The 144,179-nt window shown below is 43.1% G+C and overlaps 4 protein-coding genes and 1 pseudogene across 8 annotated transcripts in view; 2 read left to right on the forward strand and 3 right to left on the reverse strand.

The window, feature by feature from the left end:
- Nucleotides 1-238: 238 nt before the first annotated feature.
- Nucleotides 239-63,622, reverse strand: GLP2R (glucagon like peptide 2 receptor). Its single transcript, XM_019755222.3, has 13 exons — nt 63,205-63,622; nt 55,178-55,265; nt 53,092-53,196; nt 48,554-48,675; nt 37,561-37,667; nt 35,359-35,512; nt 33,505-33,664; nt 32,385-32,445; nt 31,120-31,189; nt 19,117-19,205; nt 11,005-11,143; nt 3,789-3,830; nt 239-3,024 (listed from the first exon to the last, which is right to left on the reverse strand). Exons 1-13 carry the CDS (start codon nt 63,391-63,393, stop codon nt 2,689-2,691), a joined length of 1,662 nt encoding a protein of 553 aa, XP_019610781.3. The 5' UTR covers nt 63,394-63,622; the 3' UTR covers nt 239-2,688.
- Nucleotides 63,623-66,576: 2,954 nt separating this feature from the next.
- GSG1L2 (GSG1 like 2) lies at nt 66,577-79,865 on the forward strand. Its single transcript, XM_019755237.3, has 5 exons — nt 66,577-66,884; nt 75,191-75,238; nt 76,289-76,441; nt 77,705-77,816; nt 79,165-79,865. Exons 1-5 carry the CDS (start codon nt 66,587-66,589, stop codon nt 79,421-79,423), a joined length of 870 nt encoding a protein of 289 aa, XP_019610796.3. The 5' UTR covers nt 66,577-66,586; the 3' UTR covers nt 79,424-79,865.
- Nucleotides 79,866-94,997: 15,132 nt separating this feature from the next.
- On the forward strand, nt 94,998-111,113 carry DHRS7C (dehydrogenase/reductase 7C). Of its 2 annotated transcripts, none has more exons than XM_019755235.3 (7): nt 94,998-95,137; nt 95,353-95,512; nt 102,763-102,875; nt 104,271-104,484; nt 106,152-106,244; nt 109,701-109,856; nt 110,850-111,113. In XM_019755235.3, the coding sequence occupies exons 2-7, from the start codon at nt 95,359-95,361 to the stop codon at nt 111,056-111,058; spliced, it is 939 nt and encodes a 312-aa protein (XP_019610794.3). In that variant the 5' UTR covers nt 94,998-95,137; nt 95,353-95,358; the 3' UTR covers nt 111,059-111,113. The 2 variants fall into 2 exon arrangements, with proteins under 2 accessions (XP_019610794.3, XP_019610795.3); XM_019755236.3 differs by having other exon boundaries at nt 104,274-104,484.
- A 3,022-nt stretch (nt 111,114-114,135) lies between these two features.
- On the reverse strand, nt 114,136-117,496 carry LOC109460136 (germ cell-less protein-like 2; annotated as a pseudogene).
- Nucleotides 117,497-123,650: 6,154 nt separating this feature from the next.
- The window catches only part of LOC141569018 (uncharacterized), a 21,415-nt gene continuing 886 nt past the window's right edge, over nt 123,651-144,179 (reverse strand). Inside the window, exons 1-9 of one of the 4 annotated variants that reach the window (XM_088801918.1) lie at nt 142,358-142,760; nt 140,440-140,491; nt 138,498-138,696; nt 137,015-137,045; nt 136,123-136,262; nt 135,539-135,572; nt 133,998-134,102; nt 126,795-126,828; nt 123,651-124,151 (exon numbers count right to left, since the gene is read on the reverse strand). In XM_088801918.1, the coding sequence (XP_088658044.1) occupies nt 134,001-134,102; nt 135,539-135,572; nt 136,123-136,262; nt 137,015-137,045; nt 138,498-138,696; nt 140,440-140,491; nt 142,358-142,375 (576 nt within the window). In that variant the 5' untranslated portion in view covers nt 142,376-142,760 and the 3' untranslated portion in view covers nt 123,651-124,151; nt 126,795-126,828; nt 133,998-134,000. Of the gene's footprint in view, nt 124,152-126,794; nt 126,829-132,284; nt 132,533-133,997; nt 134,103-135,538; nt 135,573-136,122; nt 136,263-137,014; nt 137,046-138,497; nt 138,697-140,439; nt 140,492-142,357; nt 142,761-144,179 lie in introns of those variants that run through there. The other 3 variants (XM_088801917.1, XM_088801920.1, XM_088801919.1) reach the window with 3 other exon arrangements.

Here is a 144,179-nt window from a genome sequence, read left to right on the forward strand (position 1 = left end):
CAAGAGCAGAAATAGATCAAGAACAATAAGCCAAACTGCCCTAGCCCTACTGCCAACTGCTCTCACGGGACCCCAGAATCTTGTGAAGTGTCCCTTAGATATTTCCTAGCATCCCCAGGAGGTGGCCCCTACAGATTCACCAATAGGTCCCTTAGTGCCAGAAACAACACACCAAATTCTGGGCATGAGAAACCTTCAGCTCCAGTGAGAAACAAATGTGAAATCAACAACATACACATCAAATTAAATAAACTTGTTATTTTAATCATTGGCAGGACAAGAGCCAGCAGTGTGTGTGTGCCACTCTTTTTGTGGAGTGAGGGCAGAAGTACATATTTACAAACGCTGTGAAAATAAAAAAGCTTCCTTCTCTTATTAATGACGGGGTCCTGGATAACCGTCCCATGACAGCATCTAATGCTGCTGAGACATTTCTGCCTCGTCTCATTCAATGCCTGTGTACTGAGCACCTACTCTGAACCAGCTGTGCTGGGTACAAGCTCGGAATATGATGTAGCCTCAGCTTTCTAGGAGCTGATAGGCTGATGAGAAAAATCAGGGACATTTGCAGAAAGGCAACATTAGAAGGACGTATGATTTAATGATTGAATTATGGAGAATCTGAACACCAACAAATAAGCCTTTGCTTCATTCTTCACTTGCCCAATTCCTTTGCTTCAGTCTCTCCTTTTGCAAAGCAGAGGCAGGCCTAGCGTGAGAGCGAGAAGGGCACTTGCCTCAGAGGCGAAATTTAAGGGGTAGGGGCATGGGAAAACCTCTGTAATCAAAATAAATAATATTTTGTGCAATAGTTTAAAAATAAAAATTAATATTAAAAAGTTCATAATGAGCAAAGTATGAAAATGTTAAATAAAGCCATGATCAGACCACGCGCTCGCGTGAGCAGGCCTCACTTGCCTCCCCCTCATCCCAGCCCCAGTTCCAAATAAAACATTATTTGTATAAATGGCCCATGGGCTGTAGTTTACAGATTTCATTTTTTAAAATATTGCATTAAAATATCACTGATCTTGACTACTGACGGTTTTTTTAGTACTCTCTTAAATTGTGCACCCGTACTTGCTTCTAATCCCAGTCCTACTGCAAAGTATCCTTGAACATAAGGTTGCCAGGTAAAATCCAGGATGCACAGTTAAAACTGATTTATACATAAAGTATTGTTCCAGGGGATAGACTTATACAACAAGGTTATTTGTTTATCTGGAATTCAAATTGAATTGAGCATCAGGTATTTTTATTTGCTAAATCTGGCAAAGCTACTTGTGAAGTATCATATCATCACCCCCCCCCCCCAATATAACACAGTATTTTGTTCTATGGCAACATACCCCATCCACATACACATACATTTTACACACTATACAAGCGACACTCCTGGGTATTAACACCCTCTTTCCATAGGATGTTCCTCCCTTGACCTTCTGTCAGCCTCTTGCCTTATAGTTTAGCCACTGAGCCTGACCCTGATTGCGTGGGCTCCCCTCAGCCTCCAGAAGCACCCTCCACTCAGGGGCTGGAGCACAGCTCAGATTCCCCATCGGCAAAATGGGTCCCACAGGCCTGGCCATCTTAGTATGTCCCTCAGCATGTCCAGAATAGCCACATCCTATCACTTTACCTGGGCCCTTCCAGCGTTCAGCATGCATTTCCAGAGGGGAGTGGAATTCTTATCAGCGGGGACTAGGGTCAGGGAGGGTAGTGGACAAATCTCCCAGAGCAGGAGGTGCAGCCACCCATGTGTCAATGGCCAACCAAAAATGGCAGAGAATGCGAGGGCGAGCAAGGCTTAAAGGAGCCAAGCTCAGAAAGGCAGGTGGAGCCAGAAAGGAGAGGAAAGGCCCAATGGTGACTTTCAGAGGGGCCCTGGGAGCTGGGGCCAAACCTCAGAGGAAGGATGGGATTGTTACAGATCAAAGAGAACTTCTGCTGACCATGGATGAAGAATTGAGATGGAAAGAGGGAGGAAAGACTGGACAAGAGAAGAAGAGGAGAGAAGAAGGAACGGGGTGGGATCTGGTGGGCAGTGTGGGGTTCCACACTGTCGGAGGAGGGCAGGCATGTCACAGCTGAATCGCTGACTGCAGAACACCACCACCTTCACCCCACCATTGGCCAGCTCAGGGGGCCTTCTAGCTCCCGCACACCTTGCACTTGCATCAGAATTACCTGGGATGCTTGTTACACAACTCCCAGCACTGGCCATCATCCCAGACGAAATCTCTTAGAATCTCTGCCATGAGTTGGATTCTGCATTTAAAACCCTTCCCAGGTGGTCCTTTTATACCCTAAGCCCAGCTTCAGATGGAAATCTTATGCTGTGTAGGGTAAAGGAAGAGATACTGGCCTCTGTTTCATAGCAGACATCTTCCTGTATCTTGGGGCTCCATTCACTTGAATTTGGGGCCAGCCCTAGAGGCTGGTGGTCATTCTTGAAAACACACCGGTGGGGGTTATTAGGATGACAATGGCAGGCAGAAGTGGTAGGTGTTTATGCAGCCTCTTTCATACACAGCATGAAGAACCTCAAGATAGACTTCACATCAGAGTGGGCCTGGTGCATGGGGAGAGTAATGACTTGACCCTCCAACATCCGTCCGGCTTGGCCTCCTTCCCCCACACCTGTCTCAGGAGTCCCCAAGGAGCAGAGCCAGAGCCAGAGCGTCTTGCCTAGATTTCACTCTCCTCAAGAATCTCCTCCATGGTGTGGGCCAGGGTGAAGTCTCCCTCGCTGCTCTCGGACAGGCTCCTGCCCCAGCGCCAGGCTGTATGGCCCTGGTGGGGCCGGGCGCCCCGCGCCCCGAGGCTCTGCACGGACAGCTGCAGGATCTGCCCACTGCCAGGTGAGGGTCGCGGCTTCTGCAGTGTCCTGGTGCTGTTTCCTTTGGAAAGCTTCTTGGGACAGTTCCCCAGGACTCGGATGTTCTTTTCAAGGACCCAGGCTCTGCAGCCCAAGTGGTGGGCCAGCAGGAAGCGGACCCAGTGCTTCCGCAGCTCGGCCTTCACCTGCCAGGTGAGAAGAAGGCAGCTTACTGTCTCGGATTCATTTGGTTATGGGTCCACTCAGCAAATATTTATTGAGTGGCTACTTTGTGCCACCCCTGGGAAACTTACTTTCTAACTGTGTAGATAAACAAAGAGAAGCAAATACACGTGAGCATAGGAAATGGTAGTGACATTGTGAGGTCATTCCACTAGCTCCTAAGGTCAGAGGAAAACTGTTTTGGCCTCTGCCCCGGCCTCCTTTCAAGCCTCTTTCCAGAGGAGCAGAAAGCTGATTGGGGCTATGCTATAATATTAATAGTAAAAATAATCATAGTTACCACATATTAGGCCTTTACCATGAGCTCAGCATGCCCAGAGGAACAGTAGAAGGTAGGTACGGTTATTATTCCCATTTTACAGATGAAGAAACTGAGTCATAGAGACCTGACTAACTCAGAGCTCCGTAGTGGGTGAGTCACAGCTTGAATCCAAATTTGTGGACTCCAAACTTCAAGCTTGTTCGATCACGCTAACACTCTCAGCAGGTCTCCCGCGGGGCCAGGATTGGGTTCCGAGCTCCCTTACACTCATCCCCACTCCTTTTCCCATTCGTCTAAGCTGCCTCCTGCTCTGTCCACCGGAAGTTCACAGTCCAGATTTGTCCCAATGCATGCCAGTCACTACACACTCCCCCATAGCACTGTCACATACACAGAAACTTCTGGGGGCAGTAGGATGCCAGCCCAACCCCACAGAGAGCTAGAATGGCAGCATGGCAAACGTACCTCTCCATTGGCAAAGCAATACTGCAAGGCCACAAGTAGTCCCTGCAACGAAAGGAAGAGTTGGCATGAAGTTTGACTCAGTAGAAAATGTGTCTGAGAGTGACTTGCAAAGTCCAAAGTCCTGCCCTGATCCTAGCAGCTCCCAGGAGAGGCAGGCGACCACACTGCTTGCACTAACTAGAGTTAGCAATGCTGGGTCACTTGGATTTCCATGAGGTCTCTTCTTATTTTGACACCCACCATGCTTATCAGCCTAGGTGTTTGCTCAGGTTCTCATAGGTCAACGATGATTAAATCCCAAAGACCCTACATCCTTCATTCTGCTATACAAAAACTGCAAGGCCACTGTCCTAGTTCTACTTGTCCGTAGTGGACATTGGCTAATGTACTTTTTCCTCACTTGCATCCTTTCCTTTTGGAAACTGACCCTCTCCTACTCTCTAGGCTCCCGGCAGTGGTCCCTATGATCTAGGATGGCCATCACCCCAATCATCAATCCAAATGGTCATGTGGCCCAGTAGGGCCAATCTGAATTCTTTTCACTAGGAAAGAAGAGAGGTCACACTTTCTTTCTTGCATTTGCCGGGTTTATAGTTAAAGTAAGTCTGGAGATACTTCTGGGCATCTCCCCAGTTCCATGGAGAGAGCCTGTCTGAGGATGAAGCCAAAAGAGAGAAAAGCTGAGGCTGGAGATGGCGAGAGACATAATTCTGATGATATTGTTTGAGTACCTGCATTTAGCTAAGTGTGCACGATCCTAAAATTTTTGTTTATGTGAGATAATAAACACCACTTATCAAAATATTTCTTTTAAAAGGTAGATAATTTCACATCAGTCATTTGTCGTCACACTTAGATTAAAATAAAATTTAACCACAGGAGGCACTCAGGTGATCTGGGCTCTGTGTCCGCTTCGCTGACTTCATCTTGTACCACGATTCTATATATTCCTGGCTTCCTCCAGCATCTCAACCTCATGTATGAGTTATCTGTTGCTGTATAACCTAGTGGACCAATGAAATAAAGATTTATCATCTCACATACTTTCTATGGGCCAAGACGGGCAGTGGCTTAGCAGGGTATTGTGGCTTAGGGTCATTTTTTCAGGTTGCTGTCCAGATGTTGGTTGGAAGTTCAGTCCTCTGAAGGCTTGACTTGCTTCCACGGTCATGGCTCATATGGCTGGCAAGTTGGTGCTGGGTGTTGGTAGGAGGCCTCCATAGAGCCAGTTGACATGGCCGCTGGCTTCCCCCAGAGCGGGGATATCCAAGGGAGCAAGGCCCTCGAAAGTGACATACCTTCATGCTCACAATTCTTTAATGGTAACACAAGTCAACCTTATTCAGTGTGAGAGGGGACGACACACAGCCTTGCATACTAGGAGACAAAGATCATTGGGAGCCATATTGGAAACAGCTGATTTCTTCTTTTAGTCCCTTCACACTTTTTGTTTTCCGAACGATTCTTCCTTCAAGTCTCTGCTTAACTGGCTTCTCAAAATTCAAGTCTTAGTTCAAATATCACCTGAAAGAGAGGTCTTTCCTAACGACTCAATTTTGGGTGGCTATTCCAATCACTATCACAGTACTCTATTTATATTTTTCACAACACCAGAATTATATTATTTATTTGTCAACTTGGTTCTTACCAATCCCTCTCCTCCCACCCTCAAACAAGACTAGCATTTTTATTTAGTCTTTTCACTGCCATGTCCCCAGCACCTTAAACAAATGCCTGGCACATAATGGGAGTTCAACAATATTTGTTGAATGAATAAATGAGTGAGTGAATGAATGAATGAGTTGGGCTTCTGTCACTTACAACTAAAAGAGTCTTGCCTTAAACAATGTCAGACCACTTCTAAAATATGACCAGACAGTTTCTTTCTGTTCTTGTCCTAGTTATTTAAGTTGTGGATACAAGGGTTGCAATGAAAACCATAGGCCACCTTTACATGGCATTTTCAATTACAAAGTATCAGTGTTGGGGAAGAGTCAATAAAGGGATCATCTCTTGATGTTGGAAATGTTTTCTGGATTTACTGCTTCATTGCCAGCGGTCTGGAACCACATATGCTTCAGTTAATGCTTGTTTCCACTGTTTTTGCAGACTCCTACGCTTCCTGATTTGTTAAAGTCACATGTGATAACATGCGTGCCATGGCTTTCCCTGTGACGTGAGGGTCTGTGGGACTTAGGGTGTGTATATGATATAGTGAAGCTGGATATGTGAACAGGACTCAAGTACTCGAGTGTTTATGGGAAGAATCTCATAAAATTCCAGAACTCACAAGTAAAAAACACGTTCCAACTAAAGGGTGAAGGTCACGGCACAGGCTGACACTCCCATTTCTCTTAATAATATTTCTCTCACCCCTATTGCTGGTAAGGGAGGTTCAGTACTGGGAAAAATGATGACATTGAAAAGGAATTATAAAATGGTGCCCTGGAGGAAGACTTTTACACTCTTCCTTATAGAAGCCGGAGGTCTCCAGGCTGGCTATCACAACATAAATCAAATGCTTGGATTCTCCTCACCAATATGGAATTTTCCTTCTCTCATGCAACTAGCTATTCCAAGGCTATAGCTCCTAACAGGGGCATGGTGGTACCAGTTGATTATTTTCACACATGCATTCTCATTGGAGGTTCACAGGTGCCTTGTATAGTTGGCAGGGCCAGTACTATTTGCCTCTGAGCACATAATATTAGAAGGGTGGCTTAGAGCATGCCAGAATTCTCATAAATGAGTTAGCAAAAATAGGATTCCACATCACAAATATATCTTTCACTCCCTCAGGTTCTTGGTTCACTGTTTAAGGAATATCCTGGAGTCTGGTTAACTCTCATTCTAGATAAAGCAAGTGTGAAGGGAGAGGTCCTACAGAACACATATCGGCACCACTTGGCTGTCTCTCCAGAGATCCCTTGATTGCAGGGAGCTGGAGGAAATCACTAAGCAATAAGCTCTGCGAAGAGTGAAGGACCCCCCCAAAGCAGCAAGAAAAGAAAGTTGCTAGATCCAATGTTGATCCCTGCTGATTCACTAAAATATGACCCACCAAATGTGCAACCACACATCTGCCCATTCACGCTCTCACCTCTGCCTGGTGGGATGGAGGGGAACAGTGCAGGGGTATTCAAAAGGTGGGAGGCTGCTGGCCATGCACAAATATGTCCCTCTAAGCATGTTTTCTGGCTCAGTCTGCAGAGACTCTCCGATTGCTCACGTTCCTCAGTGTTGCATGGTGGTGAGCAGAGCTGTCTGGCTGTAGGACTAAATGATTCAGTGTGGTAGCTAGTCTCCAGAGATGGCCCCAATGACTCCGTCCCTCCCTGCAGGCATATGCTCCTCCTCACATCAAGAGGTGGGCCTTATTTTCCCCTTGAATCTGGGATGACCTTGTGACTCTTTCTACCAATACAATATGGTAGAAGTGACATTCTGAGACTTCTGAGCCTACGCCTCAAGGAAGTTGGAAGTTTCTACTTTCTCCCTCTTAGAACATTTGTAGTTGGGATGCTCCAAGAGTCCCTCTGCTGTGCTGGGAAATGCTCAAAATAAATGGAGAAGCCACATAGATGAGAACTGAGGCTCTCTAACTGATAGCCTCAGCTGAGCTCAGTCAATAGCCATGTGAATGAGCCGTCTTGGATGGTCCAGCCCAATCGTGCCTTCAGATGTTTGCAGCCCCAGCCAAAAATTACATGTATCAAAAGGACCGCCCCACTGAGTCCAGATAGCACAGCTCACAGAACCATTAAATATAATGACATGGCTACTGCTTTAAGCCATAAAGTTTTGGGGTAGTTTGTTACAAGGGAATAGATGACCAAAACATCAGAGGAGTGTGATAGGCTAGAATTCCTTCTCAGAAATCTGTTCCAAAAAGCTCCTCATGAGTGTCTGATCGTTGGCTGACTTTGGGTGTATGACATCAGCTGATTAAGGGCTCACGTAACGGGTCGAGTCCTCAGGGAAAAAAAGGCCACCAAATACTTCAGATATAGCAGCTGCAGCTTTTTGTTGTTGTTTTCTAATGTGGGATTATCTTTTAAAGATTAAGACCAAATAACATAGGAAACCCAAATGACTAAACCTTAGCTTTTGAAATCCTCCAAAAGATTGACGTAAATGTAACATGGTTTCATAATGAAAAAAAGTTACTGATTGGTTCTCTGTCCCAGTTCAAAGCCACACACAAGTCAGCTCTAACAGGAGCAAAAAAGAGCCATTGTCCAACTGCCCAGACCATACCTCAGGCTCTGTCGCCTTGACCTTTGGTGAGTGTGCAGTGGACAGGCTCACTGTCCCTACTCTGTCAGAATCACAGCACCTGAACTTGTCTGGTGGCAGTGGCTTTAAGACTCTGATATAGGGAACTTGGTGACTCCCGGTTCTGACCTTCACAAGGCACCTGAGGGGCATGACGGCATAGTGGTTACAAGCAAGGGCTTAACCTCTGCATACAGATCTCACCTCTGGAGCTTATTAGTTATGCAAATTCTCTTCTCTCAGTTCCTTCATCTTTAAAATGGTGTAATAACTTCTCCCTCAGAGTGATAATATGAGGATTCAACGAGACTAAAAGTGTTTGGGGGTAAACAGATATTTTCTAGTGTATCATTTTAATTCCTCTGCTGGTATTCTCACTATATTTTTTTGAGTTATTTTCTTAGTGTTTGTCCAAGAGATTATAACATGCATCTTAACTTACCACAATCTAGTTCATATTAGTATAACAATTCTGGTAAAATATGGAAACTTTCCTTAATACAAGTCTATTTTTTCCTTGCTCTTTTATGCTATTATTGTCATAATATATTAGATCTTTATATAATACAGCTTATAATAATCATAATAACCATACAGTTTATGATATTTTATGCATGATATTTTATGTCTTTAAAATCAGTTGAAAGAAAGAGAAAATATATACATTTATACCTTTCATATTTACCTATATACTTACCTTTTCTAGTGTTATCGACTGCTGTCATTGTCTTCCATCCTGATGGGTTTCCTTCGATACTTCTCTTAAGGAAGTTTGCTAGCAATGAATTTTCTTAGACCTTGTTTATGTATGTCTTTATTTCACCTTAATCTTGAAACATAATCTTGCTGACTATAGAATCCTTGATTGATTTTTTCAGCAGTTTGATTACGTCATTCCAATTTTGATTGCATCATACCACTTTTTGATTACGTCATACCGTTTTCTGTCCTCCATTGTTTCTGATCATATCAGATGTTAATTGTGTTCTCGGTTCCCATATGTAATGAGTCATTTTTCTCTTGTTGCTTTTAGGATTTTTCTCTTTGTGTTTGACTCCCAACAGTTTAACTATAATGTTTCTAGATGTGAATCTGTTTTTTTCCTATTTGGAGCTCATTGAGTTTCCTGGATGTGTAAATTAATGTTTTTCATCAAATTTGGGGAGTCTGCAACCACTATTTCTCCAAATGATTTTTTTACCCCTTCCTATCTCCCTTCTCCTTCTGGGACTGTCATATGTATATGTTGATTTTCTTAATGGCATTCCACAAATCTCTGAATCTCTGTTATTTTTCTTCATTCTTTGTTTTTATTGTTTCTCAGACTGGATAATCTCAATGACCTATTTCCATATTCATTCTGCCTCCTCAGTCTGATATTGGGCCTCTCTGCCCCAACTAGGATCACAATTTCTGGCTGTGACATTGTCTTTCCTTGTTCCTTTGCCACTAAGATCCCTACTGTACCTGACAATGGCCGGGGTCTGGGCTTTTTCTGCTTTCTGATCTATATCAAGTCAGTCCCTTTCTGCAGTGAAGCTGCTAGTTTTCACTAGAATTTCCTCACGGATGGAGAAGGCGTTGGAGGACAAGAACAGTCTCAGGAAAAACATACAATACAAACTCCCACTATTCTTACTGAGGTTCAGTAATTTTTCGTGAATAAACTCTTCTCACTTTTGCATGCTTTTGGTTGATTTCCAGGGTCCTGAAATAGATGTTATTGACAGTTTTGTCAAATTTTATTGTTGCTTTTTGCAGAGAGGTTTTGCCAAGCTCCTCTCTTCATTCTGGAAATCCTGCTCCTATACTAGCATTTTAAGATTATTAATTCCAACATTATGACTCTGTGGAATCTTTGCTGCGTCCACACTGTTTGTGGTAGTCTTTTGCATTAGTGGTCTTTGCTAATGAGTCATGCCTCCCAGTTTTCATGCCCTCATGCACTCTCCTCCCCTTCAATCCAGGCTGGGTCTGTGACTTACTTTAAATAGTAGAATGCAGTGGTAGTAGTATTCTTGTGCGAGTTCCAGGCCTGGGCATTTAGAAGGCCTGGAAGCTCCTGCTTTTGTGCTCTTGGGAGCCCTGAACTGCCATGTAAGAAGTTCATGCTAAAGAGGCCATGGGAAGAGAACGTGCAGTGAGTGAGAGGCCCTAAGACTCTATGGAACTGAGGAATGTAGTTGACAGTGAGAAATGAAGCCCCAGACATTTGACCCAAATAAAGCCACTCCAGCCAGCCCCCGCCATTTGAGCCTTTCCAGCTTAGGCACCAAACATATGGGTGGAGAAGTCATCTTGAAAGTTGGAGCCCAGCAAGCATCACATGTAGCAGAGCTGAGCCATTCTTGCTATGTCCTATCTGGATTTCTGACTCCCAGAATCATGAGAAATAATAAAAATTATTGTCATTTTGAGCTACTGAATAATAAATAACAATTTAAGCAATGGATAATCAGAATACCTAGGTGAATTAACCACAGCTGGCCACCTGTTTCTTGTTTCAGCCCCCACACATCTGTCAAGGTTCAAGAGCCTCCTGGTCTTGACTCATTAGTCCCTACTCAAGTTGCGTTGTGCTCTAAATATGTCACGTGAGGCACACATACCTTCATTTTGCACCATGCTCTGTAGAGAACCCAGCAAAAATAGACACTTAATAAAAGGCTTCATGTTGCCATTCAGTTAATATGATCATGAGTCACACCAACTATTATAGCCCAGCTCACAGACCACTTTTCCCTTCTTAGTCACCATGTCATGCTGGCAGGAGCAAGGCCACACTTCTGTCTACATAGTGTCCTAAGGCCAAAGAGCCTCCCTGATAAAGCCTACAGATTCTATTTCCATCTGTGGGCTTTCTCAATTTTGATCCTGTTTGGATCAAAGGCATTTTATTTTCTTCAAAAGCCAAAGCCTCGCGGTTCAGATGCTTACTTACATGGAAGGAGCTCAGAGTCAACTGAATGAAGAGTCGAATAAGTTTTGAAAATCCTTGAACTTGATCGTCAGTGATGAAAGAGAAGAGAATCTCGTGAACCCCCAATAAAGGGATGAGAACCAGCGTCGATTTTGCCAATCTGAAAATGACAACCAAATAACCGTCAGGAGGGCCACTTTGGGAATGGGCAACATTTCCTCCTCTTCTATGCATGTCTTTATTGCAGGTCTTACTACCTTAATAAATAGTTGATTTTCCAGTTTGCTTCCTTGGCTACACATTGAATGCCTTATGGGTCAGTGTGGGCTTGTTCTCTGATGGATCCAATACCTGGCTCATGGCAGATGCTCAGAAACCATGAATGAGTGAGTGAATGAATGAATTTCCCCATATAGATTATGATACACCCACCAGATCTTAACATTTTGCCTGATGGATAGATTTCCACGCACAGGGCTGTCACCCTGGGACACTACATCTTTACCACGTTTGGCAAATGTCCTATTACCTGGTTAACAGGTGCCTCTATGTCTCTCTTTATTCAGGACTTCCAATGTCAGTGCTTTACTGAGGCTGAGAAGGGGAAATAAATAGCTTGCCCAGGGTGACACAGCCACTAAGTGGCAAATTCCTGCCTGGAAGTGAGGCTTCTGACTTCCACACAGGCCCTGTATACTCCATGCAAGGTTTCACTATCAGCCCCTGTGCTATCCCTCACCCCTGGCGATGGCGAGGGCTGCAGGAAATGAGAAACTGATGCTCCTCATAAAAAATGTTGTGTGGAAGCTCCCGGTTGTATACACTATACACAAAAAAGATGACATTCTTTTATACCGCCCACGTGAAAGCGCACAGCTGGGGCCCAAACATCCCGTATCACATACTGGTGGTTCCCAAACATGGCTGACTATTTGACTATTAGAGTTCCTTACAGAGCTTTATGTACATACTTACATACATACATACATACATACATACATACATACACACACACATCCTCCTGAGGCCCAGTGATGACCCTCTGAATTAAAACTTCTGAAACCTGGGCCCCAGGAAAGTGAATTTTTAAGGAATTCCTCCTGAGATTCTGATAAGCAGCCATATTTGGGAACAACTGCTCTTTACCATTGAGCTGCTTCTTGATTTAAAACTATTAGGTTGGTGCAAAAGTAACTGCGGTTTAAAAGGTTAAAAACAATTGCGAAAAACGCAATTGCTTTTGCACCAACCTAATACCTATATTAGCAACGATGACTCATATTCAGGGCACAAACAAAACTACTGTCTTATACACATTGGGGAAAAAAGAGCTAAATTGTAATGATTTTTTTTAGCTCAAGTCACTTTCTTAAAGGGACAGACTAAGAGGTTTCTCCAAAACGTCATGGAATTAGAGATGTAGAAACATGCAGGGTCATCAACAGTGTCTTCAGGACGGTTTAACACTATCCAAGAAAAAGCGACGCTTACTATGAATCCTATGTCTGTGAGAGCCATTCTAATGCAATGTTATCAAGGAAACAAAACTCCAAACCTTTGTGTCCTCACAGAACCCAAAGCCAGTAAGAGCTGAGCGGGAGTTACCACGAAGGAGGGACTCCACCTGGGCATGTGGGTTGCGGTGTGTCCCATGGCCTTGACTGTCAAAGAGAGGCCAAGGAGAGACTATTTCAAGAGGGTTTTTGTATTGGTGTCTTAATTTCCAGAAGTGTTTTGAAACCCTCTAGCTCAGAGGTTGCAAAGTGGCGACCTGAGTTGTATTTGACCCACAAACATTTTCTGCTTATGCTAGGAAGTGATTTTTGTTATTGGAGCCAATTTTAAATGATAAGGCAATTTTGAGTAAAGATGTCCAGATTTCCAGGTTCTTTTGAAAAATGGGTAGATCTGGCAACACTGGGTCCAAATTCTTGCTTGGCAATAGTCGGCTACAGCCTGATGGATGTCCCTCTAGTGGGAACATGCGCTCTCCAACTCCCAACCAGCTTGTTGAGCCCTTGCAAGTATTTGAGTTTGTGACACTTGCTCTGAGTTATCTGGATTTTAAGGAAACATACTTACATTCTTACATGTGACCCGTGTCTTACCATCAACTTATCTTGGGGCCTTGCTATGGCATTATTATTATTATTATTATTATTGGTATTACAAACTCCTTTTTAATGACAACAGATGGTAAATTTATACAAATTAGAGGCTAGAATATAATGAATACAAAATCCATCCAGATAATGGTTAAAAAACTATCATTTAACAAAAGTAAATCTGAATCAGTGGCTAAAGAACTCAAGCCCCCCATTTTGACAGTTAGTGACTCTAAAGCCTGTCCCTAGTCACAGCTCTATTCAAGACTATAGCGTCAATGGCTAGTGATTAAAACTTTCTAACACTTTTAAGCATTAATGTTAAGAGACATTTCATAACAGATTCACTATGCAAAACTCAAACAAGAATACGTGAATGTTCTTTGCAAACTGCAAGGTGCTGTGAAGATGTTGTTAGCTGTTACTATTATTACTATTCAGTGAGATTTCACTGAATTTGAGAAAAACGAAGATTAGTCTATGTAACTGACAAATATGACTTGCAGAACATCTTAAAAGAAATGCAGATATTACTTTCAAGTGCACATAGCAACAAAACAGGCAACGAAAGCATGGCCAGGAGTGAGGGTAAGTTCATTAATTCCAAACCATTTAAATAAATATATAAAGGATTAAGCTATTCCTGTTACATGTAATGTTTATCGTTAAGTTCCCAAAGTCCCTAAAAATTATTTTCTTGGGTGACCCTTTCTCCCTGCAAAAAAGAAATAAAAATCAAATCTTGTCAAGTTATTAATGTGCTGCTTCTGCCCAGCTCTTGCAAAATTTGTCTTAAATATCAGAGCTGAGTCTGAATTAATTGGCATTATGTTTTTGAAATCAACTGTTAATTTCAGAATAATTTTAGATCTGTACAAAAGGACCAAGATAGTACAGAGTTCCCAGACGTCCTTTGCTCCATTTCCTCTAATGTTAAACTCTTACATAACAAGGGTACATACGTCAAAACTGAAACACCGATATTGTACGTGATTATACTCCAGACTTTATTCAAATTTTACCAGTTCTTCCACTAATGTTCTTTTTACATTCCAGGATCCAACCCAAGAGCCCACATTTAGTATGGGATGATTTTTAAAGAATGACCACCTTTTTAATGAAGTTTGGGGCCATTTTAGTAACTATCAACTCTTAGCATGGGTGTCAAAAGGGACTGCCAACTCCTCACCTCATTCTACCTTCTCCTTGGACAAAGTACTATTTGTGTCCCTGTTCAGATTAATATCCATGAATATCTATATCAGTTTACTCTTATGAACTATGTTTATACATATTTTTCATTTATAATCATTTGTTTATTTAAATGGCTGAGTTTATTGCAGTCGTTTAGCTATTCAGCAAATATTTATTGAGCATCTGTTCTGGCCACATGAGAAAGTACAGTGGGAGGGAAGGGGCTGGGGTCAAAGGAAGCAGAGTACCTTAACACAAATTGAGGTACTCTCAATTTGTTGAGGGGTCTCAACACAAATCCCAGCAGGGACAGTACCTGGGGCCTGGGTTCAAATTCCAGCACTGCCAATTGCTGTCAATGTGACCTTGGGCAAACTATTTAACATCTTTATATGTAAAAATGAGGATTATACTACTAATAATATAATATAAAATATTGAAACAATAAAGTGTTATTGATAATAATACCAGGCAGTGTCATTGTAAGAATGAAATAACATGTGGCAAATTCACAGAATAAATATCTGATACATGATAAATGATCACTAAAATTTAGCTATTCCTATTTTTAAAGAAGCCATCCCTGCCCTCAAGTTGCTTACAATCTCAATGATTGGATCAATTTTTCTTCCATTTGTGACATTTTCATCTTTGGTTGCTCAGAACCAGAAAGTCCTTTCAGAAAGAGCTCTGGGGTTAGCATGTTAAGAAATGATTTGCCTTTATAAATTCATTAAGAGCTCTGCCCTACACACTGCACGGACAGTTAAGACCTTTTATCTAGAGCAAGTGAGCTGCCTTGGTGCTGGAACCACAAAGAACAGAGAGCTCCATCCACGCTGAGGATCTGTGGTGTCAGTCGCATTCCAGAGCCATTGCTCTCCCTCAAGCTTGGCCAGCTGTCCCTCTCCAGGCCAGACAGATGGTCCGGTGACAGTTTCTTCCTCTTCAGTGGTGGAAGCCCAGGGGCGAGGGCTAGGACTACAGAAGGTTCTCCAGTTCCTAGCTACTTGCCTTTTTGGCAAGGCCTAAATGTGCTTAATTTAAACTTTCCTAAAATAGACTCCTGGAAGGGGACCAAATCTTGAGAGCACTGTTCTGAAAGTTCTCAAAATCTGGGAAAGTTGGAGACATGCCTGTTCTTACCAGAGTTTGGACAAAAATGCACTAGATCCATTGTCCCCTCCTCCTTACCCTAGCAGAGGGCTCTAATGGAAAACAAACATGGAGGGGGGTGTGGAAGAGGAGACCCTCCCAATCTGGAAGGGCACAGTGTGAGCTGGGGGTGCTGATGACCCATGGAGGTGACTGGAAGCAGCCCTCCCAGAACTTGGAAATAGGGGAGGTTGCACTGCTTGGAGAGAAAAATGGGCAAGTGCATTCATCGCTGCTGTAGGACTCACCAGGGAGTAAAATAAGATGGCCTGGGTGTGTTCTGAGAGACAAGGCCCTGATGTTTTGCTAATTAATAAGCACTAGCAAATCAATTGTGCTGTACTCTGCATGGAGAAAGAGTCAGTGTCCTGCGGGGTGGCCTGCAGGGCCTCTGGTCCCGCTCCCCACATAAGAACGCAGGACATGGTGAGGCCAAAAGGAACACCCACGGAGCCATAGATAGGGGAGTCATACCACTGTATTCTCTCTGGCAGCAGGGCGAGACACAAGCAGTAGTAGTAGCCTCAGATCTGCAGTCTGCTATTCACTTCTCTGCCTGCCAACCAACCAACCAATCAACGCAGCCCCGCAGTTACATCAGTAGCCAATTGGCTAACCGGCCAGCCAATCACAGTTGATGGTCATTCACTATCCGAGCCAGCACCTCCCCACGCGAGGCAGAGAGCCTGGAAACTGCTCTCTGGGACTTTGTCCCTATAGTCAATAAACGGAAAGCAGATGGCCAACTAAAATGGCAGTAAGTATCACAAAGGAGCAGGAAGTTCTCAGTACTTATCCAGCCTTCCCTGTGGAAACTCTGGGAAATGAACCTCCCTCACTCACCAGGCAGGTGGCACCACAGGGCAGTGGTGGTTTCTTAGGCCACTGTCAAGGATCCTTCATCGCCAGTCACTCTACTTGACAACGTGATCACCAACAACATTCTGGTGACCACTTTGTATTTCTGGATCTTCTGGTGTCAACTTTATGAGGATTGAAGTTACTAGAAGGAACCCCCGCCCCACCCACACCTTCCACAGTCTCTAAGAATGAATACTTGTATAGTCTGGTTTATACATTAGCCTCTTGTGAGTTAAGTTGGCACCAGTCAGCCCTTCAAAGTCTCAGCCACTTTGGAACACTCGGAGTTCCCCAATACAGTCCCCAGGTGGTGGCGAACTCGCCAAGATGAGGTGTCTCAGCTTGGGAGGCATCCAGGTAAGCATGTACCCAGGTTCCTCTTTTCAAGTTATTCCTCATACAAATATGGAGGGAAGGAAAAAGAAGTTTTCAGACACATTGTGTATGTCAGGCAGGTTACTCTTTTTCTCCCCTAAGTAGCCGTCTTAAATCATTGCTCAGCCATGAGGGTTTCCCCAGTATCTTGATTTACTCTTCCCTAGATCATTGGGGTGTGCACACACGCTCCGGGACTCTGCAAGGTGATCCATTTGTAGTGGAAGAAAATATCATAAAAAGGTAGAAGTGCTACATATATTATTTGTATCTGTACTTTATAATTTTCTGTTTTTTGGCGTATGTAATAATGTATATATTAGTTCAGCAGACCATGTGTACATATGATGAGCGTCCATCTCAAAATTTCTTTATTGATAGAGATGCATGATCAGAAAAGTTTGGAAACCACTATCTTGGATAAATCAAATGTTATCCCTTGGAAAATGGATATAAAGGCTGTTTAGAAACACATTTTCCGTGGCCTCACCAGAAAATTCCATACCTTATTCTCTAGAGCATCTATTCTAGTGGTCTCCTACTCTGGCTGTGTATCAGAATCTCCTGGAGATTTTGACTTGTAAGTAGTCTACGTGGTAAGGCTCCATCCCTTACCCTGAGTCAGAATACCAAGTGGAGGGCTCACCAGTGTGAGCTTTTGGCTGCTGTCAGGAGATGCTTAGGAGTGGCCAGGATGGGAAGCTATTATAAGAGCTGCTGTGGGTCTGGAGCATTGGGAGACCAAGTGGTACATGGTGGGCTTTGGGGGCACAAAGTAAAAGGGTTTAAGCTCTCAGTCTGCATGGATAGTGGTGCCTTGGCATCTGTCTGCATCCTGTTTCTGTCTTCTGGGTGTGCTGTTCTCTGCTGGGTTTCCAGGGTACCTGGGTTTCCCCCACATCTGGTTAGTGAGAGGACAGCCCTTCCAGAATAGACTCACACAGGGTAGACTACAGCAGCTCTACTCTTCACCTTGGACCTCTCCCCTCAGAGAGTGGTAAGAGAGGCTAAGCCTTGGGAACAGGGCCTAAGAAACTGTCAGCCACTTGGGGGCTCGGTCGCAGGCCGCATGAAAGACAGCGAGGCTCCTTGTGATCTAGGCCAGCCCAAATGGCCCATGGCTAGGGATATTTGCAAAATATTTGGGCCAACTACAGTATATTTTTGCCCAGTCTGGAACTGTGCATGTTTATCCTTCTGACCTCCTGGAGGGAGCAAGGGTTTTAAGCAGATAAAATTGGGGTCTGGAACCTGGGCAAATACCACCCACCACATCTGATTAGATTGGGACACCTGTATCTGTGACCTCCTTTTATCCTCATAACAAGCAGGAGGTGAGTCTGGTGTGGCACTCCTACTTGACACATCAGAAAACAGGCCCAGAAAGGCTGGTCAACTTGCCCAAGGTCAGTTGGTGAGCCTGGGGTCATGGCCAGCATCAGCCTTCCTAACTTGCTTTCCACACCAACATCCCAGTCCTTGGCGAGTTAGAATGTGTGCCCCTTGCAGACAGGACCCACATCATATTTACCTTTTGTTCTAAGCACAATGTCGGGCATATTGTAGGTATTCATTAAATGTTAGATCAATGGAAAAACTACCTTCCCAGCACACCTGGGTCAGGCCCCATTCTGGCCTTAGAGAGAGTGAGAAACAGAGCTATAGCTCTTCTCACTCACACCCCTGCCTCTGTCCTGCCATGTGGACTAAAAGGCCTACCCTTAGAGCTACTCTTTTGGGTTAAAACACTCCTTTTCCAAGAGCCTGCTGAAGTAAACACATCCCACAGATAACAAAGACTAACTGAAAAAGGAAAGACGGATCCATTTATGTCATTCATGGATTCATCTGTTCATTCATTCATTTGTATTTACAGCATTGCACATCTCCATAAAGACTTATAATCTGATAGAGTGAACTGGGATTATGGTCACTGGAAAGCAAGATGGACACAGCAAAGGCAAGTCACAAAGAAAGGATGACAGTCTGAAGAATGTATTTCCTTGGACTCCAAAAGTTTGTGGTCTCATTTTTCAAGGTCTCAAAAATACCAAATATTCTCTTATGAGTTATGAATATGTCTTTTATTTTGTTATCTCAAATTCCTCCCGAAGGAAGGAAACTATCTAACTTCCTGCACATGCCTCTTTCCTTTCCCTGTAAACCACTCATTCTTAGGAGCATTTTAGTTTCCTCCTGGGGGAATGTGTGTGCCCTTGATTACTCACCACTTACTTTATCTTCGTGGGGCCAGAAGGTCCTCACCATTGGCAAAAGCTCTACATGATCCTACGACCCTTCTTCAGAGGGACTCTCCCTGATACCCTTGTCTTAAAAGATAAACATACTAAGGCAACTCATGCTCCCCTTCCCAGGACATTAGCCAGAACTAGAAAGGGTCAAACAATCTTAAACTATTGGGTACTGACCTCAGACCACTCACCTGTATTTATAATCTCTGAAGCACATTTGATGGGCTTTGAGCTTAGAAATGAGAAGCTTGAGAATTTTCAGGAAGATGAAGAAATTGACCTTGAAAAAAAGCAGATATGGGTAAGTGATGGACTCCATATGGCAATGAATATCGAGGTCACCCTGGGCCTCACCATCAGATCCTTGTCCATGTAAAGCAGGGGTGATTTGGCAGCCAGCCAGCCAGGTAGTAAGTGCTTGTAGTGCTCCCCACTCTCCCTAAGGTCATTTCAACTGAGAGCCTGGAAAGGATCCTGAAATGTCATTTAGTTTATTCTTCTGCCTCAGAAATGTTCATCACTACTGCCATCTGGGAAAGGCAGATGGACTCTTACATTATTATTATTAACTAACATTTACTGGGTACTTACCATGCCAGGCATTGGGCTAGCTTTCCGTACATTATTTTATTTAATCCTCACAACAACACTCTGAGGAAGCCACACCATTTTTATGCCATGGTACAATGAGAAAACAGAGGCGCAGAGGGGACAAGTACAATTCTCAAGGTTACAAAGTTAGCTGGTAATTAAATCCAGATTTATCTGACTACAACCTTCCCTTCATTTAAACAGAATGCCACACTGCCTCCCTTCTGTAAAGAACGCCAACCTATTAGTGTCTAACTTGAGGTCCTGTTGCCGCCACGGAATTCCTGGAAAGCACATGTTCTCCACTCCCCAGACTACTTTCCACAATGGTCATGGACGGGGAAAATTCAGCTCTTCATTGTCAGCATTGGCAGAAATTTTAAAATGTGTCTTCAAAGTCTGTGACATCCCTCCCTTCAAAAGGCAGAGGCTAATTTCCCCCTTCCCTCTAGAATGCGAGCTAGATTTCGTTATTTGCTTCTAATGAAAAACATATGGTGAAAGTAATGCTATGTGACTTCTAAGTATAGATCCTCAAAAAGATGGCTTCCATCTGTTTCTTTCTCCCTCTCTCTCTCTCCCCTCTTCCACTTTCTCCCATTGCTCACTCTGGGGAAAGCCAACTGCCATGTTGTGAGAACACTCAAGCAACCAATCGAGAGATCCACATGGGGGAATTGAATCCTTCTGCCAATAACCAGCACCGCTTGCCAGCCATGTGTGTCAGCCGCCTTGGAAACTGATCTTCTAGCCCTAGTCAAGTCTTCAGATGGCTGCAGCCCTGGCCAGCATCTTGACAGCCACCTCATGCGCCAACATGAGAGACAGAAAAGAGAGTGGTTGAGTGTGGTAGGGGTTGGAGAATGAGAACAAGGCTGGTGAGAAGTGATACTGAGGAAAGAGGCAGGACCACTTCCTGCAGTGCCTTTCCTGGTCATACTAAGGAGCTTGGGTTACCTTCTGAAAGCAATGGAGAACCAGTGATGGATTTTAAGCAGGCAATTGACCTGATTAGATATGTATCTCTGCATTTCAGAAAGGTCATTTTAGTAGGAATGTGGAGGGTGGTTTGGATAAAGGTAAGACTGGAGGAGTGGAGACAAGTTGCAGTTCCTGGGGTTAGATGATGGAGAAGTGGAGTAAAGCAACAGCCCTCGTACTTCAGTGATGGAGATGGATTCAAAATCATTAAGGAATTTGAGTCAAATGACTTTTGTTACTTGTTGGATGTGGGGTTCAAAGATGACCCCAAAGTTTATCAGTAGATCTCAAATGTGTGGTAGTGCCATTCACCAAGAGAATGACCACATGGAGGAGGAAGAGCGTGGGAGAGAGAAAGGGGGGGAGTCCAGCAACTTTGGATGCAAAAGATGTCCCAAAGCAGTGAGTTATTAATTTCTGGACCTGAGCAGAGAGGTCCTAGTTAGAGCATGGGGCCAATGGAGTAGGCAAGAGTGTCTAGGGACAATGTGTAGACAGGGAGAAAAAGAGGGTTAGGAGAACCACCTTGTAACAAAGGGAAAGGTGGAGGAAGTAGAGACAACAAAGGAGATCGAGGAAGGGTAGCGAGTGCAGTTGGAGTGAATACAAGGAAATGGTATCCTGGTAGTTCATGACAGGAAGAATTTTAAGAAGGTTTAAATGCTACACAAAATTTAAGAAAATAAGACAGCATTTAGCAATAACGAGCTCACCAAGAAAAGCTGCAATTCAGAAGGAAGCACAAGCCAGACTGCTGTACTTTGTTTTATGAATGAAACACCAAAGGCGGGAGATAGCCGGTGCAGACCACGTGTAAGAGGCTTGGCTGAGAAATGAAGCAGAATGACATAACAGTAGTTGACAAGGGATGCAGAATAGAAATAATGTCTCCCATTTTTATTTGCAGGGATGGAAAAGGGTTTCACCGTTGTTTTTAAAATGAAAAAGGCTTAAGCATGCCTCTATGCAACGGAGAAAGAGCTGATAGAGGCAGCGATCAGACGACAATGGAGTAGTCTCTACAGACATTAAGCCAACACAGTGCTAATGTTTCTGTCCAGAAACAAAACCCTTTACATATTGAAACACAAGCTGCAGAATACACATATACCTGTTATAACTTGCCTTGATGGCCTCAGGAGAATCAATGAGTAAAGTTAAAGGCTAGGGTTTTAGGCAAGAGGCTATTTATCCAATCCGCAAGCCAACAGGAATGATACAGATGCCCAGCCAAAGAATATTTAGTAACAGAACACTTAAACACAAAGTGTAACCAAGCAATTTATCCCTTTTAATGGGATATCTGTTTTTCATCACAAAGAGAAAACCTTGTGTCCTTGGCTTAGTGACTTGTTGAACTTGGGTATTTTTCTTACATAGTAAGCTTCACAGGAAGAAAGGCACATATTTCAACCAACTAATTTCAGTCAGAACTGTCTCCTAAGAAATGAAGGTTTCTAATAAACAGCATGTTGAGTCGCTGTTCTTTGTGTCTTCCAGAGACCAAACAGTAGAAAATAGGCGTCAACAAATGGGCCATTAGGAGGAAACATTTCTTGACTGCCATGGAATGAAACATCAGCCTGGTTTACCACGGAGCCCTGTTCTAGGCTTCCCAGAAGACGAAAGTCAGCAATCACATTTGGATGGTGCTATTCATTATTTGTGCACAAGCAGGAAAGGGGTTGAATGAAGAAATTTTTCAAGTACCCAGTCAACTCCTCTTGGAGTCTGAGACCAGAAGGGTGTTGCTTAGGACCCCAAACATATACGGCTCCCTTTACACCCTAGATGGTACAGAAGGCATTGTCAGATGTAATATTCTTGGTGATACTTCTTTGGTACCCCAGCTTCTGTGATCAGATCTGTGCCTACAGGTTGGCAGAGGTGATTGCCAGTATGGTGGGGGTTCATCTATCCCCAAACTCCTCTGACCTGCTAAATACCTACCTTTAGAACTACTCCATTGGGTTAAAACACTCTATCCCCAAGAGCACTGCTGGAAGGGTAAGGAGTGATTAGGAAAGAAGGGAAGGAGCTCTTTCTCTAGCTCTCATTCATTCATACATTTTTTACAAAAATGAAGAATTCAATAAATACCTATGATCTGACTTACTTTCATCATGGAAAGCAGATGATGAGATGCAGCAAAGTTAAGTTTTGATGAGGTGGGAAAATCCAGGGTATGGGGAAATTCCCACTGTAACTCTTCAGAGGAGGGGAGTATGTAGTGAGGAGATGTCTTGGGAAACCCAAGCAATAGAAATACACTGAGTTCCTGGTGAGGAAGAGGCCCTAAAAAGGGACAAAACCAGTGAAGACTAATTTTACTAATTTCTCAACTTTGTCAGGTTCTGGGCTTGTCAGAGAAGATTCAATAAGAGTGAATGAAGGTGAGGAGAAGTCAAGATGGTGCAATAAATAAACGCTATGCCTGCCACCTCTTATGACCACATTAAAATCACAACTGAATTATAGAACAAACAACCTCTAGAATCATCTGAACACTAGCAGAACAGTATCCCTATAACTAAGGATATAAACAAAAGGCTACATCAAGAATGGTAGGAGGGGCAGAGACGTGAAATGTGCTGACCCCAAACCCACAGGTAGCGGTTGAGCAGTGGGAGGGACACCTTGGTGGTAGAGGTGCCCCCTGAAGAGTGAGGAGTCCCAGCCCCACACCAGATTCCCCAGCCCAGGAGTCCTGTGCCAGGAAGAGGAGTACTCACAACATCTGGCTGTGAAAATCAGCAAGGATTCCGTCAGTCCCAGTAAGACAGAAGGTAGCTGGAAACCCAGACATCCGCTTAAAGGGCCTGCATACAGACTGATTTGATTGCAAGCACTTACCCTAGGCTCTGGCAGAGGGGCAGCAACTCAAGAGGTGCCAGGGACACACAGAGAAAGACTGAGTTTGTGGCTTCAGGGCAAGGGCTACATGTGGAGCCCACCTCACATGTAGCCTACAAGTGGATGCGATCTTTCCTGTGTTGAGCCCTACCCTGCAAGGCCAAATCTGAGACGGCATTGGCTGGGTGAACGCCCTGGAACTCCGCCTCGCCCAGCTAGTTTGGAATCACTGGGGGTACTGTCAGCCCGTGGGCCACCAGCCTGGCCCTGCAAACTATGGAAGCCTCGGCATACTGGGAAACTTTCGGTCAGCCACTACTTGCACTGCACCCTTTTTTGGATGGCTGTTGGAGATATGCAGGCCCCAGGTGAGTGGGGGCTGCCCGCTGTGTTCTCTGAGTGTTTTGCAAAGTGGCCACAGGCTCAGCAGTGGCACAAGAACTGAGCCTGTGTTAACTTTGTGAAAACCACCAGTTGCACCCCTACTGACTCCCCCATCCCACCCAACTCAGGCAGCATCGCTGGGGGCACTGTCAGCACTAGGTTAACCAGCCTGGCCTGTGCACCTAAGGAGGCTCTTTCAGCAGCTGAGCCTTAAGAGCAGCCAGCAGGTGGCAACAGGCCTAGGGTTCTTTTGCTAAGCTGCCCCAGGCCTGATACTGGTGGCAGCCAGCCTCAGTTCACAGGCCACTCCCACACACCTCCCGGTTCAGCACAGGCACAACCAGCCACATATAGCTTTGCAGCTCCTACTAGGTAGCCCCAGGCCAGTCATAGCAAGGCTGAAATTAGCCTGCATGAAGCCCCTTCCAAGAGGTACCAGAACTAACACACCCAGAGGCCAGCTTTAGACCACATGAGAGTACTGCCTGAATAGCCCTACTAGTGGCGCAGTGAAAGGGTGGTCTCAACAAGCACAAGCGCCCACTAGGGCAAATCCCTCTCTGAGACAGAGTTGAAAACACTGGTTATAAGAATGCTTAAGGAACTTAGTGAGAACTTCAGCAAAGAGAAAGTAAGCACAAAGTAGGATATAGAAACCATAAAAAAAGTCAAAAATAAAGAATACAATAACTGAAATGAAGAATACAGTAGAAGGAATCAGCAGCAGATTAGATGAAGCAGAGGATCGAACAGCAATGTAGAAGACAAAGTAGCAGAAAACACCCAATTTGAAAACAACAATAACAAAAAAGAATTTTTAAAAAGGTAGTTTAAGAGACGTCTGGTATCAGGCATAAAAACATTCACATCGTAGGAGTACCAGAAAAAAAAAGAGGGAGCAAAGGATCAAGAACCTATCTGAAAAAATAATGACTGAAAACTTACCTAACTTGGCAAAGGAAATAGACTTACAAATCCAGAAAGTGCAGAGACTCTCAAATAAGATGAACACAAGCAGGCCCACACCAATCACAATTAAAATGGCAAAGGTTAAAGACAAAGGGAGAATCTCAAAATCAGCAAGAGAAAGACAATTAGTTACTTACAAGGGAGCTTCCAGAGACTGTCAGCTGATTTTTCAACAGAAACTTTGCAGGCCAGAATGGAGTGGCAAGAAATATTCAAAGTGATGAAAAGCAAGGCTCTACAACCAAGACTAATCTATACAGCAAGACTATCATTTAAAATTGAAGGATAGATAAAGTGCTTTGCAGACAAGAAAAAGCTAAAGGAATTCATTACCAACAAGCCAGTATTATAAGAAATGTTAAAGGGACTTCTTTAAGAAGAAGAAGGGGGAGGGGCAGCCAGATGGCTCAGTTAGTTAGAGGGTGAGTTCTGAACAACAGAGTTGTCGGTTTGATTCCCATATGGGCCAGTGAGCTGCACCCTCCACAACTGGATTGAAGACAACAAGCTGCCGCTGAGCTTCCGGAGGGGCAGGCGGATGGCTCAGTTGGTCAGTATTGTTAAGAGTGCAAGCTCTTAACAATAAGGTTGCTGGTTCAATTCCCACATGGGATGATGGACTGTGCCCCCTACAACTAAGATTGAAAACGGCGACTGGACTTGGAGATGAGCTGTGCCCTCCACAACTAGATTGAAAGACAATGACTTGGAGCTGTGGGCCCTGGAGAAACACACTGTTCCCCAATATTCCCCAATAAAAAAATAAATAAACAAAAGAAGAAGAGGGAAAACAAACAAATAAAAGAAGATAAAAAATGTGAATAATAAAATGTCAGTAACTATGTACCTGTAAATAATCATTTTAAATGTAAATGGATTAAATGCTCCAATCAAAAGACAGGGTAACTGAATGGATAAGAAAACAAGACCCATACATATACTGTCTACAAGAGACCCATCTCAGATGGAAAGATACACATAGACTGAAAGTAAAGAGGTGAAAAAAGATATTTTATGCAAATGGAAATTTTTTTAAAAACTGAGGTAGCAATACTTATATCAGACAAAATAGAATTTAAAATGAAGAGTATAAGAGGCAAAGAAGGACATTACATAATGATAAAGGGATCAATCCAACAAGAAGACATAACCCTAGTAAACATCTATGCACCCAACATAGGAGCACCTAAATACATAAAACAAATATTGACTAACATAAAGAGAGGGATCGACAATCATATAAAGGGACTTTAACACCCCATTGACACCAATGGACAGATCTTTCAGACAGAAAATCAGCAAGGAAACAGTGGCCTTAAATAACACACTAGACCAGATGGATTTAATTGATATTTTTAGGGCATTCTACCACAAAGCAGCAGAACATACATTCTTTTCAAGTGTACATTTTTCATAATAGATCACATATTAGGCCACAAAAGTAGTCTCAATAAGTTCAGGAAGATTGAGTCATATCAATCATCCTCTCTGACCATACTGGTATGAAACTAGAAATCAATTACAAAAAAAAACCCTAAAAAAACACATGGAGGCTAAATAACATGCTACTAAACAATGAATTGATTAACAATGAGATCAAGGAAGAGCTCAGAAGATACCTTAAGACAAATGAAAATAAAAACATAATGGTCCCAAATCTATGGGATACAGAGAAAGCAGTCCTAAGATGGAAATTCATAGCAATGCAGGCTTACCTCAAGAATCAAGAAAATCCTCAAATAAACAATCTAATTTTACACCTAAGGGAACTGAAAAAAACAAAAACAAAACCATCAACAAACAAAGCTGAAAGTGAGTAGAAGAAAGGAAATAATAAAGATCAGAGTGGAAATAAACAAAATAGAGGATTAAAACAATGCAAAAGTTCAGTGAAACTAAGAGGTGGTTCTTTGAAAAGATAAACAAAATTGATAAACTTTTAATGAGACTCATAAAAAAAAAGAAGAGAATGGACCCAAATAAATAAAATTAGATATGGAAGAGGAGATGTGACAACTGACAGCACAGAAATGCAAAGGATTATAGGAAAATGTTATGAACATTTACATGCCAACAAATTGGACAATCTAGAAGAAATAGATAAAATCTTAGAAACATACAATCTTCCAAGACTGAATTAAGAAGAAACAGAAAATCTGAACCAACCAATTACTACTAATGAAATTGAATTGGTAATCAACAAGCTCCCAACAAACAAAAGTTGTGGACCAGATGGCTTCACAGGTGAATCTTACCAAACATTCAAAAAAGAATTAACACCTATTTTCCTCAAACTATTCCAAAAAATCCAAGAGGAGGGAAGGCTCCCAAACTCATTTTATGAGGCCACCATTACCTTGATTCCAAAACCAGACAAAGACATTACCAAAAAAAGAAAACTATAGGCCAATATCCCTGGAGAACACAGATGCAAAAAATTTCAACAAATATTAGCAAGCTGAATTCAGCAATACATTGAAAAGATCATGCACCACAATCAAGTGGGATTTATTCCTGGTATACAAGGTTGGTTCAATATCCACACATCAATTAATGTGATACACTGCATAAACAAAATGAAAGATAAAAACCATTTGATCATATCCACAGATGCAGGAAAAACATTTGACAAAATCCAGCCCCCATTTAACATAAAAACTTTCAACAAAGTGAGAATAGAGGGAACATATCTCAACATAATAAAGGCCATATATGATAAACCCACAGCTAACATCATACTCAATGGGGCAAGGCTCATAATACCAGCATGGGCCAGGGAGCTGTGTCCTACACAACTGGGCTGAAAAACAATGGCTTGAACCAGAGTCGGAAAGAGGGGAGGTGGAAAAAAGGGGGGGAAAAAAGAAAGAAGAACAAAGCTGGAGGTATCATGCTACCTGATATCAAACTATACTACAAGGCCGTAGTAATCCAAAAAGCATGATATTGACATAAAAACAGACATATAGATCAATGGAACAGAATAACGAGCCCCAAAATAAACCCATGCCTACCTATATGGTCATTTAATCTATGACAAAAGAAGCAAGAATATACAATGGGGTAAAAACAGTCTATTCAATAAATAGTGCTGGGGAAACTGAACAGATACATGTAAAACAGGAAACTGGACAACCTTCTTACTCCATATACAAGAATAAACTCAAAATGGAATAAAGATTTAAATGCAAGATTCAAAACTATCAGAGGAGCATTCCAGGCAGAGGGACAAGGTGCGTAAAATATGAGGGGAGTGAAACACCAGGATGGATTTAGGAAACTGTGAATTTTTCCATACAAACACAGCATGGGTGCTTGTGGTGAGATTGCTAGGCAGGGAATGACAATTCTTACCACACTAAGGAGTTTAGAACAAGCCTGGGGGCCATAAGGAGCCATTAAAAAGTTGCAGACAGAACAGAGACATAGTCAAATTTTGCTCAAGGAAGACCACTCTCGTTGCAATACAGAGGATGGATTTCCAGGGGCAAGAATGAAAAAAAGGAGACCAAATAGGAGGGTTTTGAAGAAGTCTGCACAAGAAATCCCAAGAGGCTGCAGAAGAGTGGGATTAAGGAAAAGGAGACAGCTTGGAGAGATCTTTAGAGGAAGAATTGATAAGACTTGAAGCCTGAGTGGATATTGCAAGGAAGAAGGTTTCTGGCTTGGATGGCTGCTAGATGGATGGTGGTGTCACTCACTGGGTGGGGCAAGAAGAGGAGGAGAAAGTATGGATGGGAGGATGAGTGAGCTAAAGTGACTGTGTCCATTTCTGTGGAGCTGGCCATGACTGGAGTTGTAGAAGCAACAGCATGTGAAGGTTATTTTGTGCAAGATGAGAAGATAAAGCACATTCCCTTGTCCTCGTAGGATGTGGCTCCAGGAATTAAAAAACACCAGAAGAAACTAGCACAGAGATCATTCAGCCATGGATGGCCAAGCAGCAAGATCCAGAGCAGTGGTTCCAGCCTTGGCCATCCATTCGAATCCCTTAGAAGCTTTTAAAACTGCAACTGCCTAGGTCCTACCTCCAGAATTTCTGATGTAATCCTTGAACATGGGTATGAGCCACTGTGAAGTTTCAAATACACAGCCAGCTTTGAGACCCACTGGTGTGTGGACAAAGAGCTTCACAGACTTTCCTGAGCACCTGAAGCCTGGGAATCTTGACACAATGCAGATTCTGATTCAGCAGGTCTGGAGCGGGGCCTGAGAACCTGGATTTATAACAAGCACTCAGGTGACTATACTTTCAGCAGTAAGAGTGTAAAAAAATGTTCTCAATTCTTGCTGCATATTAGGACCCCAGGGCTACATCTGAGATCAATGAAATTCAAATCCCTGGGGGTGAAACCCAAGCAAAAAACACCCAAGTGATTCCAAGAGCAACCAAGATTGAGAACCATTGATGAAGCCTCTAGAAGACTGCAGGATAAATTAGGGGTCCAGCTGGAGTGAGCCTGAGTTCCACCCTAGGGAGAGCCTGCTGGCCTCCATCCTGATTTACTCTGTCTGGTTAGTGAGAACCTTCCAGTGTCCAGTGTGGGTCACAATTGTTCACTGAATAAGTTTATGGAGAGCCTGCGCTATGGCTGGGCTGAAAGCTTGGATGAATAGAACATGAGGCTTACAGTCACAGAGACAGGTTTTAGACAACTGCTTACAATCAGGGGCTGTATCAAAAGTCTGTACAGGATTCTGGAAGGGCATAAAAGAGTGTGACCATTTCTACTTGTGTGAGGTGGGTGTTCAGGTACAGTGGCCAGGCGGACAAGGTGGCAGAGAGAAGGAGCTCAAATCCAAGGAGTATCTGAAGCAAAGTACTAACACAGGAAAAGCCTGCAGCAGTCAGTACTCCAGGCACCTGGGCTGGAGGCTAGAAATATTTGTGGGGCAGCAGCACAGTGTTGTGGTTAAAGGTCTCAATGCCATCCAGTCAGACCCTTTGGGCTGAGATCTGGTGACCCCACTTACTGGCTCTGTGACTTTAGCCAAGTAACTTCTTATCTTCTCAGTGTCCTCACCAATAAGAGAAACAAAATTGGCACCTACCTCTGGGGTTTGTTGGGAAGATTAAATGAGTATATATACACAAAGTATTTAGAATGATGCTGGGATATAGGAGTCACTCAATAAATGTTACTGGACAGACATGGAGGTGCCTGGCTAGGAGGTGGGTGCTGGGATCACAGCTGGGCAGTGTGGATGGAGAGGAGAAGATTGTGGACAAGTGAGAGACAGGGTGGGGGTGAGGCAGGGTTCATGATGCCACACTTCGGATGTACGGGGTCAGGTTTCACTTTGAGCACTCAGCCTCAGTTATGCATGGAAGGACCAGAGGGGAGATAACCAGGAGCACACGTGCCACCACTCAGGGTAGATGTGATGCAGGCCTCACAGTCATCAAGAGCATCTCTGCACTCGGTTTCCCTGCCATTTTTCCAAATGTTTTGCCCTCCCCGTCACACCCGGGTCTGGGCAGAGTTGCCTTCTATCATGGAAAAATATTGACATTCTATAAAAACAAGCTTTTTCTTTCATACAACCACAAACATATTATTTACATAAAATGGCAAACATTGAATGCCCGACAATCCCTCGGAAAAGAGAGTGGACAGAGCATGGATGGCAGTGCCTGGCTGGTGCGCATCCAGAAGGGATGACCCTATGTCTAGATGGAAAGACTTCCTTCCTTCGGGATCTTGTTAATTCTTCCAACAGTATGCTAACTCCCTGTCCCTTCCCCCAGCTTAATGGGCAGATTTCATTCTCACACACTATTGTCTAAAGGAGTTTTAAGACTCTGGGTCAAGCAGTCCCTTCCCAGCCCCCAAATTCTGGGGCACGTGGAATAAAGGCCCTTCCTTCTCAGGACCTCAGAGTAATGTTATCTCCTGAATCTAACCCCCATCACAGCTTTGGGTTATATTGATTATATGTTTTGCTTCTCTAAAAGAATCTTCCTTAGTCTCTCCTCCCCCCGCACCGCCCCCCCGCCCCAACGCCGCTAATGGTGTTAAAATCCAAGTCAATAGCTTTGCTCTCCCTGGGCTGATCCATGACTAAAGTTGCCTGTATCCCCAGGACCTTGTACACATCACAGCCATTCAGTGCAGGGTCACTGAGCTGACTACAGGTTTTTATACATAGTTTCAAGACCCAAAGAGAAGGAGGCTGTTAGTATAACCCTGAATTTAGGTCTTGAACTGGAACAAGAGAATTTCCTAACTTGTTCCTTCTCATTCAGCAGATCTTACTTACAGCTCAGCATCTCCTTCTCAAGGGACCTGGCCCAGGCTCATTCTGAGCCAGAGGATTAGGTGGAGGCAGGAGGGGGGTGGGGGTGAGGGCAGGGGTGGAGTCCTCCGCAGCTGCTGAGCTCAGAGAGGAAAAAGGGTGGGTGGGATGGTCCTTACCGCCACACAAAGCAGCATGGGTCCTCGGATGATCCACCAGATTTTCTTATTCCTGTTGGTTCCCCAGCACCTACAACAAAGAGCAGGCAGTAGAAGAAGACTTAGAATTGAGGTAAGGTCCAATGTAAAAGCATCATGCCCTCTGGAAGAAGGATACTCACACTCAAGATTCACTTTCCACCCATCGTTCTCCTGAGAAATGGGAGAGAAGGGGGAGAACTCAAATCCCTTCCTATTTGTATGGTACTCCTAACTTTTCTTACAATTAAAGTGCTCTTCAGTGCTAACAGCTTGGTGTGTATCCTTACACACTTTGCTTCATGTTCATACAAATATAAATTGTTAGTTACATAGGGGACATTTTGGTGGTGATTATTTGGAGGACAAAAATGGGATCGCATAATATACGTTATTCAGCAACAGGCTTAACAGCCTGCTGTTGAGATTCAGCCCTAGAAACCAAAAGCTATAGAACTAATCCATTTTCTCAGTCGTCTCATAATATTCCACAATACAGGTATGCTGCAACTTGTTCATTGATTCCCTGTTGATGGATGTTCAGGGTTTTTTGTTTGGCTAGAGGTTTTTCGGTTTTATTTTATAAACTGAGATATAATTGACATATATCATTATATTTATACAGGTACAACATAATGACTCAATATACACATATACTGTGAAATGATCATCACAGTAAGTTTAGTGAATATCCATCACCACACGTAGTCATGCAGTTTTCCTTGTGATGAGAAATTTTAAGACTCACCCTCTTGGCAACTCTCAAATATACAATATAGTATTATTAACTACAGTCACCATGCTGTACATTACTTCTCCAGGACTTACTTATTTATAACTGTAAGTTTGTACCTTTTCATCACTTCCACCCATTTTGTTTTGCTTTTTCTCCCCCTCACTGTGAATGACAATGCAATAACCATTCTTGCACCTATATCCTTACATATGTATGCACCAAATTTTTATGCTAATTTTGTGCTAATTGGCATATGTAAGTAAATTAGTAAGCTAATTACTATAAGCATAAGTTTTCATTATTTTAATCTACATTCCTAAGTATATTCTAGATGGCCAAAATGGAAGGGAGTGGATAGTCTCTTCAGGAAATGGTATGTATATATGTGTATACAAGGTATACACATACCTTGTATTCACAGGTATGCCTAAATACAAAATATCCTTGTATTTAGGCATACCTGTGAATTACCGGCTCATGGAAGTGAGAAAACAGGTAGGTTAGTACCTACCCTGTGTTCTCCAACTGTGCCCGGGCGATACTCCACGGTACAACAAACAGCAATGGGAAGGCTGGGGAGAGACGAGGGAAAGGTAGTTAGGAGCTGATTGGCCAAAGCTGCCTGCCTCCCACCCCAGCCCAATGGGCAAAGCACACACAGCTGATTAAAACTTATAACAGCCCAAACATCATAGAATTGCAGACTGAAAACTGGAGACCTAGGGTGGCACAGAGCCCATCCATTGTTTTACTGTCAGACAAACCAGGAAGTGGAGAGGAGAACGGACTTGCCACATGTCATAAACAGCTTAGAGTAAATTCAAAGATATTAACCAAAACCTTCTGAATTGTAGACCAAGCTTATTTCTTCTGTATCCTATAGTCTCAAATTATCCAAAAGGTTGTGACAACAGGGATTCCAGACATCATCATAAAGACTGAGTTAGTGTTATGGTTTGTGTACCCCCCAGATTAACATGTTGAAGTCCTAACCCCCAACATGATGATATTTGGAGATGAGCCCTTTGGAGGCAACTGGGTTTGGAAGAGGTCGGGGTGGGGTGGGGGTGCCATCATGATGGGATTAATGTCCTTATGAAAAGAGGCCATAGAGCTGCTTTCTCTCTCTTGCACTCTCTCTCTCCCTCTACCATGCGAGGTCCCAGCGAGAACACAGCTATCTGACAGTCAGGGAGCGGGCTCTCACCGTGCTGGCATCCTGATCTCAGACTTGCCAGCCTACGCAACTGTGAGAGGTAAATGTCTGTTGTATAAGCCATATCGTCTATGGTCTTTTGTTACGACAGCCACAGCAGACCAATATAGTTGGGGACAGAGTAGGACAAATGTCATCTGATGCTAACAAAAACCTTCTCAATTTTGGAATGTGTGCATTGGGTCTATGGCACTTGTGTGTGCATACATGTCTGTGTCGTGAACACACACACACACACACACACACACACACACAGACAGACACACACACCTCTCTTCAGAGTCACTTGTCATTAAAGAATTCTGTCCTAGAAGCCTCCCTCCAGTTAGGTCTCTAACTCTGACCAAAGGCTCTATTGGGCTTCCACATTATGAAGGGTCCCCAGGGAAAGAGGCCGGGGGTTCAGGTCACTCACCCCACCCCACCAGCAGGTATCTGGGCCAGAGTCGCCTCTCAGGATGCACTATGGGCTCCAGCAGCGTGTGGAGGTAAAGGCCTTCCACCAGAAGCCATGAGTAATTAGCAGCCACGAAGTAGTGCAGGAGAACCTGGGCTGAGCGGCAGGAGGCGGACATCTGCACAGGACAGAGCACTTGAAGGTGAGTTTCTGCGTTCCTCGGACCTCGGCCCCAAGAGGGTGGAGAAGGGCCTCCCTACGTACAATACCTCCCTCTTTGCTTCCCTCTCTCCCAAATCCTTGCTGATCGTCTCAGAGAGGTTGGCAACAATATCAAAATATGAAGGAGGGCTTCACGTAGGTTTCAAAGCCCAGCCTCTTCCTTGACATTATAAATATTTTTAGACCAACAAAAACAGAGAGAATTTATCACCAGCAACTTCCCTTAAGGAAACACTAAACAGTATGTTCTTTGATCTTAGTTCAAGTAAGCTAGAAGTCAATAACCAAAAAATCTTCATTTGGACTAAAGATGAGGAAATGAACTTCTACTTTTTTTTTTTTTTGAAATGAACTTCTTAATAACCCCTGAATCAAAGGAGAAATGATAATAGAAATTAGAACTTATTTCTGAATTGAATGAAAGGAAAATTCTGCATATCAAAATTTGTGCTATGCAGTTAATACCCCCCTTAGAATGAAATTTATAGCCTTAACTGTGTTAATTTAAAAAGAGAAAGGCTGAAAATCAATTATCTTAAATATCATGTCAGAAAATAAAACAGCAAATTAAACCCAAAGAAAGTACATGGAAAAAATAATAGAGATGAAAGCAGAAATTAATGAAATCGAGAATATAAAATAAAGAGAATAAATAATGCCAAAAATTTGTTCTTTGAAAAATCCAACAAAACTGAGAAACTCCTGGCAAGGATGATTAAGGGAGGAAAAAGAGAGTGAAGGTACAAATACTCAGTATCAGGAATCAAAACAGGAACACCACCATAGATGAAATAGATCTTAAAAGGACCTTAAGAGACTATGAACAATATTATGCCAGTAAATTTCAAATGTTATATGAGGTAGACAAATTCCTAGAAAAACACAAGTTACCTAGTGACATGAGAAGAAACAGAAAATCTGAATGTAAGAGTCATAATTAATCCATAATTAAAAGCCTCTCAATAAAGAAAACTCTGGGCCCAAATGATTTCATTGGTAAAATCTATCAAACATTTAAGGAAGAAGTAATACCCATCTTAAATAAATTCTTCCAGAGAATAGAGAAAGAGGGAACAAGTCTTATTTGCTTCGAGAGATTAGCATAAACTTTATCCAAAAACTTAACAAAGGCATTGCAGGAAAAGAAAATTATTCATGGATGTAGATGAGAAAATGCTAAATAAAGCACGGTATTAACAAATAGAATCCAGCGATATAGGAGGAAGAATAATATATCAGAACCTACTTGGGTTTATTCCAGGAATGCAAGTTTAATTTAACAGGTTACTACATTCATTATGAACAGGATAAAAAAAACATCATCTCAACTGATGCAGATTTCAATGTGGAAAAGCTTTGATGCTTATGAAAAATAGCAATAATATAAAAGGTTGATCTGGTTCAATCTTTTTTTTTACAGATGAAGAAATTTCCCAAGCAAGGACCGTTGAGTAAACCCCACAGTGAACTCTTCTGATGCTGGTTTCCTTCACCTGCCCTATTCTTGTGAGGGTTTTTTGTTTTTAAAGTCGGCTGATGCATCTCTAACTACCCCTTTATACCTCTCTTCCCCTCCCCAGCCCCACCTTCCCGCTCTAATGACCTGTTCTGACCCACCGGGTGGGAAGCCAATAGGAAGGAAGGACGCACCTCGGACACGTAGGATATCCACTCTTTCTCATTGTCGGGCCTCTTGGAGTAAGACTTGTAGAAGATGATGTCCTTCACCAGCACAGCCACAGCTCTCAGGATGAAAGACGCAAACAAATTCATGTGGATGTAGTTGCGTGTGCAGTGGAGTTTCCTGTGCAACGAGAAAACCGAGTGACCTCCCTCAGGAAAGAATGGCTCAAACTAACAAGTGTGTGTCTGAAACGCTTGTGTATCTACCACTGAAGGCAGAGGTTTGTCATGAAGGCTGCAGAGCTGGATGGCTGGGTTATGTGATCTTACTCTTCTGTGCTTCATTCTCCTCCTGGGGTAATAATACCTAAAATCTATACAACATGTTCAACATGCCGGGCTATATTTCAAACCATTCGCAGGTAGAGGTACTTATGGGTATCTTTACTCCTTACAACCACTGAAGGAGTAGATACATTATTATCCTGCTTTTACAAATGGGGTAATTGAGGCAGAAAGGTGAAGTGGCCTGTCCCAAGTCCCAGAGCAGTAAATGGCAGGTTGGGACCCAGAAATTCTGAAGCCCAAATATGACTCTCTGGGGCTCTACTGACTGTGAGAACATGATCACTTACTTCAAAGGGTTGCGGTGAGAACTCAATTAGTTAACGGGTGAAAAGTGCTCACACAGTACCTGGCACATAGTAAGTGCCCAGAAAATGTCAGCTCCCGTTACCTCTCCCCCACCCACCTGGAGCTTCCTGCAGGCTCTTTTTTTGTACCAGTGGATGTAAAACTGTGCTGTCTCTGTAGCTGAAAGGCCCTTCTTCCATCACTCTGCTCTTACCCTGCCTGGGCCCCTGTGCAGCACATTTCTAGTCCTGCCTTGCTTTAGAGCTATTATATTTTAAATTCTGAATAAAGATGTGAAGCAGGTCCTTGTGTTTTATGATTTATGCATCGTTCTCCCTAACTAAACTGGGTTTACTCAAGGGCAGCGACTGGGTGTTTCTCCTCCCAGTGCCTGAGGCACTATGCACACTTGATTGACTGAGGCTCTGCTAGTTACTTCCTGCAGGGTTGGGCAGTTATTTTCTCCTCTCTTGTTTATGAGACTTTGAGAAGGTGAGCAGAGGAGGTCGCCGAAAGCAGTGGAAACAGGCTGTGCAATTCTCCCATTGTTCGAGAAGTTCTCTCCCCATGGGGTAGATGATCATGACGCTGCTCCAGGAGCCATAGATCGTCCTGGGATTGAGGGGCAGGTAGGGCCAGACCTGGGGCTAAAAGAGCCCAGTGGGGGAGCTGCTCTGGAAATGGCACCCAGGTCTCCATGGCCCCGTCCAGGTCTCCTGCTTCCGTGCTGAGTGCTCATTCTGCCACATTATATACTCAGTTATGTTCCTGACCGAGAGACAGCCTCGAAGGGCTCCCTAGTGGGTCTATAAATATCTCATTTGGGTGATTTCTAAAAAAGTGATTTAGTAAAATGTCCCCAGGCTTTGGATTCTGAGAGTATTAGGGAGAGAAAATGCTCAGGCTCTATGCTTCCTGATTGTCGTCCTGGTTCCTTCACTCACCAGCTGTGTGATCTTGGGCAAGTTGCTTGATCTCTCCATATTTTAGTTAACTCACTTATAAAATGGGGGTAATAATAACGCTAATCTCCTAGGATGAAAATTAATCTTTATTCTGATTAGGATGAGACTTAATTACTTAATGCACGTAACGTGCTTAGACCAGTGCCTGGCTCTGAGAAAGGACTCAAATGATTGACAGCTAATTGGAATCGCAGGGCCCTAGATTGAAATCCCAGCTCTACCACTCACTAATTTGCTTTGGGGGAAGTTTCTTAATCTCTTCTGTAAAAACAATGTCTCTGGTAGAGTTATGGTGAGAATGGGCTGTGGTAGTAATGGGTGTGATTAGAAATTTAGAGCAGGGCCTGGCACACGGGAGCTTATCTAATCCAGAAGAAGCAAAAGCAGATATAGGACTCCCAGATTCCAATTCTCACTGTGCTTTGTGACCTGGGGTGACTCAGTGCCTCTCACAGGACTCTGATATCCTTTATCCCTTCATCTGCCAAATAGGATGGATGGACCGGGGACTCTTCCAGCTCTGATGAGCTGTGACATCATCTAGCCCAGTCTTCTACTGCCTTCAAGAAGTAGCCAATGAGCAAATTCCAGGGTATATGCCTGGACACCCACCAGCAGAAGTTCCACTCACCGAAGAAACAAGAGGAGGGTGAGAGCCAGGAGGAGGGAGACAATTGAGAGGGAGTACCCCACGGTGTACAACATCTGCAAGGTTGACAGCAAGGCATGGTGTTCCACCTGAACACAGAGGAAGAGACATGACCACCAAGCTAGGCACCTATGGTCTCCCAGCTCCATGCCCATGACCTCCAAGGCTCTAGGCATGCATCCCCAGCCCAGCATTGGTGCACCTAGATTCACAATAATATAGAAAAAGTGTGCCCAGGACAAAAGTGTGTCTTGGAAACGAGCACAGATTCTTTGGTCTTGGGCATGCTGTCCCTAGAGTGTAGGGGTCACTCTCTCTGGAAGATGGGGCCAGGTTTCCAACTGGATGTCTCCTCCTAAAATAACTTTTCATAGATGACCTCTTAGACAAAAACCTAATGAAACACTGGAATATTTTCTCAGAGTCCCAGGATAGCCTGATTATGAAGAGAGAATAATTTACTGAAAATTGTGTTTTATTAAGTGTGGTTCTCCAATGGAATCTCATTTCCTCATTTAATTCCTCCTGCATTCGAGGTGTGATCAAATAATACATTGAGTATTTAAATAAAAAAGTTTATTACTGTAAAACACACATTGTCATTAATCCCCCTCACATCGAACACATTTATCTCATCGTTTTTGCCACTTTCTGAATCAGTTCTGGAAGTCCTCTTTCGTGAGTGTCTTTAGTTGCGCTGTCATGGCTGCCTCGATGTCCTGAATCGATTCAAAACGTTTAGCTTTCATGGACATTTTGACTTCAGGGAAGAGCCAGAAGTCACACGGTGCCAGATACGGTGAATAAGGTGGATGAGGACACACCGTAATTTTTTTATTTGACAGAAATTGTCTACCAGAAGCAAAGTGTGACATGTAGCCTTTCCATTATGATCACAAAATATGGTAAATACTGCTGCTGAGTGCCATCCAATGGAAAGGCATGGATCTTCAATATGGGAAGTGGTGTGTGGAACCTTAGTAACAGTGTGTGACAAGTTTCAACTTGTTTAGTGTAGTCAGTAGGGTGTGAGCTATGGTTGAGAGAAGGTGTGTTTTAAAGTGTGCCGTAAATCATCCTCCATTAAGACAATGCTTCTTGTCACACATCGCTTCTGGTATATGGCAATTTCTTTCCAATAAAAATGTTACGGTGTGTCCTCATCCACCTTATTCACCAGGTCTGGCACCATGCCGCTTCTGTCTCTTCCCCAAAGTCAAAACGTCCATGAAAGGTAAACTTTTTGACTCGATTCAGGATATTGGTGCAGCCAGGACAGCACAACTGAAGATACTCATGAAAGAGGACTTCCAGAACTGCTTCAGAAAGTGGCAAGAATGATAGGATAAATGTGTTCAAACTAAGAGGGAATATTTTGAGGGAGATTAATGGCAATGTGTCTTTTACTGTAATATTTTTTTATTTAAACATTCATCATAGTTTTTTTATCCCACTGTGTATCACCATCAAGATTATGTTTCTAAATAAATTTTTGTAGAAGAAACCACAGTAAAAAAATTTCTTACTAAATTATGTCTTAAACTTCTCTGCATAAGTTTTATCAACTCTACTGAAGTAAAAGTGGTATACAGTAAACTGCACATATTTAAAGTATAAACCTTGATGAATTTGAACATGAATATATCTGTGATTTTGTTTCCACATTCAAAATAATGAACATTTCCATTACCTCCCCAAAGGTTCCTTATGATACTTTGTGATACATTTCTTCTCACTACCCCCTGCCAACCTATGCTGAAGCAAATACTGTTCTGCTTTCTGTCATTAGAGATTAGCTTGCATTTTATAAAATTTTGTATAAATGGAATGTTGTTTCTTGCTTGTTTGTTTTTAAAGATTTTATTGGGGAAGGGGAACAGGACTTTATTGGGGAACAGTGTGAGCTTCCAGGACTTTTTTTTCCAAGTCAAGTTGTTATCCTTTCAGTCTTAGTTGTGGAGGGCGCAGTTCAGCTCCAGGTCCAGTTGCGGTTGCTAGTTGCAGTGGGCAGAGCCCACCATCCCTTGCGGGACTCAAGGAATTGAACTGGCAACCTTGTGGTTGAGAGCCCACTGGCACATGTGGGAATTGAACCGGCAGCCTTCAGAGTTAGGTGCATGGAGCTCTAACCGCCTGAGCCACCGGCCCGGCCCTATAAATGGAATGTTTTCATATGTACTCTTGTTTTGTCAGACTTATTTTCCTCAGAATAATTATTTTGAGATTCATGCATGTCATAGAATGTATCAATAGTTCATTCTCCTTTTATTGCTGAGTAGTATTCCATTGCGAATATACCACAATTTCTTTATCCACTCACCTATTAATGGACATGTGGATTGTTTTCAAAGTTTGGCATTCATAAATAAAGCTGATATGAAAATTTCTGTTCAAGTTTTTATGTGGACATAGGTTTTCATTTCTCTGAGATAAATATCCAGAAATAAAATGGTGGGATAAATATCCAGAAATAAAATGGTGGGGTAGTTTGGTATACGTTTTAACTTCTTAAGAAACTGCCAAACTATTTTCTAAATAAGTTATATCAATTACATTCCCACCAGCAGTATATGAGAGTTCCAGCTGCTCTAGAGTCTACTAACACTTCATACAATCAGTCTTTTAAATTTTAGTCATTCTAATTGGTGTGTAATAGTATCTTATTTTTCAATTTGCATTTCTATAATGAATAATGATGTTGAGAATCATTTCATGTACTTATTTCCCATCTGTATATCTTATTTGGTAAAGTATCTGTTCAAATATTTGGGTACCTTTTAAATTGGATTGTTTGTCTTAATTTTAAATTGTAATTAACATTCTAGATATAAATCTCTTGTCAAGGGTGTGTTTTGCAAACACTTTCTCCCATTCCGTGGCTTGCCTTTTTATATTTTTAACAGTGTTTTTAGAAGAGCAGAGGTTTCTTTTTATTTTGGTAAAGTCCAATTTATCAAATTTTTTTTTACACTTTATGCTTTTTGTGTCCTATTTTAAAATATTTTCCTAACCCAAGGACCTTAAGATTTTCAGCTCTGTTTTTCCTAGAAGTTTAATAGATTGGGCTTTTGCATTTAGATCTATGATCCATTTCTAGTTAATTTTTATTCATGGTGTGAGGCAAGGATCAAAGTTCAGTTTTTTTGCATTCAATTGTTCTGGCACCCTTTGTTGGTAAGATTATTCTTTCCCCATTGTATTGCTTTGGCACTTTTGTCAAAAATCAATTGCCTTTATATGTGTGGGTCTGTTTCTGGATTCTCTATTCTGTTCTGTTGTACTATATATTTATCTTTATTCCAATACTGCAATGTCTTGATTACTATAACTTTATAGTAATTCTTGAAACCAGTTAATGTTAGTCTTCCACTTTTTTTTTTTCAAGACTGTTTTAGCTATTTTATATATTTGTGTTTCCATATAAATTTTAGAATCAGCTTGCCAATTTCTAACAATAATTCTACTGGGATTTTGATGGGGATTGCATTGAAACTATAAATCAATTTAGAGCCCATGAACATAGTATATCCCTCCACTTAGTTAGGTTTTCTTTCATTTATTTCCACAATGCTTTGTAGTTTTTAGTATATAGGTCCTGCTTGTCTTTTGTCAGATTTATCCCTGTGTGTTTCATATTTTTAATGCTGCTATAAATAATATTGTTTTCTTAAGTTCAATTTTCAATTGCTCATTGTTAATATATAGGAGTAAATTGATTTTTATATATTGATCTGTATTCTGAAATCTTGCTAAGTTCACTTATTAGTATCAGTAGTGTTTTGTGTAGATTCCTTGAGATTTCCTATAGACGATCATGTCTGTGAATAACATTTTTACTTGTTGTTTTCCCAACTCTATATTTTTTATTTATTTTCTTGCATTATTGCTCTGGCTAGGACCTCTAGTATAATTTTGAACAGAAATAAAAAGAGTGAACTACTACCTTGTTAAAGATTTTAGGGGAAAGCATTCACTCTTTCACCAATTTTTAAAAGATGCCTTTTTATATGAATTTATTCTGACTGCTATAATAAATTATCACAAATTTGGTGGCTTAAACACAAGATGATTTATTGTTGTAAAGTTCTGGATCAAAAGTCCAAAATCAGTGTTAGTGGGCTGAAATAAAAGTGTTGGCTGGCCAGCATTCCTTCTGAATGCTATTCCTATGGGGCATTAATTCACTGGCACATCTGGCCTGCCTTTTAGCAGACAAAGTGGGCTCAAGAACCAGAGAACCAACAAAGAAATGCACGTACTAGTGGTAAGAAGCTAGACAGTTGTGTACTGATTTGGTTAGGGCAAAGGGAAATGGTTGGGCACCAATAGCACCTGGGACAGTTGGTTTAATTGTACTCCTTTAGGAAAGTTTCTTAAGCCGTCTATACATTCAGGACTCTACCAAAACCTGACTACTTTCCTAGAGGTCCCAGAACACCCAGATAGTCTCCAGCTCACTCTCAGGACCAACAGGTAAATCTGAAATCACTTAAACACCTTTATGAAATGCTTCATTATCAGTGAGTAGTATGCACCCACCAAGGAAATGGGCATTCTCAAACACTGCTAAGGGATGGCAAAATAGTACAACCCCCTATGGAAGGGAATTTGTCAATATCTGACAAAATTATGTATGTATCTACCTTTAATCCAGCAATCCCATTTCTAGGAATCTTCCAAAAGATCTACCACCACAAATATAAACCAACATACACATACAAGGTTATTCAAAGCAATGTCATTAGTAATGAATGTTGGAAATAATCCAAATGGGCATAGGAGAGTGACTGAATAAAGTATAGTAGATATACAAGGTGGAGGACTATGCAGCTGTAAGGGGAAAGGGGAGAGAGAGAGAGAGAGAGAGAGAGAGAGAGAGAAATGTTCCTAGGAACTGATATAGAGCAATTTCCTGGACATGTTGTTAAGTGAAAAAGCAAGATGCAGAATAGGGCATCTGGTATCCTGCCTTTTGTGTAAGAAAAATGGGGAAATAACCTATTTATATACTTGCTTAGTTTTGCAAAAATAAACGTAAGATGTATATTATAATTTGATAAAAAGTAAAGATAAAGAAAAGAGAGAAAAAATAAACCAAAAAATGATAAAAATGATTATCTATAAGGAGCAGGTAGAAATAGGGCAGAGACAGTGATAGAAATGAGATTTCATTGAGGATACTTTTTTGTATAGTTTTGGCTTTAAAACCCTGTCAATATTTTATTCACTAAAAAATAGAATTAAAAGAATGAAAGAGGCAAGCCCTTAGCACTAATAAAAACAAATGAATAAAATTGTTTATCTGTAACATGACCATTTTATAATTATTTCAAATAATTATGAACATAGTACTCTGAACATGGGATATAATCTAAGGATAAAGAGCTGCAAAGAAATCTGAAATTTTATCAAGTAGATTTATATTTTAATATTTTAAGGTTCAAATTATTTTGCATGTACTGTAGGAAAAGGTAAATAAATATGAAAATGTTATTAGGAAGCAAAATTTTCACTGAAAGAGGAAAGATACATAATGCAAAATAATAGGAGACAAGGAAAAGTCCTAAATGTGAACTTTAAATCAGAATTATCAGTATGAAGTGAAATCTTGATTGTTGAGAATATTTTATTCCTAAGTCTGTACTCTGAAAGGTCCTAGGATCTAGTAGTGGCAATGAGAACACCTAGCGCTTAGATCTTGATTTCTGCTACCATTCCTCCACTTGAAGAAGCCAGGACTCTTTGAAGATATAGCTCATCTGGGCTTGGAACAGGGAAAATACAAGATGAGCTTGGACTAGTTTCTTGTGTCAAAAAATAAGGAACTGCTACAAGACAAATGGGATTATACGAAAAGTACACAAAAGTCAGTTTGAAGAGATTTCACTAACTAAATCTACAAAACGTTGAGCATCAAAAAGAATAATAAGTGAATAAAGCAATCTGTAAGTCCATACTGATACTCACAAAAAGAGGGTAGAGGGAGGCGGTCTTTCAGAAGACTGCCAGCTACGAAATGTAGAAGGAATGATAGAACTTGAATCAATTCAAGCAAGCATCGTTAATGAAGATTAAAACACTGATGAAGGTTTGTGACGGAACAAGATAAACACATGGTTCTAAAGTATCACCCCACCAATTACTGGCCAAATACAAGAGGATAACTGTACCTTTACCACGGAGAGATCTGGCTGTTGCTACCTTGACCAAGTGATCAAACATAACATCATTATAGTGTGACACCTGACGTTTTGATCTCCTGGTATGATGCTATACAATATACACAGCACCTGCAAGGATCACCTGAATCTTGTCAAGCCTCTAAACCTAACTTTCAGCTTACAGGAAATACAGAAGATGGGGGAGCACATGGATGACAACCTGAGGAAACAGTCAAACAAATGCAGGTAGTGTGACATTCTACAATAAAGTTCTTCTGGTCTCTTCTAATGTTGAAATCCAATGTTGAGGGGTGGCAGGGTCAGGGGGCGTGGCATGGAAGGACTGTTCTAGATTAAAAGATACAAAGTGATCTCAAACTAAATGTAATGTGTGAACCTGGATGAGATCCTGGTCCAGGGAAGAAAAGCTATAAAAATTGAGGGGAACAATTGGAGAAATTTGAATATGGATGAAAAATTCACTGATATGATGAAATTACTGCTAACTTTACTTAGTTGAAACAATGGTATTATAATAATGTGGAATGATGTCCTTAATCTTTGGAAATACCCGATGAATATTTAGGGGTGAAATTTCAAGATGTCTGCAAATTATTTTCAAATATTTCAGAAAGAGACAGAAAGCAAATAAGGCAAAATGCTCATACATTTTGAATCTAGAGAGCAGATCTATGAGTGTTTATTTTATTATTCTTTTAACTTTTCTATATGTTTGGATATTTCAAAATAAAATATTAGGAAAAAACAGATATATATCAATTGATATATATTATGTTATATTTAAAATTTACCATTAAAATTATACATATTCTAATTATATATCAGTGAAATTCTGTATTTGAGAATAGAAAGCACTTTTTTAAAGGCAAAGAAAACAACTTGAAGTAAGGCAAGATAATTTATTTGAACCCCACTAAACACAATTCTGTACCAAGAAATCTAAACATATTTGTTAACAGTTATTCATGGGCACACATATACATACACACACACACGCATATACACACATACACTTACATACACATATACATATGCACACACATACACAATTTCCTTAAAAAGTACCATTTAAAGTGCATAAAGACCCCCAGTGTTTTGTCAGTTGGAAGAACATAACATTTTTTGTTTACCAGAACTCTGAAGGGCAAAGATTTACTAATACTAGCCTTTTTTGGGCAAAAGTTCAACCCTCTATTAGAAACACAGGTAAACATGGCTAGAAGTTGTTGGGGTTTTTTAAGTATTTGAATTCTTGGAAATACAGCCACTTGCAGAGGGGATGAGGCAATGCCCTTGTTTTGACTTTTCTAAAGAGAGAACTCTTTATTCCCTGTCTTGGAAAGTGCAGTTTTCAAATCTTGTTCTGCTGTCCTTGTCTGCCGACTTGGGCCACTGCAGACCGAAGCTCGGAAACAGCAGCAGACCCCACACACCTGCTGGTGAATTCCTCCTTTAAGGCTCAGTTCCCAGCCTCAGAGGCACACTAGAGTCACCCGGAAACTTTAGCACCAGTATGGATGCCTAGGCCCCACTACAGACCCACTCACTCAGAATTTGTGAAATCACTCATTCAGTATTTATTAAGTGCCCACTGTATGCAAAGGCTTTTGTGCATCCCAGCACCTGGCCAGGGGGTGGTGCATATTCAGATATAACTATGATTTTGTCATTGTTCCCAAGCACCTCAGTCCAGGAGGGAAGATGAGAAATACATTCAGTTTGCCTAATTCAAGGTGTGTAATTAGTATGAATCTGGTGTCCTGATGAAAGTCAAATTCTTGAGAGTAGCTGAATCCAATCCAGACACAGGTATCATTTTAGTGCCTTTAAGAGGTGTGACCTGTCACATGGTAAAGCTGGATAAGGAACAGAGTTCTGTCAACTCAAATCAAGTAATATAGTGAAAAAGAGGTTTAGAACAAAGGCCCTGCAGATGCAGAGGAAGCAATGGGAAGCTCTTCATTCCTGATGGGAAGATATGACAGACTTAGGAAAGCCAAGGGCCTGCCAGCTCCCACTGGGCTCTGAGGGAACTGAGCCACACGTGGGTGGTCAAACACACAGCAAAGTTAAAGGAATTTTACAAAGAGCACCTGCGTAGCCACCACCTACATTCTACTGTCAACACTTGACTTGGTGTCACCCCATAGCCATCCTTTTATTGATCCCTCATATAGAGACTTTTTAAATTAGTTGCACAATCTGTATGTAATTGGTATAACTACTTTGAAAGTACAGCATATTAGGGGGTTAGAATTAGTATTGTGACGTCAACGTGAAACATGTCAATAAGTATTTGACTTTAAGTTTAAATTGAAAACTTAATGAAAATAGTATTGACTTATTCAAAAAAATTAAGACTCACTGGATAAGTTTGACACATTCAATGAACTAGAATTATTTAAGAATTAAAGATTTGCTTGTTCCTGCAACTATTTAATATATTTAAAGCATCTAATATCTTAAATGTATTAATGGGAAATCATTTCACATTTCACACTGCATTGAAATAACTAGTTTGTAAGTGGCACCAAAAATTATTCAAAGACCTCCTTAATAGTATTAAAATTTATATATATATGTGTATATATATATGTGTGTGTGTGTGTGTGTGTGTGTGTGTGTGTGTGTGTATGTATATATATATAATCTTTTAACAGAAAATTAATATTTTTATTTTTGTAAGTCAAATAAAATATTATATATTTTTAAAATAAACCCAAAGAAGCCACTTCAGAAAAGCCACCTTCAGACACAAAAACCACATTGACAAGTGGACTGTGATCACTGTTTGTTGGGACCAGGAAAAACATTCTGAGGAGATAAAATGCAGTAATCACAATTATCGAGTGGCTAGTGGGTGCCAGGACCTGGGTGGTTCACTCTGCATCCATTGCCCCATCAAACCTCACACCAGCCTGTGCAAGGTTGGCATTGTCAACCCCGCTTCAGGGAGGTTTGGAGAGAAGTTGTATGCTTAAGTCACACGATTATTGTTCCTAGAACTGAACTCCTTACCTCTCCCCATCCCCAACCTTTATTAAAATATCTTTAGCATCTGATGGAAAAATGTTAAAATGACTTAAGAAAGCTAAAGAATTTCAAAATCGAGCTAAATTATGAAAGGAGTGAGCCACAACTTGGGGTCAGGAGACGGGATGTGGTTTGCAGTCTCAAGTAAGGGCAAAGAATTCGGTAGTGAAATATCTAGAACCCAGGAAAGATGAAAGGGCAAGGACTTCCCTGTGTCAGTGCAGGGAATTTCAAAGCTTCTCATGGGCCCAAGCCAATCTGAGATTTTTATAGCCTTTGACTCTACCCTCTCACCCCACTCCAAGCCTCTGATCATACTGTCTCCTTGCTCCGTAACCTATAAATCTAGCCTCCCTCCTCCTCTCTCCACCCCTATGGTCGGGCGTTCTCTCCACTTCTGGGCTGAATTACTGCAATGGCTTCTCCTTGCTCTCTGCCTCCAGTCTGGCCCCATTCCTGACCTCTCTCCAACTTGCCAGAGCGGTTCTTTCGAAGCATATTCAGAGTTATGTCTCTCCCTACTTGTCGGTGCAAAGTCCTAACTCTTTAAGGTGGTATCTCTCACGAACGATCTCCACCGTGTCCCTACGCCGGTGAGACTCAGAGCTTGTTGAAGGCAACGTCTATACCTTCGTCACTGTTTCTCCCCAGTGGCTAGTGCAAAAATCTACCACACTACATGTGTGTCTGAATAAAAGAAACCAAGATGTGGCCCTAGATATCTGTCTGATTCCCAAATTCCTTTTCCTCTGTCCATGCTGCCTTTTGCACTTCACTTTGAAGGAAGGTGGGCCGGGTTTGTACAAACAGGAGATCATTGAGGGAGGAGAGCCGTACCGGAGGGGACTGCAAAATAGGATCCTGGAAAGAAAATGTGTGCAGAGATGTCTGAAGTATAGATTTGTTTGTTCACCCAACTAACATTGGCTGAGCAGCTATGATGATTTATTGCCCAGTGACTGTGCTGGGTCCTGGTGACAGAACAGTCTGTTCTACATATGGCATGCTGACTATGGGTCAGGGTCTCTCAGAAGAATTGTGTGTCTGTTAATTCTTTGTATCCTCACAGAGATCACATGCAATAAATATGACCCCCACGGGATGGATGAAGAAGCAGGGTCGTATAGAGGTGAAGGGTCTGGGTATGAAGAGCTAGGAAGCAAAGAGTCTGGAAGGAAGTCGGGCTGTCTGGCCTTTGACCTTCACCTTGGAACCCCTGTGCTTACTTAGTGTGTGTTCTCTTAGGCGCTCACATCTCCTGCTACCATTCAGTCCACATTCTAAGCAAACACAGGAGCATGTCGGAGAGTGACAGGAGCTGTAAAGGGGCTACATCGGGGTGGTGGGGAGAGTGGTAGAAAGTGACTGTTTGACAGCCACTCTTGATGGGGTGGCCACAGAAGACTTCGCTTTGAAGGAGACATTGAACTGAAACCTGAATGACAAGAAGGAGAAGCTGCAGAAGAGCTGGAGAGAGGTGTTCCAGGCAGAGGCAACAGCAAGCGAGAAGGCTAGGACCAAAGCTGAAAGGACGACTTCCCTCAGGGGTTCACATTTCACCCTAGCATTAGAAGAAATTCAGTGGCTGGCAGAAGGGGTGCTGTTTTGTGTGACCGAGGAGTTGCCCTTAGGGAGTCTAGGGCAGACAAGCTGGGGGAAAGCTTTCTGTGTGGCCCCGAAAGCCAGCCTGCCATGTGGGGGCTCTGACAGAGAGTGTTTTGGGCCCTGGGGCGCATTATCACCGAGCCAGGCAGACTCACGTTTTCTTTGAAGCTGTGGTTCTCAGCGCATTCTGAGTCATCCTGCCAAATATCTGTGGAGTTCTTCAGCAGCTGCCAAGTGCCCTGAGCCAAGCAGTGTCTGTAGGCCCTTCCTGTGTTCTCTGAAAGTAAACACAGCTCTGGGGGAAAGGTCAGAACACACAGCCCGCTCCCTGAGCATGTGGTAAGGCCCTAGTCCTTACCGCAAAGCTGTGGAAAATCCCAGGGAAAAGGGATTTTCACTTCCCCTTTTGGGGGCTCATTAACATCCCTACTGTTTATTTGGGACAGAAAGAAAAACACGAAAGCCTCTACATTTCATAACAAATCATGATCCACTAATGGCTTCCGTGTTTATCAAAATCTCTGAAGCTAGAACAGCCCCTGGTGACTTAGAGATGTAACAGCCCTCCACGGGGCAGGCCAGCTGGGAGATGGCTACTGGGTGGGGCTGCTGGTACTTGCTGGGTGGGGCATCTCTACCTGATGCTCAAGAGGTGGTGCCATGAAGAAGAGAAAGTGGTGGGCGAAGCCTGCTCTGCCATGTACAAGCTTTGTGGCCTTGGGCCTGGCTCTCCCACTCTTTGGGCCTTCCAGTTTCTTTATCAAAGCTGGGGATATAATGATACTGACCCTCCACAGTTTGGGAGAGGATTAAATGAAAGTGTGTTTGTGCAAATGATGGTCAAAGTATTCTTTCCATGGTAATGGCCATTGGTGACTCAGTCACATCTCTTCCTCTTACCTGGATGACAAGGGACTGGATTTGCAAATGAAAAATGAAAATTTGTTGGAAATTCCTACTCCTGACCTTGCATGTAGTGGGCCAAAAATAACTATTTGCTAAATTTAATTAATGGATCCCCACATCGTACTTCCACGTACCCACCTGACAGCTTTGTTAGGGTGTCTAATTAATATCTCCCCCCCCATCAAACTCTTCATCTTCTCCTCAAGCCTGCTCCATGCACATATTTTCCTGCCTCAGTGGATGGCAAACCCATCTTACCAGTTTTCTGGCCCCAAACCTTGGAGCCATCCTTGGTTTTTTTCTGTCTCTCATACCCTTCATCAGCTAATCTTGTCGTCTCTACCTTCAGATATATCCAGAATCTGAGCACTGCTTTTCAGTTCCTTCTACCACCCTAACTGGAACCACCCATATCTCTCACCTGGATTATTGTGAACACCTTCAGTACTTGTGCCCCTTCTCTACGGTTAACCCAGCAGTCAGAGTGAGCTGAATAAAATGTCGGCCACATTACGTCATGCCTCACCCCAAATCATCAAAGGGCTCTCTGAAAACAAGTCCAGGTCTCCCACAAATCCCTGTAAGGTCTGGCCCCAGGGCTCTCTGAGGTAACCTCCCATTGCTTCTCTTCCCCCTTCGCTCCAGCGACATTGGTCTGCTTGCTTTTTATGGCGTACACCAGACATAATGCCCAAATAGCGTACAATTTGCACACACTGACTCCTTCTCTTCCCCTATTGGCTAAATCCCTTACCTCCTTTAAGTTTTCACTAACACATCACCTTGTCACCAAGCCTCATCTCCCAATGTATAACAGCAACTCACTACCCTTACTCCAACCCTCCCACCCCTCCCCCCATCTTGTTTAAAATACATCCCATTCAAACACTCTATACGTTACTTATTTATGACGTTTTTCGATTATTGTCTGTCTCTGCTGCTAGAATGTGAGCCCCCCAAGGAGAGGAATTTTATTCTGCTTGGTCATTAAAATATCCTAAGCACTTAAAATAATGCTCGGTACACAGTAGGTGTTCAATAAATGTTTGTTGAATGAGTGAATGACAATAATATCACCTGACATTTGTGTTCTTCATGCCAGCCGTAAGGCTCTGTGCTGGGCATGCAAAGGTGAAGGAGGCACAGCTCCAAGTCTAGTGGGGGGAGGGAACGTGCAAATAAAGGTGTCATAAGGTGAATGCTAAGATGGAAGACTGCACAGGTACGTAAGAGGCCTCAGAAATGCAGGGGGCCATTGCCCTTGGGGGAGTAGTAAGAGAAATTTTCTAGAAGAATGAAGTTTCAAGCTGAGGATTAAAGTTGGGTTTATATGTTATTGCAGCCTATGTAGACAGAAAAGTGTGGACAAAGGCACTGGACAGGAATAGCTAGGCAGGGGTAGGAGCCTGGGAGTTATTTATTTGGCTGAAGTGGAGGTGAGAGAAAATGCTACAGAGGTCAGCAGGGGCAGGTGATAGAAGGTCTTGAGCACCATTGAGATGTGTTGGTGATGGGCCAACATAATCCAATGTGCATTTTAGAAAGCTTTGTGGAGGTGGCTGGAAGGGGGCCAGCCTGAGGCAGGGGACCAGTGAGGAGCTGAGGAGCAATGGCTGAGAGTGATGAAGAGCAGTCGGGGAAATGGAGGGGAAGATGGACCAGGGGACGTGGCTACCAACCAGGGGAGGGCTGAGTATCAGTGGGGTCAGGTGGAATTCGACAATGTTTTTCTCCTCCATTTCCCACTCCTCTCTGTCCCTCAATTCTCACTTCACCTGATGATAAGTCCTAACTGTTCTACCTCCAATATTTTTTTAACTCTTTCCCCTTCTCTCCAACCTGTTCCCTCGGCCTGAATCCACATTTGCATAATCTCTTTTTCTGGACCACTACAGTAGCTTCCAAACTTGCATCCCTGATCCCCCTCCCTGCCTCCGCCTAACAGCCACAGGCTACCAACGTCACCTCCCGACACCACAAATCTCGTCATGTCCTTCTCATGCCCTAATGCCTTCAGCAGCTCCACAGAATCTTTCTCTACAGAGGAAAGTTTAAAACCCTTCGTGTAATATACAACTTCCTAAGCAATCAGGCCCCAACCTCATACTCAGCGTGATATGTCATGATAGCGGATGTGCAGCAGTACACAAGCTCCCTTCTCGTATTACGTTGCTCCCCTCTCTAATCTTATCTCACAAGAATGCTTCTGCATCCCTTCTTCTCGACTGGCTCCACATTCTCCTTTCACTTCAGGGACCCATTTAGATTCTAAAGCTTTAATGTACCAAAGGTTGAGTGGAAAAGCAACTTCCTGTCTTTTGTGAAACTCACTCCCCTTCGTATATTCTAAAAGCCCAGCTTAACTCTACTTCTTTGTAAGTTTGGGTGTTTGGTCACGTTTTCTCTTGCAGTGAAATGGACCCCTATTTTCAGCTCTTGGGAAGGAACAGAGGTACGGTGGAGCTGGGCACGGGTGATCTATTCCACATGCCATTGAGGAGTCCACAAACATTTGGGGCCTCAGAGACCTGAAGGAGTCCAAGGGACTCGAGCTCAGCCTCAGCCTCAGCTCCCATTTACAAAGCACCTACTGTGTGGCTGCCTCGGTGCATGCCTTCTCATTTATTCCTCAAGATGACCTTAAGAGTTAGCTATTATTCACTTCTATTTTACAAGAAAACCACTGTGGAGGGCCCTGGCAATTGGCCAGAAGTCTGAGTATAGAATAGAGGGATGGGGTCTAACCTCTGGGCTCCTGATTCCACGTTCAGTGCTCTTTCTTCCTCCCTGATCTGACCTTGCAGGTCCAGCAAGCTGACTGGTATCTTCCCTTTCCCCTTCCCTTGAACCTCACATCTTCACATCTCCTAATTGCACTGGATCTCACCAGAAGACAGTTTCACAAAATATGTCAATAGCTCTCCCACCCAGAAATGTATCTTCCTTCAAAACTCTCTCTTTGCACTAGAGGCTCAAAAAATTGAAACCAAATTTTAACTGACGTGACCATTTCTTGGGCTGAGGTTAAATATAAAACGCCACCATGTCGCCTCCTTAGAAACCCATTTTCACTTTGTTTTCCCTGGAGCTTTGTAACTGTTTATGTTTCTTGAGAATAGTTTCACCTGGTCTTAGATTTGTCCACGGTCTTTGGTCAAAGTCAGAAGAGTTCTAACCAGTAACTGTTTCTCTCTTTTTCCAGTAAAACAACAAGAGGCTGAGTTGCTGGGGAAGGTCGGGGTGGGATATCATCCCGAAGTCCTGAACAATAGTCACTTCCTTTAAGCAAGATCAGGGACACCTGAGTGGTGAAATTCTTGTTCCAAGTCCCATGGGGTTAAAAACACCAGTTCAATAATATCTCCTTCCAATGCTATTACAAGGGGAGTTTTGAAGTCTTTCCTCGTTATCTGACAAGTCAAAGTTGCATAAAGGTGAATGTCCCAGTCTTTCTCCCCCATCTTTTTCTCCTTTCCATGGTGGTGATAATCCTTACCCTCACTGCAGCAAATTCTTTGGAGGCCAGACCTAGACTCTATCATCATCACAGAAAAGAAGATTCATATTCATGGAACATCCAGGCACAGAAGAAGCAGGAAGACAAGAAGAGAAGCAGAGAGAAGAAGAAACATGCATTAATGACAGCTTAGAAGGAGAACTTTTGCGGAAGAAGACTTGAGAAAAGCACTTGGCAGGAGCCCTCTCTCTAACCGTTCCCTGGCTGGTCACGTAGGAGGGACCAGCCTTCAAGGAAACTGTCAGAAATTGATCAAATAAGACATATTACCTTCACGCCACCAAGGTAAGTATGGAGGGCAGGGAACGGAGACGTTTCCTGGAGGGGAATGAGGCCAGCACACATACTGATCAAAGGTCCCGTTACAAAATATACCTATGGAGAGAAGCAGGGACAAATGAACAGCACTATTGAAGCATTGGGTCTACTGATGGAGGCACAGGCCCCAGGAGCCCAGAGCCCTCCTTCCTGGCATTGGAAGCTGGAGAAACCTGTGCAGGGACCAGCATGGGTGTCCCAGATGGGTCAAGAATGAGGAACAATGTGGGGAGAACAGGAATGCTTAATCCATCCCCAAGCACTGTGGCTTTGTCAATGTATACATGATGCTGATTTGGGTTTACTTTACATGAACTGAACTCTCACAGAAACTCACAGACACTTGGAGGTTCAGCCAGCACTTTATGTTCCATAATTAGATAATTGTCAAACCTTCATCAATTGGATCCTGGAGCACCCTTACCATGCATGAAATGTGCAAAACGACCGTGGATATAAAGGTACCTGCAGAATGAAAGTTCTTTGTCATGTGTACTTGGCACAAGCACTATCTGGTCACGTTTCTCTCTTTGAAGACTATTCTAATGATCATTATGAAATACTGGAGCCATCTCCAGCTCAGGGAGTGATTTACACCCCAGTGCTTGGCGATGAGAAGCTACTGACATAAGCCGCAGCCTTACAGGCTTCCCAGACTCAAACGAAGGGTTTCAGGCTGAATCCCAAATGTCCATATTGCAGGCTCCTCACTGCTGGAAGCCAAGCATCATTCCCCACCATCTGCTCCCTACTAGGCTAGAACTCAGGGTGAACAGCCAGGTTATTTCATCAAGACCCTATAAATACAGATCTGCTAGGTAATACACTCATTTGGGGCACCTTTCGGACCTGGCTGCCAGGTGTCAGCACCCGGTCTGTGTGAGGTGCATCTGGCTGAGCTGCTCAAAGCCTGGCTCCAGGTAGAAAACCTGTCCACTTTGATCTTAGAGAACAGGATTCCCCAAAGCGAGAGATGTTCTTGTAACAGATCAAACATTGATTGCTGCCTGCCTGGCCTGAAGGAATAGTTACAAGGAGACTGGTATGGCTTGAATGCTGTCACTGCTTTTGGGTCAGGAAAAGAAAGGGTTTATAGTCAACCTTCGGGTCCCTGAATGGAATGATCTGAAAGAAGCTGGCAGAACGAAGAGGGGGCAGCTTTCATCCATAGTCCCCAGTGCACCGAGACAGTGAGCCAATGCTCCTTATTATTTTTTCTTTTTTATTGCTATTTCTATTTTTCAAAGGAGGACTCTAGATGTCCCTAAAGAGGCAGCATGTGGGTAAAGGAGGCCACGGACGGATCAAACTATTAAAAAATTTGCTAGAATGCTCTACACTTAGTACAGACCTGGATAAGAAAAACGTTATGACTCAGTTTCAGTTAATACTATGAGAGACTCAGGACCACTCGCCCCCCTCACCTACCAACCCCCACCACTCCGCTTACCACACACTCGGTTGCTCATGTCATGTGATTAAGTGGTGAGTATGCTGTGACAGATGGCTTTTATCAAAGATGGCCACACGCTTATGTATCACATCTCACATGTTCTTTTACAAGGAGAGGAGGTGGTCTATCGTCCCTGCCCTCGAATCTGGGTAGGGCTTTAGAACTGTCTGACCCAGCTGAGCATGGCAGAAGTGGCTTCTGAGGCTAGGTCATAAAAGGCAACCTGGCCTCTGCTCAATGTGAGCCCTTGGAACCCAGCCACTGTGCTGTGAGGAAGCCCAGGCCATATGGAGAGGCCATGTGGACATTTTCTGGGCAATAGTCCCAGCTCAACTCTCAGCTGAGAGTGAGCATCCACCAGCAGACATGGGTGTGAACAACCCTGCAGATGATTTCAGCCCCCAGCCTTTGAGTCTTCCAACTAAACTGCAGACATCGTAGAGCGGAAACAAGTCATCCCCTGCTCTGTCTGAATTCCTGACCCACAGAAACTGTGAGAGATAATAAATGATTATTTTTGTTTTAAGCTACTAAGCTTTGGGGCTATTGGTTACCCAACCATAGATAACTAATATAGGTGCTTACCAGAAGGTTCCTTGAGTAAGTCTCTCAGGCACTTCTGTTTGTACTGAGCCCACTTCCGAGTTGTCTCCTCAAGGAGAGATCCTGTAACCTGAGCAGAAAAAAGCTGTGTTTGAGAGGCCCAGTTAGCTGTAGGCACAGGGGTGGCCTTGTTCTCATTTCACACCATGATTCTCAGACCTTTCAACTGAAGTGTCCATAATTGCCTGCTCCAAGAAACAGAATTTCTTTTGCACCTTATGTTCTATTTAAAAGATACATATAGGATTTTTGGTCAAGATGGCGGAGTAGGTAAATACTGACCACATCAAAATTACAACTAAACTACAGAACAACCATCATTGAGAATCACCTGAAGTCTAGCTGAACAGAAGTCCTACAACTAAGGACATACAGAAGAAGCCACCTCGAGGCTGGTAGGAGGGGCAGAGACTCAAAACAGGCCAGTTGCACATCCGCATGTGGCAGTTAAAAACTGGGAGGGATATCTTGGTTGTGGATGTTCCCCCAGGGGAGCAAGGGGTCCTAGCCCCACACCAGACTTCCCAGACCAGGGTTCCATTGCCGGGGAGAGAAGTCCCCATAACTTCTGGCTGTGAAAACCAGAGGAGATTGTGGCTGGGTGAGATGGAGGGTGGCTAGTGGCTAGAGTCCCAGGTGTCTCTCTTAAAGGGCCTACACATGGACTTACTTACTGATGGAATCACAAGCTCTGAGCTCCAGCACTGGGGCAGCAGCTTGAAAGGCACTAGGGACATATGGGGAGTAACTGAATTGTCTGGCTTCAGGAAGAGGGCTGGAGGGGCAGCTTTCTCCCAGACAGAAGTGCAAGCAGAAGCCATAGTTCCTTTGTTGAGCCTTCCCCACTCCAGGCGTGCAGACACAGGCAGCCACCATATTTGAGTCTCCAGTAACCTGGCTAACATCATTTACCCTGCCCTGGTGATTCTCTGACACCCTCTCCCACCCAATCTTCAAGCCCACACAACACACTTCTGGTGGCTTTTCCATACAAACAGCCTCTCTTGGCTCATGCTGTAGATATTCCTAAAATTTCTCGAAGGTCCACAAACCCCAAACAAGCAACATCTAGCCTCTGCATGCCCCATACTTCTTGCTATGCAGCCCCAAGCCTGGCACTAGTAGCAGCCAGCCTCAGTTCACAACTTAGCCTCTCTCAAGCACCTCCAAGCCCAGTGTGGGTGGCAGTCACCTGAGAAATTGCTTTGTGGCTCATTCCATGTGGCCCATGGCAGACACAAACTTCAGCTGAACTTGGCCTTTGGTGAAGTACCTCCCAGGAGGCCCCAGGGCTGACACACCTGGTGGCCATCTTCAGACTGAGCTGGAGCACCATCCAGCTGCCTCTGCAGATGACACACTCAAAGGGCAGACTGGGAAGGCACCAGAGCCCTGCACAATCGCTCCTCTGCTGTACTTATGGCCAGTCCTCACAACCCATCATCCTGAGGATCAATCCCTCCATTGACATGCCAACAGCAACCAAGGCTCAACTACAACAGATGGGCACACACAACCCACACAAGAAATACACCACTCCATAATCTAATCATATTGATTTAAATGCAAATATGAAAGATTTTTTACAAAATCTTCAAGTGAGGTTGACATTTTAAGAGGATACAATATGCTAGTCTTGAGGTTTCACACACTACCAGATGAATAGTTGCATGCTTCTAAGACCATGTGGATCTCAAAGAGAGGAGCGGCACACTAAGAGGGCTCAATCATGTATCAAAGAAGGACCAGAGGAATTGCAGGGACCTGCACCATCCTGCCCAGGTGCCTGTGGGTCAGAGTCAACGGCATTGAGCAGACAGATACTCTGCTACTGTACTGAAGCTTTGGGACTTTTTTCTTTCTAATGTTATCTATTCCATCCCATAAAACCTTGGATACACAGGTGTGCTTTTTGGGCTTTCTAGACAACTGAGTTGTCTAACAACTTCTAATTGTGTATTTGTACCACTTCTTTTGGCTTTAAAAAGGCTTTTTTCCCTTCAGTTTACTCACCATTATTGAGTACCTATTGTGTGCCAGGTTTTGCATTAGGGAGGAATCGAAGGGGACACAAAAATGAACAAGACACATTCTCTTCCCTAAAGGACTGAGAATCTCCTAAAGATAAGGCGATTACAGTTGATCCTTGAACAACCCGAGGGGTTAGGGGTGTTGACACCCCCCCATAGTAAAAAATCCATGTACAAATGTTGACTCTCCCAAAACTTAGTTGTCCCCCAGGATACACAGGGGACTGGTTCTAGGACCCCTTGCAGATACCAAACTCTGGATGCTCAATTCCCCTATATAAATTCACGTAGATCGATGCATACAGTTGGCCCTTGACATCTGTGGACTCTCAACCATGGATCGAAACAGTACAGGTATTTATTGAAAACAATTCACATATAAGTGGACCCACGCAGTTCAAACCCATGTTGCTCAAGGGTCAGCTGTGCATAATTAGCTGGCATACAAAGTCAAGGGACATTCTGACCCTGTCATCCTCTGCTTCCAAACAGGCTCTTCCCCCAGTGGCTCAGTATGGGCACCACTGTCCTCATAGTCACAAACCAGAAACCAGCAGTTGTCCTTGGCTCCTCCCTCTCATTCACCCCCACATCCATCTAGGCACCAGATTCTGTTCCCTTAAATTTCTCTCTTGTCCAACCCTGCCTCCCATTTCCTCCATCTCTGTCTTGGTGCCACAATCCCCACTCCATACTGTTCCAGAGTGATAAGTCCGACAGCAGACTGAGCACAGGGCTTTCCTGCCTGAAGTCTTCTCGTGGCCTTGTCAACTTGAGATTTAACATCTCAGCCACCCAGTCCCAAGTCTCTCAACTCTAGTCATCCTCCTCCATGACTGCACATTTTTGCACTTCCCACTGGTACTTCCCTGCCACCCTCGTCTTCACCTGTCTCACTCTCTATTCATCTGTCAAGATGCAGCTCAAACCTACTGACCCCTGTCATGCTTGACCACTTCTCTCACTGAAGTCTTGCGCTAGTAACCCTTCTCCTCAGTGCCCTGTGACCCCACACACTACTGATTCCTATGGCACATCACATACTGTCATGGTGGGTGAGATAAGCCTTTCATCTCCGAACACAAACCATTAGCACAGGGCTGGAGTTATTGTCCTCATTCTCTCTCATTTCCCAGCTAAAGACACAGGCACAGTTGTGGGCGGAGTGGGGGAAGGGCGACATGAACATGAGAGGTGTTAAATATGTGATCTGGGCTAAGATTGCCCAGTTAATTAGTTGGATTTGAGGCTTTATCTCCTCTCGCAAGGGGTAACAAATTCAGATGCTTTCTTGGGCCAAGTAGAAAACCTGAAAGAATGAGGTAAGACAGGTATAATAAGAGAGAGTGGAGGAGTCTATTGTAAATTGGGGAGATGTTACACCGAAAGCCATTCAAATACACACACATACACACACACATATGCGCACACACACACACACACACGCAGACACACACACATATACACACTCAGCCAAAACAAAACAACCAAACAAAAAAATTTTTATGAGCTTACCAGGTAGCTAGTTTTCACCTCATGAGTAATTGGTGCAATCTACCCTCCCACTCCTCTGCCCATCACGCTCCCTCCCCCTCCCCCAATACTATGACATTCATAGTGGGGTCTGTGAGTAGTTCCTTTGCATATCTTTTCAGAGAATCACACAGCCAACTTTTTGAAAAAAATGTAGTATGGTCATCATTAGACTAGGAGGTCCCAAACTTTCTCAATTCATGGTGCGGTGTCTTTAGTATCTCAATAATTATTCCACAGCACCCCTAAGCCAAAAGAAGTATCTAAAGTCCCACTTATTAAGTAGGCAGGTCTAAATAACTTAACAAGTATTTACATCCTAACAACTTAGTGCCTACTGGGGCTCACACAACTTCTCAAATCTAAGACTCAGATTGGACACCGCCATCTTTGTTCCACATTGATTTCTGTGCATTACTTGCTTTTTATCACAGCAACTGTGCAAAGCAGCTATATCACAGCAGCTTTGCAAAGATGTGACATTATCTTTGAATGAAGCTTGATGTAATGTTGAAACCATGAAGTACCTTGAGCTACTAATTCGCACAGTGTCTGGCAGACGTCACGGATCACTGCTTCCCCCCCAAAATGAAAATATCTTACTGAACCCCTGTGACTTCCCAGCAGTGCCCTGGGGCAACTTAGCACAACATTTGGGAACCATGGAATTAGCCAGTAAAATATAATGATGATGAAATAATTAGCATTTATCCCTTGGTTTCAGTTTCCGATGAGTCTGAAATCTCCGTTAATAACATATCTCTCTGAGTTACGGTGCAAGAGGCAAGATGAAAGTTTGTTAACACATTAGGATGTTTAAAGAAATAAACATCCTGATGGGACCATAACTGACTCTATATTATTTTTTACAAATTCAGCAGATAAGTTGATAAATCATAAGCTGCCAGAATCTCCCAAGTCACAAAAGTAAGACACTTTCTTGAATAAAATGTTGTATGTGTTCTCAGGTACCTCACTTGGGCACCCTCCTGGCTGAGGAAGAGACAGTAAAATTTGTCATATTCATGAGTTGTCCATAAACTAACATTTTTTTATGTCCCTGCTGTGTGGCATGACTAATGGCCATGGTCAAAAGCAGAAAAAAACAAAACAAAACAAAACAGAAACCCCTACTAAACACTGAATTTGGTCAGTCTAGGAGAGCCAGACAAATTCAGACTCTCTTCCCAGGTAATTGTCTTAAAGGCACCAAAAACTCAAGAGGCAAATCCAAGTTCAGTCACAGCCAGATCCAAACACAGTAGTGAGGAAAGAGATACACAAATGAATGTTTTCTAACTGGAGAAGTCCAGCTTGATCCTGATTCTTTTTCTCTTGCTCAGGCAACCAGCATTAATGACTAACTTGGCTGAGAAGAGATGAAAGAAAAGTGGAAAAAAGCCTTCTGTTGATTTATTTTAAATAAATCTTCTAATATTATTTTTATAGAAAGAATACACTTCACTGTAAATAAAATTAAAATTACAGATAAATAAAAAGGACAGAAGATGAAATCACAACCTTATTAATCAGAAATTATCATCTCCTTCCAGACTCTTCTCTCTTCACACATGAATTTGCTTTTTTTCTTTTCTTTAAGCCAAAAGGAAATCATATTGTTCTGTAGCCTCTTTTTCACTAGAAAATATATTGTGAATATGTTTCCATTTCAAGAATGATTCTTCTAAAACACTATTTTAATAGCTACATAATTTTCCATGGATGAATGTGATATAATTTATTTTTTAAATCTCTAGCTGAGGGCATCTACGTTGTTTTAGATGTTTGATCATAAAAGTGATGCTGTAATAAAAATATTCATAGTTAAACATTTGAGCACATCTTAACTGGGAGAAATATTTTGAATTGGAATTTCTGGGTCATAGACGATATGATACATTTTTAAAGGGGTGAATAATATACCACCTAACTATCTATCCTTGCCAAAAAAATTTTTTAATTTAAAAATATGTACCTTTTTTACACTCTCATCAGCAATGTATGAATGAACCACAAATTCACCTCTTAAACAGCCTTACAGAGTATTTTTTTAATGCCAAACCAACTGCTAATTAACTTAAATGAGTTGTGGGGAGGGAGGAGGAAGAATGAGGCCCTAGCGATATTTCCCTGCTTGAATTTAGAAATGAAACTATCCCTGAGAATTTCTCATTAAATGAATTTTATGAAGACTTCCTGCCAAAAACACACCACGGTCCTTTATAATCCATGTGGGGAAAGTGTCTATGAGCAAAATTCATCATAAAAGTCTACACAAAGCCTTGTAATATAAACATTTGGAGAAAGATACGGGGTTTAAGACAGAGAACCAACAGGAGGGTCATCAGAACTATAGACACACACTGCAGGACAGACATAGTGAAAACAAACTGCGTGGCAGAGCGGGGAGGGAACAGCCTAACAGGCACATTATTGATTATTAAAATACCAGAGTGAAAGGGCCAAGGCGTGGCTTTGTCAGTGTCATAAGCCAGCCTGAGCCACTGCAGATTCTGCTGCTTTAACATATAAATATTCGTATGTCAACACCTTCCGAGGAATGCTAGGGAAGAAAGAACTCAGTTCCTCAAATACCCTGAGAAATGCAGTGGCTCCACTGCTTACGAGCTACGTGATTGCTGGCGATCATTTAACCCCTGTAAATCTTAAGTTCCCCATCTGTAAAATGGGTTCAGTAATAATTATTTTCTCAGAGGCTTGTGGGTTTTAAGCAAGGTGATTTATGATGCAACACTAAGTGCTGCAGCAGTCGTTGGCACCCAATAGCCTATCAATACATGATTGTGGATAGAAGGTGAACAATACTAGACAATTAGCTGAATATATTCAGTTTTCATATAAGATAGAGAATTGAAGCAAGGGTGAGAGATCTGTGTCAACTTTTCCAGCACTGGCCCTGCCGCTAACCAATTAAGTCCTGGGATAGGAGGCAGGCTAGGGTCACCTGCCCCTCAGAAATGTTCTGGTCACTCACCAAGAGGCTGCCACCATGGCAAGAATTTCATGGAACTGTTGATGGGGTTCACCTCTGCAACCTGCAGTGAGGACTCGAAGGCAGCCCTTGAGAGAATTTGGATGCAGGAAATTCAGTAGGGGTTTTCTGCCTGTTTGGTTCTGGGCTAGCACCAAAGAAAGCCCGATAGGGTGAATACTTATGAGATCTGGCATCTCAGTCCTCCCTCTGTGGGGTCAGGGGTGATTTAGAATTCTGAGGCTGCAACCAGAGACTGACTCTGCCCATGGACCAAAGGAAGAAAAGAACATTCTTCAAGGAATTTTCTCCACTCAGATGAATGGAGATGGGGTCCCTTCACATCACAGCCCATTATAAAAATGGAAACTTGAAAAAGGATGGAACAAAGGACCCATCTCCTTAGATAAGAATAAGACAAGCTATCGCTTCTCGGCCTTTTGGCTAAGATCAAGTGTAGAATAAGACAAGCTACCAGAAGGCCCAACTAAAGAGAATGGTTACATACATTAGAATATGTCCTCAAAGACCTTAAACCTTATGCCACGGAGTTACATTTACTGATATAGAAAAATGTTCAACCTCCCCAGACTCAGTTTTGTCATCTGTAAAATGGGATTAACAGAACTCCCCTCAGGGGTTGCTGCGAGCATGAAATGAGATCACACAAGACCTTGTGCCTAATAAGTGTTCAATAAAAACGTTAGCCTGTGTTATTAGGGTATTTTGTTAAGAAAGAGCAGATTGCAAGATAATATTTATAATAAAAGCCTATGTTTGTTTTTTTAAAAAACTGTATGTAAATAAATGGCAAAAAAAAAAAAAAAATGTCTGGAAGTATAAGCCACAGAATGTGAACGAGGGTGATTATTGTGTGGTGGTAGTGCAGTGAGTTACAGTTTGTATTTATACTTCTTTGGATTTTATAAGTTTACTTTTGAAATAATAAGCAGAAAGAAAGAAAAGAAGAAAGGAAGGAAGGAAAGTAGTGACAGTAGGAAGGAAGGAAAGGAGGAAAGGAAGGAAGGAAGAAGAGAAGGAAGAAGGAAAGAAACAAAAAAAGGAACTATCCAATCAACCTAAATATCAAACATGAGAGAATGACAGAAGCAGACAGAGGATATATACAACAACTTTAAATGCTATTTACAGAGTTTACGCTGACATGGGGAAATGCTTAGAATATGATGTAAAGGGGAAACCAGGATACAAAATGTTTTATGCATCATCATTTTAGCTGTGTAAAAAAAATGCAGAGAAAATGGATTTGAGGAAAATATGCCAAAATATTAACAGTGAAGCCCTCTGAACGCTAGGATTATGGTTGATTGCTATCGTCTTAATACTGTTCTCTATTTTCCAAATTGCCTACGAAAAGCCTAAATTGCTTCTATAATCAGAAAATATGTACAACTGATAATAATAACAATAATAATAACAAAAACTGTTCTTACTTGCTTGATGGAAACCAGAAGCAGCAAAGCAAGGAGGGGCCCCGCAGGGGACTGGAGAGAGCACTTCCGGCGGGAGAGGAGAGGCCTGGCGCCCCTGGCAGCAGGGATCCGGGTGGGCAGCACACCGACCCCAGGCCACGGCCCCACGCTCCTGCTCCCAGGCCCTTTCCTGCTGGGTTCCCGCCTCATCTTCCTCGCTGGACTTTCACAAGTGCGGACACATTTGTCTAACAGTCCAAGATGTACCACAGGCAGCCTCCTTTTGCATTCCTCTTTGTACAGCGAGGAAATGTTTGCACAAATCCTCTCCACACCGCGCCAAGAGCGTCTGGACCGGTCTAGACCAATCTACTGAATCTCCAAAGTTTCTCATCAACAGTAGCTCAGCCCCACCCCGGCCCCCACAAAGGCAGGGCGATTTTTCCCAGACCTTCCCCAAGTCAGCTGTGTTTTCTGGGACATCCTCAAGCAGAGGCCAAGGAGAAAAAGCAAGACGATCAGTAGGTTCCACCCCTGAGTCCCAGCTCAAGACACAAGACCAGGGTGCAACAGGCTCTGCTTTGAGCGCTCAGGCTCAGCTGGCCCGAGAGGATGGGCTTTGAGCCAGTTCTGAGGTGGGTGTCTTCATGAGGGGTGCATTTCTTACTAAGGCATTAAGATTGTCCAGGCCGGGCTGAGCCCAGCCGCCAAGGTTGTCCAGGCCTCCGCTGGACCCTGTTTATGCTAAGACTTCAAGAGAAACAGTTGCCCAGCTCAGGAGAGAGCAGCTCCTAACCCAGTGTCTGAAGCAAAAACCCAGTCAGTGACTTGAATTCTGTCTGCATACTAGCAAAACAACATGCTGAAAAGTCAAAACAACATGCTGAGAAGCCAAATATGCACTCTTCTTCATTGCCCACTTGTTCTGAACGTGTCAGTCAGCCCACCTGGAAGATCCTTTTATGGAATTCATGATCCATCACTTACTATTAATAACTACCACGTTTGTACTTTCTCACTACAATTCACATTTACAAAACCTTTTCACCCTGGGTCCTGTTTCATTCATCCTCACAGTAACCCTGTGGCGGTGTGATTATTTCTCCACTTGACAGTTGAGAAACTGAGATTCAGAGAGGTTAGATTGCTTGCCCAAGGGCACACAGCAAGTTAGTGACACAGCCAGGATACTATCCTGGGTCTTCTGACCAGAGTCACCTGACCAGAGCTACTTGGTAAGGTGCCATATCTTGCCCTAACTCTCCAGAAGAGTTTCTTTTTTCCTAGCAGTTTCATCACTGTGCCTCTCAAAGGCCCGTCTTACCCCACTTCTTTCTATCCAGCTCCCAGCATCCCTTTCCAAGTCTTCCAGCCTCATGCACTGGAGGCCAGGTGGAAAGTATCCTGATTGGATGAAATGCAGGTCAGCAAGAGATAAAAAAGACATTTATGAAGCAGTGGTTCATAAATGTCTTGGGTTTTTTTTGTTTTTGTTTTTGCTTTCCATTCAAGTTGAACCATAGGAGCTCATCTTGGTTAACTTATCTGAATGAATTCTGAACAGCTGGGGAAAAACAGGTGAGCATCACTTAATAGAAATCCTTGGAAGTCTTAAAAATCCCATGTGGCAAAATTTTTAACCTTTAGCAGTGAATGTTCATAATGAACAAAGGCCTCCCAAAATCGAATCTTGTAATGATGTGACCTCTGCAGTCAAGGTGGTCATCTCTTTGGGACAGCAGAGAGCAAGATAAAGTGACATAGAGAGAGAACAATGCCCAAGTGACGGGCTCCAATTCTTTTGATATGGCCATAAAGCTATTCTGTAAAAGCACATTTAAGCTATCTTCTAAATTGCATGCTGGCAAAGAAAACGCCTGCTTGCTAAGAATATTCTGTCTAATCTCTTTCAACTTTTCTCCAGAAGCATCCTTTTTCTGAAGGGATAGGAGTTGGGGCCGCACAGGACTTCCCCCTCTGTTGGATGGATGCCATCTAGTGATAAAACATGGTAACTCCTCTTCCCACAAGATGGCACAGGGCTCCAAGCAAATGGTCCCAGCTCATGGGCTACTAACAGCACTTAACACAGTTTCTCAGCCTTCGTCAGCAGCAAAGTACAGACAGAGTGGCATTAACCCAAGTGACACTGCCCTTTTCTCCTATCTGCCCAGGCTGGTAGATTCTCGGTTATATCTGGGAGTCTTCAAAAGGTGTCTCACATGTAATCAAGAACGTGTGTGTTTCAGCTGCCAGGTGGAATTTTCTGCTACTCTCCTGCCCTCACTGCTTCATAAATGTCTTCTGACCAAGAAGCACCTTAAGTCTCCTTGGCATCACCATTCCTGCTGTGCCCCCTTGACAAAGGCATAGTGATGTGTCAGGAGCTCTGCCTGCCAGCTTCAGAGGCCCCAGGATAGTGTCGAATTCTGGCCTTACGTGGGGTGCAAACACCCTCCCCTGTTCTGCAGAGCTCGTGGGCCCTGAAGCAGGCTGCCTGTACCTCGAGTCTCCCAGAGGCCCCGGAACAGGAAGTTGTCCTTGGCGGTCCTTCTCTGTAGGGCTGGGCAGGGACCAGGCTGTGCAGGCCTTGAGATTCCCCAAATCCAACACTGAAAACCCTGCTCAAGGCAAAAGGCAAGAGTGGGGAGACTTTACCCAGACACCCACTCAAATTACCCCTGCTCTTCCATCAGAAACCAAAACCCTCCACAGTAGCTAAAAGATAGAAACAAGCCAAATGACCGTCAGGTGACTGGACACAAAATGTAGTCTATCCACATGGTGGGGTAGTATTCAGCCTTCAAAAAGGAAATAAATTCTGACACATGTACACGCAGATGAACCTTGAGGACATTATGCTAAGTGAAATAAGCCAGTCACAAAGAAGGAAATTCCGCTTATACCTGCAGGGCTCAAATTCAAAGAGACGGAGAACAGAATGGTGGTTTCCAGAGGCTGGGGGAGGGAGGCTGGGATGTTAGTGTTGAATGGGGACAGAGTCTCAGTTTTGCAAGATGAAGAATTCTGGAGATTGGTTGCACAATGCGAATGCACTTAACTGTGCACTTAGAAATGGTTAAGATAGTAAATTTTATGTTATGCCTATTTCACCACAATTACAAAAAAAGAAAACGAAAACCAATGCCCTCCTCAGCATCTACATCCTGGGGAGGACTGTGATGGGAGCATGTTCCAGCTCTGTGCTTTCTCATGTGGCCTCCTCAGACCTCAGACGTTCACATGGACGTCACAGGCTGGAGTGCACCGATTCCCCAGGGGGGAGGGGGAGACAGAAGACTGTAAAGATGCCAGATGGCAGGGCTGTGGCGGGTGGGTGCCATGAGGAGGACGGGGAGGAGGGGCCCCCTGCTCATCCTGACACTGCACACCTCATGCAGCCATGGACAGGGCCTGGCGGCAGTGGGGGACGACCCTCCTCCCCATCTGCCTCGCCCTCGCCTTCTCCCTCACCGCCGTGGGCAGCAGCCACTGGTATGAGGGGACCCGGAAGGTGGCAAAGCCACTGTGCCGGGACCACCCGGGAGAACTGCCCTGCATTCACTTCACCAGGGACAGCAGGAGGGACAACGGGAGCCAGGCCGTCCAGTACATTTGGGAGACGGGGGACGACAAGTTCATCCAGCGCAGGTTCCACGTGGGGCTCTGGCAGTCCTGCGAGGAGAGCCTCAGCAGCACAGGTGAGTGCGGCCTGCAGGGTCTCGGGGTGACAGGTGCAGGTGGCCAGGGGCAGCAGCTCTGTAGCCAGGCTGCCTGGGTTTGAATCCCAGCGCTGCCACTGTCTGCCTATATGTATCCTTGAGTAAGTCCCTTCACCTCTCTGAGTCTCTGTTTTCTGATCTATAAAATAGGAACAATTGCAGTTCTCATCTCTAGCGTCACTATTAAGATAAAGATGAAATGACCTGATTCACATAAAGCACTGGCAACAGTGCCTGATACAGTGTCAGCCTTTATTAAACCTTCACTTTTACCATTTGCTGGGGTCACCCAATCCCTGGAGAATAAAGAGTGGCCTCACCCAACCCTAAACTGCATCCCTGCACTTTTAAGGGGTCTTAGAATGGAAGGTTCTCTTAGATAACAGGCTTTGAACATCATCGATGGGAAGGGAACCCCTTTATGGAAGAACTCTCAGAAGTAAACCCCTTAACAAGTTTGACCTTTATCTCAAGCAATCCTTGAAATAACCTAGAAAAGTAAATATTATTTCCTCAGCTCGCAAATGAGGAAACGGAGTCTCAGAGAGTTTCAAGTCACGCAGCCGCAAGTCCATTTCTTCCCCATTATATTACTCAGTGCCAATTCATCACCATCTTTTGAACTTCTGTGGCTTTGGTAGGTTGGTGATGAGGGAAATGGTGAAGGAAGAGGAGAGAGAAGAGGGAAGGGAGGGGTGAGTATTTGGAGCTCATCTTTCAGAAAAGAGTGTTTTTACCTCATAAAGAACTGAAGAGAGAAGAATTGGACTCCTCAGTGTTAGGCAGCCTGGCTGCAAACCCCAGGCAATGCTCGGGGCCAGAATGTTCTTCCTTTCCTGCTGGAAAAAAACAAACCCTGAAGGTGGAAAAGAGAGGACCCCTCTCCATCCCCATCTTTTTCTTGACGTCAGGTTTGTTACATTAGGTTTTTGTACAGCTTTTAAATGTTCCTGGAGTCCCTAATTGCCTTTTGTTTTCTCATACTCATAACATTAGTTGTTTATTCCTGAGGTGTAAGTAAAAGGCAACAAGAAGGAACCTTCTGAGGTGCTGTGTACCCCTCCCCATCCCTACCCCAGTGGTCATTGCGGAGGGGCGGTGCCAAGCTTTACCCTCCCGTATGCCCATCTCAGTGTCCATGACCTTGGCTTTAAGTGTGGTGCAGACACTGCAGAGTTACCTGGGACTAAGGCTACTGGAGGGACTTTCCACACCCTTCTTCTGTGCAGAGTAAACTTTCTTCCTGTAAGTCCACTCTCTCTATCCTCATGGACAGACACAGGAGGCTCATGCATCCCTGGAGGGTCCCCAAGACAGTCTCAGATTTTTGGTTTGGAAAATATGGTCACCATACCCATAGGCAAATTGCTGTGGAACTTCCACGCCCCTTCCAAGCCCCACCTGAAGAATGCCTGCTTTTATTTCCACAGCTGCATATAAGTGTCACACCAGTTACCAAATGTTGGTGTGCATGGCAATCACCCAGGGATTTTTTTTAAATTCCAGATGCCCAGCCCTGGAGATTCTGATTCAACAGGTCTGGGATGGGGTCTAAAAAACCCCATTTCTTTAAAAAAATTTTTTACCAATGGTAATATTTGCACATAGATAAGACATTGAATTGTTTTTGAAAGGCTTATAAGAAAAACTAACAGTCTCTTGCTCCTTCCTGCCCTATAACCTAGTCCCACCCTTCATGGGAAACCACTTTTAGCTTAGTTGTTTCTTCTAGTATTTGCCTCTATGTTTCCAAAAAATATGCGACATTGCTGTCTTCATGTTAGATAGACATCATCTATTGACTTCCTGTTACAATAGATAAGGATAAATCTCTCACACCACCACATCCCATGTCTGCTATGCCATCCTCTTCACATAGTTATATTGCTTTTATATTTAAATCAATAAACCAACAATTTATTTAGACTGTGTAAATATTGGTTGTTACAGAATCGAGGAGGTGTTATCATTGCCTTAAATCTCTTGTACAGCTGCTTGTTTTTCCTGGAATTTCTAATTGCATTTTCTTTCCCCATCCTCATAGCATTGTTTTGCATTCCCCTCAGCTCTCTTTTCTAGCTGGTGTTATCTGTATTTATGATGAGCTCCCCCATGTCCCAGGGTACAGCAAAGCCTCCTGGAAAGAGGGGACTCAGAGCAGTGTAGAGTGAATTCACTACAAACGATTTCCACATCAGCCACAAGACTAGGAGAATGAAGGGATACAAAGGCAAGTGAGCCACAGTGGTGAGAGCTGAGATAAAACTAAAACAAGAAAAAATATGACAATGGTTGTAACAAAGACTCATACGTGATATGGGGATGGAAAAGAGGAAGAGGTTATTTACAGCTCTGGGCATGGGGACGGCTCCATAAAGGAGGTGGTCACTGTGCAGGCCTCAAAGCAGGACTGTGATTTTAATTGAAAGTGACTGGGTATGAGGATATTCCAGGCAGACGGAACAGAGTGAGCAAAGGTCTGAGGCAGGACAGCCCAGGTGTTTGCATCAGAGTACAAAACAGGGGAGACGAGGAAGACTCATTACAGAAGAACTTAACTCACATGGCTCTTCACCTGAAGCAGCGTCTCCTCCCCTGCAACATAAGGTCATGGTCACTCCAGGACAAGGAACCGAATGGGACAACATTCCCCAGAATGAAAAAGCCTACTTGGAGAAAAATTAGAAGCCTAATTAGAGAAAATAAAATTGATACTATTTGTAATGTCAGGGAGGCGAGGCCAGAGTAGAACCTGAACTTGAGGACAAGAGTTAGAATATTAGGTGGATGGGAACGGCCTTCCCATTCCCCAGTGACAAGGGGACTGGCAGAAGGGACTGTGCATGGCCTGGGCTTGAGGAAAGGGTGGGATTGGAAACCTCATCGCTTAAGCAACAGTAAAGGCACAAAATTCAGGGTGGATCAGAAGCAGCTGCAAACTATCTATCTGTATGTGGTGGGTGCCTCATATATTTACACGAACACTATGCAGACAGATGATAAATTGTCCTGGACTTTCTGATAAAACATTGTTATGCATGTGGGAGGAGTGGGGGCTTTCTCAACCTGAAACAGGGCTGAAAGCACCGTTAAGGGGCTGTGTAAAAAATCTTTCAGGCTTCTTCCTCTAGAGACAGGCGTCCCCTTGGTGCTTTCATCAACCTATGGAGTGTTTACCACACACACACTGCCTTCTCATGGATCACACCACTGAAAGGTTCATATATTGTCAGGAGCACACGCTGAGGTTTAAAAAGTGTTGATGTTCTCAGTATTCCTGGATAAAGCCAAGGGAAAATAAAGGATGTATTTTTGACCACTTTCTGATTTATGTGCATCTTGCATACTTGATGTCAAGCCAGAAAGAGACTTTAATGCGTGCCTTGCTGGGTTTTCTCAAAGATTGCTCCACAGAGAGGCCTGTTGAGCTATTCCTTGTAAAATTAAATCAAAAGAGTTTTCATACTCAAACAACTTTGGAAAATGCCACCTATTACATTTTCTTCTTGGAAATTCACACGAGCACATTAAAATCTCTGACAAGTCCCATAATAAAGAAGCCTGTTTAATATTACATATCCCAATGTTTCCCAAAATTAGTTGACCATAGAAAAAAAGCGTTTCTGTGGAATAAGGATGACTATTCTGTAAGATTAGTGTTCAGTGGAACACTCTTTGGAAAGGGCTGATCTAGAACAACAGACTCATTTTACAGATGGCAAAACTGAGTTCTAGAGGTACAAGTGTCCCCACTGAAGACTATGCAGCTCGATATTGGCAGAGCTAGACATGGGACTCAAACTTCTAAACTCTTAACCCAGACTTCCCATTACCCCACAATACCCAAAACTTAACTGAAGGACAATTGTCTTATTATTGTGTCCATCAATCTAAAAAAAAACACCTCTGCTTACACTTTTAAATATTTCCTAACGTAATAAGGTCATCCAAATAAACCAAGGTCTCTAAATAGTGTCATCTCTTTTAAGAAGGAGGAAAGGACATCTCCAGAGCAACTTTCTTCTCCCCAGAGAAATACCATCAACTTCATATGCTATAAGATATCCCTAAAGTAAAAAGTTTAGAATTAAATTTTTACTAAATAATAGTTAAAATAATAGCAAACATATAAGGGAATAAAACAAAAGGCATACATCAGAGATTGCAAATAAATGCCTACAGGAGGTGGTAACAAAGTGAATGAAGCAGGGCTAGCCTGCAGTGCCAATGACCTTGAAATCTCCTCACCTAAAGGGGGCAGCCTCTTTCTTGCTCAGCTCAGCTTTATGGTCACGTGGGCTTGTGAACTCAATGTTGTCAAATCCTTTGATTTTTCAAGGGAAGTAATATATCGGGATTTCCACATGAAATCTCCCAGTATCTTGAAAACATTGCATAGGCTCAAGAAAGCCTGTTTGTAGTAGAATGAAGCCTGGGGCCCCCGGCTGTAGATTATTCCACACAAACATCTGCTGTTTTGCCTAGTTTATCTCAAATGCCTGCGAGATTTGGAGGTAAATGGGAAGGCACCCAAACAGTACTCTGGAGAGGAGGTCAGAATGGGTGAGGGGAGCTAAGGAGAACTGGAAGTAAGGACTCCAGACTGGGGAGGATACTCCTGGGCTCCCAGGAGAGGGTCCTCGTGGTATCTGACTGCTGCTGCCCCCTGAGGCCTCACTGGATGTTTTCCCTCTGAATCAGCTCCATCACCAACACCTAAAAGTTGACCCTCCCGGGATCCTTTACCTGGAGTGAGGTTTTAGGACAGCCTCTGCACAAGTCACCTTGAACAGCTCTGCACTTCCTTCCTAATACCTAACGTGCCTTTCAGGGGAGGCAGCACCTTTGGATTCCACCCTCTGAAACAAGATTTGAAATGAAAATTCCTGGTTCAGGCAGCACTTAGACAAAATGCCCTTTTCCTTAGCCAAATGACTTAGTCAACAATTTCTGATTCTGATTCTCTGCTGTTCTGCTAAACTCAGAAAGTTCAAAGATGGGGGGCCTGGGAGCCCCATAAGGGGTGGGGGAAACAAACGGAGAACGGATGCCAGAGGCAATCACTGGGGACTTGGACACCATTTCCTAGCTGGCTGGCTGCACCGCTTGGCTGGCCAAGCACCGTCGAGCAATGTGGCACCCGCCGCTCTGGCTTCACAGGATTTATAAAGGTTTTTCCTTTTAATCCTGCTGGCCTCATTCAAAAGGAACACCACTTCTGAGGATTGAGATTGATCAAGAGATCACCACGGTCTGACTCTTTTCGCCCAGGCTAAACTCACCCTGCTAAGCCATTGTGAATTCTCTTTGTCTCCTTGGTTAGCCAACACCATCTCTTCGTCCTGCCTTTGGCTCTGGACCTGGCCTTCACTTTATTCCTGAGAGAAAAGGCAGCCTCTTCAGCAGACGAGACAGACCCTTACCCATCCATATACTGTGTAGAAAAACAGCAGGTGGGAAGGCAGAAAAAGGTGCTGGATCTCAAGTGGGAAAACCCAGGTTCACGTCCTGACTCTACCAACCTGTTTCAGCCTGGCCTCCAAATGTGCAAAATAGGGGTGTTTGTATTTGCCTCTATCAATAATTAGACACACAGACAAGTGTGAGGCAGTTCACAAAATACTTTCACGTCGGAGGACTTTTATTCCAACCACTTCACTGGTGAAGAAAGCACGGCTCAGAGAGTTCAGGAAGCTTCCTATGATTACTGATTGCGGCAGAACCAGGCACCAGAGCCAGGCCCGGATTTGAGTGCCACGTTCTGTCCCTGATGTCCATCAGTTGCTCTCACTGCTGGCCTGAGCAGGGGATATAGTGAGGAGCTGATGACATGACATGGAAAAAGGGCCTCCTCTGCCTCACAGAGCTTTGTGAAAGAGAGCAAGTGTGAGCGCTGAGATTTCCCCAATGCTGTGGAGACCGCCCTGGTAGAACCGGGGGACCAGGATAAATTTTCGTCGCTGTGACCATAATACCACTGCTGCTGCCCAAACCAGTGAACCATCCAGGGAAAACGTCCAATTGTATCAATCCCAACCTGACTTACATAAAAAGCTGCGAGGTCCCTGCGGCTGGATTAGCAGCCCCGTCCCTGACTCTGTGGCCCTCAGCCCCAGGTGGTACATTTACCTCCTTCAGACCACTTGTGGTGGACAGTTATGTGATACACAAGTTCCTGATGCACAAGCAAGTCAGAAAGTATCCCAGCAGAGCAACCCAACCAAACGGCTGCATCATAAACCCAGATGTGGTTCCTCTTCTTCCCACAGCCCAGCAGAAGGGCCGTGTAGGAGTGCGAAAACACCAGGGCACTTGGAGTGTCAGGAAGATGAGCTGGCAAATCTTAAGGTTTATGGCCTTTAGGCACGTACCACATGCACTGTGTACCTGTTCACACATATGGTCCTTCCCGTGAGAGGCTGATGAGGTAGAAGGTGACTGCCTCATCAGAAGGCCGGTGCTAAAGAAGCCAAAAGGTGGGCTCTGGGGTGGGGGGTCAGGTGAATGGAGGGAGGACCTCAGAAGAAGAGGAATTTAGACTTGAGGCTGGAGGAAATAGGGAGCCACTGTATGTTCCTGAATAGAAAAGTTACGTGGAATTTTCTCTTATAAAAGAAAAGTATTTTCTGAAGTCTAAAGATTTTCCCCAAAGTTATTTCTGTCCCTAAAAACTTCCAGAAAAGATAGGTGATCTCAGGGTACTTACAATCTAGAAATAAATAATGATTCATGCTAACCGTGTGCAAAAATAATGCAACGAGATCATTTTATTCTAATAAGGTTTAAATGCATATTAACTGTGAGAGAAGCTTTTTTATCTATTATCTCGTCTGATTTTCAAAGCAAGGTTAATGTGGGGACTATGGAACCAGTTTTATTTAGAGATAGGAAAACCATTCCATTGAAGAGTTGATGACCTATGCCCTCTTGCTTTGGATCTTGCTCTGTTTTAGCTGCTACCAGCCCAAACTGAGAGCAGCTCCCTTTGTCTCGGCCATCTTTGTGTCCCCTGGCACTTACCCTAAGGCTTGCTGGATTGCATTAAATCAGTGATGTGGCAGGATAGAATTGGGCTTGGCCTCTACGGGCCTGAGTTCTAATGCTGAAACTGTCTCTATCTGTGCTGTCTTGTACCATCCATTTTCCTCAGAGGTCCCTGGGCCCATTCCTCGAAACCACACAGGGAAGAACCAGGTGATTTCCCAGGCTCCTCCCACTCTATAGTCTGTGATTCAATTTGGGGCTGAAGTATTTATTAATGGAGAGAGAGTGGGGACCCATCTGGGACAGGACCTCACAGGGTAATTGCTATGGCCTCAATCCTCCATCTGTCACCCCCCAATCCAGAATTTAGTTACATCCATACACAAGTAGCTACTTATGGACTTAGCTTTTTCAAAGGAACTGCACATCTAAGGCAGCAACACAAGCTTTTCCAGACGGTGTGTGCAACATGAAAGATGATCCAGGCAAAGCACACCACACACATACACACCCCCTTGCCCGGCAATGCAAAATAAGTCTGGTGGTGGCTTCTGCCCAGTACCGGGTGCACACACAATAACTTCTCCCTTTCCTTTCATGCTCCAGAAAGTGTGATGGAATACAAGCAGCTAGGGCACTTAGTGACAGAGCTAGTTCTGAATCTGCTCTAATTCATTTACAAGAATCATTAAAAACTTTGTTGTTTTCCCTTTAACCAGAAACAAATTATTGGAGACTCATCATAATGGATGGTGTTTGGGAAGCTGAGAACCACTGGTCTAAGCCTAGCAGTATCAGACCAGATGGGTTAGTTCTGCTGCAGTAACAAACAACCCTTAAATCCTAGTTGTTTAAACCAACAAATTTATTTCTAACTCATTCTATATGTATTTTTCAGAATGGCAAGGGGTGTCTCCTCACTGCAGCCATTCGGGGACCTAGGCTGATGGAGACTCCATCTGGATATGTGGTTCTGTGACCACAGAGGCAGGGGAATGAGAATCAGATGGAAAATGCCTTGGCTCTGAAAGCTTATGACCAGCAGTGACCCACCTCACTTCCACTCCCAATTCATCGGCCATAGAGAAGTCATATAGGCAAGCCTGAATTCACTAGGATGTGATTGTATTAAGCTCTCACAGGGAAAGGCACCACATGTCTGTGAACGATACAACAGTCTGCCACACACCCCAAGCCTTGTTCAAAATGACCGGCGATACACTGAAGGAGCTAGGGACACAGCTGGCCGCTAATCACAAAGGCTAACACTACTTAACGTACACATTCTCTTTATCTTCTAGGTGAAGAGTGTAGGAGTTTCCAGAGTATAATACCAGCTGAAGAACAAGGTGAGTACCTTACTCATGTTCTGTCTTACTGCTCTCCTCACAATCCAGAAAATTGCTATTGTTTTTGTTGGGGCGAGGGAAATGGTGAGAGAGTTACTTACGGTTTTTCCATGAAGTTGAGTCCAAAAGCTAGAACCACTGGCTCTCTTCATGTGACCTGGTGGTGTTGGAACATGTTAAACAAACAACTTTGCTTGTTTGCCTTGAGGAAGGGGAAGCCTGGATTTGTAGTGTTTGCCAATTTCCGTGGTGTAAATACTCCCACCTTGGCTAATTTCAAGCTATCAATCTGAGGTGAATGCAGAGCTGGGAGGAGATGCGCTCTGGCACACCACTGCCCATAGCACTCTTTCTTCTCTAAGACACTCATCCAACCTGTCCTTACTTTCTTAGTACATGCTTTCCCAGCTAGAATAGAGGTTTTGGAAAGGCCTGGATCACTTCTGTTTCATTCATGGCTGCGTCTCCAGCACCTAATTTGTCTCACAGGAGGCCTTTTACAAATATTAGCTTCCGTTCGGGTCCCCTTTATCTGTTCACCTCCACATCCAACACAGTTCCTTGAAGCTGTAGGCGGGATCCCATCCAGAGGGTAAGTAACTGGTTCACACAGGAACAAGTGAGGTTTTGACATCTCTAACCAGGGCTCTTAATACTCTCAGACTCTTCCTTGTGTAGGTTTGTCTAGCTTCTTCTTTAAAACGACAAATGTCTTGTGGTGGAATCAAAACAACAAGTTAATTTTTGAACTGGGGAATGGAGACCCTAGTATCTCTCATGTAATCACGTCAGAGTTTTGCTTTAGTTCTTTTTCTTTTTTCTAGTTTTCTTCCCCGCTAAAGACAGTCTTTATAAACTCATCCTTCAAGCCCTAGGAGCCCCCTTTCATTGCCAGCTTTCCAAAGTTCAGCAGTGGTATCTGTGGTTTTTCACCCTGTGGTGTTTGTTGTTTTTTGTTTTTGTTTTAGAAGTGAAGTAAATCAAAAGATTGAATATTCTAATCCTTCTGATTTCTAAATGCCCAGCATCTGTCATCCCTATATCTTGCAGGTGTGCTGTGGCTGTCTGTGGGAGCTGAGGTCCTAAATATCCTTCTGATGTTGACAAGTGCCATCCTCCTGGGCTCCAGAATGAGTTATCGCAGCGCTGGGGTCCACTGGTTCAAGGTGGATGCCTCTGTAGCCATCCTCATGGTGCTTGCAGGTACTCCTCCATTAGCATCATTAGAAAAGCCACGTTCCACACAGCTTGCCCCAGAGGAAATTGGCAGAGCTTCAGGCTGGCTCTTTCCTGTCAGTGGCCAGTTCAGCAAGACAGCTGCTCCACTGGAGAAGTCACTGAGTTAATCCCATTGGGAGAAGCAATGATGCTTTGGGTGCCTGATGAAAAGAAAAGGGATAGGCATAGATGGTGAAAAAAAATGTATCAATGTGTCTTTATCACAACCCTAGGAAGGAAGTACACTGTCTCTGAGAATAGAAGGTGCCTAATTTAGTACAATGGTTAGGCATGAGTCTGGGCAGAAATACTGCCTGGGTTCAGACCTCTGCTACTTAATGGTTGTGTGACCCTGGGCAAGTTACCTAACTTCTCTAAGCTAGATATCTCAAAAATCTATGGTGATGACTAAATAAGAATGCATCTAGTATATAGTAAGTACTCAATATGGCAGCTTGTTCAAAATTATTATCCAAGTTTGGTGTAAATATCCCAGAAGAATAAAGAGCTCCTTTTTTTTTTTTTTTGGTCTTACTTCTATATTCTCCAAGCAACATTTAGAGCAACTTAATTTGGTCTCCTGCGTGGGCCTTTTACCAAGAAAAGAACCCTGAACAATGACTCCCTTCATTTCTCTGGCTGGACACACAAGGCTCTGTTGATAGGCCTCAGTCCAGTTGATAGATCATTTCTGTGCTTGATAAGTATAACGCATCTTTTCCAAGCCTTATCATCAGGGAATAAGATGACAAATCCAATCTCTGGAATTTCATAGCAAAGAGCCAGTCCTCTTTGGAGGCTCTTGGAGACTCCTCCCCACGTCCTGGCGTCCCTCAAAGTCCCTTAAGGTCATGAGTAGGCCTCCTTCTGGATGTCTCTTTAGTTTCAACTGTGCGAATGAGACGTCAAGCGGAATGTTTAAAGATTTGTAAGGGTAGGTGCATTATAAGGACTTGAGACATTCCCATTAATATATAAATAATTGCTCCTACCAATTAAAACTAATTTCTATTTGGAGCACTAAAGCGGATCCACAGTTGGCCCCTGCCCGTGGGAGGAATGACATGGCAAAGGGACACACACCACTGTGTAGATTTGTGAGTATAATAAGAAATTAGTGTATATATGAAACATGAAGACTTCTTGGAAGGGCTCAAGAAGGATGCTGGTGGGGCCCTTCTATCCAACTCATGCCAAGTGGGGAAATTGCATTCTTAACTCAAAGCTCACAAAGGTTTCCTTGTGCAGGGCTGCTAGGGATGGTGGCACACATGATGTACACAACCATTTTTCAAATCACCGTGAACCTTGGGCCAGAAGACTGGAGGCCTCACACGTGGGGCTATGGCTGGTCATACTGGTGAGTTATTGCCCAGGGAGCTCAAGGTCTGATGGACCAGTGAGGATATACGCAGGTTTTGTAGGACCACTGATTTTAGTCATAGCTCTGGCACCTGCTACATTTCTGACTGCGGATTACTTTTCTTAAACTCTCTGTAGCCCAACTTCCTTATCTGTATTGTGATGATACCTGTCTCAGATGTTTTCATAGGCATTTAAAAGGATTATGTTTCTAAAATGTTTGGCACAGAGAAAAGTCCTCAAGAAATGGAGACATTGTTGTTATTACATTTTTAAACACAGCTTAGGGGAAAATGTCCTGAGCTATAACTCCGAATAAATACTTCAATGAGGGAGACCCAGCCTCTGTGTCTAATGAAAAGACAAGACTGTGACATGGCAGTTCTGTCTCTAACAGAAAGACTCAGCCATGTCATACAAGACCACGGGGGTTCTCTGTGATGGGGACCTCCGAACCACATGCGTCTTAAAAATATATCTACATATGCTTACATATTCATCCTGTGTAACAACCTGTGTTAGCTTCCTCTTTGTAAAATAAATAACACTGTCAGGGCTTACTCCCTCATGCTACTATTCCAGGGTTTGGTGAACATGTCTGTGTTCCTGTTGTCCACAAGCTTCTTGATTGTCAAGCCATATTTAAGAATGATTGGAAGCTCCGGAGAGCAGTTGGAACTTAGTTACTCATAGACTTTTTTTTTTTTAATTATTTTTGTAATTGATTGGATATGGAGCCATCTATTTTACCTGGGAATTCCACCCCACGAAAACATACACAAATGTCAGTGTGTAGAGGTTCTTTCTCAACCACCACTTTGCTGGGTTCTGTTGAAAGATGAAACATGTAGACCATTATCTCAGAAGGCAAATAAGCTTGCAGAGGATAGGGATATAAAAATGCCAATCTCCATTGCCAGTGTCCTGGCTAGAACCAACAACAATAATACCAAAACATAACACCTACATGGAGTAGATGCTATGCTGAGTACTTCTCAAGCAGTAACTCTTTGAATTCCTCACAACCACCCTGTGGGCAGTGTTACTGTTATTCCGGTTTTGCAAATGAGGAAACTGACACAGAGAAGTGAAGTCACCAGCTCAAAGTTGCACAGTTAATAAGAGATGGGTGCAAACCCCAGGTGCAAATTCAGCGCAATGACTCCAGAATTCGCTCTCTTAAGCAGCAGGCTACAACACATCGGCTGGTCTCTGAAACTTGTGATCCAAGATCCAGGCCCAAATTGGGTAGAACTGGGAGCTGGTTTGTCACCAGACTGACCCCCAGCAGGAAGCCCTGGAACACAGCCCCTCTGCTTTTTTCTAACTGTGCCTTTCATTGACAGTCTCGCCTGGGGTTCTTTCGCCCTCTGCATGGCGGTGTCGGTCATGGCCATGAGCAGATACACAGCAGCCCGCCTGGAATTCACAGAGAAGCAGAGGATACAGAAGGGCAGTCAACACTCTCAACACAACTTTCCGGAACCCAAGCCTTCGGAAAGAGCTCGGGAAAGAGAAGCTGCTCCCAGCCCGGAGGGGCATGCCCTCATGAGTTTATCTGAGTACCTGCCACCAGGTGCCCCAGTCAAGGTGTCCATGTGCTAGCCAGTGCTTGTGGCTGCTGGCTATGCACAGGCAGACAAGCCAGGCACTTAAGTCTACCAATGAACATCTGTGGGGTAGGCTTCAGAATGCTGTGGTCCAGGTAAACCTTCTACCCACCATCTCATCCTTCCCTAAAGAGCTTTAGCTTCAGCCTCTGATTCCTGTTAAAATGCCAGCATCTTCAAGTGAGATAACCCTTACAGAATACATCAGCCATTGACACTCTAGTATAAATTAACATCTCAGGCTTTCCTGACAGTGAGTTTAATAAGGGTAACAAAGAAAAGGGGAGCATGTGAGCACTAAGACAAGCTGAAGAAAGGGGAAAGAAAGACTTTAACTGCAAAGAATGTAAAATGTGTTGCCCGTACAGCTTTGTTGACAGAAGAGTCCAGATTTTTTTTCCCTTAACTGACACACACAAGTTGATAGTATGTATGACTATCCCATACATTCTTTTTAATTTTAATCAAGAAGACATGAACTTCAAAATAAATTTTTTGTCATTTTAAAAATACTTTTTCTTCGAAATTTTGTAATTTCTATCTATAGTAAAATCAGTTTGGAAAGATAATCAAATGATAAAACAAAATGAGAACAGTCAAATGGAATGACATCTTATCACAGTTAAGTGGAACAACTGTTTGAATTGTGCTTAAATTGCGAAGCACTCTTGCTTCTAAAAATAAACACTGCTAAACATGCCAGCCTTGTTTGCAGCAATGTTTCCTAATGTGTTCAGTTACAATATTGTATAAATTTATCTTATATTTTAAATTAACCATGTTATAGAAGCCACAGGTTAGACACGTTAGTTAGGTTTTTGAAAATAAAATGGACTGCCAAATTCTAACAAACCCAAATATATTCTTGCTCGGATTCACTTTAAAAATGTACTTGCATGTTTAGTGAACACATCATTTCTGGGAGAAAAAAAACCACCCTAATGTTTCAAATAAAATCACTCAATCTGATTATACTGAACTGTAATATTATACTGTCATATGAGTAGAATAAGGGAAAATTCAGCTGACTTCTTCATGTCTGGGGCACTAGTCAAGTACCTGCCTAACAGATGCTGGTCTCATGGAATTCTGTATTCTGTTGAATGAAGTGTATTTGAAGAGATATATAAAATGGAATTTTCCGGAATTAGCTCAATACAGAGAAGGCTGGGGTTTCCTGGGCCATTTCCTCACCTAGAGCAGAAGGGTTTGTACCCAGCAGCCTCTGCCCTCCACAGGGTGCATATTCTTTTATATGATTCACGACCCCTGTGTATCTGTGCAGGTAGATCCTGTAGTCACAAAATCGGGTCACAGTCTGACCCTAGAGAGAAGGAAATGCCCTGGAAATGTTTCCAAAGAGACGCTCTCTTAGTTCTCTATCCAAAAGAAAAACAAAAGAGAAGAAAAGAAAAGAAAAAAGCATATCTGTAGAGAATGTGGCTGAAGGTGACAAGGAAGAAAAGAATTTTCTGGGGCCACGTGAGAGAAGTTGAACTCATCAAATGGCACAGGTGGCACCTGGAGAAAGGAGCCAGTGATCAATGAGACACCAGGGCAGGGCAGAGGCTCAGGTCAAAACCGATGTTTGCTACATCCTCTGAGCTCCTAAGGCACTTTAACACTTTTGAAATATCGATTTTGTGAAAGTTTCACATATGTAGAGAAAAGTACACACACCCAAAGTGTACCGCTTAATGAATTTTCAGGCAGGCAGCATAGATGTGCAACTTCCCAGATCAAGAAACAGAACCAAGGCATCTCATTTTCATCTGTCTTGGCTATAAGAGAGACCCAGGTGTATTTTAATTCCTTGTATATTGAAATAATTTCTTTATACAGCTGTTCCCCTCTTATAGATTATAAATTATTTCTCTATGGCAAGAACTATTCTCTGTATACCCCTCATCTAGAATAATGATTGGCAAATGGAATCCTCCCTCCCCCCCCACACACACAGATATATCTGGAAGTATATATATGTGTATGTACAGAGGGTACCAAAAAAAGTATACACATTTTAAGAAAGGAGAAAACTGTATTAATATTGTAATAATATATACCGATAACAAAAGATGAATACAAGTCATGTGTATACATTTTTTTTGGCACCCCCGGTATATAGAGATTCTATCTAGCAAATGAGTATATATCCACTCTATCAAATAGACATTTTTTTTTTTTTTTTTTTTAGCATTTTGTGGAAAGTAATATAGCTTGTGATTAAGGGCATGGACTCCAGAGTCAGGATGCCTGAATGTAAATCCTAGCTCCTCACCTAGACCTTGGGCAAGTCACTTTTCTCTCTATACCTCAGTTTTCTTGTCTATAAAATGAGAGAATAATCCTATCTATTTTAAGGTTTGTGAGGGTGAGTGCATTAGTATATATGAAGATCTTAGAACAATGCCTGCAACAATGGAAGAATTAATTGCTAATATCTGCCATGTGCAAAGCACTGCATCAGGGTCCCATAAGTATATAAGGAAACAAGATAGAGTCTGAGCCCTTGCCAATGAGGGAACAATAGTGAAATCTTAGTGACTGTGTCCAAGAGAAAGCCAGGGTCAAATGAATGCAAATCCACCAACCATTTAGCTTGGACGCCATCCATCCTTAACTAATCATTCAGTAAATTTTATCAGGTATTTACAATGTTCCAGGCAAAACCCCATTTCTCCTAGAAGTAAGGAGTCAATCTTCTTCCTTTTCTGGTATCAGCAAAATGCCTGTTTGGGGTCAGTTAACAAAATGGTCCATGTCTACTGTCTACTTATTGTACTGACAGACAAGGTAGTTTCCAGAGTGTCAGTTGTTCTGAATAACAAATCCATCACCAGGAGGAACCAGCTCTGGAGCTCCATGATCTTCCCTGACCAGCCTCAGGGAACTCAGGAGGCAAGGGGTGCACGTGTCCTCTGACACAATGGGTGACAAAAACAGGTGGCAGCTGACTCAAGGTGGTTGGGCAAGAACAAAGAGTTTATAGACAAACTGAGAAAGTGGCCGTCTGATACCAGTAAGCCAACTATTTTTCCAGAATTAGTGAATTTAGCTCTAAACTGGCTCAATTGGCTCAGAGTCTTTTTCACTGATTGCTTTCTTGGAATTGATGACTTGGCTGCATTTCTGTCACCACACAAACCTCCTTGGGAAACCATAGCTGAGTAGTCTGGGCAGAAAGGGATTTCTTTGAAGACCAAAATAAGGTTAGTAGGCCTACCTAGTGAGACTAGTCATATTTGCTCCTGTAAACGTTTTCCATTCATTCAACACCTGTGTATGTAAAGCACTGTGTGGGTGTCATGGAGATACAAGCATGACTAAGACCGTACCCCTGCCCTCAAGGGGCCAACTATAAAAACAACATAGGGAGATCCAAGATGGTGGAGTAGATAAACACTGTGCTTGCCTCAGCCCATGAACACATCAAAATTACAACTAAGTTATAGAATCTGGAGAACCACATGAAGTCCTGTTGAACAGAAGTCTGGTAACTAAGGATATAAAGAAGAAGCCACGATGAGACTGATAAGGTGGTTGAGACGCAAAATGGGCTGGTCGCACACCCACGTATGGCAGTTGAAATTAGGAGAGATATGTCAGCCACAGAGGTTCCCCACAAAGGAGCAAGGGACCCCAGCCCTCCACACCAGGGTCCCCAGTACAGAGTACTGGTGCTGGGAAGAGGAGCCCCCTTAACTTCTGGCTGTGAGAAACAGTGGTGATTCCCACCGTCCAGGTGGGATGGAACGCTGCAGGGAAACACAGCCATCCTCTTAAAGGGACTCACCACACAGGCACTCACCCTGAGCTCCAGCAGAGGGATGGTGACTCTGGGGGCATGGGAGCCACATGGGGAAAGACAGAGTTGTGTAACTTCAGGGTGAGGACTGGAGAGACAGTCCCCATTTTCCCTGTGTGTGGCCCTCATCCATGCAGCTGGAATGTGGGCATCATCTTTCCTGTGTTGAGCCCACCTTCACAGGCCCAATCTGAATCTGATTGGCCTGGTGACTCCACTGCTCCACCTTGCTGACTCACTGGGGCCCTGCCTCACCCGACTTGCTTACCGCAGGAGGCTTTATCAGCGGCTGAACCTTACAGGAGCCTGCAGGTGGAAGCAGGCCTGGGAGTGTCCTGGCTTTTTGCGGTGATTCCCCAGACCTGGTACTGGTGGCAGCTGTCCTCGATTAGCATGGCCTCTCCCACATGCCTCCAGGTCCAGCACAGGCAGTGACCAAGCATGGATCTTTTTGTAGCTCCTACCAGGTAGTCCCTGGCCACTCACAGGCAATGGGTGACATGGACCTGCCCCAGAGACCCTCCCAAGAGTGCCCAGAACCAACATATTTGGAGGTTGGCTTCAGACCACAACAGAGAACTGTCCAATTAGCTCCACAAGTGGCATGTCCAAAAGGCAATCTCAACAGACACCAGAGCCCACTGGGGCAAATCCCACTCAGTGGACTAAGCCCCCTGCACCGCAACTCATAAGCTGTGGATGTGGCCAAACCCCACAGCCAGTCAGCCTGAGAATCAATACCACCCACTGACATGCCAACAGCAGTCAGGCTCAAATGTAAGAGAAGGACACACACAACACACACAGGGACACTTCTGGAGCACCCGGCTCAGGTGACCAGGGAGATTGTGCCACTGGGCCCCACAGGACCCCTACTACATAAGGCCACCCAGCAAGACTGGGAGACATAGCAGCCCTACCTAATACATAGAAACAAACAGAGAGGCAGCCAAAATGAGGAAACAAAGAAATACGTCCCAAATGAAACAACAAGAAAAAGTTTGGAAAAAGAACTAAATGAAAGGGAGGCAAGCAACCTACCAGAGACAAAGAGTTCAAAACAACGGTTATAAGGATGCTCAAGGAACTCAATGAGAACTTCAACAAAGAGATGGTAAGCATAAAAGGGACATAGAAACCATAAAAAAAGAACCAGTCAGAAGTGAAGAATACAGTAACTGAAATGAAGAATGCACTAGAAGTAACCACCAACAGACTAGATGAAGCCATTTGGAAGACAAGGTAGCAGAAAACACCCAATTGGAACAGCAAAAGGAAAAAAGAATTTTAAAATGAGGGCAGTTTAAGGGGCCTCTGTGACAACATCAAGCACAACAACATTTTCATTATAGGGACACCAGGAAGAGAAGAGAGAGCAAAGAATTAAAAACGTATTTGGAGAAATAATGTTGGAAAACGTTCTTAACCTGGCCAAGAAAATAGACACACAAGCCCAGGAAGTGCAGAGAGTCCCAAAAAAGATGAACCCAAACAGGCCCACACAGAGACACATTATAATTAAAATGGCAAAGGTTAAAGACAAACAGAGAATCCTAAAAGCAGCAAGAGAAAAGCAGTTAGTTACCTACAAGGGAGCTCCAAAAAGACTTCCAGCTGATTTCTCAACAGAAATTTTGCAGGCCAGAAGGGACTGGCAGGAAATATTCAACGTGATGAAAAACAAGGACCTACGAAGAAGTGTATTCTGCCCAGTAAAGCTATCATTTAGAATCAAAAGACAGATGAAGAGCTTCCCAGAGAAGAAAAAGCTAAAGGAATTCATTTCCACCAAACTTAACCAGTATTACAAGGAACGCTAGAGGGACTTCTCTAAGACAGAAGGAAAAAAAAAAATCAAAATTATAAATAATAAAATGGCAATAGCTACATATCTATCAACAATGACTTTCAATGTAAATGGATTAAATGCTCCAATCAAAAGACATAGGAGGGCTGAATGGATAAGGAAACAAAACCTTTACTTATGCTGCCTACAGGAGACTCACTTCAGATGGAAAGATACACAGAGACAGAAAGTAAAGGGATGGAAAAAGTTATTTCATGAAGATGGAAATGAAAAAAACAACAAAAAATGCTGAGTTAGTTAGCAATACTTATACCAGACAAAAATAGACTTTAAAACAAAGACTATAACAAAAGACAAAGAAAGACCCAGTGATCCCACTTTTGGGTATTTATCTGAAGAAATCCAAAATGTTACTTGGAGGAGATGTGTGCAACCATATGTTCATTGCAGCATTGTTTACAATGGCCAAGGTGTGGAGGCAGCGTGGGTGTCTGTCGATGGATGAATGGATAAAGAGGAGGTGGTACATATATAATGGAATATTGCTCTGCCATGAAAGGGAATGTGTTCTTGCCATTGGACCTGGAGGATATTGTGTTGAGTGGAGTATATGAGACAGAGAAAGACAGATGCAATGTAATTTCACTTATATGTGGGATCTACAGAACAAAATAAACAGAACAGGAACAAACTTATAGATACAGAGATCATTTTGATAGTTGCCAGATGGGAAAGGAGTTGGGAGAGTGGGTGAAAAAGAGGAAAGGATTAAGAAGCACAAATTGGTTGTTACAAAGTAGTCATGGGGATATAAAGTAAAGCATAGCAAATATAGTCAATAATGTGGTAGTAACTATGTATAGTGCCAGGTGGGCACTAGACTAGTCAGGGGATCACTTCTTAAATTATGTAAATGTATAACCATATGCTGTACACCTGAAATTAATATAAAATAATATTAAAAGTCAACTCTAACTGAAAAATTGAAAGGGGGGGGAGGTGAAAGGCAGTAAGTGGTCCAAATTTTCAGATATAAAACAAATAAGTCATGGGGATGCAATGTACAGCATAGAGAAAATTGTCAATAATATTGTGCGAGCGTGGTACAGTGTCAGATGGTTGCTGGACTTATCATGGTGATCACTTCTTTAGCTATATAAATGTTGAATAATGATTATATATACCTGAAACTAATATAATATTGTATATTAACTCTATTTTTAATAAAAGTCTTTTTTAAAAGGAACAATTTATTGCTGTGTAGCAAGAGGGAGGTTGGGGGATATTAGAAAACAGCCAAGGTCAAAGGTAATTTCTATCACTTAGTGTCGTTCAGGGTCTCAGCTCCCGCTCCCTGCACAAGAACACAGGATATAGTGAGGCCAAAAAGGAACAGCAATGGAGCCATAGATAGGGGTTCATACCACTATATTCTTGCTGGTGGCTGGGTTGGAGATATAGGAAACAGGAGCCACACAATACGCAATCTGCCGTCTGCTTCTCTGCCAACCAACCAACCAAACCCCAGTGTAGCCACGGCAGTTATATTGGTGGGTAATGGCTAACTGGTTACAGCTGATGGCCAACTAGTCACAACTGATGGCCATCTACCACCCAAGCCAGCACCTTTCCACGTGGGGCCAAGAGCCTGGAAACTGCTCTCTGGGACTCTGTCCCCACACTTAGATAGTTGACAGACAATATTATTCACCCTTGTTAAATCAACTGTGCTGCATATGAAAGACAGAATAGCAAGGTGAGGCATGAAAAACTAGGTTTTGGGGATTTTTTAAAAAATTATCACATGAAGCAGGAGAGAGACATCTTTCACACAATGAAAACATGGAAGAAACGAAGACAACAATTTGAAAATAGGAGAATTTGTGAGGCCAGATGAGATCATAAGGATGTCAGACAAAATCCATCTGCTTCTCTCTTTCTCTATTTCTTTTTTTGTTTTTATTTTCTTTCTTTCTTTCTTTCTTTCTTTCTTTCTTTCTTTCTTTCTTTCTTTCTTTCTTTCTTTCTTTTCTTTTTTTTTAAAAGATTTTATTGGGGAAGGGGAACAGGACTTTATTGGGGAACAGTGTGTACTTCCAGGCCTTTTTTCCAAGTCAAGTTGTCCTTTCAATCTTAGTTGTGGAGGGTGCCGTTCAGCTTCAAGTTGTTGTCCTTTCAGTCTTAGTTGTAGAGGGCGCAGCTCAGCTCCAGGTCCAGTTGCCGTTTTCTAGTTGCCGGGGGCACAGCCCACCATCCCTTGCGGGAGTCCAACCAACAACCTTGTGGCTGAGAGCCCGTGCTCCAACCGAGCCATCCAGGAGGCAGCTTGGCTCAAGGTGCCGTGTTAGGTCTTAGTTGCAGGGGGCAGAGCCCACCATCCATTGCGGGACTCGAGGAATTGAACCGGCAACTTTGTGGTTGAGAGCCCACTGGCCCATATGGAAATCGAACCGGCAGCCTTCAGAGTTAGGAGCATGGAGCTCCAACCGCCTGAGCCACCAGGCTGGTCCTCTTGTTTCTTTTCAATCAAGAGAGTTTTCAATATATACAAAATAATGCAACAGACATGCATGCACTCATCAGTCAGATTTAACAGAAGTAAAGGCTTTGTCATGCTTGCCACAGAGCTCTCTTAGAAAAGACAAGAAACAAAATGTAAGAGATACAATTAATACCTCACACCCCCCTCCCCATCTCTTCCTGCTTACTATCTCCCAAGGAGTAACCACCATCTGGGAGTTATTTCTTTGTACAGCTGTGCACATTTACTATACATAGATATATCCACAAACTAGATATGAAAGTGTCACGTACAGCTTTACATTTTATATAAATGGCATCATCTTATATTGGGACTGTCTTTTCCACGGAGGTCAAATTTTTTATTGTGGCAAAATACACATAACATCTTGCAAAACTGGAGTTCCATAGTTCTTTACTAAAAAATAACTCCTCATTCCCCCCTCCCCCAGCCCCTGGCAGCCATCTTCTACTTTTCGTCTCTATGAATCTGACTACTCAAGGTACCTCAAATAAGTGGAATTATACAGTGTTTGTCGTTTTGTGACTGCCCTATTTCACTTAGCGTAATGTCCTCAAAGTTCATCCATGTCGTAGCATATGTCAGAATGTCCTCCCTTTTTCAGGCTAAATATTCCAGACAATTTATTTAGATGTCAGACTAGTCCTAACAACCCGCCATCCTGCCCCACCCTTGCCTCCTCCACTACAACAGCCCTGCCCCCGTGCGTGAGTGCCTCTGTGGATCAGGAACACCCACCCTTCCAAAGGGAGGTCAGGCATGGAGGAAGCTTCATGCAGCAAAACAAGTGCCGTTCCTGGTCAGAGAGAAGACCCAGCTAACAGGACAATTTCAGCCCAGAGAATTTGCGTTGGGGGGACGGGGGGGGGGGGGAAGTGAGGAGATGATATTGACCCAACAGTTTACTGTTTATAAAAGTACATGCACACACTTACCTGACTTAGCCCTGGCGTCCTTCATCTCTGAACCCTGTTCAGGGTGCTCAGGAATGGGTTCTGACATGCACTGAGCGGGGGAAACAAGGAGAACCAACGCAGACCAGGGAAAAATTGCCAGGGAGAAGAGGGAAACTGAAACCATCAGTCTTGGAGATGGGTCAGACCCATTTTGCGTATTGCAGACACATCACTTCTTATATTTCAATTCTCCACAATGGCGCGGTAAGGAAGGTAATCGCGTTCTCATCTCCATTTCTGGATGATGGCTGTGAGAGTCAGAAGGTCTACATGTGTGCCTGAGGCTGCACAGCAGTCAGGAGCAGAACCAAGATTCAGATTCAGAGCTGAACAAATCCAATCCTCTTCTCTCCTCTTCCCTCCCTAAAGCTCTCAAAGGGCAGGGCCCCGGGGGCACTTTATGGGAGAAGCAAAATGGTTTTAAATGCTGGGAGGAAGCTGTTCAGGGAACACATTTCTCTGATTCAGAGATGGATTAGGACAATTTGAAGTTACACTCAGCTTGAAGCTAGGCTTGTTTCCAAGCATGGCTTCTGCTTGGAACCAAAGAGATTGAAGAGGTTCCAGAGGAGAAGGCAAGGTAGGACTTGTTGGTTTACACTGTGGCTTTCCCAGGTTTTCCAGGATTGTCCCCAACCCTATATATGCATTCATGCTGTCAGTCTAACTTCTCGATTCTTAGACTAGAAAATAGTATTATTTCAGGGTTAGGTAAATCTTCATGCTTCTTTGCTAAGTAGTGCAGTAAAGTAGACAGAGATTTGGAGGAAGAATCTCTGTAGACCAAGGAATGTGTTTTAGGTTGGAATATTCCTTGTCTGTGGCAATTAAGTTGAAAGAAAAAGAAACCCCACCACCTTTAGTAGATCTGAGTTTTCACTGGTACAACTAAAGCTCCTCTGACAACTTTGAGTCCAAACATAATTCCACACCAGAGGACGCACTGCCCTGTCTTGCCTCTTCCCCACCATTAGGACCATCAGGCAAAGGTGGAGGTGCCTAGTGGAATTCAACCAGCAATGAGGAACTTGTTGGATGGTGGCTCTGAGCGTTTTTCAGACCTGGTGAGGCCATCATCCAAATATCAAGGTATGTGGAAGACTGTGCTTTCAAAGCACAAGGTGTAGGTAGCTTGGGTGAATCATGAACCACTTTGCAGGCCTGGCTCATGACTACTGACAGTAAGTCTGAGGAGAGCAAAAACCCCATGATAATTGTCACACAGACATTCCTGTCGATGCCACCAATGACTCCACATTACTTAAGCTGAGGTCACTTTTCAGATTTTACCTTACTTGACCAATCGGCATCATTGGCCACAAATGATCATCTCCCCCCTTCAAACGCTGCCTCATTTGACCCCTGGACACTGCTCTCTTGAGTCTTCCCCACCAGACTGTCACACCTTTTCAGTTTCCATTGCTGATTCCTCTTCAAGTCCCCAACGTCTAAATGTTAGAGAACCGAAGATCAGTCCTCAAATATTCCCCTGTCCATACTCATCTCTTAGGTGACCTCATCTTATTGCATGTCTGGAAATGCCACCTACCTGTGATAACTCCCAAATGTGTATCCTGAGCCTAAACTTCTCTCCTGGACATATCTCCAGACAGGTATATGCAACTTTCTAGCTAACGCCTTCACTTAGATTCAACAGGGTTTTCAAAATTAATATAGACAAAATGGAACTCCCAATGCACCCGTCCACCCCAATGTTTGCTTACTGCAGTGTCGTGCGGGAGACCCTGCTCGCTCCGCCATTTGTCGGGCGGGGCGGCCTGCGGGGTCTCTGGTCCCGCTCCCCACATAAGAACGCAGGATATGGTGAGGCCAAAAAGGAACACCCACAGAGCCATAGGTAGGGGAGTCATACCACTATGGTCTCACTGGAGGCTGCGCCCACCGGACGCCAACCTGCCATCCGCCTTTCCGCCAACCGACCGACCGACGACTCTCCTCCACTCTCCTCGATTCTCTTCCGCTCTCCTCGGCTCTCCTCTTCCACTCTCTTCGGCTCTGCTAGGCTCTGCTCGGCTCCTCGGCAATCCTCGGCAATCCTTCGTAGCCACAGCAGTTATACCGGCGGCCAGTCAGCTAACCGGCCACAGCCGATGGCCAATCAGCCACAGCCAACGGCCATCCACCACCCGAGCCAGCACCCTTCCACGTGAGGCCGAGAGCCTGTAAACCACTCTCTGGGGCTCCGTCCCCAAAGCAGTCTTCCCCATCTCGAAAAATAAACAAATAAAAAATAGAACTCTATCCGATTCTTTCCTCAGGTCAAAATCTTGGAGTAAAGAAATCTTACTTCTCTCTTTCCTCCATTCACTTCTATCCAACCCATAAGCAAATTCTGTCTGCCATACCTTCAAAATATGCCTGAAGCCAGCACTTCTCATCACCTTGATTGATCCTCAGTCAAGCCAAATCAAAGCCATCATCACTGCTTACCTGAATTACTATTGCAAAAGTTTCCAACTGGTCTCCCTACTTCCATCCTGTCCCCTTACAATCTATTCCCACTACAACAGGAGTAAATGAAAGTCAGCTCATGTCTTTTCTCTCCTCAGAAAGTTTCAAGGATTACCATCTTATTTAAAGTCAAAGTCAAAGTTCTAACTATGTTCTACAATATAAGTGGGCCCTCGACGGTATCTCTAACCTCATCTATTCCTCTCCCCCTCCCCAGTCACTCTGCTCCCATGCACTTCCCTCTTTGCTAATCCTTGAGAATACCTAGCACACTCTGCCTCAGGGCCTTTGCACTTGCTGGTCCCTTTGCCTAGAACTTCTGTCCCCCGTATAACCTCATCACTTCCTTCAGGCATCTGTTTAAGTGCCGTCTTTAACCAAGATTTTCCCCATCACCCTACATAAAGTAAGAATGACTTATTCTCAGTTTACCTACTCTCCTCTCCTGTGATGCATCTGTGACCCAGATTCCTCTTCCATGAGGGACTTGTTACCCGAGGTGCTGGGAGTGCAGTCAGTGAATAACCAGCTATCAGCCCATTCAGTTAGGGTCACCTAAGTTAGGGAGATCTGACCTTGGACCTCAGCAGGTAGAGAAGGCCCTACGTAGTACATTGCATTCACACTCCACGATACCTACCTGCGCTGACTGACTGCTCTCGCTTTCTGTTAAAGGGAAAAGATGGGGCTGGTTTGCCGATGAGCCAGTCTAGCACACTGGCATCATCTGGAAAAGGACAGTCCCACTGAAGAGTGGCTCTGATGCACAGTGGAGAAGGAAAACAGTAACTTGAGCAGTACCTGTTGTCCACTTGTTTTGGAAGGGAAGGTGGCTTGAGTTGCAGATCTACACAGACATATTGGCAGTTGGCTAATGGGTTGGCCAACTAGTCAGAGATTATGGGGGGGGAAAATTAGTGACAAGGAAATTTGGGGAATTGGTTGTGAACATTCCTCTTGTAATGATACAAAGTATGAAGATATTTGGTCCGTTGAGAATGTCCTCCAGAGATAAACACTGCAGAGGAGCTCCTATTAATCAGGTGAGCAAGATACCCATGCAGTTACTGTTGGTTGGCCTCTCTTCCCAGCCTGCCCCATGTTTGCTCAAAGCAACCGTGGCGTCAGAAACTGAAAAGAGAGTCATCAAAGGGTTTCCTCCTGCTTTGACCCTTTATCACTGGCAGTATCAGTGATTCTCTGTGACTGCAGAACTGCTGATGCCCACCCCACCCAAGTTCCAGCTCTTCCTTAGCAACAGTAACTCTTTTTCTATCCCTTGTCCCTAGAAGTGGTAACAATTCCCATTTTTGCTGGCATCTGGACGTCTCTCCACCCCTTGTGTGTTTCCTTAAGCCGTCCATAGCCTGTAAGGGGTCCCTCCATTAAAGTCTCTCCATTTGAATCATCCAGGGTGATTTTGTTTCCTGCCGCACATAACTGATTCCCTGCTTTTTGTTCTTCTCTTACAGGATTTATCACCTTCTGACACACTATAGAATTACTTCCTTGTGGATTCATTGTTCATGTCCTAACACAAGAGGTTAAAAATCTCCATAAGGGCAGGTACTATTATTTCATTCACTGCTGTGTCCCTCAGACTTGGAACACTGCCCAGCTCAAAGAATCTTTGAAAGACATTTATGGACAGCTTGAATCATCTTCTGGAAACATTAAGCTGAAATCTGGGGTTGTTTACTAGTCTTTAGGTGGAATGCTGCCCAATGATTCACTGCTCTCAGCAGCATAGAAAACCACATCTATAAGATCTGCATGCCTGCCTGGAAGACGTGGCTGAGTTGTTAAGACTCGTGGGCATGGGTAACCACCGGCAGCTGCATCTACTTAAATAAGGATGCAGCTTACAAAGTATGAAGATATTTGGTCCGTTGAGAATGTCCTCCAGAGATAAACACTGCAGAGGAGCTCCTATTAATCAGGTGAGCAAGATACCCATGCAGTTACCGTTGGTTGGCCTCTCTTCCCAGCCTGCCCCATGTTTGCTCAAAGCAACCGTGGCGTCAGAAACTGAAAAGAGAGTCATCAAAGTGTTTCCTCCTGCTTTGACCCTTTATCACTGGCAGTATCAGTGCCATCAACACTACAGGAGACCCTGATACTGCCTCTTTTGTAAAGGATCTTGTACCTTTGTGGGGCATATTTTCAAATAGAGAACTTGTGAATTGTCCAATCATAGCAGTGGTCATGTTTGCACAGTATAACTAATGAACTTCTGTATTGACCAAGCCAACCTTGGCATGGAGACATTATAACATGAATAATTTTTTAAGTTTCTCAATGTGAGCTGTTCCTCCAAAAAGTGCTCTTTGGAAGGTTCCTAATGCATAATTTTAATGAATTAAAAATACCTCCATCCCTACCTGTGGGTATGGAGTGAAATACCAAGGACTAAACTCAAACAATCGTTGACACTAAGACAGTGGGATAAACTTTACCTTTACCTCTTCATTTTACTTTTTTCAGCCAATGTCTTCAGACCTGAAGGTCATCAGAGCCAAAATTTCTTATTCTGTCAAGAAAAGGCCCAATAAATTCACATTAAAACAGTGCCCATGTCACCCAAAGCCATGTGTATTGGCAGCAGCACTATTTATAATAACCCCATACCAAAAACCACCCAAGTACCCACTCTGAGAGGAATAAACTTAAAATGTGAGGTGTATTCACACAATGAAAATGAAAGATCTCCCACTTCACACAACAATCTAGATGTATCACAAATGTATTGTTCAGCAAAATAGTAATAACTTGTGACTCTATTTAAATCAATGTTTTAAAGCTCAGGTAAAACTAATATATGCTTTTAAAAGTTAGGAAGCCGTTATACTTAAGGGCTAGAAAGAGCCATGGGGCGGGGGGCACGCCGCTGATGGTCTGTCTCTTGATCTGGGTGCTGGTTACAGGAATATGTTCAGTTTATCAAGACTCGGGAAGTTCTACACTTATGTGCACCTTTCTATGTCCGTTATAGGTCAATAAAAAGTTGGAATTTATTTTCATGTTCCTGGTTGTTCTTCATTTCTAAGGAGGAAATAGAGTTTCCCCATTCCCACCCCTGGGCACTGCTTCTTGCACAATTCCTGGTCAGCCCAATGACCCTTACCACACAACTTAAGATGTCATGTGATCAGTCTCTTGGTTTTGTTTGTTTGTTTGTTTGTTTGTTTGTTTTAAGGAGGGCACAGCTCACAGTGGCCCATGCGGGGAGCAAACCAGCAACGTTGGTGTTGTTAGCACCACGCTCTAACCAACTGGGCTAACCGGCCACCCTCTCAGTCTCCTGGTTTTTGATGGTATGAGTACTTGAATTGGATTTTAGCTATTTATGTTCCTCCATTTCTAAACCTTCTGAGTTCTCTTATATAATCAAAATATTTAACATTTGGGATAAATTCTTGATATTCTTAATCATGAAAGATAATAATAGTTGTCTTCTTGTGAGACAGGGTCTATGCCTGTATCTAATATGCAGTATCTTATGTTGGTTGTCCTCCCAACAGTCCTGCAAGATGAGATTGTTATGCCCATTTCACAGATGAGGACACTAAGTCTGAAAAATGTGGAATACCGTGACTAATGAGAAACACTCCCCAAACTCTGCTCTTTCTAATAGCTCATGTCACACCTCCAAGTGGTTCATTCTGCAATAGGTTCCATTCTGTTTAACAGTTCTTCTAAGCCTTTCATCCCCACCAGAAAGGGAGGCCAGATGCTCGCCGGAGCTACCTGAAAGCTACCTGATACAAGGGTTACAGGAAGTGAGGGCACCGATGTCTGTGCTGAAGTCCCAGGTCCTGATCCCTAATGCCCAGCCGCACACTGCAGAGGAAACCTCTAATACTCAGGCAAGCCAGAGAGCTTTAACAGTCCTGGCAAGAGCTCTGAAATCAGACCCGGCCAGCATGTGTTCCTGAATATCAGAATAGGCACTATATTTACCCTGAAAAGCCCTTTAGTGCACTGAGAGCTAAAAATAGTCATTAGGGCCCAAGCAAGTGGCCTTAACACACGGATTTCCTTCCAAAAATGCAGATCCATTTTAATCAAATTTGTAATTAACCTTTGGAAGGGTGGGACCCTGGATTCGGTTTGCTTTCGGCGACACCGTGAGTAATTTCCTATTCATTGGACATTTGGGGATTAACAGGGTGTCCAGCTCGAAAGCAGCCGGCAGGGCTTGCACAGAGCCCAGCTCCCTGCAGAGGACACTCAGGGCTTGGTGCATGAGTGACGGTGCCCTGCAGCCTTGGGGCTTCCCCCGTCCCAGTGTCTTGATCAGGGTCTCTTTGCAAAGCCAATTCCTTTTTACCATTTTCCCCAGAACAAGATGGGAGTCACGGCTGTGCTCCTCCTGCCCTTGTTGCTTTTGGGAATCAGCGGCCTTCTCTTCATCTACCAAGAGGTGTCCAGGCTGTGGTCCAAGTCAGCCGTGCAGAACAAAGTGGTGGTGATCACTGATGCCATCTCAGGACTGGGCAAGGGTAAGCTGGCTTCACCCCCACTTGTGCCCACTCCTGCCCTGAGGGAGGAGCAGTGGCAGGGTGGCATGTGGCCGAGCCTGCTAGGTGGGAGGCAGTTAAGGCTGCATTCTTTCCAAGTGTCTGTCATTAATCAGCAAGTATCTCCTCTTTTGGAGGCTGCAGCTTCCTCACCTGAGAAATGAAGGCACTGGAATATCTGGGGTTGAAGACTCACAGCCTAAGTGGTCTGCAGGTGTGATTTGTTTTGCCTTCATAGAATCTCCAGAAATTTTGAAATGCAAAGCCCCTGGCTGGGGCATGAGCCATAACTGTACCAGTTACAAGACCAGACTTGGGAGCTGGGCTCCGTTCCTGGCTCCGCCACTTACTAGCTGGTGGCTTCACTTCTCCGCCTTGGATTGCTCACCTGTAAAGTGAGGGTGCTAGTAATCTCTGCCTCACAATGTTGTTGTGAGGAATAAATGAACTAACAGATGGAAAGCTCTTAGAACGTGCCTGGAGCTATAAGGGCACTCCTCAAGTGTGAGCAACGGTAACAATGATGAGCAAATGTAGGCAGAACATGCATAAGCCAGTGTGCCACACACCCGCTGGGCCCTATTGTGTCACACTTGACCTAATTCTCTCAACCATATCACCCCCTGGCCTTGATGGCGTTTACGTTGGCAGCCCCTGAATTAGATGGTCACTGAGGGCCCTTCTGCTGGTTTTATCTGTGACAAGAGGGGTAGTAAATATCCTTAGTTTTGTAAGATTCTGATTCTATCATTCCTAACCATGATAGTGCAGCCCCCTCTGTTACATAGTTTGGGTGTAATTTTTGCTGCTGTTTTTGTTATTTTTAATCAAACATAAAACACACACAGCCAAACATCCATTACGTCACTTAGCAAGTGTCTATTGAGTTCACTACGAGCATATGTCCTGAGTATTGAGTGGAGCACTGCCCCTTCCCAAAAGTCCTTCTGGGGGGCTGGGGGCCTCCTGTCATAGTGCCACCATCGTGAAGACACTTACAAACTTCTGTCTGGGAATTCTCTCAGAGCCTCAATCTCCTGGGCATCTTAATGACATCCAGCCTGCATGCTTTGAGAGTGGGTTCCATTTAAGTGGTGATCAACTTGGGTTCACCATGTAAGATAAAAAAAAACAAAGTATAAGGCAGATAAACTAGGTTCTCTGTGTGGCCTCTATGTGGGTCCCAGAAGCAATTCCCAAAGAGGAAATCCTGCATCGTTACACTCAGGACTTACAAGGGAGGGGAGCACAAACTCCATCTTCTACAGAGACAAGGCAGGTACTCACATTTGTCAACCAGACCAGACACAAGACAACAGAGAGTGTAGTGGTTGCCCTGGGGAATTGGAGCAGAGACACCCACCTAGAAACATGCAGAGTCAAAGTATTTGGGGAAACCTTGTTCTTCACGTGGAGCATTTCCAGCTAGCATCAGGCCAGCTGCCAACATGGGACCGTCTCAACATGAAGTCTTTCCTGACCGCCTTGCTGGCCCCTGAGGAACTGGCCTCTGGGCTCCTCACAGAAACACACCACTGGTGCACTTCTCATGTTGTGCTATATCTCTGCGTTTCTCAGTTGGTTTGCTAGATAAAAGCTCCCCTATGGTGGAGCTTATGTTTTTTCACCCTGTGTTGTCCCCGCCACCTAGCTCAAAGCTTGGCATATAGTAAATACTCAAAAACTGTTTATTTAATGACTAGCCTCTAAAAGTGACCATCTGACGAGGGAAGGCACTCATTTGGATAAGTATGTTGTGTATTTGTTTTATTGATTTCTAACTAGGTTCCAGTATGATCAGAGAACATGCTCTGTATGATTTCAACTCTTTTAAATTTGTTGAGGTGTGTTTTATGGCCCAGGATAGGAATGATCTTGGTGAATGATCCATGGGTGCTTGAAAACAATCTGCATTCTTCTGGTTTCAGGTGGAGTGTTCTATAAATGTTGATTAGATCCTGTTGGTTGAAGAGGCTGTTTGGTTTTATATTCTTCCTGATTTTCTGTCTTACTAAGTAGTACTACTGGTCTATGTGTTGCTCAGAGATGTGTATTCATTTTAGTAGTCTTATTTATTTTTTTAAATTTCATTTGGTTCTACTCACACTTTGTACAAATCAGTGACTCAGGAAATACATCTCAGGAGCTAAATGGCATTTTCAGAAGACAGTGGTCTAGTCTCTCTCATGCATACCGTCAGTGTTTTTGTTTTTTATTGTATCTTATGGACCCACCCTGGGAAGAAATGCAAAGTAGAAAAAATAAAGCCCAAGTATTTAGAAGTAACTTGAGAAGCTGGGTGTATGTGACCTTACGTAAATGCCTAACCAGAACATGCTGCTCTCCACAGTGATTCCAGGTTCAAGCTGCTCCATTTCTCAGGTTCAAGGCAAGACAAATGGGAGGGGCATTGTGCAGATGACACAGGCTATGCATTGCCCACAGCACACCCCTGGTCCCGTGGAACCTGACCAAACGCAGTGGGTAGCAGCAAGGAGCCCAGTGTCAAGCTGTTTACTAGGGAAACCAAATAGCCAAAGATCAAGACATCTGACCTGTACCCCAAACCCATACATTCAGCCAACTTGGAAGTTGGGTCACCTTGTATCCACTGTCTCTGCAGCAAGAGTAACTCTCAAAATTCTTAACCACTGTACTTCAGAGAACACAACCCTGGCTGTGTCTCGTCACCTCTAGGATGCCGTTATTCTCCTTTAAACATTTCTGAAATTGAGCTGATTTTCTTTCAATCAACAGTATGCCTTTCAATCTTACAGTATTCACAGGCCATCCTTTTGCATTTTAACATCTCTGAAATCAGAAAGCATCTTATGGTAGATGGCATTTTAGATTTGAGGAAATATGGGAGTCGGGCTCAATTTATGTTTGCTGCATGAAAAAGAAAAGGCCTGGTGCCCACATGCTTGGCACAAGATACATGCTGTGCTGAGTTGAGCTAATAAAGAATCAAACTAAGAACACCAGGGTATACCTAATGCCTGGTACTAGCGAAAACGACTTATGTGTTTGGGAGAGTGCCTCCAGTCCTGCCGGACAAAAGCAGTGATTGCACCACTGGGCTTCTGCCTTCCCTGGGCCCCGGGGAAAGACAAAGTGTTAGCAGAGAAGAGAGGACATGGGGTCATGGTAAGAACACTCCTGGCTGCCTCTCCAAAACAGGCCAACAGCAGAGGTTTGGTCTGGCTCTTGGCCACGGGCCCTTCACTTAACCCAATGCTTGGCTTGAAAATATGTGCCCATGATCATGTGAGGGAGGGAGAGTATTGGCAGATGACAATACACCCCCCAATGTGCTCCTTTCTCAGAAGTGGTCATGGGCCCACTTTCTGTGAAGGGGGTTTGTTCTGCTTGCTCAGTCGTAGCTCGGCCCCAGTTTTGGGGGTCTACTCCACATAGGTCCTCTCTTTTAGAGTCCCACTGCTCTTCTGAGAGGTCCTCTTGGGCAGAGTTCAAAAGAGCTCCCAACCAACTCATGCCCTACCTCTGGTCCACTGTGGTTGTGCAGTAGGGTCTTTAACAATGTAGACCGATCCCCATGGGGCAGCCGCAGCTCTCCTCTCCTCTGCTCTGGGGAGAGTTGGCCCACAGTCTCTCCCATTAGATTTCTCAAGTGTGACTCAGACATTCGGTTGGACTCAAAGCTGCAAGGAACTCATAGCATGCTGTTCAAATGGTCCCGCTGGCACCCTTCTCTCTAAGATGCAGATAATGGGCAATACTCACATACCAGTTCTCTCCCCAAAAATCCTTCTGCCAAATCCTCCCCTTTCTCCCCTATTCCTTGATCCTTTTGTATCCTATTTTGGGGTAAAGAGCTCCATAAAACAGGGTTTTAGTTAAGTCCTTTCAGTTAATTCCAAAATCTGCATCTTGGACTGTCAACTAACTTTGGAATTTTATATCTATTCGATCTTATGACTCAGTCAAACTTCAAATTTAAAATCCTGTTAAATATACATACCATGTTTCCCAGAAAAAAAGACCTAGCTGGACAATCAGTTCTAATGCATCTTTTGGAGCAAAAATTAATATAAGACCTGGTCTTATTTTACTATAATACAAGACTGGGTCTATAATATAATATAATATAACAAAATATAATATAACATAATGTAATATACCAGGTCTTATATTAATTTTTGCTCCTAAGGACGCATTAGAGCTGATTGTCCAGCTAGGTCTTATTTTCAGGGAAACACGGTATGTACAATTTAACATCCACTTATACACACACACAGAGTCAAGTGTTATGGCATTGTATTAGACACTGTTTTTAATTTGTTTTTTATAACTTATTATATCATATACATCTTTCCATTTCAGTAGACTCATTTCTGCAACAACAGTTTTAAAGCCTTCAAAATATTCGACATACAGATTTACTATGATTTATTTAACCAATCTCGTATAATATTGGACATTTGTAATCAACTCCAACTCTTTACTGGTATCAAGATATTATTATGGTACCAGGAGAAACAATATTATAACTATGTCCATGCAGTAATTCTAAATTATTTTCTTAGGATAAATACCCATAAATGAAATAACTGGGTCAAAGTCCATACTTACTTTAAAGAATTCTGTCAAATTTTTCTCCAAAAGATTTTGGCAACTTACACTACCACAAGCAGTGAACTTGTGACTATTACCAATTTTGGTTTTGATTGTCTGATAGACTAAAATTAGTGACATGTTTGAATCCGTATGTCTGTATTATTGGCATTGAACTTTCATTTTCTGTATACTAGCCCTTTGTGCTTCTTTTATGAATTGCTACTCATCTCACTAGCCAAGTTCTTTATTAGGTCTTTATCTTTTTTTCTTATTGATTTGTAAGAGTCCTTTGTAGATCAAATAAATTAACCCTCTTCTGACTATGTATTATAAATAGGTTTCCTCAGTTTATCTTGTTCTTAATTTTTATTTATGTTTTCTGCTGTAAGGAAGCTTCTTTTAAAGATAAAAATCTATAAATCATTTCTGTTATGATTTCTTCCTTCAGAGTAATGCTTAAAAGATCTTTCCCCAAAGCGGGGTTATATTTTCATCTCTCCTTTCTTCTAGTTCTTTTATGGCTCTGTTTTTACATTTAATTATTTAATACATTTTGGTATATTGCATCTAGAATTTTCCCCTCCCAAATAGTTACCCAGTAGTCCAAATATCACTTTCTAAATAATATGCTCTTTTCACATGGATTCAAGTACTAACTTTATCATATACTGAATTCTTATGAATACTTGGCTCTATTTTTAATCACTATTTCTATCTACACTTGAACCAATGTCTGCTTTAATTTCTGTGGCTTTATAATGTATTTTAATAACTGGTAGCATTATTCCATTTAAATGTTCTCTGCTTTTCTAGCATATTTATTATTCCAAATAAAGTTTGTAAATTATTCCAAATGAAGTTCAAGATTTTTCTGTCGCTGCACCAAATTCACTGGGAGATGGATTGACCTCTTTATTGAATTTTGCCATCCAGAATCCTTATGCTTCTTTCTCAATAAAACACCTAGATTTAGAGAAATCTTCCACTTTCTGTGGTCGTCAATTCAAGGCGATGTAGTTAACACAGTTATTTCTTGATTCAGCTTTCCCTCAGTCAGCAAAACTGACCACAGCTTCCCTCCTCCCGGGTCTCTCAGTCACACTCACTACACCTGTTTCTACACCGCACTGAGACCGCCTGTCTTTGGAACCCTCTACTTTTCTTCTGTGTTGGCTCCTCTTACTTTCACTCCTACTCCTGTCTGGCTCAGACTGCATGGTTCAGCACTTTAATTGCTCTCTTGCCAGTACCACAATTTCCCTGCCCACAATGTCCACTGATCCAACCCCAGACAACGGTTGTATCTCGCTGCCCCCCTTCTCTCTACCTGCACCAGGCTGCTGAGCCTTGCAGGAGAAAATCACACAACCATAAGATCACTTTCAGCCATTGCACTCAGAATATCCAGCCTCCAGTGGGCACCCAGTGCTGCCCAGCTATCCTTCAGCTCCTGGGTCAGTCCAGACCTGCCACTGCTTGGTGTAAAATGGGAGAGTAACAAGTACCCTTCCTGTCCCACCCCCACTCTCCCATAGTAGGTGGTGGTGGTGCCCTTCCCAGGTCCCTGTACCTGGCCATTTCATCCATTCCCCAGGTGCTGTGAGTGTTGGCTGCCACGGCTCACAGACTTGCCCTCTGCCAGAGGACATTGACTTGCCCAGGATTTACAAACCCTTTGCACCCGCAACCAGAGGGAGGGAGCACACCGTCATTTGACACAGGTGTACAAACGGCTGGTCCTCTTGCCTCCAGGTAGGATAGCTCTGCAGTTGGGTTTATAATCCAGAGGCTTCCTTGGATCCAGCCAAGGCTAGACTTTACCTGAGACCACATCCTTGCCTGGCACCTACTCCGTGCCCTTATTCTTTGATAGATTTTCTCTGAAGAGCACTTCCTCAGTAAATCCTGACCACCTGAATCCCTGTCTCTGATTCTGCTTCTAGGGAACCCAATCTCAGATACTACCTCATAGGGTTTATTGTGAGAATTAAATGAGCTAATATTTTTAAGTGTCTTTCAATATTCCCTAGAACAAGTAAACTGTCAAAATATGTTAGCTTTTATTGTTCTTAAATATCTGTTATTGCTACAAAAGAATGCTGTGTTTCTATCAGCCATTACCCAGTTGAGAAGTTCTGTATTGGGTGAGTTGGGGATTAGTTCAGAGTGAAATTAACTACACAGTAGGCAGGTTTACTTTTTTAATAAAAATAACCCTGGCTGGAATATCTATCTATAGAGAAAACGTAAAAGAAACTGATGCTATTTGGTCTGAAATACACTGACTGTTTCTGATATCTTGAGCTTGAGATATATTTGGGGCTGTGGTCCTGGCGGGCTAGGTGGGCAGGGTCATCTTGTCCTGTGTAAGGAAGCATGTTCTAATAATAAGAAGTATCCAATGAAGGAAGGGCTGTTGCACCCACTACAAGTTTCCCTTCACAGGAGGCAAACCATGCTGATGCTAGAAATGAAAAAAAAAAAAAAAAAAAAAATCCAGCCCAGGGAGGAGGTTGAATGAAATGACTTCTAAAAGATCTCATGTCCTTAATACTTTTGGATTCTTTGAATTCTTGAATTTGTAAGACAGAAGGGCTCACCACTGGTGGTTCCATCTACACAATGTGCCCTGTCCTCTTTTCCTCTTCCCACAGAGTGTGCCCGGGTGTTCCATACAGGCGGGGCAAGGCTAGTGCTGTGCGGAAAGAACTGGGAGAGGCTAGAGAATCTGTATGATTCCTTGATCAGCGTGGCTGACCCCAGCAAGGTAAGGCCTTCCGACAGGCAGCTTGGGTAACACTTGGGCAGCCTTAGCCTTTATTGATTGTTAAAGAGCAGCTCTTTGGGCAAGTGGGTGAATGTGGTGATTGCTTTGGGGGAATGTAAGGCAGTGATCTCACTAAGCTTGACACGGGCATGTCTTTCCATCGTCATAAGGGGTCGACTCATTTTGATCTCTCACCACGCCAAAAATTTATTCTCTAGCTGCTGACCTCCCCACCCCCTATTGTATTTAAGTCAGACCCAAAGAGGATCCAGAGATAGGGTGGATCACAGGTATAATACCCCAAAAGATATTTCTTTCAAAGAAATCAGGGAAATGAAGTCCCCTTCTAAGCAGTCACCTGGGAGGTGAACACATTCCAATGCCACTGCAGTTTCCAAAGCATTTCTGGAGCGTTGTCTAGGAAATTGTCTTCAGAGCTTTCTTCAAAAATAACATTTTTAAAATTTTTGCCCTGATGTTGAATTTGGGTTTGGGAATAGCCAAAAATAACTTAGAACTAAGTGTGGTATTTGAGAAATGGAGCAAACAGGACAACATAGCTCTCTCCAAAGTATGTTTCTTGGGATGTTATTAGGTACTGAGTAAATATGAAGCTGAGGTCAATCGTGTGAGAAACACTGGGTTAAGCCAAGCTTGTCTGGTTGGTTTCTTTACCGCATGACTTTTCAGTCTTTGATATGCTAATGTGCATTTTCTATCTCTAAGAACATGTACTAGTCTGTGTTTCTCAAGTAAATTTGACCAGAGAACTCTCTTTTCAAGGGCATATCTCAGGACTAGTGTTTGTCAAACACTGAGGTTGCGTTTACCACATGGTATCATCAATTTTCCCATCCCTCCCCCCACCCCTCTAAACCACAACAGGGCCTTGATAACAGCAAGTGTCTAGAGCTGAACACAATGCTTGTCACATAGATGGTGCTCTGATCTTGTGTTGAGTGTATGATTTTGGTCAAAAACAAAATGTGGTTACAAAGCTACACATGGCTTGTAAGCTGGTTTGGAAAGCAATTTCCAAAAAGCTCAGACATGTTTTAAATAATGACCTCACCACTGGAATCAGTACACAGCCTCCCCTGTGAAGGGCAATGTTCCCTTGGATTTATTAGTTGTGGCCCCATGGCCAAAATTCAGACTTACAACTGCATATTTGCGTGTTTGGATTTTTGTTATTGCTGCTGCTTTGGTCCCCGAGAGTGGATGCTCCATCTATTTCCTTCCACCCGGAGTCATTTCTGCTTCTTCCTCCTCATTTTTTTGGTAATCATTCCATGTGCTCTGAATTTCAAAATAGGTGGCTCTTAGATTGAGGGGCACCAGGGTCTGAAAGAGGGAGGTATTCGCACATGTGCCTTGACTATCTCATTGGTTCAGCAGACATTCACTCCAAAACTGGTCCTCTTAGACCTGTCAGACATCAGCTGTGTCCAGGATGTGGCCAAAGAGGTCCTGGATTGCTACGGCTGTGTGGACATCCTCCTCAACAATGCCAGCGTGAAGATCAAGGGGCCTGCCCAGAAGATTTCTCTGGAGCAGGACAAAAAGATCATGGATGCCAATTACTTTGGGCCCATCACCTTGACCAAAGGTCTCGTGAGTTTGACTTCCCTGTGGATTTCTGGGCTACCAGATGCAGAGAGGGCTCTTTCCTGCAGCCAGACAGGGATCCAATTATGGATGAAGTCTCCAGACCCCCTCCGTAAAATCTCTACTTATTTGATGAAAGCTTTCAACATTCTGACTATAAATGTTGATTAAAGAAAAGGGATTTTGACAGTATCTTACTGGTATATTCTAACCTCCTTCTCTGTGAGACCCACTCCCCAAGCCCTTCCCTTCACTCCCCTCTTCTTACTTATATCCATGACTCCTTTCCAATACCATTCCTCATCTCTGGACTATGTTTTCATGCTTTGCATATATTTTGATATATCAGCCTTGTGGTTATATGGTGCTAACTGTGACATTTGGCCAAAGGTAGAGATTCTCTCCTCAGTAATGAAGAAGAAAACAATTTGTCCCCAAAGTACTAGAGATCCAGAATACTATCCATCCCTTTGCAAGAAACAAGGAAGGCAGGGATCTCTTTTAAAGGTAAAATGGTGGTTCCTCTTTAGACATCTTTCATGACCAAGTTCAAATGTAAGTCTAAAGCCCAGGGCATTGGGGCTGGAGAGGACATTTAATGGAACCAAGAGTTGAAGCCCCCCCACCCCCACAAAAAAATTTTATCAAAGCAGAACCACAAGAGGGAGAGAGAATATAAGCACGGAGAATTTCTACATTTAGGAAGTGGGATGCCTGAGAGGCTGAGAAAGCATGATTTTAGAGCCTCCTTCTCTACAGCCAGAATCTCCATGATAATGGGTACCATGACAGATAAAGGAAAACAATATTTCAGGCAGAAAGATGATTTCCAAGAGCTTCTAAATTTATGCCCCAGAGATAACAGTTTCCTGTGCCCAGTCTCTGCAGACACACCGAGCATGCCAGCCAAGCTGTGTCGTTCAACCAACTTCTGAGTGTTCAGGGTTCACTGACATCAAAGTGGGAAATGTAAAAAGTGGATTGGAAAAGGCCAGGACTGGTTTATCTTCCTGGCTTGGCCTCTAACTAGCCAAGGGGCTTGAGTCTACTCACTAGTTCTGAGTTTCAGTTCATCTCCAACATGCAGGAGCTGGATTTAATTAACCATTCTGAAAGTTGAGTCTTTTGATTTCTTGCCACATCCTTATTCCACTTGTGCTATTAGTTACCTCATATCTGAATTTTCTCATTTTTAAATTAATTTATTTTAGGGGGAAATCTTTAATACCACCATAAATTAACCCCCACCCCCACGCCCATCTCTCTCAATAAATAGAAGAAAATCTGGGAGTAGTTCTCCCAAGACAGGGGGCTAAGGTCTTTTTTTTCTTTATTAAAAGATTAACACGTGTAAGAGAGATGTTAAAGATGTATTAGAACCAACATGAGATTTCCTACTAGAAGTGATAGGAGAATTGAAAAGGGATTCTCTCTGTTGAAATCTGTGTCACTTCATGCATGTGGGTGGGTCATTTAAAATCATCCAGCAACTCACCAGTTGAGCCCAGCCACTCTTAGGAAAACTGGATAAATGATGGGTGGGATCCGTTTCATATTCAACCCATTACCAAGGAGGTAGAACACCCCTGTGTGCGGAAGGGGACCCAGGGGAGGGGTCTGCCTGATGCTGCCTGACTTGGTCTCAGATTTTTGTCCTGTGCTTTCCAGCCCTGCTTCCCAACATGATCTCCCGGAGGACAGGCCAAATTGTGTTAATAAATAACATCCAAGGGAAGCTTGGAATCCCCTTCCGTACAGCTTGTAAGTAGCCAAGACGAAATTGTTTTGTATTATGTTACATGTCTTATAAGATATGACTTGTTTTGTTGAGGGCTAGGCATGTGGTTACGTGGAAGGGGGCAGGGGAGGGGGAGGAGGAGAGCCAGAGATGAAATGGTCTGTTGGTTTTCTTATCATCCCTTCAGTTCCTATATTTGAGCACCTATGGCATGCAGGTGACCATGGGAGAAAGACATGTCACTGAGATGAGAAAGATAAGGTCCCTTGCCCCTGGAAAGTCATGTCTCACACATGGTCAAGACATGCTCTGGCTGAACATGATCAATGCCAGGTGAAGACCACATTCCTGACATGGGTGTCCCAGCTCCATTGCCCCTTCCTTCAGAAAGACACCCTTGAAGGACAGGAAAGAGTACAGCTGGGAATGATGAGGTGGGTGCACATCACAAAATGGGAGCGTGATGGAGAGGTTCTGAGGCAGGAAGAAGGAGAAAAGAAAAGGGGCAGAATTCCAGGAGAGGTGAGAGAGAGAATTCCAAAGGTGAGAGTCCTTTGAAAAGTCTGAGGAGAAGAGGGACTTCTCAGTGTATATTCATGAGATCCAGTTGGGAAAATTCTATAGAGATGTCCATCTCTCATGGTAGGATCTGGAAGGATAGGGGGCATGCATTATATGTTTCTTTATGGCTCACAGTACCATGAACACAATAGGAGCTTGGTAAATGTCTGGTGGGGAGAAGGGTGGAAGGGAAGCAGGAAGAAAGGGAGGAAAAATGGGTGGGTCTCTGTATTAGTTTGGTTGGGCTCCCATAACAAAAGACCATAAACCCGATGGCTTAAACAACAGAACTATTTTCTGATAGTTCTCGAGGCTGGAAGTCCAAGATCAAGTTATCAGCAGGGTTGGTTTCTCCTGAAGCCTCTCTTCTTGGCTCCTGTGTCTTCACATGGTCTTTCCTCCGTGCATGTGCACCCCTGGTGCCTTTCTTGTGTCCAAATTTCCTCTTCTTATAAGGACACCCGTCAGATTGGATTAGAGCCCACCCTAATGACCTCACTTTAGATTAACCACTTCTTCAAAGGTCCTTATCTTCAAATATAGTCACATGCTGAGATACTGGGATTAAGACTTCCACATAGGAATTTGGGGGTGGGGGAACAGAGGGCACAAGTCAGACCATAATATCCCTCAATAGTGTTTTACTGTCCTTTTCCCATTTGCATTAGTTAGATTAAGCCTAAAGTGCTGTAAGACTGTGATATAAAATGAAACCTTTTATTACTCCTCAATATAACAGTCTCAATGGGAGGGTCTAGGTCAGTGGGCACCTCTGCTCCTCACAGTCACTCAGGGACCGAGGGTCATGCCAAGCCATTGCTTTGGCATCATTTTCCACGTGGTGAAAGCTGTCTCCCCCCCCATCTGGGTTCTGGTTGACAAGACGAGGGCAGAGAGTATCAGGCTTACTCAATGTCTGAAGCCCCAGGCCAGGGGTTAGCACACACCACCTGCTCATACCCTGTTGGTGAGAACTCAGTCACATGTTTACACCTAGCTGCAAGGGATGCTGGGGACACAGTCTACGTGTAAGCCCTGTAGAGAGAGAAGAATGGAACTTGGTCCACACACAGAAGAAGTCTGTGCTATGTCTCTCATTTCCCTCTCTTCCTAGACCATGAATGGATCTCACCACTATTCCTTCTGCTTGTAAACTCTCCGTGCCTGTTATTTTCAGAAACATGATTAGTTTCATTTTCCTCGCTCCATGCCTTCATTCATTATACAAATAGGAATCCATTGCCTAAAACCAGGTGCCGAGGGCACAGGCAGCAGTGACATGATATGCTGTAGCACACCATTGCCATGGTCCCTTTGGTCAATAACCATCATGAAACCAATGGACTGGTTTTCTTGGAGCATTTCCAAAACACAACACTGAGGGCAGAGAATTCTAACAAGGCTCTATCTATCCTGCCAGCTGTGCATGGTCTGGCTTCTCTGCAACTGAGATATTAAGGGTGCAGGTTTCCCACGTAAATGTCAGAACTACAGAGAGACCACCCTGGGCTGATCCCAAGTTCTCTCCTTCCTTCAGGTCTGACTTCTGACCTAGGGGCTGGCCTGTGAGTGATTGGGGTCATCTGACTTCATGGGTGGGTCTCCTTGTACATCCCCAAAAATGCAGCATCCCTGGTGGCCATAGCACCATCCAAGTGGGGAGACTGGGGGCTCTGAGGCTCCGGCCAGACACACAGGCTTGGAGGTGGGCACATCCTGTCTCAGTACACACCTGTCTCCTGCACTAACCACACCTCATGGAAATCACTACTGCTGCTCTGTGGGTCCACAAGGGCAAGGCTACCTCAATCCACTTGTCTCCAGCTCCTCCCCCAGGGCCTGGCCTAGAGCATGGGTTTTGCTGTTGAGTGATTGAAAGAATCAACAAGTTGGTGAATGAATGAACAACAAGCTAATTAAGATATTTTGGGGGGTGGGTAGGGGGTTAACCTATATTAGCATATTATTTACATATCACACAATTCACCCATTTAAAGTGTACAGTTCAATGGCTTTTAGTATATTCACAGAGCTGTGCATCCATCAGAACAATTATAGAACATTTTCACTACCCCCAAAGAAAACCTCATACCCTTTAGCCATCACCCTCTGAGCCCCACCGCAATTCCCCCCAGCCTTAGGCAACCATTAATCTGCTTTCTGTCTCTATAGATTTGCCTGTTCTGGATATTTCATATAGATGGAATCATACAATATGTGGTCCTTTCTGGCTGGTTTCTTTCACTTAGCCTAATATTATAAGGTTAATTCGTATTGTAACATGTGTCAGAACCTCATTCCTTCTTATGGCTGATATTCAATTGTATGGATATACCCTTTTCATTTACCCACTCATCAGTTGATACACTGGTTGTTTCCACTTTGGGGCCATTATGAATAATGCTGCTGTGGACATTCACGTACAAGTTTTTGTGTGGACGTATGTTTTCCTTTCTCTTGGGTACAAACACAAGAGTGGAATTGCTGGGTCGTGTGGTGACTCCATGTTTCAACGTTTGAGGAACTGCCAGACTGTTTTCCAGAGCAGCTTCCCTATTTTACAGACTTCCTAGAAAGGAATGAGAACTCACTCTTGTGCCAGGCATTTTATACACATGTTCTCATTTGAGCTTCACAACAAGGGTGATATTATCCACATTTTAAAAATAAGAAAACTGAGCCTCGGAAAGGTAAAGTGATTTGCCCGAGGCCACACCGTGGGCAAGTGTAAACTGGATTCAACCCCAGCTCTGCCCCTGTCCACCCCTTCACGAGGCTTCTCTGTCCTCACCTATCAGTGAGGGGCGGGGGCTCGGCGACTTCTGAGACCTCTTTCGGCCGTAGGAAGGTGTGTGTAGGCATCTTGTCTCCAATGCTCCTACCGGGAAGCACCCACCTCTGGCTGGTTTCTCTTCCAGACGCGGCCTCCAAGCACGCCGCACTGGGCTTCTTTGACTGCCTCCGGGCAGAAGTGGAGGAATATGACGTTGTTGTCAGCACTGTGAGCCCGACTTTCATCCGGTCGTATTGCGTTCACCCAGGCCAAGGAAACTGGGAGGCCTCCATTTGGAAATGTGAGCTCTCAGAGGGAAGCCAGGGGGATCGGGGCTGGGGAGGGCTCCTGGGGTGGCCTCTAGGACAGCCTGGTTTCATTGGGCCCAGGGGGCTGTTCCTGAAGCATGAGATGGGGCATGGGGGAGAGGGGTAGTGGGGCCCCTGCATGCATCTAATGGCAGGGAGGGGACCCCAAAATTTCAGTACCGAGGCACCAGATGGAGAGAATCCTAGCCTGCAACCAGTAGACCAAGGCCCCGCTGGGCTCAGGCCCTTTGACTTGGGCCACGTTGATGGTTTGTCCCTGGGCCTGTGGCCCATTTGGAATAGCCAGGATTTCATCTTTGAGAGCGACCTGCTCCTTCTTTCCCTAGAAGGCGGCCTAGAGGCTGAGAGTCTGGTGCCAGACTGCTTGTGTTTGAAGCTTGCCTCTGTCACATCTTAAACGTTTGAACGCAAGCAATTCCCTTAATTTCTGTGCCTCCGTTTACCCTTTAGAAAGTGAGGGATGGTGGTAATATGTACCTCATAGACTCACTGGGAAGACTGAAGGTTTCGGCTCATAGAGGGTTTAGAATAGCAACCAGCACATAGCGAGTGCTCTTTAAATGCACCTTATTATTCTCCTAGAAGGCTCTAAACAGAGAGCTGCTACACCCTGCCCGTTAGGGAATCAAGATGACCCATGATGTGGGCAGGTGGTTCCAAGAAGCTCTTGCCAAGCACAGCTGCACAACAACGATCAACAACAGCCCCTAAATTCACATGGCACCTTCTTATTTTCTAAGGTCTTGGTCATCCCTTCTAAACACCCCGCAAAATTAATAGGGCAGGAAGCCACGCCCACCTTACAGGGAAAGAAGGTGCAGAGGGATAACGCGTCTCTCCAGGGCTCACAGCCAGAGGAAGGCCGTGACTCCAGGCTTGACGTACAGACCGCTGGGCACGCAGAGGGGTGTGACAAGCTTGCTCTTGCTGAGGCTCTCATCCCTGCCCCTCCTGGGGCTCTTTAGTTTTTTTCAGGAAGCTGACCTACGGGGTACATCCGGTGGACCTGGCAGAGGAGGTGATGCGCACCGTGAGACGGAAGAAGCAAGAGGTCTTCATGGCCAACCCCGTTCCCAAGGCCGCTGTGTACCTCCGCACCTTCTGCCCAGAGTTCTTCTTTGCCGTGGTGGCCTGTGGGGTGAAGGACAAGCTCAACGTGCCAGAGGAGGGTTAATTAAGTGCAGGAGGGCGAGTGGGTCACCCTGATGGGAATAAAAGCTTTCCTGGCAGGTGCTGGTTCTTCTGTCCTCTCAGCTCTGGGGGCCCACACAAGCCACCTGCTGACCCGTGCTCCTCAGTGGGAGATGTTTACCATCCTGACGAGGATGGCCCAGAGGCAGGCCCAGTCACTACAGGGTCTCAGGGTGTCTCCACTTGACATACTTAGGACATACTTCCAGAACCTTCTCGACTATGTAGGGTGACAACTGAGCAGAAAAACAGGAACCAGAATGGATCCACCCCCACCCGCACCCTCCTACCTACCAACCCCTCCCTCTGCCCCCACCCCAGGACACAGACACACACACACACACACACACACACACACACACACACACAGGCCATTAGCTTGCTCAGCAACTCACTCATAAAACCACCTCCAGTTTATATAAGAGTGACCTGCCCACATCAGCCTCCAACAACAGAAGCAGGACTTGGCAACCCTACGGGCAGTACTGCCAAATACAACTTTCTACAACGATGGAAATACTCCTTAATCTGTATTGTCCAGCACGGCAGCCAATAGCCACATGTAGCTGCTGATCACTTGAAATGTGGCCTGTGCAACTCAGAAACTGAATTTTTAATTTTGTTGAATTTTAAGTAATTTGAATTTTAATAGTCACATGTGGCTAGCGGCTCCCAGATTGGCTGCAGAGCAGAGCTGTAATTTTCAGTCCTGTTAGCACATCAGAATGAGCCCCTTCCCTAGGTTTAATTGGTCAAAGAGAAGCCTAGGCATAGCTGCTTTTAAAAGGTTTCTCAGTTGGTTCTAAGAGGCAACAAATCTTCAGAACTTCTGTCCCAGAGTATATACCTCATTCGAGCCTTTGCTTACATTCTCAAAAGCAAAACTCATTTAAAACTGCCATCCTTGTTATTGGTGCCTGTTTCTCTTCGTTTTTCTTATATAAAACAGTTAATGAATCTTGGGATCTTGGAAAGTGTAGAGGTACACTTTTTGCACTAATATTGTAACTGCTGATTCAAACTTTTCTAATACTTATAGGTGAAAGAGGACTCAAAATCTTCCGTGAACCAGCACTGCTTTACAAAACTAACATGTATGTGGTACACATATGCTCATGCATAAACTTTAATTTAAAGCAAAATGCCCAGGATCACGTGATTACCTTGGAACCTGGCCTACCCCCAGGATAGTCAGAATGTGGCACCAGAATTTAGGGGGTCAGCTAAGCAGCAGGAGAGAAGGTCTAGAAGCAGCAAGATAAGCTTCTATCTTTTGAGAGATTTTGTTACTGTTGTTGGAGGAGCAGGGCGCTATGGGGATGCTCAGGCTAGAATCACTGGAGGGCAGGTGGGGGCTTTGGGGTGAATGGGAGGGAACAACAGCAACAAAAATATGGCTGAAACTTGATTGATGGTCAGAGACAGAGATGGCAGCCTCAGGACAAGTAGGGCTGGAGCCAGAGCCACAGGCAGCCAGTCCTGAGGATGCACCAGGGCTGGGCTCCAGGCCAAGCTTGGCCATGACCGTGATCCAGGCCATGGGGTCCTGACCTAGTCCCTCTAGGGCTCTGCCTCCTCTCAGGTGAGCTCACTGGAATGAGTCCAAGGGGATGATCCTTTGGTGGGGTCCAGGGTGGCTGGGCAGGGAGGGACTGCATCATGGAAGCATCCACACTGGCACTGAGCCACATTCTGGAAGAACGAGAACTCCCACCGTAAGGGAAGACCTCAGACCTCCCGGGAGTCACTGAAAGAAGCCATGTGGAGCAACGGAGCAAGAAGAACAAGAAGAAGGACCTGCCCTCAGTGGAGCTGCTCCACTGTTCTCCTGCTGGTTGGGTACCCTGCAGCTGAGGGTGGACCCAGCCTCAGGAGGACTGACTGCCCCACACACCAAATGCCCTGAAGTTCAATTTCCTGTCCGTGCACTTCAGTCTCCGTCTTGACTGGATGCCCTTTATCGCCTTTCAGATGTTCCCCTGTCCACTCAGGCTCTGTTGTCCTCTCAGGATGGGGTTGCCCTCTCCTGATCAGATGAGGGCTCTGATGCCCTCACTAGTTTAGTAAACAAAAATCCACAACCCTGGGCTCCGAACAGAGGGAAAAATTTTTTTAAGTTGAGAAGGGAAAGTGTCATGCAATATGAGGAATGGCCACGAGATGTCACTGTGGCTCCAAATTTATTTATTTATTTATTTATTTATTTATTTATTTATTTATTTATTTATTTATTTATCTATCTATCTATCTATCTATCTATCTATCCAAATGGGTGTTTATTTTTTAATTTTTATTACATTTATTGGGATAACATTAGTTAGTAAAATTATGTAGTTTCAAGTGTGCAGTTCTACAATACATTTATATATTGCATTGTGTGTTCACCACCCAAAGTCAAATCTCTTTCCCTCACCGTGTATTTGACCCCCTTTCCCTCTTCTACCACCCTCCTTCCCCCTTACCCTCTGGTAACCACTAAACTGTTGTCTGTATCAATGAGTTTTCGTTTGTTTCTCTTGATCATTTGTTGCCTTCAGTTTTATCCCACGTGTGAATGAAATATGGTTCTTGACTTTTTCTGTCTTATTTTAGCATGATAACCTCAAGCTCCATCCATGTTGTCGCAAATGTCAGTATTTCCTCTTTTGTTATGGCCGAGCAATATCCCATTGTATATTTGTACCACGTCTTCTTTATCCAATCATCTATCAAAGGACTGGCCACCTTGAATAATGCTGCAGTGAACATAGGGGTATGTATATCTTTATGGGTGAATGTTTTCAGATTTTATGGGTAGATACGAAATACGTAGTTACTGTTTGTACAGATACATAAAAGTGATTCCCATTTTAAAAAACATACTAAAAACATACATTAACCACAAAAAGTATTCACTCTGGAAAGACAACGAGCATGGTTATTGTCAAAATAGCAGGAAACAGAAGAAGCCAACATACGTAAATCATGACAAGTGAACATCTCAGTTTTGACAAAAATAAGTTCTATTCTTACATTAATGCTTTATTACCAGCTTGTATATGACATCCTCCAACCTTGTTTACATTTACTATGAAATTTCTATTAGCACATGTAACAAAAGGCACTCAATTCAGAGGCTGTCAAGTCCTTAGCGTAAGTAGGAAATATGATCCCCAACTAAAATTTGAATATAAATGATTCTAAAGATCAGAGAATATGAAAATGTTTAAAGTATAATATATGTTACATAAGTAATTTTATGACCTAATAATAAAGTTGTAGAGAATATCAAAGAAAAGACCATATAAGGCAAAGGAATACACTCAGAATCAAACTGATTTTCTCCCCCCCCCCCCCCCACCTCATTCAGGTTCATTTAAAAGTCTGAAGCTCATTTTTCTGTTGTTAAAATCCTAGGATAACTAAATAAAAAGCAAAATAAAAAAAGCATAAAAATGCTTAAGTTAAATAAAACGTTTCCTCAGCTTAGTCTCCAAGGCCATGAAAAACATAATTAATGATTAAAAAAACGACATATTGGAAGGATATTAGGAGGAAGAATCATGAGGAGCAGCTGAAAAAATTAAAGGACATCTTTAAAACACACCAATTGAAAGAGGATTTATTATTGGCCTTTCAAATTATTCCCTTAGCATTCTTCTAAACAAATATACAGATGGATAACTGAGGTTCATTAGCATTAGGTAGGATCAAAATTTAACCTAAAAGTTAAATCTATATGTGTTTGGTTGCAGAGAAATGTGAGATTTATCTATAGCGGTTTTCTATTGATGTTAAATTAAAATCATTGAGTTGATATCTTTATAACAAAAATGGTTTGACAGATATTTTCTTGGCTTTAAAATGTTTTTTTCTTATATGTATAGAAATGTAATGAGGATAAGAACAGTCTTCTGTATTATCTACACAGTGTTTAAGGCCTTTGTCATTCATAGCTAGTCACCTTAGATGTGACTATCATAGGGCCATTAAAGCTGGCCAAAAACATTTTCAAAGTGCTAATGTGTCCTACTGATGAGATCCTCAGTTTTCTGGATTTTCGGGATGGCAATTATTTTCAGTTCTTTTCTCCAGTGATATATACGAAGTCAGACAATTAAGTTCGTGAACTCATCCTAGAAAAAGTGCTACATACTTCACTGCTGAATATCACTACAGTCACCTTCGAAGTACAGTAGTACCTCAGTTTTCAAACATCTCTGTTGACGAACATTTTGGTTTATGAATGCCGTAAACTGGAAGTAAATGCTTCGGTTTTCGAACACGACTCAGAAGTCGAATATGTTACACGGCTTCCGCTGAGTGCAAGATCCTGAGGCCTAGCTGTCGGCTGTTTTCAAATGTTTCAGAGCTCGTGGATTACATTAGAAAACTGAGGTACCGCTGTACTCCCCTTGGGAAGCTATGCACCCGTGCCAGCGCCTAGACCACCCTCCAAAGCAATTCTGGAACTCTTTTTCTGGAATGGCCATCAGAGCTGTCGTTGTATTGCCCTTGATGTCCTGAATGTCATCAAAATGTCTTCCTTTCAATATTTCCTTTATCTTTGGGTAAAGAAAGAAGTCATTGGGGACCAGATCAGGTGAGTAGGGAGGGTGTTCCAATACAGTTATTAGTTTACTGGCTGAAAACTCCCTCACAGACAGTGCCGTGTGAGCTGGTGCATTGTCGTGATGCAAGAGCCATGAATTGTTGGTGAAAAGTTCAGGTCGTCTAACTTTTTCACGCAGCCTTTTCAGCACTTCCACATAGTAAACTTGGTTAGCTGTTTGTCCAGTTGGTACAGATTCATAATGACTAATCCCTCTGATACAAAAGAAGGTTAGCAACATCATTGCAACAAGTTTGTGAACTTAATTGTCAGACAGGAGATTACAGCAGAACACATATAAAGGGAAGATGAGAAGCCTGCTGCCCAAGTTCATCACTACTAGTTCCTGATCTTTTGTTTTACTTACTACATATTAGTTTTCCACTACTATCAAAAGAGGCCAAACATACTCTAAGTGCTATGCTTCTTCGAGGTTATAAACTGACAGATCCACTATATGGCTAATTCAGTGTACTGCATTTGAAAATGACATTTTGATTGGTGTAAGTTACAAGCAGGACAAAGCCAAAGTTAAAACTGTCCACCACCAGCAGGATTCACCATCTTTGGCAAGTTTTCCACCACACGGTACTTCCCTCTAATTCTTCTTCATTGATTTCCTGAGGCCCCACCTCACTGTTCTATCCTATGCATAGCAACCCACTGCTGTTTATACGCAGAAGACAGCCATTCTCAAGGTACTAGAGAATCTTGTTCAATAATTCTTGCAGAAGCTAAATCACTGATAATATAATGTAACCTTAAATGTCTGAATACTGACACAAAGGGTTTTCCTTGCTCAGTTTCAAGGAAGGTCATACTTTCACAGAATCTTTTCTCCTTTCAGAAAACCAGACATCAATGTTTCAGTCAAAAGCTGTTTAAAGATCCACTCCAAGAAGGCACAAATTGAAGGAACACCCACGTTTTTGGAGCTGTGCATACATCCATCTCCACTTGCGTCACAAATAAGTCTGATGAACCAATGAGCTCTTTCATGACATTTATACCTAGTTCTTTAAAAAGGTCAACATTCTGGTGAGTTACCAAATTGTTTAGAAGCCATTCAAGGCCTTTGTTCTTTACAGAATCTAATCCATAGGTCCCTGCTGATGTGTAATAGCCACATACAGTTTTCACAGTTTCCTCCATTGACTCACCACTCTCTGCTGCCAAAATGGCAGTAACCATACAGTGACCCAAATGCGACCTGCAGTTTGGTCAGTTTGGTCAATATTTTGGTCAGGACTCTCCAGTTCAATAATATTCATGCTGGATTCTTTCCAAGAACCACTGAACATATAGGAGAAAAGTAGCCAGACTGACATAAATATATTTTATATAAGCTCCACTCTTCTCTTAGAGCACAGATCTTAATGTCACTATTTTCTCCATTCAAAAATAATGTTTAATAAATATATTTGGATGTACTCTTTAATTTTTTCCTTCCAGGGGTGTGGAGGAACCGCTGCTGCTCTTCAGCCCCTCCTCTTCATCCTTGTCTGTCTGGGAGTCCGGTGACAGCAGCAGAGAGCCCCGCTGCTCCGCTTGCTCTTGCAGTAACAAAAGCCTTGACTGGCCAGTCGCTGGCCTCCGGGCTGAGCCCCCGTCACAGGACCCGGTTCGAGCTGGCCCCGGGTGGCGCAGCACTCGGCTGCTCAGCAAGCCCGTGGGCCACGGCTCCCCGGGATTTCAGGGACCGCACCCCAGCAGACCTGGCCTCCTGCCATGGCCCGGCCCCCGCCGCGGGCCTCCACCCGGCCCCGGTGTCTGCATCGCTACCTTCTCACGTGCAGCCACAACCGCTGCAGCGGATGCTACCGGCTCCATGCTGCGCCCAGACGGCTGCCTCTATCAGCTCTGCGTGTCGGGACTTCAGGACTTGGCTCCCTCCCTCCAAACCTATTAGGTTGGTGCAAAAGTAATTGCGGTTTTTGCAATTATCTTTAACCTTTTAAACCGCAATTACTTTTGCACCCACCTAATGAGTAGTTTATAGTTACTTTTTCTCCACTGAAACACCGTAGAGTTTAGTAGTAATAATCCCACAAAATTATACGCAATTCATCATCTCCCATGAGCACTCTCCTCCAAGATCTCATCTGCTCTTCACATCAACTTTGATTCACTGCAAGGGCTGACAAATCCATTTTACAGGTGAGAAAACCAAGGGTGATGATGCTCTGTGATATTCTAGGCAGACCTAGAGCAACCTAAGGATCGTGAACCCCTGTGACACAGGACTGGATTCCACAGGCCAGTGACTGTCCCAGACCACAGGGTGACACTACTCCATGTGGAAGAGATGGAGGTTGTTTTCTGGTCCCCCACCCCCCAATATCTACACAATTTTTAAATAGGAAAAAGTGGGAAAGCATAAAGCAGCAGAGAGAAAAGCAATCACATACCCTGGCAAGTACTGCTAACACGTGGGCACTTCTCCGAAGAGCACAGAATCCTGAGAGTTGAGAGCACACCTGCTTGGAGCCAGGGGGCCACCCAAAGTCTGGCTGTGGGAAGACAGCTCAAGTAGACACACACTGCTGGGCACAGCCAATGCCAGTGTCAGGGACAGTCTCTGTTTGTCTCTCTAGACACTGTTACCTCTCCATCTGAGTGCCCCAGGAGGCTGGCCTTGGTGGACTACGGCAGTCGGCACGCTCATCTCGACAACTGATTGGGTTCAGCCATTGGCAGTTGGCTGGAAGGAAGAGAATGAGGCCCAAGTACTTAGTCCCCTAGCGTGTCTCCCCGCCAGTTTGCTGTAGCTTGATTGCAATCCACCGCTGAAAGCCTCAGCTCCTGTCAGGCAGCTGTGCCCTTAGGTTACACTCTGGAACTGCTCCTTTCCTTTGCCCCTTCAGACATCAGGGTGTTCATGGCTCCTGGCTGTTGTTAGTCCTGGGTGCTTCATCATCTTGTTGGTTTCCCTTCACCTTGACCACACCTCCATCACTAGTCCCTTCCTTAAACTCTTCTGGATACCCCCCGCCCCGTATGGGTTGAATCGTGTCCCTCACAAAGAAATATGTTGAAGTTTTAACCCCCAGTACCTTAGAAATATGACCTTATTTGGAAATAGGGTCATTCCAGATGTAGTTAACATGAGGTGATACTGGAGTAGGATGGAACCTCAATTCAATGTGACGGGTGTCCTTATAAAAAGAGAGCCATGTGAAGACAGAGACACACAGGGAGAATCCATGTAATGACCAAGGTAGAGAGATTGGAGTTATGCAACTGCAAGCCAAGAAATGCCAAGGGTTGCTAGCAAACCACCAAAAACTAGAGGGCAGGGCCCTGCAAATCCCTTCATTTCAGACTTCTAGCTTCCAGAACTGTGAGACAATACCCTTCTGTTGTTTTAAGTCATCCAGTTTGTGGCAATTTGTTACAGCAGCCCTAGGAAACTAATACACCCCATCTGAGTGCATATCTGTTTCCAGCCTGGGTCTTGACTGACATAGCTAATACCCAGAAGAACTGTGAAACTCCTTTGGGAAAAGTCAAGGACCAGAGGAAATGGAGCCAATCTGCCCATGAGACACAAGCATCCTTCTAGGAGCATTTACTGAGCCCACATTAATAGCCGGCCAGCTTTGTATGTCATCAGAGTATTAAGCAGCTCTTAATCAAAGAGCCCTACATGTTCCAGAATTGCTAGTGGGAATTTCAGACACCAAAATAAACAACTCTAGGGTTGAACTATTATCTCCAGAATATTCCAAGCAAATCTGCTCTGTGACATGTGTCTGACTACAGATCAGCAGAGTATTTGGCTGTAAGGGCAGGGCTCACAGGAGGCAAGTTTTGCTGTGGATAGAGGGTCAGAAACACCAAGCGCCTGGTACCCTGAAGGAGGAGGGTCCAGTCAGCATGGTAGGCCACGTGTAATATAAGGGTATGGACCCTAGGTCAGTGGCCCAGCACTCCCAATCATAAAGATGTGGTCTGCTCGACCAAGAAAGACCCCACCAGCTGTGAGCCTGTCTCCCTTACCCTTCCTGAAAGCAGATGGGATGCCTCACCAGAGTGAATTGGTAGGTTAGTGGAGACACACCATGAGCCAATCAAAGTGGACCATGGGCCACCCTGGTTGTTTTAGGCCTCTTGCACTTACCACCTATCTGCCCCCATGGCTGATCATTTGAATCCTTAAGACGTCAGATGCTATGTCAGTTATGACTTTGGGGGCTATAAGTGGAAGAAACCCAACTCAAACATTTGTTCACCCAAGTAACTGGAAATCCCTATTTCAGGCATAGTTTGATCCAGGGATTCAAATGGTGTCACCAGGATTCAGTATTGTTTTTTCCCTGAATCTTTCAGCAACATGTTCCATTGGGTGGGCTTCACTCTAAACAAGCTCTCCCATCATCACGACAGGATGGACACCAAGAGCCCCAGGCTCATATCCTATCTGCTTAGAAGCCAAGTAGAAAGATTCCTTTCCCCCATAGTTCCAACTAAAGTACTGACACCCACTGGGCCATGTGCCCATCTTGAAACAACCACCATGTCTGTGATTGCCCAGGCCTGCGTCATGTGCCCATTCTAGAGCAGGAGAGGTGGGGCAGCTCTGTCTGATCAACAAGAACAGAGTGGGGAAGGGGTGGTTTCCCAGAATAAAACTAAGATGCTCTCACAAGAAGAAAGGGAGAACACATATTGCAGGCAAAACAGACTTTCTTTTTAGATGCTTATGTCTGGAAAAGACAAGGAAAGTAACACATACACTCAACATTTGTAACCTACCTGCTACCTTAACAGATACTTTCATAGTTTACCTTATGCTCCCAGAAAGCTTCCAAGATCAATATTAATAGTTCCATTTCCACTGGTGAGGAAAATGGAGTTCAGAAAACTGGTGAGGTATAATTAAGCACAAATCATGTAACTGGTCAATGGCAGAGCTGGGATTTGTGGGTGGCGATGGCTGGAGTACTCGCAGATTAAGGCAATCAATCATTCGTCAGTCCTTTCCATGTTAGAACTGGGTGAGTTTTCCAAATGCGGATCAGTCCTTTCCCCCTGGTCAATAGCGGTACTGGAGGAACTCTAAATTGCAAAGTAAGTCAAGGAGATTCCATTACGAAGGCTGAGCTTTAGTAGGGAAGTTTGGTCTGGAGTAGGTAGTGCCCTGTTGGTCCAAAGGGGAATGTCCAGATATGTAAACAACAAAGGAATCTGGAAAATTTGGCAGATACTTTTGGTGCCTTGTGACATATCCCCTCCTTGTTCCCAATTTCAGCTGCAGTTATAGTGGCAGTCTCACATGTATGTCACCTCACCTCTCCACTTTTCTGTCTCAGGGCTTTCTCTAAAGCATGAGTGTTCCTTTAACCCTCACAGGTGCAGTCCAGATCACAGAAGAGTGAATATTAACCCCATGGGCAACCCTCAACCAACAGAGGACAGGAATTGGCAGGCAATGACCCAACCTCTCATTTTTTGGAGGGGCAAATCTGAGGCACATTCCTCACAGGGTCTACCACAGGATGGAGCCTAGCTGCTCATGGGGCCATCAGTTCTACTGGCTCTTTCTCCTGCCCCGTCTCTCTCCCCCTGCTCCCTGCTTTCTGGGATCACCTTCCTCATAACTATGTCTCCCCATTTCTTGCCTCGGGCTCTGCCTTCAGGCAAACCCCAGCAAAGACCGAAGACTTTTTGGAGGTGGCACCATTTGATATTTGATGTGGACCAACCTCTTAGAAATCATTAGTGGGCAGGACACTGAAACCTACTCGAATTTCATTAAAAAGGGGATTAAAAGAATAATGGAAATCTCTCAAAAACAAAGCGTCAGGGTTCTTGGAGACTGGAATATTTGGGGACTCCTCGCTCTCGCTCTCTCACATATTCTTTCTCTCTCTCTCTCTCTCTCTCTCTCTCTTTCTCTCTCTCTCTCTCTTTCTTTCTCTCGTCTTGTCTGATTCTTTTGTGTGACTGCCCCAGCCCCACTTTCCCCTTCTCTTTACAGGCCGTCTTCCTACTCAGGATTTTTGGTCCCACGCAACTCTAGATTGCATGTCCTTGTCTTGCTGAGATGTCAAATCGAACTCTAGATCTACAGAATCTCATAGCTTGATTCTCCAGAGCAAGTTGTCTCTCAAATGCCCCTCACTCCATTACAATTTCCTGGGAAAGAAGAGCTGGTCCAGCTTGAGTCAAGTGTACACCCATTATTCACTCACCTCTTGGACTGTCCCCTTCCAGTTCATGTGGCTGAGCTGGACTCTCCAAGAAAGGGGAGAGAGGAAGTAATGACTACTCGGAAGTGGGACAGAGCCAGGTTTCAGAAAGACTCAGCTGGGCCACGTGTGTGATACCAATCAGAATGGCTGCATTGAGTTGGGAGATGTCGTAGGGGGAGACTGCTGCAATAATCTAGGATTACTAGACATGCTCAGGTGGAAGGTAGGGTAGAGACAGATGCAAGAGATGTAGCAAAGGTGCCACTGGCAACTGACTCAGAGTGAAGGATAAGAGAGAAATAGAGGTCAAAGATGACTGGGAGGTTTTACTGGGGCACCGGAGGGTCAGCCAGAGGAGAGGATGCTGAAGTCTGTGAAATACTGAGTTTTAAGAAGGATATTCCAAGTAGTCTATATTCACCCGAATCAAATAAATCAATCTGCTTCCTTGGGTGGTAGATAGTTGGAGCGTTCTTTCTTATTCATAGTGAGAATTGGTTGTTTATTATATACGATTAAATTCTGATCAAATTGACTTGTATTTCACACCCAAATTTACCTAGTCATCTAAGGCTTTGTAGAAGTGAAGTGAAATATGACAACAGATTGCAATGATGAAGAAAAGATAATTTGGTCAAATAGAAAATCATTTCCAGCTTAGATATAACCATTCATAAAAGAAGGAGGGACAACTAATGACTTTAGACTAAAATAAATGGCTTTAAATTAAAACAAAATTAAAAATACAGAGCAGAAAAAGTTTAAAGGACTTGAAGTTCAAAAATAAGCAAAATTAATCAACCTACTATTTAGACATAATACATATGTGATGAAAGTCTACAGAAAACAAGAGTATAATTAGGAGAAATCAGAAGAATAGTAACCTCTGCAAATGGGTAAGAGTGCGAATGTGACCAAGAGGCATTGGGGCTTATGATATACTCGTAAAGTTGGTATTTCGTAAGCTGGGTGGTAGGTACACAAGTGATTGCTTTATTATTATTCTTTAAACTGCATATGTGATCTATACTTTCATATTTATGAGATATCATTTTTACAAGTTGAAAAAAGACAATGGCCTTGTTTATAGCATATACATAAATAGCTGTTGTGTTCACTCTCATAAGAGTATGGCAGCTACACCTTCCTGGACAAAGAGAACCACTGGGAAGGACTTAGGACGTTCGATCAGTTGGAATCTAAAAGCAGTTGAGGAGAGAGAATTCAAATCCGAAGCCTCTCATTCTTCTTTAAATTATGAAAGTTTGCAGGATAATGGTCAGACAGAGCCGCTAAAGTTCCACCTGCACAACTTCCTGTCTGTGAGATGTGGGACACATCGTGTGGCTTTTACAAGCATAAGTGTCATTGGTTAAATGGCGGCAAAGCTAGTGCTTATTTTGCAGCACCATTTGGGGGATAAATGAAGTGCCTGAAAATCTGAAGGAAAAAGAACATTCGGATGACAAGTGTTCAGCCACCACTTCTTCAGCAGCGAAGTGCTGTTCTGTTAGCATCCGTCGAGTGGGAAACTAGCCCTGAACCATACAAGTCAAATATAAGGGTCATGTAAGTAAACATGAGAAAGAGAGCGCCGAAGCAAGTGCACCAGCAATGGGGACAGAGAGCCTTTACAGCCCCACTGATTTCCACTCCCAAGCTCTGGGAGTGGAAGTCTTGTTTTAATCTTCTTCTGGGGGAATAGATGACAGTGAATTAGTGAAAAGACTCAAAGAAAAGTAGCAAGTAATGAGCAAACACAAAACAATGACACTGACTGGCACATGTCCTAAGAATAACTTTTATGATTTATTCCTTTGATTTTAAATCGCACTGAGTGAGAACCTACCATGTGCCAGATGCTACAGATGTTGTAAAGATAAATAAGGCTCAAGCTATGGTCTCAAAAATATCCCAACTGCCTACATAAGTGTGCCCACTCATTTTATTATTTTACAACCAAATTTCCTATTCCTTTAATTGCTGTTTATAATTAGCTAATTAAATTAATACATGTTTATTATGTTGAAGTCCTGTACAGAAAACTATAATATTTAGAATGAAACCCCAACCCCCTACTAGAATTCTCACCCTCAGGTGTATAATTATGGTGGAAAAAAATACTGCCAAGTCAATTGGTATATGGATTTCCAGTTTTTTTTAATCATCATACTATATCACACTGTTCTATGATCGTTTTTCCTCTTAGGAGTTTATCTTGGATATCTTCACCATGTGTATACACAGAGATCCACTTCTTTCTCTTGTTAGAGTTGACAGGCTGAAAACCCCTTTAAATATCAATTTATAAAGGTAACTCATCCAAAAATGGGGGGAAAATAACACAACAGAAGGTTATAACATGAAAAGTATAATTCTTAATCTAATCTCTCAACTCACAATCCCAGCGCGAGAGGTATCTACAATTTTTTGTAAACTATTTGATTAAAGTATAAGATACACATAGGGGAAAGTGCCCAGATCTTAAGTGGGAAAGGTCCATGGGTTTTCATAAAGGAAGACACCTGGTAACCACTACCCAGACAAAAACAAACACAGAAAAAAATGGAACATTACCAGTACCCCCAAAATGTCCATTAACATTTTACCTGTTTCTTTCCATTTATTTTTAAGTAATAAAAATTGATATTAAACATTTTTAAGGAAAAACAGATACAGACTATACAAAGTCAGGTTGTGACTACCTTTAAGTATAATGAAAAGCTGCAAACCCTGCCCCATCCCTTCCCTCTGATTTCCACATCTCAGAAGTACCCACTCTCGCCTCTTTGAAGATTCCTTAGTATTTTGAGTTTTACAACTGTGTATACCCTACCTAAATCATCATTTCATGTCACGTGAGATATGCCAAATCCCATAAGCAGAATGACATCTCTTTAAAATTCAAAGTGAACTTGATTACCGTAATTAAGACAGTGCTATATGGGTGAAAGGAAAAAAACAGACTGGAGAATCCAGAAATAGAACCACACAATATGGCCAATTAGTTTTGAACAAACGTGCAAAAGCAATTTGATGGAGAAAGGGTAGTCTTTTCAACAAATGGTGCTGAAAGATTTGAACTCCATTTGCAAACAAATGAGCTTCAATCTAAATATCATACTCTATACAAAATTAACTCAAAATGAATCATAGATCTACATATGTAAAACTATAAAACTTTTCATTATAAGAAACCATAGGAGAAATATGGGGGGACCAAGGATTAGGCAAAAAGTTTTTAGACATGACAAAAAGTAAGAGGCATAATAGAAAAAATTATAAATTGGACTTCATCAAAATTAAAAACATTTACTCTGTAAATGACGCTTTTAAGAAAATGAAAAGACAAACTCTACAGGCTGGACAAAAATATTTGCAAATCACATATCCCACAAAGGATTTGTATCCAGAATATGTAAAGAACCTTCAAAACTCAACATTAAGGAAACAACTAAACAATGGACAAAAGACTTGAACAGATACTGAATCAAAGAGTATATATATATATATATATGCTATGGATAGCAAATAAACACATGAAAAACTGTTCCTCATCAAAATGCAAATGTTAATCATCATAGAAATGCAAATTAAAACGGCAGTGAAATACCAATACATACCTAGTAGAATGACTAAAATTAAAAATACTGACAATACCAAGGGTTTAGAGCAATTGGACCGTTCATATATTGCAGGTGGGAATGCAAAATGGTGCAGCCACTCTGCAAAACATCTTGGTAGTTTCAGACAAAACTAAATGATACACACACAATGTGACCCAATACCCCCAAACCTGGCTATTTGCCCTAGAACGTATGCTCACACCAGAATCAGTACATGAATGTTTATAGCAGCTCTATTTATAATCACCCAAGTCTGGAAAAAATCCAAATTTCTTCAACAGGTGAATGATTAAACAAACTGTAGCTTTTCTATATAATGAAATACTATTCAGCAATAAAAAAGAGCTAACTATTGGCACATGTACTAGATTGAATGAATCACAAAGGCATTATAATGAGTTTAAACAAGCTAGTCTCAAAAGATTACATGTTGTACGAATCCAGGTATATGATATTCTCAAAAAGATAAACCTATAGAAAAGAAATCAGTGATTGCCAGGAGTTGGGGAGCATTTGGGGGGAGGAAAGAAAGGATACAGCGGGAAAGCATCCTTAAGCCAAAGATGGATTCTTTTTCACATTATCCCTTTATGAAGGGCTAACACAAGGGAGATTTTTGGGGTGACTGGAATTGTTCTGTATCTTAATTGTGCTGGTGATTACCTCTTGTAATTGTAGAAGTCAAACGTGACTTGTATTCATCTTTTGTTATCGGTATATATTGAATATTACAATTTTAATAGTGTTTTCCTTTCTTAATGTGTATATAAATGGTTAAAATGCATAGAGACATACCTATAAAATTTAATTTTACTGAATGATAATTCTTAAATTTTAAAAAGTGATGCCAAAGTTCAAGCTAATGAATAACTATTATAAGCAACAGTCAATATGACCCAATTTGCATGATTTTACTACTGTATTTCATTAACTCTAAGGTGCCATTGATTTTTTAAATTTTCTCTCAAGGAAATAACACAGCATTGTGTCAAACACGATGCTAATATGCCATCAATTGTGAGACACCCCAATTTCAGAGATGCAAAATTGGGAACACATGCACGCCTGGAATCAATGAAATACATTATTTCCTTTAAGGAAGACTATTGCGCAGTCATCTATGGAGAAACATGGTACTTAGGATTTCCCTCTACGACTACAGCCCGCTCCTTCTACTGTTCATGATAAATAAAGCCATCTCAAACAAAGTTATACTCTCGTTGAATACGCCTCTTTTCCCTCTTTCAGCCAGACAGAGTAATAGCAGTTGGAAGGTTAGCAGGTCATATATTTAGGACTGTCACTCACCCTTCTCTGATACGTAACTCCCGCTGACTCCTCCCTAGAGAAAGAACAGGGAAGACTATTAAAACTCTGGTTTGGTGATGTGAAGGCAAGGAGAGGACTGAGGTCCATTCTAAACCTGTGGTTCTCTGGAGCCAGTCAGGAGCCTGGATGGCCTAGTGGCTAAGACCATCTGCTCCAGAGACAGCCAAGACCTGAACCTGGCTGGGCCTCTTACGCGTGTGTCATCTTGGGCAAGTTATCTGGCCTCTCTAAACCAATGTCCACCTTCTCATCTTTTTTTTTTTTTTTTTAATTGTGGTAAGAACAGAACACTTAATTTGTTAAGAACACTTACGTTTGTTAACACATTTTTAAGCGTACTATACAGAATTGTTGAATACAGGCACAATGCTGGACAGCAGATCTCTAAAGATTATTCATCTTGTCTAATTGAAACTTTATGCCCATTGATTAGCAACTCCCTATTTTTCCTCTCCCCCCACCACTCCTGCCTCTGGCAACCACCATTCCACTTTTTGATTCTATGAATTTGACTAGTTTAGATACTTCCCATAAGAAAATGATAGTATTTGTTGCTTAGGTACTAAGGCGGGGATTCAACATTGATGACTGTAAAGTACAACAAATGAAACTATTATAAGAGTGAAAGAAGGTGTTTGCTTCTACAAAACTCTTGCCAAAAAGTGTCCCAGAAGGATCTAGGTGGGTATGATGGTTAATCTTGGACCATGGCGTGCCCAAATATTTGGTCAAATATTATTCTGGGTGTTTCGGTGAAGGTGTTTGGGATGAGATTTACATTTAAATTGGTGGACTTTGAGTAAAGCAGATCATCCTCCATGATGTGGGCTCATGCAATCAGTTGAAGGCCTAAACAGAAGAAACAAAAGGGAATTCTCCAGAGACGGCCTTCAGACTTCATCTGCAACATCAGCTCTTTGTGGTTCACCGCAGACCGCCTTTAGACTTGCTAAGCTCCACAACGGTGTGAGCCAATTCCTTAAAATCAATCTCTTCCTATATACTGGGAGTGCCAAAAAAATGTACACAAGTGGACACTTTGATCAGTGTTGCTCAAGCAGTAGTTCGCTGTAATCAGAAGTGTCTGGATGCTGATGGTAACCACTTTGAGCACCTCTTGTAATTGCAGAAGTCAAATGTGACTTGTATTCATCTTTTGTTATCGGTATATGTTGAATATTACAATTTTAATAGTGTTTTCCTTTCTTAAAATGTGTATACAGTTTTTTGGCACCCTCTGTAGATACACATCCAGTTGGTTCTGTTTCTCTGGAGAATGCTGACTAATACAGCAGAAAAGCATCCATAAGTAAGCCAAAGATATGTTCTTTTTCACATTATCCCTTTAGTCATAATATATAGCAATATTTTCCCAAAGCATGCCCAAAAGGAGAAAGTAAGATCTGTGTGACATAAAGCACCAGTTAAAGATAAAGAGGTAAAAAAGAAGAAAGAAGGTCTAAATGTTAAATCTTAGCGTAAGTGAGAGCTGTTCAAGGTCTGCAAAGCCTAACTTCTTACGAACGTGGAGAACTGCATATGACAGCCTGGGGCCACTCCTCAGTGAGGCAGCCCATTTGACGCTGAGCAGTGAAAACTAATAGAAAGTATGTCCTTTCAAGAAGCCAGGATCTGTCTTCAGTTCAGAGGCAACTCAGAAGAAACAGAATCCCTCTTCAGTATGGCATTCGTTCAACATTTGAAGACTCCCCTCCCAATTGCTGAATCTCCTCACCAGGCTTTCTTTATAATCCCCAACTTCTTCAACCCTTTCCCACAGGACAACATGGTTTCATGATTTCCAGCCGCCTCGCCACCCATTTTTTGGATATGGTAGCAATTTGCTAATGTTCCTCTTAAAACAAGTCTCCAAGAGTTCAACACTCATTTCAAATGTAGTTTCACTAGCCCAGAATATATAAGGATGCTTTTGCCTATGCAAAGATGTGTTTATATAATTGATTTTTTAAACCTAAAACTAAGACTAAATACATTTATCCACATCACATTTCACCTTTGAGATTATTTCAACTTGTAATTGTTAAAGAGAAAAAATAGCTACAAAAATTAGTAAGCAGACCATCTATGCCACCATCAAGCTATGGGTAAAAGTAAGCCAGAAATGAAAAGTAAATTGGTTTGAGGAGATCCAAGATGGCAGGGTAGATAAACACCGTGCCTGCTTCTTTCCATGAACATGTTAAAATTACAAATAAATTATAGAACAATCAACCTGGAGAACCACCTGAAATCTAGCTGAACAGAAGTTTTATAATTAAGGATATAAAGAAGAGGCCACACTGAGTCTGGCAGTAGGGGCAGAGACACGGAACAGGCCCCACACCTGCGTGTGGTGGATGAAAATCAGGAGGGATATCTCAGCTGTGGAGGTTCCCTCTGGAGGAGCTAGGGACCCTACCCCCACACTGACCTCCCCATCCCAGAGTACTGGTGCCAAGAAGAGGGGTCCCCACAACATTTGGCTTTGAAAAAACAGTGGGGATTCCAACAGTCTGAGTGGGATGGAAGGCTGCCAGAAACCCAGGCATTCTCTTAAACAGCCCATGAACAGACTCATTCACTTGCAGGAACTCACCTTGGGCTCCACTGTGAGGATGGTGACTTGGGGAGCTTTGGAGGCATATGGGGGACAGACTGAAGTGTGTGGCTTCAGTGCAAGGGCTGGAGGACAGTTGCCATTTTCCTTGTGTGGGGTCTTGCTCCCATGGAGCTGGCAGGTGTTGAGCCCGCCCTGTGTTGAGCCCGCCCCCTACGCTTACGGCCAAATCTGAATCTGATTGGCCTGGTGAGCTCCACTGCTCCACTCTACTGACTCACTGAGACTCCGCCCCACCCAACTCCCCCAACACTGGCGGCACTTTCTCTGTGAGCAGCCAGTTCTGCCAGCATTGCACTCTTTTTAAAAAAACTATCAGAGTCCACAGGACCCAGGCAGGTAGCAACTGGCCTCAGTGTGCTCAGAGACTTTTGCTGAGTACCTCCAGGTTCAGCACTGGCACCAAACCAGAATTTTCATCAACCTGGTGACCACAACTTGTTCTACTCTAGTGATTCCCTGAGACCCTGCCTCACCCAACTTGCATACAGCATAAGGTTTTATCAGTGTTTGAAACTTAAGGGAGCCAACAGTTGTCAGCCAGCCCTGGGTATCCTGGCTTTTTGCTGAGCTACACCAGGCCTGATACTGGTGGCAGATGACCTTGATTCCCACACACCTCCAGGTTTACCACAGGCAGCAAACAACTGCAGATCATTTTTCAGCTCCCACCAGGTAGTCCCCAACCAGTCACAGGCAGTGAGTGACCTGGGCCATACTGGCACACCTCCCAAGAGACCCCAGAACCAACTGCAGATCACAGCAGAGCACCTCCCAATTAGCCCCAAAGCAGCACACACAAAAGGTGGTCTCAACAGGCAGCAGGGCTCACTAGGGAAAATCTTACTTAGTGGGGTAAGCCCTCTGCACAGCAACCCGTAAGCTGTGGATGTGGCCAAACCCCACAGCCAATCAGCCTGAGGATCAATCCCCTCCATTGATGTACCAATAGAAATCAAATGTCAACTATAACAGAAGAGCACACACAACCCACACAAGGGACACTCCTGGAACACCTGGAGCAGTTGACCAGGCAGACGGTGCCAGGGCCCTGCAGGTCACCTACTACGTAAGGCCACCCGACCAAGAATAGGAGACATAGCAAATCTACCTAATACATAAAGTCAAACACAGAGAGGCAGCCAAAATGAGGAAACAAAGAAATACATTCCAAATAAAACAACAGGAGAAAACTCCAGGAAAAGAACTAAACGAAATGAGGATAGGCAACCTACCATATGCAGAGTTCAAAACAATGGTTCAAAACAAAACAGAGTTCAAAACAAAAGAATGCTCAAGGAACTTAGTGAGAACTTCAACAAAGAGATAGCAAGCATAAAAAAGGACACAGAAACCACAAAAAAGAACCAGTCAGAAGTGAAGAACACAATAACTGAAATGAGGAATGCAGAAGGAATCACCAGCAGACTAGATGAAGCAGAGGATCGAATCAGTGATTTGGAAGAAAAGGTAGCAGAAAACACCCAACCAGAACAGCAAAAAGAAAAAAGAATCCCAAAAAATAAAATAAAAATGAGGATAGTTTAAGAGACCTCTGGGAAAACACCAAGCAAAATGAAATTTTCATCATAGGGGTACCAGAAGGAGAAGAGAGAAAGCAAGGGATTGAGAACCTATTTAAAGAAATAATGACTGACAGTGTAGATGCCTGACCACTATGTTGTACACCTGAAGCTAAATAATATTGTATGTATTGTATGTCAACTACAATTTAACATATATATATATATATATATATATATATATATATATATATATATATATATAGAGAGAGAGAGAGAGAGAGAGAGAGAGAGACAGAGACAGAGACAGAGACAGAGACAGAGAGAGAAAGAGACAGAGAGAGACAGAGTCATGGGATATGGAGTTCAGCATAGGGAATAGAGTCAATGGAATTGTAATAGATATGTATGATATCAGAGGGGCAATAGATTGGGGGAGGGAGGTTATCACTAGGTGAGGGGTGAAATGTCTACATTGTTTTGTACACCTGAAACTAAAAAAAAAAGAAAAAAGAAAAACAAGAAATAATGACTGAAACAATTTCCAACCTGGAGAAGGAAATAGACATAACAAGCCCAGGAAGCACAGAGCCCCAAACAAGATGAACCCAAACAGGCCCACACCAAGACACATCATAATTAAAATGCCAAAGTTTAAAGACAGAGAGAATCATAAAAGCAGCAAGAGAAAGGCAATTAGTACCTTATAGGGGAGCTCCCATAAGATTGTCAGCTGATTTCTCAATGGAAACTTTGCAGGCCAGAAGGGATATGCACAAAATATTCAACGTGATGAAAAGCAAGGACCTGCAACTAAGATTATTCTGCCCAGCAAGGCTATCATTTAAAATAGAAGGACAGATAAAGCGCTTCCCAGACAAGAAAAAGCTAAAGGAGTTCATCACCACCAAACCAGTATTGCAAGAAATGTTAGAGGGACTTAAGATGGAAGAAAAAGAAAAAAGATCAAAATTATGAATAATAAAATGGCAATAGGTACATATCTATCAACAATTACTTTCAATGGAAATGGAGATGGATTAAATGTTCCAATAAAAGACATAGGAGGGCTGAATGGGTAAGAAAACAAAACCCTTACATATGCTGCCTACAAGAGACACACTTCAGATTGAAAGACACGCACAGATGGAAAGTAAAGAGATAGAAAAAAACATCACATGAAAATGGAAACAGGAAAAAAAAAAAGCTGTGGTAGCAATACTTATACCAACAAAACAGACTTTAAAACAAAGGCTATGACAAAGAAGGACCAGTAATACCACTTGTGGGTATTTATCCAAAGAAACCCAAAACATTACTTTAGGAGGACGTTTGCATCCATATGTTTATTGCAGCACTGTTTACAATGGCCAAGATGTGGAGGCAGCCTGGGTGTCTGTCAATGGATGAATGGATAAAGAGGAGGTCGTACATATATACAATGGAATATTGCTCAACCAGGGTAGGGAATGGGTTCTTGTCATCTGCAGCAGCATGGATGGACCTGGAGGGAATTGTGCCGAGTGGAGTATGTCAGACAAAGACAGGAGCCATGTGATTTCGCTTATATGTGGAATCTAAAGAACAAATAAACAAACAAAACAGAAACATACTTATACATACAGAGAACATTTTGATGGTTGCCAGATGGGAGGGGGGTTGGGGATGTGGGTGAAAAAAGGGGAAGGAATTAAGAAGTACAAATTCACTGTTACAAAGTAGTTATGGGGATGAAGGGTATTGCATAAAGAGTATAGTCACTAATATTGTAATAACTACGAGGTTGGTAAATTAAGTTTGTGAACTCATCCTAGAAAAAGTGCTACATGCCTCATTGTTGAATATCACTACAGTCACCTTCGAAGTACTCCCCTTGGGAAGCTATGCACCAACACCAGAGCCTAGTTCACCCTTCAAAGCAATTTTGGAACTCTTTTTCTGGAATGGCCATCAGAGCTGTCATCATATTACCCTTGATGTCCTGAATGTCATCAAAATGTCTTGCTTTCAATATTTCTTTTATCTTCGGGTAAAGAAAGAAGTCACTGGGGTCCAGATCAGGTGAGTAGGGAGGGTGTTCCAATACAGTTATTTGTTTACTGACTAAAAACTCCCTCACAGACAGTGCAGTGCGAGCTGGTGCAAGAGCCATGAATTGTTGGCCAAAAGTTCAGGTCATTGGACTTCTTCACACAACATTTTCAGCACTTCCAAATAGTAAACTTGGTTAACTACTTGTCCAGTTGGTACAAATTCATAATCCCTCTGATATCAGAAAAGATTAGCAACATCGTTGCAACAAGTTCGAGAACTTAATTGTCAGACCTTGTATGTATGGTGTCAGAGGGGTACTAGATTTGTTGGGGTGATAGATGGGAGGCATTTGGGGGGCAGGGTGGGAAAAGGTGAAGGTATTAAGAAGTACAAATTGGTAGTTACAAAATAGTCATGGGGATGTAAAGTATAGGGAACATAGTAATATGTTAATAACTATGTACATTGCCGGGCGGAGGGTACCACGCTAGTCAGAGGAATCACTTCTTAACTTATATAAATGTCTAAACACTATGCTGTACACCTGAAATTAATATAAAATAATACTGAAAAAATAAATAACCGAAAAAAAAAAGAAAGTAAAATGGTTTGAGCCCTATACTTGATTTGTCCTTGCTTGATGCCTGTAGTTATTGGGACTATGACCAAGACAATCAATTCTCCTTTTCTAAAACTGTCAATATTTTCTTCCTTTTTCCATTCTGTCCCAGAATTATTGACCCTCCATTCTATTCTCCTAGTCCCCCATATCGTCCTGTGACAGTCATCTCTCAGCTGAATCACATTTCATGTTACTGAGGACTACGGCCAAGGCAGATAACCACGCCATTTTCCTAGCTGTGAGCTGGGTTGAATCGGACAAGATGCACTCCCAAGTCCTTTCTAATTTTACAGTCCTTTCAATCTGTGGTATCTTAGGTTTCAGACTCTGTTTGACAAGCTCTCCTTCCCACCCTCCCAAATTTCTCCAGCACCAAATCTACTCACTGGTCAGAAATCTCCGCTGCCCTCTTGGTTCCCACAAGGATCCTCGAGCCGAATCTGAGCAGGTTGTGGGTCAGGAGTTTTGTTTCTTTTCTTCTTTTTGGCCATCTGAGAATAACCACAAGATATGCTTTAAAGTGAATTATTACAGGCATACTAAAGTTCTGAAGAGAACTGATTTAATAAATCTACTTATGTATTTGGAATACCAGCTTGAATCCAATCAATAAAACAGTTTAAGAGAGTTTGGGGAAGGTAGGGAGGATTCAGTAATGCATCTTTGGGTCTCCACAATGATAAAAAACTAGTTCGAATGAATATTTTATATCTCAATAACCCAAGTTAGAGTGAGAAAAAGTTACACTACTTTACGGATGAAGCTCAAAGAGGCAGCCTACTAGGAGACAAAGAAGTGTATGATTCCATTTATATAAAATTCTAGAAAATGCAAACGTATCAATAGTGACCTAGTGAGAGAAAGAAGATTGGTGATTGCTTGGGGATGGAGGGAGAGAGCTGGGGCACCGGGTGGGGGGAAGAAGAAATTACAAAGGGACATGAGGAAACTTTTGGGGCTGCTAATATGTTTACTCTCCTGATGGGGATGATAATTTCATATCTATAGATAGATGCCAAAACATACCAAATTATACATGTGAAGTTTATTATATTATAAAGTTCCATAAAGCTGTCTATAAACAAAAATTTGTTAAATCTTTAGGTGAATGCTTGATAAGAACTTGGGCATTCATAGCTCCAGAATAATAATCCACAGGTGACTTCTGGCTGCAAGGGAGGGAATGGAATGTAGTTTGGAGTCATCTGTCTTCACCTTCACTGAGCGATCAATGTCTGCAAGTTATTAGGCAGGTCAACCAGACATGATGTATCTTATGACAGACGCAATACAGAATACCCAACATCGCCTAACCCTAAGCCTAAGCCTAACCCTAAGCCTAAGCCTAAGCCTAACCCTAACCCTAACCCTAAGCCTAACCCTAACCCTAAGCCTAACCCTAACCCTAACCCTTACCCTAACCCCACTATTAAGTGGATTTGTAATAACCAAATTTGTGATGCTGTTTATAAGTGACCTTATGCCTATTGAGAATAAGCTCCTTTAAAAAAAAATAAGTTGTTCACAACCCTTTAAAAAAGTGCATTAGTCATCCACTTTAAAATAGGGCTTTTGATAATGAGAATACTAATTCTGACGGCTTTAAGCAAAACACATAAGATTAAGGAGAGTGTACCTCAGGGTTTCTCAGCCTTGGCACTACTGGCTTTGGAGCCTAGATCATTCTTTGCTGTGGAGGGTGGTCCTATCCATTGTAGAATGGTTAGCAACATCCTTGGCCTCTACTCACTAGATGACAGAGGCACCAGATGCCCACCCCCAAGTTGACAACCAAAAATGTCCCCAGATACTGCCGAATGTCCCCAGGGGAGCAAGATCACAATCTCACCCCACGCAGGTTGAGAATGACTGTTGTACAAGGAAGTTAGTAGAACTTGGCTACCTCCAAGACATCTACCTCACTTACCCTCGTGATGTTAGCTCTCCCCAGGCCCAAAGCTCTAGAAAAAGAGAACAACATGATATTCTCAGTCATTTCCATCTTTTAGGAATGAACTAGGGGCTGAGGGGAAGGCCTGGTCTTGCCTTCTTTCCTGCATCATGGACTCATCCCCCCACCCCTCTCAGCCCAGCTGGATGGTTGCCTGCTGCCTGAAGCTTTTCCCAGCTACGTGTTCTCCATTGCCAATCTAATCCCACCCACCCACAAATTTGAAAGGAACTAAGAAAAAATGGTGTCACAAAAGTCCAAAGAAAGAACTTTCCAGAAAGAAATAATGACACACAGTGTTAAGTGGTGTAAAGAAGTAGAATAGGTTTGGGATGGAAAGGAAAGCATTATGTTTGGCATTTACAGGAAGCCATCAGATAAGCCATTGAGGAAATCACTGATGATTTAGCGAGGGCATTTTCACAGCCTTGGGCATGGATAACGGATTGCAGTGGTTTGAAGGGTGAAAAGACGGTGAGGGAAGAGGGAGGATGACCAAGGCAGAGAAGTGGACGGCAGGATGAGTCAAACCTTGTCTTCATAGCTCCCAATCTACTCACCTTGCCCCCCTAGCATGCGCTAGAGTCCTGGATCCAAACCTCACGATGCCGTGTGTGAGCACATGACTCTTCCTCTTCCAGCAATGAGCCATCTGTATGGAGCAGCAACATGCCAGTGACTCACAGAGACTGGCTCCCTCCTACTGAGGTGGAGAGGAGCTTAGTACATCATCACTGATTTATGTATGACCCCTGGAGACTTAAAGTAAACTCTATTTCTTGTCCCTTGTTCCAGAATTCCACAAGCCTCTCTCTATCTCAATGGGTTCCTTCCTGTATGCTCCTCCAGGCAGATTTCACACACATATTTGTCATTCAAATAAGCAAAATAAATCCTGTCCCACCACTGCAACTTATCGCACCAGACAAAATTCTCAGAAAGAGAACCTCAAGATTCCCTGCAGAAGAATTTGGAAAAGTTTAACTGTGAGTGAAGAATGTCTACAGAGAGGTTTGAAATGGAACCTACAGTGATCGCATCATTTCCCAGCTGTTTTGGATATCACTGCTTTTTTTTCTTCCAAGCACATATCACACTAAGGAAGTGTTTACTTGGGTTTTTTGTCTGTCTCCCTGACTAAAATGTAAGCTTCATGAGAGCAAAGACTTTGTCTCTCTGATCAACGGAATACCCTCAAAGCCTAGAACAGTGTCTGATACATGGTATATAGTCAACAAATGTTAATTGGGTAGGTGGATGGTGGATGGATGGATGGATGGATGGATGGATGGATGGATGGATGGATGGAGATGAGCCTATCTGTCTCTATCTCTTGGCCTAATTGTGTAACCCTACCGAAGTAAAGATCCACCCAGTTTCCCATTATAATCTGATTCCATCCTAATTGACCTGAGTTTTCAATGTTTAAGCAAGGAAAATATGTAGACTCACTTTTTTATCTTCTGTTCCACATGCCTTCTCACTAGGAAACAAGGAAATAGATCCATCGGAATATTTCCTTATGTTGATCAGTCATAAGCAATTCAGAATGAGAAGCTACCTTCTCTGCTCTAACGAATTACTTAAACCTGAGGTTTCTTGATGAGAAGACCTTAGTCCCAGATTACCCTGATTCTGTAGGCAATGAGATGGGGTCCCTGGAGGGTAGAGAATACCTCAGAGCCATTCTGTTTCCCATGTCTGGCTTGGCACTGCCTAGCTGTCAGGAAGTGAAATAACTATGGCCATTCCTAGTGGTTCTTTCCAACGGAAAGGGGTCCAGGTCCATCTCATCCCATGTATATTTAATAAGGACATGTTCATTTAGACATTGATGCATTTCAAGGGTATACATAATGGATAACCTGAGGTGTACATAAATATCCTCCACCTGTGCTCTGTCCACAATGTAAATTCTTTGAAAATACCAGGCCAGCTAAGTATCCTTGTAAAAATGAGAAGGCTTCCAATTCTTTTTTAAAAAGCTATTCAAAAAATTGATCTGGCTAAAAATTTGTACTGGTCTCTAGTAACTAAATGGGCCCTGGCTCCCCAGGGGCCCTATAACTTCCTTTCAGCTCAGCCACAAAGGCTTTCTCCTCCTTCCTTTAAAGCCTGTTTTTCACACCTCAGTTCTACCAAGTTCTTCCTGATTAGCTGTACTTCCCGCTCAGAGACTCAATGTGTTCCTGCAAATCCAAACGGAAAGCCAGTAAGGCAAAAACTAGCCCCCTATGCATCTCGTCCTAACTGTGCATGGACTGTGATGGTGGTTTGATCTGTCCTTGGAGGGAAACGCTGACAGGGCACGGAAAGACTTGGCAGGAGGAAACGGTGGAACTTGGCAAAGTGATATGGAATCAGCAGAGGAGCCGCAGTCCTCCTGCTCGGCCGTAACTCCTCCTCCTGCTCTTCAGTGAGGTGCTAAACTCTTCCTGACTCCTTTCACGAGAATACAAGAATTATTTTCCCATTAGGCCACAATTATTCCTTTTTAATTCTTCCACTGCATATAATAGGATCCAACAGACAATGACATTGTATATATTCCACAGAGGGTGGCAAAGAAAAAAAGTACACACATTTTAAGAAAGAAAAAAAACTGTATTTAAATTGTAATACTGAATATATACCGATAACAAAAGATGAATACAAGTCACATTTAACTTCTGCAATTACAAGAGGTGCTCAAAGTGGTTACCATCAGCATCCAGACACTTCTGATTACGGCAAACAATTGCTTGAGCAACATTGACCAAAGTGGCCACTTGTATACATTTTTTGGCACCCCCGGTATATATATTTTTTTATTTTTTTTATTTTTTATTTTTAATGACTTAAATATTTTTAGACTATTTTTTGCTAAAGTTTTCCAGGGTCCCCAAAGTGCCCCCTTCGGTCATCTGAGTATTTCTGAAGAGGTTTGTTTACTTACTAAGAAGCCAAGGTCTTGACTGTCTTCCTCTGGACACTAGGGCAGATGTTCTCCAAAGGAGATTTGGCTTTTCTCACCTCCAAGGGCAGTGACTCATGGTATGCACTCTGCAGCTTCCTGAAAGCAGTCAGCCTCCTTCCTCCTTGACAGACCTTCCAGCATCCGTAGAAGTAACCGAGGACACCAAGGGACCTAGCTTCTAGCATGGAAAAGGTGAGAAGGAATAAGCAACAGGAATCACATGGGGAAAAATATCTTCTCTGGTATTTTTAAATTGAGCTATTTCTTATACACAGTAAAGCACACAAACCTTAAGCTTAATGACATTTTATAAGTGTATATGTGTAACCATGACACAGGTCAAGTTACAGAACATTTCCATCACCCCGAATGTTTCCTGATACCTAGTCAATTCCTATTTCCCAGAAGTAATCATCATTTTGACGTCTACCACCCATAGGTAATTTTTACTTGTTCTTGAATTTCATATAAATGGAATCATACAACATATACATTTTTGTGTTTTGCTTCTCTTGATCATACAATTACTTCATGAGTTATTCCATTTGTTGCATATATCTGTAGTTTGGTTTTTTTTGTTTGTTTGGTTGGTTGGTTTTTGGTTTGGGTTTTGTTGCAAGGTACTCCATTAAATGAATGTTTCACAATTTATTTATTCACTCTAGGGATATTTTCTGTTGACCTGTACTTGCATTTCCTCAACTCGTCATCTACTGCGTCTATTCTGCTGTTAAATCCATCCACTGAGTTCTTCATTTCTGATACTACATTTTTGTTTCATTTTTAGAATTCCCACTTGACTATTTTTTTTTTTAAAGATTCTGGTTTTGTGGTGAAATTCTCCGCTCTTTCAATTTTCTTGAATTAATTAGAGTTGTTTTAAAGTCCTTGTCTGCTCATCCTAATATCTTAATGGAAACTACATTTTATATGTTCTTGTTTACACAAGTTTCATGTAGCTTACAGTTCAAAGAAATACAATTCTAACCTGAAACTGCTAAGCATGGGGGCCAAGAGAAGTTCCAACAGAGCATTCTGGTTCCCTCACAAATGATCTATGGTTTCCTTCAGAGGTGAAATAACCCACCAAGTTCCTTAAATAAACCAATTCATGTCAGGTCACTGTGCTGGCTATATGAGGTCTAACAATTAAGTTCGTGAACTTGGTATAACGATGTTGCTAAACGTTTTGATATCAGAGGGATTATTCATTATGAATTTGTACCAACTGGACAAACAGTTAACCAAGTTTACTATTTGGAAGTGCTGAAAATGCTGCATGAAAAAGTTAGACGACCTGAGCTTTTCACCAACAATTCATGGCTCTTGCATCACGACAATGCACCAGCTCACACGGCACTGTCTGTGAGGGAGTTTTTAGCCAGTAAACAAATAGCTGTATTGGAACACCCTCTCTACTCACTTGATCTGGCCCCCAATGACTTCCTTCTTTACCGGAAGATAAAAGAAATATTGAAAGGAAGACATTTTGATGACATTCAGGACATCAAGGGTAATACGATGACAGCTCTGATGGCCATTCCAGAAAAAGAGTTCCAAAATTGCTTTGAAGGGTGGACCAGGCTCTGGCGTCAGTGCATAGCTTCCCAAGGGGAGTACTTAGAAGGTGCCCGCAGTGATATTCAGCAATGCAGCACTTTTTCTAGAATGAGTTCACGAACTTAATTGTCACACCTCGTATAATGTTTGAGAACATCCTAAGGTCATCCCAAGGCTCCTATGCACCTGTTCAGAAAGGAAATGGCTATAGTTTTCCAAGAGCAGGTTAGAATTCAATGTCAAAATATTTCATTGTGCCTGTGACCACCGTCCTGCCTCCAGTTCAACTCTTTCCCCAGGGCTTTATAACTGAAGGCTCTCTGTCCTTTCAGCAAATGCTTCCAGTAAGAATACTCCCTACCTGGTTCAGATCTTTCCTTCAGTTTTGGGTGTGATTCATGTATCTTGGTTTTCTAAAATAGAAAAAGAATAATAGATTACAAAATAGAAATATTCCTGAAATATAGCTTTTATTATGTTGCTTCCTTGATCCAAAATATTCAATGGCTCCTTAGTACTCATCCTGGCATTCACAAACCTCTCTTTCAGTCTTGTATTTAATTAACTTCTTACACAAACCTGCTGCTCGGACTAAGCTAGCCTGTTCCTGAAACATTCCTGGTTTCATACAATGGTTTACACTGTAACAATACACCCCTTCCCCCCAATCAGGAATGCTTCCTCTCCTCATCTATAAACTCCTTGTTTATGGGCTCCTGAAAGACACAATGTCTCATTCATCTCTGAAATCCCAGCAAGTAACATAATGACCAGTACACAGTGGACACTCCAAATATGAAATCTCTACCATTGGGGATGTATAAACACAGACTTCATCTTATTCTTTACTGAAAATGATTCTAAAATCTCAAATTCTGAATTCCCCTCCCTTCCCCTTGATCACTAGGTAATCATTGAATCGCCATGTCTGATGGAAGTTATGTTCTAAAGCCAGTCCAAATTCCAACCATGGAGAATTGTCAAATTTCCCCTTGAAAAATCCTGCAAGTCACCCATAAAAAAAGAATGTTGATCATTTAAGTATACTATGCCTTCTTTCAGTAAGCCCCAAACACCCAAAGCAGCCAGCTTTCCCTGACATTAGACAAAATGGCAATTTCTCAGTTGGGAAACATAGAAGCTACTTGGCTTGTTTGCAGAAGCCATGCTGTATGAAAAATGCATTTTAGTTCAGTTCTTATGTGCTGGTTTTGTTTTCTTTCCTGGGGATGCAGAGTTGATTTTCTACAAATTATGCAAAGGATGAACCCCACTGTGGTTACCAGCTTACACCACCGCCCCTCCACCTCCCTCAGAACCTGTTCTGCAACTCAGGGGGATCTCGGATCTAGTGCTTAATTTATTGGCTCCGCTTCTGCTTTTCTTGTCTTTCTTTGAAAGCTTTTCAACAGTCCCTTTTTAATAAAAAGTTTCCATCTTCACTCCCACGAGTAAATATATGAAAATTCTGGTCTTCATCTGCCCCTTCCTAACTTTTCCCAAGGTCATTTAGTTGCCTTTCATCTTTTTCCAGTCTGAAAGGTATCACTTGTTTCAAACATTTTTGTGTGTTTTGGTCAAATATATTTTATGCATTTTCTATTCTTTCCCTTACCTATTTTATTATTTGCCTCTTATTTATAAAACTGCACTTCAAATAGTGTTTATTAGAGATCTCTATCTCTACCTCTATACAGATGTAGATATCGCCCAAATATTTTTCTTAGCTTGCTTCTGATATAGAGAAATTTTAAAATTTGTATGCAATCAAGTATTTGTCTTTTTCTTTGCTTTTCCTGCTAGACTTCCCCTGGTACAAGTCACTATATGTTCTTCTAGTTCTCTTATCACTTCAATTTTTAGAAACTTATTTTGATATATAACTTGTTATTTCTATCCAATCTAAGCATGTTTTTGAAGATGAATTAGAAAAAAAAAATCATATTAAAACATTATTTAGTCATTATTTGCCCAAGTAGGCTTACCTGGCTGAAGCTCCTTTGAAGAGCAATTCATATGAGAACAAAAGCATATCTGTAATTCAAGATTGTTGACTGACAAGGAGGCTACTGACTAAGGATTAAAAGATATATATATATATATATATATATATATATATATATATATATATATATATATATATATATATATGACATTAGAAGAAGCAGAATGTGGAATCAATAAGGATTACTGTAATACTTACTTAACCCTTTCTTCTAATATGCACTGTACTGGACAAGAAAATTTTGCCTCCCCTTCCCTGTGCTGAGGCTTCTTACCTTCCTCTTACAGGCCATCACAACAGGTAAGACCAAAATGGCCTTGGGTACCCTCCAAAGATGCGTGAAGAGTGAAGGGAGCTAGTGGACCGAGGAGGTTCCCACAGAGGCCTGTTGATGTCATCGGCCTTCTGGTTCCGGAACGAGAAGATGCATCACTAACGCTCACTGCTTCCAAGTCTGAGCCGGTTACATGAAAGGACATAAGCTGCTGGCTCATTACACTGCCCCTCCTGGCTTCTTCCTCTCTGATCGCCCTTAGAAAATCAGAGACCACAGAGTCTCCCAAATGACCATACAGAGGGAAGGGTTCAAGCTCAGCCATAAAAACAATCTTTTTTAATCCAACTTCCCACGGCTTCTGCTTTTCTTGTCTTTTTCACGTCAGATCATTTGCTCTTGGAAAGACTTTCACACACGTTTGTGGAAAGACTACTGAACTAGATTCCCAAACCTGAACTTGGGGTTTATTGAGCTACTGCTGAAGGGCATTGGTTTCTCAGTCCTAGTCATGCCACTAACTAGCTCCCTGACTTGGTCCTTTCACCCTGTAAGCCTCAGGCTCCCCATCTGTGTTACATTGTTCCCCTCTGTGTATTCTTTGTTCACTTTGCCAGCATCTACCATTATTGCCACTTGGTCTGAAGGTTACGCCTGCTGAGAGCACAGACATGAAAACCCAAACCACCCCATGCGACAACTGCTATAATGGGAGTATGGTTCCCCAAGGAAGTGGACAGCTTGAGTCTCGCCAGGGTCTAGGGAGCACAACAGGGCAGTGGGGAAGTTGGGGATGAAGCCTTGAAGAATGAGCAAATGTACTTCCCAGGGCACCAAATACTACTCGGTTCTTGTAAAATAAGGCACCGCTTAATTACAGCACCTTCCACTTTCAGACTGTATGTATTCACTCAGGTGTTGTGGAAACAGGTCCAGTCTAGTTCAAAAGGTGTCTGAAAGGAAAGCCTATTTTCACAAGGAATGAGAACATGAATAGTTAAACAAAATAACTCCTTTCGTTGTAGAGAGAGAGAGTGTGCCCACCTTTCGCTGGATTTTCTGTAACTCACAATTGGAGATCATTATAAATAAAGGCGATGGATGCATGGGTGATGACAATAAGTAATTCTGAAATCATGTGAAGCTTGCTTAACTGTAAGTTCACACGAGTTCTTACAGCCTGAGAAAAGGATTACTCAACCCACTGAAAAATGCTTTATGTTTATTGGTGAGTACGTACCCTGGACTCAGCAGACCAAGGTGTGTTTGAAGGCAGGTAACAACACAGGGAGTGCCGTGAGTCCAGATAAGCTGTCAGCAGAGCATTTGAGAGGTGTATGGGTTGAACTGTGTCCCCCTAAAATTCATATGTGAGGCCCTAACCCTCAGGACCTCAGAATGTGGCTGCATTTAGAGCTAGGGCCTTGAAAGAGGTGATTAAGTTAAAATAAAGCCATTAGGGTGGGCCCTGATCCAATGTGACTGGTGTCCTTCCAAGAAAAGGAAGAGACACCAAGGACACGCTCAGAGGAAAGGCTGTGTGAGGATGTGGAGAGAATGCAAGCCAGGAGAGGTCTCAGGAAAACCAACCCTGCCAACACCTTGACTTGGGACTTCTAGCGTCCAGAACTGTGAGAAAATACATTTCTGTTGTTTCCGCCACTCAGTCTGTGGTATTTTGCTATGGCAGGCCCAACCGTCAGATACAACAATGTATTTGTCCTGTGTTTGGAGAACCCTGAGAAGGGACCATCCAGCTCAAACCACTAAGATAAGTTAAGAAGCTCAGTAACAATTCAACCCTTGTTTAACTTGGTGTGTT

The sequence above is a fragment of the Rhinolophus sinicus genome, chromosome 12 (genome assembly GCF_057876585.1).
Source record: "Rhinolophus sinicus isolate RSI-liver-muscle chromosome 12, RSI-T2T, whole genome shotgun sequence".
NCBI lineage: Eukaryota > Metazoa > Chordata > Mammalia > Chiroptera > Rhinolophidae > Rhinolophus > Rhinolophus sinicus.

What these genes read in the sequence shown, in the direction of transcription:
- GLP2R (XM_019755222.3), bottom strand. Translation starts at nt 63,393, where the DNA reads ATGAGGCGGGAACCCAGCAGGAAAGGGCCTGGGAGCAGGAGCGTGGGG. An exon ending in ACCCTCCTCTTGTTTCTTCG is followed by an intron (nt 35,513 to 37,560) that starts GTGAGTGGAACT and finishes CTCGTTGCACAG; the next exon opens with GAAACTCCACTGCACACGCA. An exon ending in ATTGCTTTGCCAATGGAGAG is followed by an intron (nt 3,025 to 3,788) that starts GTACGTTTGCCA and finishes CTCACCTGGCAG; the next exon opens with GTGAAGGCCGAGCTGCGGAA.
- GSG1L2 (XM_019755237.3), top strand. Translation starts at nt 66,587, where the DNA reads ATGGACAGGGCCTGGCGGCAGTGGGGGACGACCCTCCTCCCCATCTGC. An exon ending in GGAGAGCCTCAGCAGCACAG is followed by an intron (nt 66,885 to 75,190) that starts GTGAGTGCGGCC and finishes TTTATCTTCTAG; the next exon opens with GTGAAGAGTGTAGGAGTTTC. An exon ending in GGCTATGGCTGGTCATACTG is followed by an intron (nt 77,817 to 79,164) that starts GTGAGTTATTGC and finishes TTTCATTGACAG; the next exon opens with TCTCGCCTGGGGTTCTTTCG.
- DHRS7C (XM_019755235.3), top strand. Translation starts at nt 95,359, where the DNA reads ATGGGAGTCACGGCTGTGCTCCTCCTGCCCTTGTTGCTTTTGGGAATC. An exon ending in GCGTGGCTGACCCCAGCAAG is followed by an intron (nt 102,876 to 104,270) that starts GTAAGGCCTTCC and finishes TCATTGGTTCAG; the next exon opens with CAGACATTCACTCCAAAACT. An exon ending in GCCCATCACCTTGACCAAAG is followed by an intron (nt 104,485 to 106,151) that starts GTCTCGTGAGTT and finishes TGTGCTTTCCAG; the next exon opens with CCCTGCTTCCCAACATGATC.